We start from the raw sequence: 125,000 nt of genomic DNA, 5'->3' as shown, positions 1-125,000 counted from the left end.
CATGAAAAAAAATGTTATTTAAATAGGCGGAGGCTTGGCTGTGTGGTAAGAAGCCTGCTTCCCAACTACATGGTTCTGGGTTCAGTTCCACTGCATGGCACCTTGGGCAAGTGTCTTCTACTATAACCTCGAGCTGATCAAAATCTTGTGAGTGGATTGGTAGACGGGAAACTAGATGAAGTGTGTGTGTGTGTGTCTTTGTTTGTGTCTCTTCACCACCGCTTGACTATCGGTGTTGGTATGGGTCAATACATTCTACTAAAAATTCTTCAAGGTGGTGCCCCAGAATGGCCGCAGTCAAATAACTAAAACAAGTTAAAGATAAATGTTTAATCTTTTAATTTTTTCTGTTTTGAAATATTATTAATTTTCTAAAGTGGGTTGCAATTTTGGAATCGCTGCTTTGATGCACCCCAAATATGAATAAAATGCATGAGAAGACTAAGACCACTGTCCTATGTATAGATAAAATAATGAGTGTATTTTTAGATTGCTGTAACGCTGTAGATTAAATAGTCCGCAATTCAGTTAATACCGAAGTGCTATTTTATAAGGCAAATATAATAAATGTTAGTGTGAAAGCATAAATAGAATAAAAATAATTAAGTGGCGTTCCCAATCTTGAGAGATTACTATCAGTCTGCTTGTGTAGATTTTGAATGAATGAAGTTTATTCCGCTGTGGTTGATGACGTCAGCCAGCATGGACGTCGTTATTCTGTTATGAATCGTAACATTGATTAGAAGAAAATTAAGCAGTTATTTTTAAACCATCTATATTTATCGTAGCGTGCGTCTGCGGTTACGGCTTCTTCCTATAATGTTAACTACTTTTAGATATCAACAGTAAGTTCTTGCTCAACTGCAAAACCTCTCTGCCACTTTAATACCTTTTTCACTCTCTTTTCTTTTATTCTATGGTGTCACTTTTCCTCCATTTCTCCATCTATCTTTACTCTAAGAAATCGGGGTATGGTCGAATGATGATGTATTTATTAGTCATACATCTAAAATCCATACTTGCACTTCAATTTAACTATGGAGCAGTTGGGAACAGAGCGGAGCTTCTGTTATACCCAGCAGAGCAATTAAGGCAAGATAAGGAAAGCTGTGTCATCGAAGAATCACAAAATTCTTGTTTTACTTATCAGGTAATAGAGGATGCACGAACAAGCTAAATAAGAGTATGGATTAGAACAGCTTAGAACACAAAGAGTACATTAGTTATACGGTATCATAGAAACTTTCAACCAACACATCACCGTCTAATCTATTTGGTTTAGAAGACAGTAAGCACTGAGTTTAACGGACGATAAATTTCGTGCATATAAAACATAGATCGAGGTAAAATTGAGCGAGGTTGTTATTCAGTCGACGTAATATTGGATCAAAATTTTGGCACAACGCCAGCAATTTCGGTGGAGAGTGTAAGTCGATTACATCGACCCCAGTGCTCCACTGGTACTTATTTTATCACACTCCGAAAGGATGAAGGGCAAAGTCGACCTTGGCGGAATTTGAACTTAGAACGTAAAGACAGACGAAATGCCGGTATGCATTTTTGACCGGTATGCTAACGACTTTGTTAGCTTAGCTCTTTCTTCATTGGTTTCAAATTTTGGCACAAGGTCAGCAAGGTCGGAAGAGGGGTAAGTCGGTTACATCCACCCTGTATTCAACTGGTACTTATTTTATAGACCCTGAAAGGATGAAAGGCGAAGTCGACCTCGGCGGAATTTGAACTCAGAACGAGTGGATGAACGAAATGCACCTAAGCATTTGCCCAGTGTGCCAACGATCCTAGCAGCTCGCCACTTTATTCAGTCAGCAGAACATTAAGTGGTTAAGAGGCTCGGTTTGCAATCACAGGGTTTCGATTTCAGTTCCACACTGTGGAACCTTGGGTCCTTCTACTATTGCACCGGACCAACCAATATCTTATGAGTGAATTTGGTAGACGGAAACTATCTGGAAGCCCGTCGTATATGCACGCGCACCTGTGTGTGTGTGTGCGTGTCCCTCTTTGTGTTTGTATTTCCCTCTCCCCCTCCCCACTGCTTATTAACCGGTGCTTGTTTGTTTACGTTACCCTAACTTAACAGCTCAGAAAAAGAGATAACATGATTTAATGAATTTGAAGTCAAATCAAAACACACTTCTGAGACATGAACTTGCGCATGCGTGAAAATTAACTGGCCGACATGAATAAATTTATGAGAAGTTATAGTTGTTTTACTCCATGTTTTCCTTGCTTATAACAAAAGCTTTCTACAAACTATCACCAGTTTGTCTTGTTTAGGAAGACGTAGTACCACATTATCCATCTCGTCTTTAATTATAGGATGAGTTTGATTTGAAACGGATTTAGCTGCTATTTCTACAAGTCCACGTAGAGGTCTTCCCTCATTATCTCGTCTCATGAGAAGCTGATACTATCGTTAGTGACACGTAGAAGTATATATACTAGTATATATACTAGTAATAATACTAAAGCATCAACAGGAAAACTTTGATTTGCATCCAACTGGGTTCTCACTTTCATTATCACGTTATGTACTTGTTATATCTGCACCATTTCACTTTGTTTAAACACAGATATACTATACTTTTACAATTTATCACACCCTAAAGAGTGAGGTGGCGGGGGTGAGGTCATATCTGTGTAACCAAAAGACACCATTACTTTGCACTGTGTAAACCCGAAATCTGTCTTGGTATTGCTTTTATCGTTTGTCTAATTATATTTTATTTTTCGTATTAAACATGATAGTCTAAGTAATCTCAACGCTATGTTTATTTTTCGAAATCTTTAATGTAAAGTACGAATGTCTGTTGAAAATAAATTCAATGTAAATATTTATAAACTTACAAGTTCACCGACTGAAACGAATTGTACAAGAGCTACATTTCGTCTTCCATGTTATTTCAATACATAATCGCTAATGTGCTGACGAGTCATGATATGTTAGTACATATTGCTTACATACCTACATACATACAAACATACATAAATGTATGTATGTATGTATGTATGTGAAGGCGCATAGTGGAAGCGCAATGGCCCAGTGTATACAATATGTGAGGACGCATGGCCTAGTAGTGAGGGTGCTGCTCTCACGATCGCGAGATCGTGGTTTCAATTCCCAGACCGAGTGGTACATTGTATTCTTGAGCAAAACACTTCATTTCAGGTTGCTCAGCAATCACTTCGACACTTGACATGTGACACACCATGCTCTTGTTCAGGCGGTGCCGATTTGATGGAGAGAGTGAGTTAATGCACGGCACATACATTTGATCTCTATAAACAAATCATTTGTGGAGGTCGTTCAGCAATGGCTGAACACTCGTTCGTCGTTTTCGATGAGTCCATCGCTAAACAATGAATCCTTCTTTTCGATCAAGGAAGTCATAATTTGGAGAAGATCTGGTTGCTATTTTTAGCAAGTCGAACGACCGATGGTAATGGTTTTGGAAGTGATAACTACAGATTTTATCAGAAAATATTTTTATTGGCTAAACTGGCAACATGACCATCCCCAAATACAACAATATTTATCTGTATTTATCTGCATTCAGCTAGTTACATGAGTGTGTGTGTGCGCGCGTGTGTATGTGTGTGTGTATATATGTTTGTGTGCGGTGTGTGTGTGTGTGTGTGTGTGTGTGTGTGTGGGTGTGTGGGTGTGTATACGTCTACCTTATTTCTTTCTTTCGCTCTCTCGTTTCCTCTCTATTTCTATCAATAATAGGTTTAGCAGTAAATGCTTTTCAAGTTACCGTCACGCATACATAGACATACAGATATTCACACACACACCTTCTATAATACTGACCACGAAGACTGTAGGGGATAATAAAAATGCGACATTTTGGCGTCTTTTCGTAGTAAGGCATCATAACGGTGTACTAAATTAATTGTCCTATCTTCATAGTCCCTTGGAGACCCAAGAAATCAGTTTTACAGCCTTTCACCAATAAAAGTGTTCCTTTTGAAAATATGTAAAAGGAAATTAAAACGATTCATTTGTCTTCTGTGTTAAATTGATATAATTGGGTGACACTAGAGTTGAAAAAGTAGAATGCTCTGGTTAAAGTGTGTTTACGATCAGGTCTTGAACCACAGTTGGAAATGGTTCATTTCACTTTCATCGCTAAAGTTGTCTTTAAGAAATGGTTCCATTAGGCGCGAGTGTGGCTGTATGTATGTATGTATGTTTGTATGTATGCATGTGTGTGTGTGTATATATATATATATATATATATATATATATATATATATATATATATATATATATATATATATATGATTATATATGTAAGTGTATGTGTTTGTGTAGGACTATATACATTTATGTGTGTGCTTATACAATGCATGCACACGTACATATATACATTCATATTCACACGGACATGCGCACATATACACATACATACATACATACATACATACATACATACATACATACATACATACATACATACATACATAAGCTTTCTTAAATAGCGGGAGGAATGGGAATGAGTCAGTGAAAGAGAAGAGAGTGAAAAAGAAAGATTAAAACGGAGAAAAATGACAGAAAAAAGAAAAGAAATTGTGAAAGAAAGCTTGAAACAAATGTAGAGAGGAAAGCAGGTTGAGAATGGTAGAGGACATTGATTCAATTTTAATTTAACTAATTTATCATTCTTATTAATCTACTCCATCCTAAATATCAATGATTTATTCATTGTCGCAATGGCGACGAATAGGAGGGAGGCATTACAGGAACGAATTATAAAATGTTCGGTCTTTTTTCAATAGAGAATGGAAACCGAGTATAGACCAGAAAAAATAAAAATTAAAGGAAAAAAATAACCAGCATGGGAATCCGACAGATCCCAGGCCATCCTGTCGCTCTCTACAAATTGTACTCTCTGGTTTGCAGTTTCGTGTTCAGAGTGTGTCGATATCCTGGTTGTTAACATTGTAAGAATATCATTAGTGGGGCAGGTTGAAGAGATAGTAAATACTGCTCGAATATCAAAGGAGAAGTGGGTAGAGGAATATTGATTGGATGCTGCTGGAATATCGTTAGACAAGCGGGTAGAGGTGGGTATGGAATACTGCTGGAATATCGTTAGAGGAGCGGGTAGAAGGGCCATTGAATATTGCAGGGATAGCAATGAAGAAGCAAGTAGAGTAATATTGAATGGTGTCGTAATATCGTTAGCGAAGCGGGTAGAGGAGCAATGAATGCTGCTGAAGGTAGTGGTGGCATTTAATATGGTTGTGGTGTGATTAAAAGTGGAGGCGCAATGGCCCAGTGGTTAGGGCAGCGGACTCGCGGTCATAGGATCGCGGTTTCGATTCCCAGACCGGGCGTTGTGAGTGTTTATTGAGCGAAAACACCTAAAGCTCCACGAGGCTCCGGCAGGGGATGGTGGCGAACCCTGCTGTACTCTTCCACCACAACTTTCTCTCACTCTTACTTCCTGTTTCTGTTGTGCCTGTAATTCAAAGGGCCAGCCTTGTCACACTGCGTCACGCTGAATGTTCCCGAGAACTAGGTTAAGGGTACACGTGTCTGTGGAGTACTCAGCCACTTGCACGTTAATTTCACGAGCAGGCTGTTCTGTTGATCGGATCAACTGGAACCCTCAACGTCGTAAGCGACGGAGTGCCACAAGACAAGGTATGATTAAAGAATTGGTAAAGCAACGGACATTGTAGCATCAAGTTGAATCTCTCTGTTCTGAGTTCAAAACACTCAGAAATCCAGTTTGCCTTACATACTTCCGAGGCCGATAAGATAACCAACCAACCAACTGGTAACAGGTGTATGGTAAATAAATTTGCAAGCATCCTCTTACAGCTTCTCCTCTTGTTGGCCAATACCTGGTGGATGGTATTGTTAGGGACATCATAGAAGGTTCTTATATGTATATGAATATGTGTATGTATGTGTGTCCGTGTATGCTTGTGCGAATGCATATGGGTGCATGCGCTTATTTTTTACCGATGTATATCGATGAAAGACATAACATTGGCTTCAAATTTTTGATAGAAAGCGAGCAGGTTCGGGGGAGGGGCTAAGACAACTGGTACTTATTTTATTGAGCCTAAACGGAATGAAAGACAAAGTCAACCTCGGTGGAATTTGAACTCAGAACGTAAAGACGGACGAAATGCCGCTAAGCATTTTGCTCGGCGTGCTAGCGATTCTGCCAGCTCACTGCCTTTGTGAAGGACCCGATACTGGCAAGAAAACCGAAACCTCGACATTCTTTGAACGAAGTTTCTTGCGACATTTTTCTGAAATTACAGGCGATTCCTTTACCACACAAGTTGTCAGAAATGCAGTTGACCGAAGTCGGTAATGGCTGCGTGGGAAACAAGCCGGGGTGAAATTCCAGATCAGTGACGCTGTTTTAAGGAAGAGGGCCCGGTACAGTGGTTAGTGTGGGGTCGTAGGCGTTAGATGATGATGATGATGATGATGATGGTAGTGGTAGCGGTAAATTGTAAGAATGGCGATGTTTGTGGTGAGAAACACGATGACGAAGATGGAGGCTGGCGATTGTGTTCCCTACGGTGGTGGTGGTGGTGGTTGTGGCGGCGGCTGCGGTTGCAAGAATGGTGGTCTTGATGCAGGTAGGGATGGTATTGACAAGGATGGTAGTGGTTACCAGAATGATGGTCATGGAGGCGTGATGAGAAGGACGATGATGGTGGTGGCGGTGTTGGATAGGACAGTCGCGATGACAAGGATAATGGGTATGGTGGGGGGAACACAAGGATGTTTGTGATGACAGGGGTTGCTGTGATGGTGGCTGTAGTGCCAAAGATCGCAGTGTTGTTGTTATTGTTGCTGTTGTTGTTGGTAGCTAGGATGGTTTACGATGACAAAAAGGACAGCGAAGATGAGCGGAGTGGCAAAGGTGGGGACGGACGTGCTGGTCGTGATGGTGAGAGTGGTTGTGTGCGTGTGCGTGTGTGTAACAGCAGATAGTGGAGGTGATGATGATGATGGTGATGATGGCCCTGGTGGTCGTTGTTTGCCGTCATCGCAGTGGTGATGGTCGTGGCAGCAAGGCTGGTAATGATGGCAAAGCGCGGTATTTTTGTGTCAAAGACGGTGATGGTGACAAGGATGGTGACAAGTAGTAGTAGTAGTAGTAGTAATAGTAGTAGTGGTGGTGGTGGTGGTGGTGGTGGTGCAAAGAATGGAGAATGTCTGCAAATAATGGATAATGTTCTTAGCAAAGGATGTCATTCAATATTTTGATGCGTTTACTGGTATGAGAGAGGAAAAGGAAGATGATAAATATGTCTGTACATGTAAAAATGGTAGTGGTGATGATTGAGATGGTGGTAGAGGTGCTAGTGGTGGTGGTGGTGGTAATGGTGCTGGTGAGGGTAGTTTGCTCGTTCTGGTGATGCTACTGGCAGCAGCAGCAGCAGCGGCGGCGGTGGAGGCTGTGATGGTGGCGGTGGTGGTGTCGATGGTGGCGATGGTGGTGTTGATGGTAGCGGTGGTGGTAACGGTGCTGGTGGTGATAATGACGATGACGATGATGATGATGATGATGATAATGACGATCATCATCATGATCATAATGACGGTGGTGGTGGTGGTGGAGGTGGCGGCGGTGGTGGTGGTAGCAGTGGCGATGGCAGTGTTTGTGTTGGCGGCAGTGGTTCTGATGGTGATAGTGGTGGTGGTGATGATGCTGCTGCTGCTGCTGATGATGATGATGAGGAGGAGGATTGAGGACGATGATTATGAAGAGGACGGCGACGGTGATAGTGATATTTAGATATCGGTTCTGGTACGACAGATTTTTTCATCAAAGGCATTCCGGCCATAACCACTCCGTCTTCATGCAATAGCCATTGTCTAGGTGTGTTCTCGGGGAGTGTTGACTGCTGTCTCTAGCGTGTTAAGGACCTAAATCAAGGTCCCCCCCCCCGTTCACTTCACTTTCACATGAACGTCTGTGGTGCGATATTTGTAGGCGCGAGTATTTTGGGGTAGCAAAGACGTGATTGTGTTGGTGTTAGTGTAGGCGGTGCGTGTGTGATGCTAGGAGTGATATTGATGGGGAGTGTAGTGTTGGTCTTGGTGGTGGTAGTGGGCGGTTGTAGTAGGGGGTGTTGATAGGGATGATAGTGGCGTATGTGTATGTGTGTGTGTGTGTATACAGATACAACAGAAACAGGAAGTAAGAGTGAGAGAAAGTTGTGGTGAAAGAGTACAGCAGGGTTCGCCACCATCCCCTACCGGAGCCTCGTGGAACTTTAGGTGTTTTCGCTCAATAAACACACACAACGCCCGGTCTGAGAATCGAAACCGCGATCCTATGACCGAGAGTCCGCTGCCCTAACCACTGGGCCATTGCGCCTCCACACATACACATATGTATATACATATAAATGTATGTATGTATGTATGTAGATAGATAGATAGATAGATAGATAGATAGATAGATAGAGATGTACATACATACATGCACACACAGACTCACACTCACAAAGAAAGGTACTTACACACAAGTGTATATGAGTGTGTGTATAATATTTATATAAATGTGTTTAAGGTATCCAAATTTGTGAATCTGTCATCTGAAGTAAAAGAATTACATTTCAATGACGATTGGTTTGTATCATCTGGTAAAGATGTACGAAAAGAGAAGGAAAAGACTAAAGATGCCCAGCCAGCCACCCAACCAACCAACCAGGCAAGCAGGCAGGCAGGCAGGCAGGCAGGCAGCCAAACAAGAGAAATGTCGTATGTATGTCAACGTATATGTTTGTGTCAAATGCTGAAAATGTCCCTGTTGGAAAAAACATCCGTATATTTATCTTATGCTTAAGTAAATAAATAAGTTCACAACGGCAATATAGACAAAGCATGTCTGTTCTTATTTTCTCTGTGATGGACAATCTTTCCGCCGAGGAGATGTTATAAAAGATTCCATTCCAGTACTTTCTATAAATAATGGAGTCAAACTACGAATTTAGAGTTGTAGAAATAACGATCGGTTTTGTAAAAATAACAGCCAAATGTCTCTCAGATCATACTTTTCCGCCTTAAAAGATGCAATGGTCGCAATAAGAATGATTTTGCTCGTAGATCTATTTGACTTACACTGGAATTACAGATCAGCATCAATAAAATACAATAAATAGTTTTAAGCCAACGAAGGAGAAATGCACAGGGACCAACTATTTCTCAGTCTTTTTGACTTTATGGCCCACTATAGGTGAAATTAGAAATTACTTGGAGACAGCGCATGGGAAATTTAAAAGAAATGTTTAAAGTTAAGAATTTAAAAACGGAATTCGTTTAAGAAAATTGAAAATAACACATTTTTCTTGATACTCAAGCGTATAGTCTCAAGTTATATTTCAAAACTTGTATCAGCTCTCAGGTTAACGCTGGTACACGAACGCGTTGTTGTATTTGGTTTTAAAGCCTGACCATGCACTTTAAATTCAAACTCGTACAGAACCACATATTATTTAGCGTTACTTCCAAGTGAGTGTGTGTAAACAGTTGTATGTATTTCGACATCTATTTATATCTTTATATTATAATATCTTTATAAATTCTGTATCTTTATATCAGAATGTTCTATATCTTTATATGGTGGTGACTGTAGCGGTGACAATGATGATGTCGGTAGTGGTAGAAAATACTATTGGCGTAATGATGGTAATACTACTATTGGAATTAGAGGGCGCAGAGTTGACAGTTATGATAGTATATATTAGAAACAGAGGTAATAATAATACCGAGAGATAATATTTATCCTTACCTAAACGTGAATGTTCTACTAGAACAAATTTTACTGCAGTAGTTGCTATGAGAGAAACTCTCACATTGTCCTTTTGGTACAAAATACACTCTTGTTTATATAGCTAGCAGGCAGGCAAATCCCCGCTACATCTAGTGCTGAGACCACCAGATCGCGTGATTTCAACCTTGTTAGGTCTCGTCAATGATGGACACTCGACTGCTAGAAAGAGCTACGATTCATCTCCCCGCCAGTGATATATAGACTGACAGTGCCAGAACTTTTTTGGTTCTGCTTTCTTTCTTCTTTTCTTTCCGACTCTTTACGATCTAAAGTCCCGGGTAGGGTTGGTGTACCTGTCTGAATCTATCCGAAAAGATAGTGTTCAGTCGGAGGAAGGTATTGAAAAAAACACCTTCGTATTTCTCTCACGAAAATTCCGTGACAATCGCGTAGTGCTTGTCTTAGAAATCGCCAGATCTGATGGTGGAGAAATTATTGAAGAGATTTTGGGTGCTATTTATAGAAGGTCAAGTAATAAGATAAAAGACTCCCTTTATTCGTTAGTACTGTGGTGGTGATGGAAACGAAGAGGTGGAAGACGATAACGATTTTGACTGAAGAAGAAGAAGAAGAAGAAGAAGAAAATGATGGTGAAAGAAGTGATAACCCGAGGCGCCACTGCTTTGACAAGTTGCAATATATGTGCGTGTGTGCGCGCGGTAATGTCTGTATGTATGTATGTGTGTGCATTTATTATATATGTATATATATGTGTGTGTATCTATACATATATACGCATATATATACCCGTATACACATACACACTCTCTCACACACACACGTGTGTGTGTATCTTATATATATATATGCATGCATGCATACATACATACATACATTTACAACTAACTGTTTTATTAGTGAATGATGAAGAATACAGAGAATAAAAATGGAAGTTCAACCCTAAAACAAAAACAAAAAAACAGCAATAAAAAAAAATCAGATTTAAAAAATAAAAAAATGAAAACCACCAGCCGTCAACAATGAAATTATATTTGGGGCTTCAGCTGAACTGACCGGGGCTACACGACAACAACAACTACATGAACAAAAACTACAACAATAACAACGTTGTAAATGAAGTAGAAACAAAAATTGATTGAGCAGACGACAGGTTTTGGAGAGATTAAGTAGAGCAATTAACAATAAATTAATGTAGCAATGAGCGGATCAGATTACTTTGACGAGGAGAGTGGCGACTTTAGGGAAGTTTGGTATGACAGTTTGGTCAAGGCTGGTGGGAGAGAATGGTGAGAGAGAGAGAGAAATGGTCAGGATAATAAAATAAAACAAAAATAATGAAAAGAGGTAATGGGATATGTGAAGAATGTTTAAAGAAGGCCAGGGAAATCGGAAAGAATTGGGAAGAAGATAAATACAACATAGACAGAGAGATAGACTGACAATAGATAGAATAAATGTAGCGAGAGAGAGAGAGTGAGGTGGAAAGGGAGAGAGAGAGAGAGAAGATATGGCGTTGCTTAGACGCCGGTATGACTGTGTAGTGAAGAAGTTCGCTTCGTGACCAAGTGGTTTCGTGTTCAGTCCCACTAGGTTGCATCTTGGGCAAGTACCACTTCTGTTGCTAATACATCAGCCAGAACTTGCAGACGATGAGACACTCTTCTCCCTTGTAGCGTTACTGCTTCCTTGAAAGATTATCATAGATAATGGGTGATTTCTTTGCTACTTTCATTAAATATTTTGTACCAAATACTTTTAAAGCATTAAAAAAAATCTCAATGTTTTCTAAGAATTTTCTTCATTTCTTTTATCTTTTACTTGTTTCAGTCATCAGACTCCGGTTATGCTGGGGTACCGCCTTGAGCGATTTGTCTTGGTCGAATGGATCGACCTCGGTACTTATTTTTTTGTAAAGCCTGGTTCTTATTGTATCGGTCTCTTTTGCCGAACCGCTAGGTTATATAGAAGTAAACACAGCAACATTGGTTATCAAGCGGTGGTGGGGAACAAACACACACAAACACACACACTCATATATATATATATATATACGACGAGCTCCTTTCAGTTTCCGTGTACAAAATCTTCTCACTAGGCTTTGTGTCAGCCCGAGGTTTTAGTAGAAGACACTCGCTCAAGGTGCCATGCAGTAGGACTGAACCCGGAACCATATGATTGGGAAGCAAGATTCTTACTTCACAGCTACGCTTAGTATTTTATTTTTAGTATTTTGCAACTCTTATACCTGTTGTTAAATAGACAGTTTCTTTTTTTCTTTTCCAGAGCCATGTTTCCCAACCAAGATTTATATGGTCCTTGTGGGTCCATATAAGATTTTATTGAAATTTATGTAATTAATGTTTTATACTTCTACAATACACAAAATATTTTAATTTTTTTAAAACAATTCCTAATAATATTTAATCATAAAAATGTAATAATAATAATAATAATTAATTCGTTTTATTGGCCACAAGGGCTAATATCAATCAAAAACATGTAAGGACAAAGACAGGACGAAGGTTACAAAAGGTTTTGTCCGAAAAGTAGAAAAACGTTCGTGTAAACAGAGGAAAAAACGGAGAAAGAATTGCTAGGAGGGTCCACCAAGTAAAATAGGAATGAAAAGGGTCCATAAGTTTTTAAAAAATAGAATGGTTGAGAACCACCGGTGGAGAGCAATTTGCTGATTTGCCGAGGCTGCTTGTATTTTACAGTATTATTTTCAGCACATCCGATCCAGTTAAGAAGTCAAAATGGCATTTAGCAGTCAATAATGTACTGCTATCTATATGTTTTGGTGTCTCGATCAACTTTCAAGTCAAGTAATGCCTTTATGATACAAGATAACTGCTTCCTGCAACTTTTACTTCTTCGTATGTACAAGATCATTTTCTTAAATTTAAAGACTTAAGTTTCTGTGTAATTCGATCTACGTCGACATTATTCTTTCAGTATGTCATTGGAAACTGGCCTCTAGGAAGTTGTAGGAGTCTTCGAATAGCTTCTAAAACACTACGGAGCAATTCAATATCTATCATTGTATCTTTTAGTAGCAATATTTCAAATACCCACAACAAGATATATAAATAGCAAGCGGGTAACAAACATTTATTTTTGTTGCCAAACCTTTATGAATACCGTTCATATTTGCTACGTTATCAAAACATTTGCCAGCAAGTTTGTCAAGTTTCAATTACAGCTCTCAGGGTACACTTTTGACTAACTTGTAATGAATATTTCCTTCAGTAGAAAACGTTTGTATTAAATCCGATTACAGACTCCTTGATTATTCCTTCAGGGATGAAAATAAGGCATATTATGATTGACTTAATTCTGCTGAAGTCTGTTGACTCATCAATGGAATATAAGTTTCAAATTTTGGGGCAAAGCCAGTAATTTCGGGAGAGGGCCTAAGTAGATTACATCGACCTCAGTGTTTAACTGATACCTATTTTATCGATTCCGAAAGGATAAAAAGAAAGTAGATCCTGAAATGTATGGTAGAACAAGTAGAAAGATAAATTTTATTCAACGCATAGATACTGATCTATTCTTTGAATAATATTTATCTTTCTACTTGTTCTTTATATATATACATACATATATATATATATATATATATATATATATATATATATATATATATATATATATATATATATATATATATATATATATATATATATATATATGAGAATGTCTGTCTGTCTGTCTGTGTGAATCCCTAAAACTCGAGAACTACGCAACCAATTTCATTCAAATTTTACAGATGCCTTACTTAGGGTTCCAGTTGTGTTTTAGTCAAAAAAATTTTTAACTTCTTGCAGAGTTCGAGACCACGGCAACATAATATCTCCTCCACTATTTAAGTATTACGTGTCAAAAGTGAAACAAAAACACTCGTGTCAAATACTTTCACTTTAAAAATGAAACTATTCTACTAACTGAAACAATCACATTTCGATACTGTAATGACCGATACTTTCAGAGAGAGAGAGAGAAAGAGAGAGAGAGAGAATGAGAGAAAGAGAGAGACACAGAGAACGAGAGAGAGACAGAGAAAGAGAGAAAGAGAGAAAGAGAGAAAGAGAGAAAGAGAGAGAGAGAGAGATGTATATGTATACATATAGATGTATATGTACACGTTATTCCACTAACTGAAACAATCACATTTCGATACTGTAATGACAGAAACTTTCAGAGAGAGAGAAAGAGATGTATATGTATACATATACATGTATATGTACACGTATATGCATAGATATATATATAGATATAGGTCTATAAGCATACATGTATATGTATACATATGTGTAGATGTATATATATATATAGATGTACATGTAATATGTACACATATATACATATATATACATGCATACACATATCTATACATATATACACCCATCACACACAAACACACACATTAGTCATTTGTTTTCTTATCCAAAACTACGTCAAAAGTACTGAACGGATCTTTATGAAATTTGGAAATTATATTCTATGTATAACGGCCATAACTCCCATGAAAATTCATATATTTTTGATGTTGATGAAATTTTAACCCGAACATAACAGATGAGCATTATTTGTAATTCAACGGTACAACAGTGTAAGACTACCCTTTCAGATATACTTACATTATGATTTCTGCAATGTGGTGCATAAATTGTCAAGTAAATTAGACGCATCTTTGCCTCCACTGATTCACTTGCAAAGTGTTGAGTAAAATTATTTCGTTGCAGACCTCCTTTGGGTCTTTTTATTATCACTGCGACACACATAGTCCCCAGTTGGTAACATTGATTTCAAGGCCCTCCTAGATGAGAGACTGGCATTCCACTTAATGTCTATGTTCAATGCTGGCATGGATTGGAGAGTTATTAATGTAGAAATATGGTATCGTAGCTACTAACAGTTGAGGGTTGCGTAGTCTAGACGGCGTTTTTAGATTTCATTATTCTCTTTAACCCGGGCAAAGCCGGGTATTTCTGCTAGTATATATATAAGGATAATGAAAGGAATTCCTTCGATTGCAAAATGTAAATATATTGAGTGCTGACAGCTGGTTATTAATATTGACTTGGTTTAACACCATCAGAATGTGTGTGTGTGTGTGTGTGTGTGTGTGTGTGTGTGCGTGTGTGTGTGTGTCTGTGTGTGTCAATATGAACTTCTACGGCGATGAGCAATTGGTATTCAAAGAAGAACCTTTGTCGTGGGCGGCAAAGATTTCAACCCGTAGTTTAGTTTGGTGTCAGCACCGGAAAGAAGACTATCCCCTCCGGACTCAAAGTAGGGAAATAAAATAGAAATAACAAAGGAAATAATACGATGTCCATAGGGAGCCTCAAGAATTCAGTGCTTTCCTCTCTCTCCTAATTTAATATTTTCTCTCTAAGCGGAAATGCAACATCATCCTATAATGAAAAGCTGAGCTCAAATATGGAAGAAGAATTTAATGTTAATCCAAGAGAAGCTATCTCCCAAGATATTTAACTGATTGAAACATAAATTAAGCTGCAACAGTTCCAAGTAAACTGTTATAATTAATAATTGTTTTGTGTAGGTGGGGAGGTTGTTTTTGCGCTAAGCACATTTCAGAATTCCTTTGTCAGCGTACTGTTTGGGCGCAGGCAAAGATGGCATTTTCTGGTGCAGAAGCTCAAATCGTAGCGACACGGTTCCGGTTTCAATCCCACTGCCTTGTATCTTCTGCAAGCGTCTCCTATAATATATACATATACATACATGTATGTATGCACATAACTGTATATATATATACGTCTAGTTAGAATAGAGACAGCTGATGAAGGAATATTCCAAGTGGCTTTCCGTTTTCCTATGTGTTCGTTCCGTTGTCTGTAGTTCATTGTTCTAACCTCCTGTACCCCGATATGCATATATATACACATGTAGATGTAAGTATGTACATATATGTGTGTATACATGTATATATATTCTTTGTATTATTACATTATTGAACGCACACGTCCTTTTTTGCAAGTAAGTCTACTTTATTATTCTGACGTGACTCTATCTTTCTATCTATTTATCTATCTGTCTTCCTCTATCTTTCTATCTATCCCTCTGTCCTGGCCTCTACTTCACTGCTATACTCTTCTGTCCCTTCCTCCCTCCACCATCCTCTCTGCTCTCGTGTGACCTGTGGTCAGCTTTCTTTTCACTCCAGCCGCTGTGAAGGCAAGACGAACTACTAGCGTTCTACCTCAGATTCGCGTTTGGCCGTACGGCTTTTGAATGTTGTTTTCACTGTCCAATTTTTCCTGTCTTGGTTTGTGTTTGCCACCTTGGAATCCTCTGTGTAGTGGGTTGATCCACTACTCAGGAAGAGACTATTCTAGAGTACGTTCTGTCCTATCTTCGAAACGTCTAGTTAGAATAGAGACAGCTGATGAAGGAATATTCCAAGTGGCTTTCCGTTTTCCTATGTGTTCGTTCCGTTGTCTGTAGTTCATTGTTCTAACGTCCTGTACCCTGATATGCATATATATACACATGTAGATGTAAGTATGTACATATATGTGTATACATGTATATATATATATATATATATATATATATATATATATATATATATATATATATATATATATATATATATATATATATATATATAAGAGACAAGTTGTACGTACGCCGCTATATATATATATATATAAAAATAGCGGCGTACGTACAACTTGTCTCTTATAAAAAAGAGACAAGTTGTACGTACGCCGCTAGAATGGGACAAGAACGCAAAACATCAAAACAGGTGATACAAGAAAGGGACAAAACATCCAGATGGACGATACAAAGAAAACAAGGACAAGTCATTCGGAGTTTTCTTTCATCATTCGAGATCCAGATTATCTTTGCAATTTCGGCTGGTTATTCTCGGTATTGCTCCAATCTGGTCAGCCCCCAAGGAAAAACTAAGCTAAGAGCATTAGATTCCTTGGCAGAAAGCAGCGAACGGATACAAAAACAAGGACGGAAAAAACGAACAATGTTACACAAATATACAGTGGCCACAAAGTGAGTTTCCACACATTTACACAGTGGCCATAAAGTCGGGGTCCACACATATATACAGTGGTCAGAAATTCGGGGTTCACACATGTACACGGTGGCTATAAAGTCGGGGTCCAAACATCGGGTATAAAAAAGTTTATAATTATGTCCATCGTTTTCAACGGGAGATTATATTTAAACGCTTACCATTTCAAAGACATGACAAGAGTTGTTTTTCTTGTTTTGTAAGGGAGGTAATTTGAAAAGACGTCTTTTAAGAGATTTTTGTCTTGAAATATCTTAAATGTGTCTTAAATAAGGCAGGCATAATATATGGACCCTCAGGTATACAAGTGAAGTCGACTCCGATAGAAATTCATTTCGGAAAATAAAGTCTCACAAAATACAACTCACTCGTAAATCTTTCTTTAAACACACACACAGACAGATATGTATGTGTGAATATATCTATATAGGCATGTATGTATATATATGTATATCTATGTATCTGCATGTATGTGCGTGAAGGTATGTGTATGTTGTGCGTTCGTATGTATGCGTGTGTATCTGTGAGTATCTATATATGTATGTGTGTTTGGGTGAGGTTTAGGGTTAGGGCTATCGGGTTAGTTCTCTCTTTGTCGGATCTGATTACTTTAATAGAGGCTCAATTTGTTCGTCTTACAGCTGCTACTCATCATTCACCTTGTCGATTCTATCTCTGTACGTTACTCTTTTCTTTACTAATAAGTCTTGTCCCCCACGCGAAGTAGAAGACATTTTGTTATATTTCACGTCCCCCGGTAACAAATATTCAATCATGCCCCATTCCCTGCTACAATAGAAATGTAAGCAAGCAAGGCCACATGTAGTTCTTCTACTGTTAATCACAGGATATAGTGATTTCCTGTTACACATATTCATAAAGATATTACGTTTACATCATGAAAAGGACTAGTGGTTACATGATATTTGTTGCAGCATAAGGAGAATATATCTCCGATATCACCTGTTATTCATGTGCGGTTCAAATATATATTTTTTTTGGCCTCGTTTATGAGATTAAGAAGTAAAGAAATAATGGTTAAAGAAATACGAAGCAGAGAGCTGTGTCTACAATCTGTCAGTGCATTCGATACCGTAATGTTCGCGAATTCGAGAATCCTTCTTCCACTAGCTATTACAATTTTATTCGTTGATCATTTTTTTGCCTCTAACCTTTGCTTCGCTTTGTAGACGTCACTGCCCATCGCACTAGCTGGCAACATACCACTCCAAAACAAGTCTCACCCCAAAATGTCCGCCGCCCCGCCATCTACACACGTGAGAACCGTCTTCCCCATGCTACATCAGAAGAATGGACGGAGAACAAGAAACACATTATGAAAGAACAACAAAAACAAATTACAGTTCTGATGTAGCCACTATATTTCTTATACAAATCAATCTTTCGCTTTCCCTTCAGAGAAACCCCAATTGTTTAATGTCAGATGTAATTCAAGAACAAAAACACAAAGAAGCAATCATTTTGTTGATTCGTCATTTTAAAACTGTTACGATTTCAATTCTAACTTAATTTATTAATAAATAGAAACCGTTCAGAGATTATTTCAAATGTCAGCTTTCTTTTGGTGGGAATTTCATACTTTTGTACTGGAAAAAAGACTAAAGAAGTTATTAAGGAATGTGACACACAAAAACAAAACAAAAAAATCCCCAAAAACTTAGCATTTCTAATTTGACTGCAGCCCAGGCCCGCACAAGGCAGGTATATTTGTTCAGATTCAAGAAGACATTTTAGAAATTTTCATTCAATAATTGTGCAGGTTTACATAACCAACAATATTTCTTGGACAATTTACAGAGTAGTTAGAATACAAAGATCTTTTCTTTTTAAAGAAATTCTTGGATTTCAAACAAGAATCTTTACAAAGTCAGTAAAAATAAATTAGTCTAAACTTGAAGCCTAAAGTTCTGGGAATGTTAAGTCTCCTGTATATACATGTATGTGCATGCACATGCATGTGTGTGTGCACGCAAATATCTGACAAGGAATACTGCCAGAAATTTCTGATAGCATTTCAAAATGTATGTAGGTAAGTGTGTATTTGTGTGATGTTGTAGATAAGCATAATTTAATTTATTTCAGCCCACAATGCGAACAGCTAGTCATATTCCAATTTAGACAATCAAGAAATCTATTCAGTATCCAGTTTCAGTTGGCAGAAAGGCACTGAATCATGGGATTCTCAGAAGACTTCATCCATTCTTTTTTCAGCATGTGCTTCAATTGTGACAAACGCATGTTTGGATTTTCCTGCTTCAGAATAGGCAATCGTCTCTCTTCAAATTTGTTGTAAGCAGCTTTGACACGCTTTTCAGGATGTCTGTCAACATCTGGTTCCTTTACACTGAAAGAGAAAAAAATTTCAGTCATGGTGACAAAAATTTACTTTCCTACTTTTTGTTTTTATCATTTTTTTTTAAAGGACAAAACCAAAATGAAAACACTAAATATGAAAGAAAAATTTTTTTAAATGAATTAAAAGAACCATATGGTTCTGAGTGCAGTCCCACTGAGCAGCACCTCAGACAAGTGTCTTCTACTACAGTCCTTGTAGGTGGATTTAGTAGAGGGAGATTGAAAAAAAACCTGTTGTGCGTGTGTATATATGTGTGTGTGTATATATATATATATATATATATATATATATATATATATATATATATATATATACATACATACATACAGACAGACAGATCATATATTCACTCTAACATAGTTCGTGGAACAAACAAATGAATACAAGCTTTTGTTCATTATGAGAAGGCCTTCGATAACATTGGAACAAATGCAGTGTTGAAATCTCTGTAAATGCAAGCTGTTGAGGTGCAATACATTAAATTAAACTGCTCAGTGGTGAGGCTTCAGTCTTGGAAATCAGGAGTTTTGGGGAGTACGAAATCACTCATTAGTCACCATTACTCTCAGATATATTCTAGTTTGGGACGGTAGAACCTGTCAAGGTCCCCAGTAATGGGTCAAATAGCAGAAAGTGATTCTGTAGTTAAGGTATACAGGGCTTAGAGGAGTGCTAGTCCCTGAATGTGGTCGCACAGGCTCATCAATGTTGTCATGTGAACCAATTCCAATGCCTGAGACTTAAATAGGACCCTTGCATCTCAAGGGTAGGCAATATGAAACCATAATTGTGTCTTTCTCAATGACAATCACACATCTTCAGGTTCGTGATTGTCAAAAACTGTTGGCATGGCCTATCAAAGAGAAGCAAATATTAGCTGCCTTTGCTGAAGATACGACACTTACAAGGGACAGGATATAAGTTGATGGCCAGTTGCAGAAATGGAATCAAAATAACAGAGTATCATTACTAAATATGCATAGATTCTTTTATTCATTCAAATCAAAGTGCAGCCATGTTAGGACATCACTGTCAAGGCTTAGTTGATACAATGGCCCCAGTATTTATTTCATCGATCTCTATTTGTTGAACTGTTAAGTTACAGAACACAAAGGAGCAGGAAATTAAGATTTGATACCAGTCAATCAGACTGAATACTATAAGATTTACTTTCACAGATGACATGATATAAATAAGTACACAGAGAACCACTGTATTACAACTGATGACGATGATGATGGTGATGATGATGATGATAGTGGTTGTAGAAATAGTGCAATGACAATGTGATTTCAAGATTCAAATTTAAAATCTCTGAAATTTCAAATTATGATGAAAGTAAACAAAGTTTGCTTGAGAAGCGTTGAGATGTATTGAAAGATACAGATAAGGAAATAATTTATTCTCAAATGCAGAATAATGCTAAAAAGAATAGAATGAACAAGATAAAGTATCCATATTTTGCCTCATGGCTGGCCGCTGGCAAATTTTTCTGCAAAATATGGATAATTAATCTTGTTCATTCTATTCTGTTAGCGTTATTCTGCATTTGAGAATACGTTATTTCGTTACCTGTATCTTTAAAATCTCTTCTACATACCTGAGTAAAGACAGAGCTTCGTCAACAGTTCTAGCTTCTAAGCTATCGGTTACGGCTCTGTTTAAATTTTCTTCCAGGGGAGGAAGATCAAAATCAGGTGAAGTTTCTCTTTTCTTTGCTGTTTTCCAAAATAGAAAGAAAAACATGCATTAGTTTATATTTCATATTATAAGTAAGAAATAAGTGAGAAGGGATATAAGACAAAAGTAAAAGTTTCACATCAAAATACAGTGTATATTATATAAACATGAAGAACAATGTAATGCACATACTTTTGACTGGTACAGTATGGTTGTCAAAGTATGTTTCTGACAGGTGCAGTGTGGATGTCAATGTAATGTCTTTGACAGGTGCAGAGTGGATGTTAAGGTACGTTTTAGACAGGTGCACTGTAGATATTAAGGTATGTCATTGACAGATGTAGTGTGGGCATTTAAGTATGTTCTCCACAGCTATATTTAAGTATATTTTTGACAGGGGCAGTGCAGGCATTTAAATGTGTTTTGATAGGTGCAGCATGTGCATTTAAGTATGCTTTTGACAGCTGCATAGACTTCAAAGTGCATATTTCACAGGTTTAGTGTGGATGTCAAGATATGTCTTTAGTGTAGTGCCTCAGTTATAGGTGCAGTCTAGTAATCAACTGGGTTGCCCTTCCCTTTATAGCAAACCAATAATGAAGAAGAAACATGTGCAGTGTAACAAGCAAGGTATGATTTTGAAAAAGCGTAATGTGCAAATCAAGTACATTGTAAAGCTATTCAGAAAGAGAACATAAAAGAAATACTTACGAGTTGCTTGTGCAATCAAAGTACCCTCAATCTGAGCCCTGGTTATCTTGTTTGAAGTAACACTGGTTTTCCCCTTTAGACTATTCATTTCTTCATCATGTAACTGTTTCAGTTGTTGCTTACGTTCTAAGGTCTCAATACGCTTACGATCTCGGTCTTCCTGCAAACAGGGTGTTATATAAATGTAAATGTGTTTATGAAATATATTCACAAGGCTTTGGTCAACTTGGGGCTATAGAAGAAGACACTTGCCCAAAGTGCCTGCAGTGGGACAGAACCTGAAACCGCATGGTGGAGAAGCAAACTTCTTAACTACATATCCATGCTCGAGCCTCTGTGTTTCTTATTAATTATACAAAAACGGAATAATTTCCAACTGAAGAATTTGCTTGGCAGTTATAATAAATATGTGATGGATACAGGCATAGCTGTATGGATTCCTTCTCTACCATATGGTCTCAGATTCAGTCTCACTGCATGGCACAATAGGCAGGTGTCTTATATTATAGCCTAGAACCAGCAAAGCCTTGTGAGAAAGAGAAACAGCAAAACCCATTGAATATATGTTTATGTGTGTGCATGGAAAAGTGGTTGTTACATGACAATGACGACAATATGCTTAAGACTTACTTTTCTCTGTTGCTTCCGGGTTGAATTTTTATCATTGTCCTCCCAAAGCTTGTCTTCTGCTTCCTTATTTTTCCGTTGTATTTCTTCTTGGCGTTTAGCTTCTTTACGTACACGAGCTTGAACAGCCTTGCTGTTCTCTCCTTGAAATTTCTTTGGCATCCTGTAGGGTGTCAGCTTGTCAAACTGAATAGTAAAAACATATGAAAAAAATAATATGGAATGTTGCTACATATCCATTAAAATTTTCAAGTAATCAAAATTTATACCATATTTTCTGACACAGGAAGTTGAAATTTTCAGGCCAAAATTTACAACCAAAAAATGGTAGTGCGACGGAATCTTCTTAAGTTTATTGACATCAATCTATTTAGGTAACTTGTCGTTATCTGCTTTAACCTTAGACTTGACAACAAAATTCACTTTGGCACACAAAAGCCTATGGTCAGTCCCGCACTCTGCACCACTCGTACAACAGCAAAGTCCCTAGTATCTCATTTCCTGGTGAGGATGTAATCTATAAGATGCCATTTCTTAGAACCAGGGTGCATCCATGTCTTTTATACTTATTTTTTAGTCAAAACATTGCGTTCATGACACACAAATCCATCTCTATGCACATCTGTAACAGTAGTAACCCATTACTGTTGGAACTCCCAACCCCATGCTTTCGTAAGACACCCCAAGTCTCCCAGTCTGGACCAACACGAGCATTAAAATCACCCAAAATGACAACTTGGGGGATATTGCATATAATTTCTGTAAGTGACAGATAGAAGGCAAGTTTATCCTCCTCTGATGAATTCATAGTTGGAGCATATGCACTTATGAGTGTTGCATAGCAACCTTTTCTTAATGGAAGTCTTAAAGACATCATACCATTAGAATGGTAGTTCTTACAGACATCAAAGCATCATCGTAGTTCCTCAAGTTTTGAAACCAGAGTGGTTTTGATAGCAAATCCCACTCCTGATTCTCTCTTGTAGGTCTTCTCTCTAACAACGCTCCAAAATAAATGATACCCAGCAGATTTCTCTACGAAATTCCCCTTTCCATGAATTCCTGCTTCAGCTAACACTACAACATCCATATCATATCGCTGTAACTTTTTTGCAACAAGCACGAATCTTCTTTCTGGACACAATTTCAGTTTAAAATGCAATATATACAATACATACACACATATGTATATGCATATATATATATATAATACAAATAATAAATGAGTATGAACATATATACGTACATGTATGTACATACCTACATCTACCTGTATATATAGATGCATATCTGGGTACAGGACGTTGCAAACAAAACGTAGACAAAATGATAAACAGAGTATATATATATATATATATATATATATACTCTTTTACTTGTTTCAGTTGACGGAGGCCATGCTGGAGCACCGCCATTAGTCGAGCAAATCAACCCCAGGACTTATTCTTTGTAAGCCTAGTACTTATTCTATCGGTCTCTTTTGCCGAACCGCTAGTTTACGGGGACGTAAACACACCAGCATCGGTTGTCAAGCGATGTTGGAAGGACAAACACAGACACACAAACATATATATATACTTATATACGACGGGCTTCTTTCAGTTTCCGTCTACCAAATCCACTCACAAGGCTTTGGTCGGCCCGAGGCAATAGTAGAAGACACTTGCCCAAGGTGCCACGTAGTGAGACTGAACCCGGAACCATGTGGTTCGTAAGCAAGCTACTTACCACACAGCCACTCCTATATATATTACTGTTTCGTTATTGGTGGAATCAACAAAACTATCTAGTGAGAAATAAATATTTAATCCTTACAAGATTTAAATACGAGAGCAACAGTAGCTCGCATCAAAATCCTCTTTTCCTAAATGTTATTTATGTGTGTGTGTGTGTGTGTGTGTGTGTTTAAGCGCGCACACACACACACATGAATGACGCAACAAAAATGAGTAGAAACCATATAAGCTGTTCAAACAAAAGTAATTCATGAGACGAAATAGAGTACTGTGCAATTGCAGTATCAGATGAACTCCTTATATCAGCCTTTAACTAATTAATATCCGTGTATCACAGAAGACTAAAATTCCATCGTTTCGACACGACTCACTCGACCTATACAACTTTAACAAAATAAAACACGCGTTACATGCATTTTAAACCATAGTAAATGTGGCGGAAAAAATGTTGAAATCAATATTAAATGTTAACGAATATATATGTAGCGAAAAAATCATGATATTAATGGATTACTTAAATAAAATGTTGATTAGGATCGCAAGATACGACTTACTTGATAGCCATATTATTGCGACACCGACCTGCATCTTAGCTAACTGCAGCGGCAGACAGCAAGTCACTTTGAATTCCAGGACTTCAGACGAATAAAAAGGAGAGAGAGAAAAAAAATGGAATATAATGAATTTTTGTTGGCTCTTTATCAGTGCTTTCATGTATATATGTGTTAGGTATGTCTATTCGTGTGTGTGGGTGGTGTATGTATGTATATACATATAAATATATATACATATTTGTTTTGCAAGATTTTTGATGTGAAATCGTGTGTTGAAACAGATATTGTTGTATTTGGGAATGGTCATTTTGCCAGTTTAGCCAATAAAAACACACGCACTGTATATTTGGTGTTAATTTGCTTCAACTTTATATTACATTACATTACATTAATCATATTTCGGCCATATATATATATATATATATATGGGAGAATATACAAATAATAACAACAGACGAGGACAGGTGGTGTAAATAACAAAAGTATATATTAGTATGACGCTCGGGAATACGGAAAGTCTTTGACGTTTCGAGCTACGCTCTTCAACAGAAAGAATACGGAGACAAGGAGAAAAACACGGAGAAAAAAAATTGAATAGTGTTCAGTCAACGGTCAATATATATATATATATATATATATATATATATATATATATATATATATATATATATATATATATATATATATATAGGGTCATTTTTCACAGGAATTTTCAATGGCCGGATAATTGAAAGAGATGGTGGTGTGGGTTTCCACCCCAGCCTCCGAAACTCGGAGTTTTATCATGGCTACCGAATAAGTGTCACATATTTTTACAGATAAATTTCTCTATTTACATAATATCGAGGTCTCTTTCTTTCTTTTGTTATCCTATATATATATATATATATATATATATATATATATATAAGATTCAGTTGAATTAGGTACTTAAATTGTGGCACCCTGTTAGGTCTCAGTAACATGCATACTCGACAATATTAAGGGAATATCAGATTTAGTGCATAAGTGCCGGCCATATGATATTTATGAAGCGTATATAGATAAGAACCAGCTGAATGAAGAAATATTTTGCGCTTCCCCTGAATCTAAAATATATACTACTAGCAGAGACACCCGGCATCCCAGTAAGACGCCGGAGTACTGCAAGGAAGAGAAGGGACCCGCCGGCGTGAAAGTAGGGGAGGAAGTTTGGGTCAAGCCGCCGAAGGCACGCTGCACATCGCAATAGGACAGGGGAATGGTGACAGCGGTCAATTTCAGAAACAATGTATCCGTGGATGGAATGCCGCGTCACGTGCTGGACCTGCGCAGGATAGCCACTTCGTCGGATGAAGAGCGCGATGGAAACGAGGCACCTGGCTTGAGAAGATCTCGACGCGTAAGGCGCCCGCCCGGTTGGATGGCGGACTTCGAAGTGGAGTAGGGGCGGACGTGATCTTTAAGATCAGGGTGGCGTGTGGTATGACGTCAGCGACTGGGGAGCTGACCGGAACCGTGTTCAGACCGGAACCGTGTTCTGACCGGAACCGTGTTCTGACCGGAACGGCGAGCTGACCGGAAGAGAAAGAAGGGCAGAGGGAGCCTCAATCGGCATTTCGTGCCCCTTTTTTTTTTTTTTTTTCGAACGGGGTTGTTGTCAGGAGAGGACGTGCCAAGCAATCGTCTAGGTGTTGGGAGAAGTAGCTGCTATTTCTAGTGTTCTTCGGGTCGGGCGAGCCGCGAGGATCGGATACCGCAGGACAGACTCGTGCAAAGGAAGGAAAACCGAGGTAAGCCGATTACTTCTACTCGCACGCATACACCACAGTTGTGTCAGCTTCTTGCTGGTGTCACGTAACTAGTACCTGTGCCAGTGACACATAAAAAGTACCTTCCAACCACTGGGCCTCATGGAGGCAATAATAAACGACTGAAACCTGTTGTGCTTGAAAAAGAAGACCCATCAAGCTAAGTGAAACCGTTGTCATGGCAGATACTGGTGTCGTGCAAATGGCACCCATGCTGGTGGCACGTAAAAGCATCCATTACACTCTTGGAGTGGTTGGTATTAGGAAGGGCATCCAGCCATAGAAAACCACGCCAAATCAGTTTACTAGCCCTGCTCAAAGCATCCAACCCGTGCTATCATGAACAACACATATTAAATGATGATGATGATTTCAAAGGTATGATTGTTTATTTTTAGATTGACACTTGTAGGGTAGTTGCGAGAAGCTAAAGACATTTATATGAGTGTGTGCATACGCATGTATATGTATGTTGAGTTTGTTTTTGTATATGAATGCATTCGCAAATCGTAGTAAGAGCTTACATCTATAAAAATAATTTGCAAGTATTTTAATTGTAATCATTAATTTAATTAGGGATATTTACTTTTACTTATTTAATTGACCACGAGGCTGACTGATTTATAGATTGTTTAGCTAATTAGCTGTCTGATGGGCTAGTCAGCTCACTGATTAGGTGCACTGGATGGTAGACCAACAGTTTCCAATTTAGGCCACTTACCCTAGTTATTACCTCCCCTTAACCATAAATATTTCCCTAATTTTCCTACGGAATAAATTTTTCTCCTTGCTATTACTAATTTTACATTCCTATTTAAAAAACATTTCGACCATTTTCACCCCCAACCGTCTTATTTCCTAAATGTCTAAATAAGTTTCTTAATATTTACTTTTTTAATCTAGTATATACTGTTCTAAGCGTTTTCAGGCCCCTTATAACATATACCATTATCCCATTCATTTATCTATTTATCTTACCCCGTCTGACGGTCTCAATAGCTGGTCTTTTTGTTTTTAACTTTCAACTGACCAGTTATATCGAACCGTGGACCTTGGCCTATCTCACTTCAGACAACAGGTGGAAGGGCATAATCACCTACTAGTAAATAAAATATTACATTTAATCGATTAGCACTTTATTATGATAAATACTATTAATTAGTACTATGAACATAACTATTATCAATTATTCTGATTAATTTAAAACTTTATTGTATCTTTACCCCTTCTCCAAGTAAAACCTATAAGAATATCCCACTATTATTTTTTATTTAGCCATCCTATCCCCCCACACCACGTACAAAGGATTAATCTACCAAATACTATTTTAAGTTTAGTCATTTACTTAACGTCCCAAAGACATCCACAAGCAAAATGGTCTGATTACAACCATATTCAACTTTTCCTTTTTCTTCTCTAGGCTCTTCTCTTTTTTTATTTATTCTTCACTCTGATGAAGTTCCATGTTTCAGATCGGTTTTCGTTACCAAATATGATATTAGTCTTTCTCTTCGTTTTCTTTCCTCCAACCATGTTTGTTCCCCTTTGGTAGGCAACATTCTCTCCTCTCCAACATGGACTAGTTCTAATAGGGAGGTGGATGATACTATGTTACAGTGGAGAGTTCTGGGTTTGCCAGTTCCTGTTACAGTTGAGGACAAACAAAAGCAGAAGGTATGGAGCAATCTGCATTCAGGTGCTACTTTCAACTCTCTCCTTTATCAATCTCGTAAATTTTCAAGGTATCACCTACGTTCTGCTAGGGCAAAATTCTCGGGGAACTGGATTGATGCCTTGCCTGTGGCCAACATTGGAGGTCTACTCAATCTAGATGAGTTTCACCTCTCCATCACACTCAGAGTGGGAGCTGACATCTGTAGGGGTCTGAGATGTCGCTGTGGTAGACTCCTTGACTCCACAGGTCTTCAGAATCTGTCTTGCTACCTAAATGCTGGTTGTTTCACTCATCACACTGAGCTAAACTTAATCATTAAGCAGGCCCTGACTTGGATTAATACCCACTCAGTTCTGGAGCCAACAGGATTATCCAGAAGTGATGGGAAGAGAATAGATGGTCTTACCCTCTCTCCCTGGGTTAGTGGTAGGTGCCTCATCTGTGACACTACAGTCCGTGACTCTTTTGCTCCCTCCCACATCCTGGCGGAGCCAGTTGAGACACATGTCGTGCAAGAAGTCGTGGCTACGATGCTGCTGCCAGTCACTTAGTACAGGAGTTCTCGCAGGTTGTATTTGCTGCTAACCATAGTGAAGTAATTCACAAACAGTGTTGTGTTGGAACCTGTGCTAGTGCTGCTGGTTGCTGTGTACGTAGAGAGATAATGTTGATGTTAGGACGAATGCTGGCAACAGAGGTGGAGGTTGCTGAATACTGCTAGACGAAGTTGATGAGTCTCCATGTAGCTGCTGTTGTGTTGTCGCTGGAACTGGCTGTGTCCTGTATGGTCAGTGGCTAGACTTTAAAAGGTCTGGAACCGAAAGACATCAACTCGATGTGAAGCTAGAGTTTTATAGGGTGCGGTCAGCTCACCGGAGGTTTAGAAGAGACTGTCTCACGTGACCTTATTTGAAGGCTGTGATTGGTTGGGTTGCATCTTGGCGCACAATAGAGCAAGAGACAAATTGTGCCAATACCAACCAATCAGAGTAGTGGATACAACAGGGTCCAAAAGGGCGGCCGAAAGCTAGCTGTTATCTACTACGTCTGTATTTATGTATATATAACAGAGAGAGAGGAATTTCCCTCAAGTGTACACTACAAGTACGCAGCAGCTCAGAATATGTTTCCATCTTGCAAGCTTTTCAAGTATTGTCCCCAGATAAGGAAGATTTTCAAGGTATGTCAACTATTGGTGTATTATGGAAAGGATTTACATTCCATTGTCACCAAGATCAGACTTGTGAATGTCTTTGCAGGATGGGATTCCAGGATGCACTGAACATGTACACAGATGATTTGAGAATCCATTAAGTAATGTAACAGGGATAACTGAAATGTTGGTGCAATCTGACTAGATTCAGTAACTGTGTATGGCTTAGTTTTCTAAGTACCTGTAGTTTATGCTGAAATTCTGTGTTCTGAGCAGGTCAGTGAGATTCACAACAGGTTCATACATCACAGAATCACAGCCAAACAGAAATGGACAGTACATTTAAGAAGCCAAAACATCAATGAGGCCTGTTCTCCTGCACATGATCTCTGGCTTTTGCACACTTCACTGCGTCAGTATATTTACACACAAGTTTCACACTGTTAAAATTGGTTGCAGATTTTTGGCACAAGGCCAGCAAGCTCGGGGGAGGCATAAGTCAATTGCATTGACCCCAGTGTGCAACTGGTACTATTTCATCGACCTCAAAAAGAAGAAAGGCAAAGTCAACCTTGGCAGCATTTGAACTCAGAATGTAAAGATGATTAAAAAGTCACTAAGCATTTTGTCCAGCATGTTAACAATTCTGTTGGTTTGCCACCTTTAGCTATGTTAATATTAACAACTTCGGAATGTCATCTTCCACAACAATAAACAACGTTGAATCTACTTACATGTATGTTAATTATATTCCACTTTTATTCCAATTAAATTTATTCAATAATCTAATGTACAATCAACTGCAATGTTAAGTTAAAAATTAGAAGTAATTGCCTTAGAAAGTTTTGATCAATTAAAACAACAACAACAAAAAAATCATGAAATTCTCTTGAGAAAAAAAAAGGATTTGTTGTAGATAAACTTTAATCTTTCTTTTCTGGACGGCGGCAAACTGGATACGGAATAGATTTATGAATCAATACCATCTTTTTAACATCCAGTACTGCATAGGTATTTGATTCTTTAAAATGTAGCTTCAGATTTGTTTTTGAATTGAAGGACTTTTCAATGATTTTATTTTCTTCTTCAATTCCCTGAAAGTATAGAGAAGAAATATTAGAAAAATTAAATTCAAATTAGGACAAACGTAAATAAACAAGCGAAGCTTGCTTTTAGAAGCGTTGGGATATCTTTTTAGAAAGTTAAAGAAGTGATTTTTAATTCTCAGTCGCAGAATAATGCTAATAATATAGCCTGAACAGGATAAACTACCCCTATTTTGCAGAGAAAAGTGTAAGTGGCTAACTGTGGACAGCTAGCCACCTTTCTCTGCAAAATAGGGGTAGTTTATCCTGTTCAAGCTATATTATTAGCATTATTCTGCGATTAGAAAAATTCTTTTAAATTGCAATCCACTCCTTTATCTTCTGCAAACAAAATGAATATTGGTGCAGGAAGGTGGCAAGTTGGCAGAACTGTTAGCATGCTGGGCAAAATGCTTAGAGGCATTTCTTCTGACTTTGTTCTGAGTTCAAATTCCACTGAGGTAACTTTGCCTTTCATCCTTTCAGAGTTGATAAAATAAGTATCAGTTGAACACCGAGGTTGATGTAATTGACTTAACAACCACCTCCAAAATTGCTGGCCCAGTGCCAAAATTTGAAACCATTATCATTTGATTAAAACTCGCAGCTTATTTTGCTACGTATGATGGAAAGTGTCGGCTGCCCACAGCCAGCAGACTAAGGTGACACTTGTTTATTGATCATACTTCAAGAAGCCTGTTGAAATGGATAGTATTAGGAGGGTCATCCAACCAAAGAAGCCATGCCACAGCAGACACTGGAACAGGACACAACCCTTAGACCTGTTGGATCCTCTCAAACCAACGAACAGAAGCCAGCTTGGGAGATAGCTGCTGAATGATGATTAGGGAGCTGATCAATTACTATATTTGTTGACAACATAAACTAATTTCTTTCTAAGAAAGAAGAGTAGATGTTATAAGATTAAAAAGTGTGATAGTATATAGCACTGGATGCAGGGATCTGCAGTGACAAGGTGAGGACATATTGTATGTGATTTACTGGAAACACAACATTAACTTACAAGAAAGTAGACAAGTACCACATTAGCAGATGCATGAATGAAAAATGACAATGTTTACATAAACCAGTAAAACAAATTGATGATACCTGCCAAATGAAAAAATTGCCATAATTTAGAGGCTGTAAAGCAATTATGATTGAGGCAGGTAGGTCAATAATTTGGGGCAAAGTCTTGTAAGTCACAGGTGAAAACTTTTAGCTTCATGGATGACATGGTACAGATGCAAGGCACATACAAAGATGCAATGTTGCAGTTGCAGATGTTTCCAATAGAAATATGAATGTAAAACTGATGAAGAAATTAATAGTAAATAGAGGACATGCTGAATTTAACAAGAACACATTATGTGAACCATCAAGAAACAATTGTGGATCTGGTCAATACTTGTTTATAGAGAATAAACATTGATAAGAAAGAGGAATAGAGTGATATTACATTATAAAATTCTCTTATCCATTTACTAATTGCATTGTGGCTATACTTGAACATCACCTTCAATTAGTTACGTCGACATCAAGCTCATACCACCAGTACTTTCCACAAACAATCTGAAGTTAAAACATAAAGAAACTAAGAAATTCCACAATATATTAGATGCTATACTGATTCCTCTAACCTACCATAGTTCTGTTAAATATAAAAATATAATTTACCGATTTACTCATTTCAATCCAAGTTTCAGGCTTAGCTCTCCAGTACCAAACCCAATTTATGCTGCTTTGAGATGCTTGCTTTCTCTCTATCTTCAAGTGTTCACCATCAAGTTTGGAAGCCAACATTTTCTCAAAATTAATCTCAGATATATCACTACAAAAAGAAAAACAGAACACTATTTTAAACCGTAGCTGACACTATATAAAATATGTAGTAGTATGATTGACAAAATCAAATTCAAAATTTTAACAAATCTTATAAACCAGTCTCTGCCAAAATCACAATAAATTTATCAAAGCCTAACATCATAAACAGGCTCCTAAACTCAACAAACTCCATTCATCATCATCATCATCATCATCGTTTAACGTCCGCTTTCCATGCTAGCATGGGTTGGACGATTTGACTGAGGACTGGTGAAACCGGATGGCAACACCAGGCTCCAGTCTGATTTGGCAGAGTTTCTACAGCTGGATGCCCTTCCTAACGCCAACCACTCAGAGAGTGTAGTGGGTGCTTTTACGTGTCACCCGCACGAAAACGGCCACGCTCGAAATGGTGTCTTTTATGTGCCACCCGCACAAGCCAGTCCAGGGGCACTGGCAACGATCTCGCTCGAAAATCCTACAGGAGCCAGTCAGGCGGTACTGGCAACGGCCACGCTCAAAATGGTGCATCTCATGTGCCACCCGCACAAGAACCAGTCCAGGGGCACTGGCAACGATCTTACTTGGCTTGCCGGGTCTTCTCACGCACAGCCCATTTCCAAAGGTCTCGGTCCGTAGTCATCGCCTCGGTGAGGCCCAATGTACGAAGGTCTTGCCTCACCACCTCAGCCCAGGTCTTCCTGGGCCTACCTCTTCCACGGGTTCCCTCAACTGTTAGGGTGTGGCACTTTTTCACGCAGCTATCCTCCTCCATTCTCACCACATGTCCATACCAGCGCAATCGTCTCTCTTGCACGCCACAACTGATGCTTCTAATGTTCAGCTTTTCTCTCAAGATACTTACACTCTGACGGGTATTCACATTGACATTACACATCCAACGGAGCATACTGGCTTCATTCCTTGCGAGCTTACGTATGTCCTCAGCAGTTACAGCCCATGTTTCACTGCCATGTAGCATGGTTGTTCGTACGCATGCGTCATACAGTCTGCCTTTTACTCTGAGTGAGAGTCCCTTTGTCGCCAGCAGGGGTAAGAGCTCTCTAAACTTTGCCCAGGCTATTCTTATTCTAGCAGCTACACTTTCAGCGCACCCACCCCCACTACTAACTTGGTCGCCCAGATAGCGGAAGCTATCGACTACCTCTAGTTTTTCACCCTGGAATGAGATAGAAGTTGTTTCCTGTTTGTTTGCAGTCTTTATTGCACCTGAACATCTGCCACAAACAAAAACTAACTTGCTAGTTAACCTGCCTTTGATGTTGCTGCACCTCTTATGTGTCCATAGCTTGCACCGGGTACATCTTATAGAGTTACTACCTACTCCTTTTCTACATACTGAGCAGGGCCATCTACCTGAAGGGGTTTGTGTTTTATCTACCTTCCTACTTATTAGGATTTTGGTTTTAGCTAGGTTGACTCTAAGGCCCTTCAATTCTAGGCCTTGCTTCCACACCTGAAACTTCTCCTCTAGTTCTGATAGTGACTCCGCAATTAGGGCAAGGTCATCAGCATAGAGGAGCTCCCAGGGGCAACCTGTCTTGAACTCCTCTGTGATTGCCTGGAGGACTATGGTAAATAATAGGGGGCTGAGGACGGAACCTTGGTGGACCCCTACCTCTACCCGGAATTCATTGCTGTACTCATTTCCAACCCTCACCTTACTGGCCGCATCTCTGTACATGGCTCGCACAGCTCTCACTAGCCATTCTTCTATCCCAAGTTTCCTCATTGACCACCAGATAAGGGATCGGGGGACCCTGTCAAAGGCTTTCTCCATGTCAACGAAAGCCAGGTACAGAGGTTTATCCTTGGCTAGGTATTTCTCTTGCAACTGTCTCACTAGAAATAAGGCATCAGTAGTGCTTTTACCTGGCACGAACCCAAACTGCATCTCATCTAAATTGATTCGCTCCCTAATTAGTTGGGCTATGACCCTCTCTGTAACTTTCATAACCTGATCTTATGCAAAGAAATAATTAAAACAGCCAACAAGCTTCAATGGAACCCTGCTATTAATAGAATATATATTATTGATATCAATGTCATCATTTTAAGATCCATTTTTTCCCATGCTTGTATGGATCAGATGGAATTCATTGAGACAGATTTTCTATAGCTGAATGCTTTTCCTGTCACCAAACCTCACCTGTTTTCAAGGAAGATAATAATACGCTTATCTATTGAACAAAGAAACAACGCAGACATAGTTATGAGTCTCTTTTGTTTACAAAGGTAATATAACATGTCGGGGAAATATCAAGACGCACAGACATGCTTTTGTGGTTGACTGTAAGCACATGAGAATATTTGTATTTGAGAGTCAGGTTGTTGTTTTATTTGCAGACACAGAAACATAAAGACAAAGAAAAATCAAACATACGCACACATACTGGCTTCTCTAGTTTCTGTCTCTCCCTCTCTCTCTTTTACTTGTTTCAGTCATGCTATGAATTATGGTAAACTCATAGTGTCCCCCAATCCACTGTCTTCCTCCCAACATCTCTTTTTTTCTCTACTGCTCCGACCCCCACCACTCCCTTAGGCACCAGCGCCCACCTGGACCGTTTCAACGCCCAATGGGGAGCAGTAGCACCCACTTTGAGAACCTATACACTAGAATCAATAAAATAAAACACCAGCAAAAAATTGAGGTTCATGGTATCAACTAAAGCTTTCCCTCCAAACTTCAAGCCTTGTTCTACTACTACTACTACTACTATTACTACTACTACTACTACTACTAATAATAATAATAATAATAATAATGTGCCAAACTGTCAGAGTTGTTAGCACCCTGATAAAGTGTTTAGCAACATTTCCTCTGTCTTCACATTCTGAGTTCAAATTCTGCCAGGATCGACTTTGCCTTTCATTTTTTTTTTTGGGGGGGGGGGTTGATGAAGAAAGTACCAGTTGAGCACTGGGGTTGATGTTTTAGTAGAAAGTGGGTTATACATCTTTAGATTGTATACCTGACTTTCTACTATAAAATTAAAGAAATAGACGGAACGCTGAACTCCAGACTAAACAACTTAAACAACATTTATTTACTTGGTAAAACATACATATCTTTAGTTATACATCTTCAGAGGTGAGAATAATGAGCTGTCGAGTATAAGACCGAAAGATGTAGAGACAGCTTTTAAACACACGTCCATGCTCAATCGCTGGCCAGCGAGAAAGAGTATGAATTGAGCGGGAAACGCTTGCTTGTTTTATTCTACGCATGCACAGGCGTTACTACAATGTCATCAACTAGTCCCCAACCTGCAAATTTCAGGCCTTGTGCCTATAGTAGAAAAGATTATTATTACTATTGCTACTAGGCGCAGGAGTGGCTATGTGGTAAGTAGCTTGCTTACCAACCACATGGTTCCGGGTTCAGTCCCACTGCGTGGCACTTTGGGCAAGTGTCGGTGGACATTGGAATTAGACACTGAGGGAAAATGGCTGTAACTTTTTTATTTTTTAAGTTAGGCGATTTTCGTTTTCGATAATGTCTTCTATATGTCCCGGTCATGCGATTCCCCCACGGGGGGGCGATTTTCATTTTTGACATTGTGTTCTACATGTCCAGGTCGTACGAGTAGCCTTCTCGCAACTTAGATGTGAAAATGAAAGGCTTCAATTTATATTGAAACAGAAAAAGGATCACATGTGGAGTCCCCACCACGAAACTTGATATGCTAGAAATAACAGCTAAACGCGGACAATCCAAATCTTGCGAAATCGCAAAAAAAAATTTTAGGCGGAATCGCATGACAGGGACATATAGAAGACATTATCGAAAACGAAAATCGCCTAACTTAAAAAATAAAAAAGTTACAGCCATTTTCCCTCAGTGTCTAATTCCGATGTCCAGCCTTGGGCCGACCAAAGCCTTGTGAGTAGATTTGGTAGACGGAAACTGAAAGAAGCCCGTGAATATATATATATATATATATATATATATATATATATATATATATATATATATATATATATGTGTGTGTGTTTGTGTGTCTGTGTTTGTCCCCCCAACATCGCTTGACAACCGATGCTGGTGTGTTTACATGCCCGTAACTTAGCGGTTCGGCAAAAGAGACCGATAGAATAAGTACTAGGCTTACAAAGAATAAGTCCTTGGGTCGATTTGCTCGACTAAAGGCAGTGCTCCAGCATGACCGCAGTCAAATGACTGAAACAAGTAAAAGAAAGAGAGAGAAAGAGGTGTATATTATTATTATTGTTTTCCTTCTCAGCTTGTCTGGTTTTCTTCAATTAGCTAATTTCTGATTCTGTTGTATAGGATTAACTTTAAAGTGGTGAACTAGAAAAGAAAGTAAACGTATACAAACTTGTGTTGCTGAAACAAAGTAGCGGTCTTTAGGTTCGGGTCAGCGTATTGCTTTTCGATTTGTTCGTTGACCTGCTCAGGAAAGTTAAGCCATTGTTCTTCATAGTAGCACCACATATAAGGATGTCTAGAGTGAATAAACTTACAATTTTCACGTGAACATCCTCCCTTTAAGAAGTAACGACAAAATTCAGACGTTTCCTGTTTATGTTTGGGCTTTGATGGGACACAAGACGGGGCTTGTACTTCTTCAAATTTTAATTCGGTGACAGTTTTTATCAATTCGATTATTGATTCCTCGTCTAAATCTGTATCGAATCCAAATTTCTCCAAAACGGTCGTCACTTGGTTGTCAATATCGTGATTTCTATTACAATTTTTCCCTTGACATTTGGAATCTAAAAACTTTTTACAAATGTGAATGCAGTGACAGTTCACATCCTTTCGACATTTCTCATGACTGTTGTGATATATACATAAAAGAGGTGTGGTCTCCGATGTACGATTACAGCGCGTTTTTAATAAACCGCGCACTTCGTCAAGGCTTAAATTATTAAGTTCATGTTCTTTTAATATTTTCATGTTATGTTCGCTCTCAAAGTTGTGACCATATATACATTTCTTACCGTACGTGCAGGTATCACTTAATAGATAAAACTTACATAGGTGTAAGGACGTACAATTTTTATCGTGATTTACTGGGTGGCCACAAATTCGCAGAAAAGTTTTAGGGTAAATGGTACCGTCGTCTTGGTGGAAGCGTTCTGGATTATTAATTACCTTCCTGACGTATGATAAATTCAAATGCAGATCGTTGCTACTATGAGATAAGTTTTCAACAATAGAATATATATTGAGGCCGTTGGATCCTTCTCTACATAGAAATTTGAAAACAGGCAATGTAAAATCATGAGGTGCAGCCGCCATCTTCTCTTTAACGCAACTAAAACGAAAGTACTATTCAGCTATGGCGGAAATGAAGCGATAGGAAAAGAATGTCAGACAAAAATAACGCTGTTTTGACATAGGAAATAGGTTGCAATGAAAATGTCAATTTTGGTTAGAAAAGGAACACACACTCAAAAACATTTTTTCTTTCGAGAGTGGACAATACTTTCATATTTTAACACATAAAGCGCGACGGGTCACGATCGTGACACAGATAGATGAATTTAATTTATGGGCGTTTGTTGGGGTCTGATGTCACTCAAACGCTCTGATACCCACCAGAATGAAAGGTAATTTTTCAGATTAACACCCGCACGATCTTCCCTAGGGTGTTAGGGTTAGGGTTTTAGGGTCAGGGTTAGGGTTTTAAGGGTTACGGTTACGGTTACGTTAGGGACGGAATTCCCTAACCCAAACTCTAAAACCCTAACCGTAACCCTAACCATGACCCTAAAACCCTAGTGAAGATCGTGCAGTTGTTAATCTGAAAAATTACCGAATGCAAGTTGATCACATTGATCCTAATACGTGACTGGTACTTAATTTACTGATTCGAAAGGCTGAAAGGCAAAGTCAACCTCAGCAGAATTTGAAATAGTAACCATAATAATAATAATAATAATGATAATAATAATAAGAGTGGTTCTCATGGTTTCTGATCTTAACTGATTGGAAGTGTTATCATGTACATTGTTTTGTCTTGGTATAAAAGATGGGTTACAGTAAATATTCTGCTCAATACCACAGATTTGCATTTCAGTTTGACCTTAACCAGTTGAGCATGTCCCTTGGTGGCTGACGATATGTGCATCTCTGATCACGAGCAGAAGTAGTGGGGAAGCATCATAGCCATGTGTTGAGAGGAATGCTTTGGGGTTTGGATAATTCACCTTTGGAAACATGGGTATTTCGTTCAACATCCTTAACTCTGATTCAGGGACCTTTTGAGCGGGATGGGCTACTCGACCTGATATCCTATGTGTCAAATGAAAAAAATCATGTTTTGTCTATGTGTTTGGCAATTTTCAGAAAATTTTTTTTATTTCTTTAATTTCTTTTTATGTCTCTTTTTGAAATTTATCTACACACATATATAAACATGTTCATTATCATCATCATCATCGTTTAACGTCCACTTTCCATGCTAGCATGGGTTGGACGATTTGACTGAGGACTGGCAAACCAGATGTCTGCACAAGGCTCCAATCTGATCTGGCAGAGTTTCTACAGCTGGATGCCCATATATACATATTATATCAATTAACCCAAAGATTAGTTGATACAGCTGTGTGGTGTCAAGTGGTTGTGTGCATGTATATGTGTCTGTAAAACGTTCAAGAAACAAGGGAGAAAGGAACTCGTAATTCTCAGAAACTTACTTTCCCTTTTTTACAATATTGAAGTGTATAGTTCTTGTGTGTGGAAGGTACACAGGTACAATCAACACTATAAATATTCAAGAAACAGACCCCATCAAATGTCAGAGGGGAAAACCAGAAGTAGTTGATAGCTTCTGTTACCTAGGTGGCCAAGTCAGCTGCTAGAATAAGAACAGGTTGGGCAAAGTTCAGCGAGCCCCTACCTCTGATAGGCAGATTGTATGATGCCAGTGTGTGAACAGCCATGTTACATAGGCTGTGGTTGCTGAGTACATGTGTGGGCTTGAAAGAACTGAAGCTAGTATGCTTCGCAGGATGTGTAATGTCAATGTGCATGTATGACAGAGTGTAAGTGTCTTAAGAGAGAAGTTTGGCATAAGAGGCATCAGATGTGATTGCATTGGTACAGTCATGCGATGCGTATCAATGTGGACAGTTGTGGGAAGATGTGCTGATCTCTATCAGTGGAAGGAACCTGTGGAAGAGGGAGACACAAGAAGACATGGGATGAGGTGGTGAAGCATGATCTTCAAATGTTGCACTTCATGGAGGGAATGACTAGTGGCCAAGACTTTGGTGAGATACTGTGCTTGAGAAAACCTGTCAAGCCAATTAAAATCATAGCTGTGGTTGTTGTTGGTGTCACATAACTAACACCTGTGCTGGTGGCACGTAAAAAGCACCTTCTGCAGACTGGACCTCACGGAGGCAATGACAAATGATGTGCTTGGGAAGAAGATCTATCAAGGCAAGTGAAATTGTAGTCGTAGCAGATATTTTATATTTTAAAGGATAGAATATTACGATAGTTAACCGGCTTTGTGTTTCGCTAATCATGACATTGAAATTGGTGAAAACACTGCAATTCTGTATTTTCTTAAAATTTTTAGTCCATGATACTTCTATGATAGTTTATTTGTAAATGAATCAGCATGTATAAAAAAATCTAAGGGGAGGTAATTGGTGATTGTTATTATTTGAGACAGGGGAAATAACTACACTTTTTTTTAAGGGTACACCTTTTGGGGAGGGTAAATTTATATAAACTCAGGAGTTAAAGTAATGAGATAAAACATGTACAGTGGTGGTTATACATTCATGAATTAAAATCATCATCATCATCGTTTAACGTCAGCTTTCCATGCTAACATGGGTTGGACGATTTGACTGAGGACTGGTGAAACCGGATGGCAACACCAGGCTCCAATCTAATTTGGCAGAGTTTCTACAGCTGGATGCCCTTCCTAACGCCAACCACTCAGAGAGTGTAGTGGGTGCTTTTACGTGTCACCCGCACGAAGGCCAGTCAGTCGGTACTGGCAACGGCCACGCTAAAAAATGGTGTCTTTTATGTGCCACCCGCACAAGAGCCAGTCCAGGAGCACTGGCAACGATCTCGCTCTGGTTATATGTTCATAGTCAGGTGTGATTTGTATTTTTCAAGAAATATATTTTCTTTACACACTTGGTTATTTCACTGATGCTGGTGCAAAGTAAAAAGCATCCAGTATACTCTGTGAAATGGCTGCATTAGGAAAGGCATCCAGTTGTAGAAACCATGCCAAAGGAGGAAATAGAGTTTGGTACAGTCCTCTGGCTCGCCATATCTTGTTAAACCATCCAACCCACAACAGCATGGAAAACAGATGTTAAATAATGATGATGATGAGTGGTAATTGGTGTGAATGAGTCTTAAGATAGATTCGTAGATAGCAGAGAACAACAAACACTTGGTGTGTAACTTTAATTTAATCAATTCACTTGAAGACTGTGAAGCATATAAAAAATAAAAAAAACAATAAATACCATGAAGTATTAAAATATTAAACATTTATTTAAATTACATAATTAATATAGCATATGTTAATAACCCTTCCGGCCCCGGAACCGAGTTCGCATGTCTAGTAAAGATCTCTTGCACTCAAAAAAAGAATTCCTCAAAACATTACACTCATTAGGGATAGATGGATGATTTCCAAGGGCTACACATTCTCTGATTGTGTGGCCATCCTAAAGAAAAGAACAAGAAAAAATGGAATTAAAATAATGGTAATGAATATGAAAATAGCATTAATACATAGTTTGGAAACACATTTGGAAAAACATATATATATATATATATATATATATATATATATATATTTGGAGAGAAGATTTTTTCTCAAAGAATCAAGATTGAGAAAAGCACACAAAGACGAAGCAACTTGCTTGACACAATTCTAAGGCTGGGGGCTTTCCCTGTCTTCATACTCTTAATTGCTTTATCTATCAAGGTACAATCAATTCAGATAGCTGGTCCCTCTGTTGGGTCGACATCTGGCAGACCCTCTTTCTCCCATTCATTCTCTTCATTTAGAAACATTTCGTTCATATATACATACATATGGCAATGGCTGCATGTGTATGTGTGTGATGATGATGATGATACATGTTACACAGACAAAATACAAAAATCTTTTGATGCTAACTTGTTTCTGGTTCTGATATAAAATCTCCCATTGAAATTTACGTAAAAACTTTTTACATAGTTACATCTCTATCACAATATTAATAAAGATAAAAGATATTTGCCAAAATCCTTGCAGATGTTTGATTATATTCAAAATTCACTGAAACACAGTTCTTTTTTGTTTCCTAGAATTATGATTATGAAAGGATTAATCTTTGTAAGATTATAAGCTTCTATCCTACCTAGTGCATAGGAGAAGCAGAGCATGTAAGAGACTGTTAGTAAGAAAAAGTTGATTCATCTGTTAGCTGGTCAAAAGGAAATATTCAAAAATGAATGTGTTGTTCAATATCTTCAGAAACATTTCCTGTAAATTATCTGACAAAGAAATTAATGTTTCCCTTGTAAATCATAAGTCATTGAAGTATTTCTAGAGGGATGCAGCTGTTTTAGGTAACAAGAGCCAAATTAATATATTTTATATAGTAAAGAAACTGTGCAAATCACAAACATTCTTTTGTAATGGAAAAAATTACCACCTTTTTGTAACAATCACTTTCAGCTATACATTCTTGCAACTCTATACGCAAGCCAGAACATGCAGGTTTCCAGATACTAGAACTTTCTTCTTCAGCTTCATAATAGCGAGGCATAAGGACTGAAAGTAGAGATATAAGAAATATAAGAATTGGCAGTAGATATATATAAGTGCTGAAAGTATAGATATACAAACAGCAAGTGAGATATACAAACAGGAAGAAGATATATAAAGAAAAAAAAGTAAAGATATAAGGACTGGATTGTGTCTGAAAGGTTGGGATTAGAGAATGTTGAAAGTGCAGGAAAGTTTTACAATTGTTGCCTGGAAGAATTTGGGACTAAGACTATTAGTGATAAAAAGGGGGCAAAATAGTTAAGAGGGAGGTTGTTGATGAGGCAATACCTACTGGTGAACTTGAGGTCTGAGAAGTAAAAGGTTGAGAAAGAAATGAAGGGAGACCTTTTGGAGTTGTATGAGGATGAGAAGAAAATGTGCAGAGACATCAGGGTGATATATCTCTTCCAGAAGAGAAAACATCAAGGAAAATAGAGAAGCTACTTCTACAAAGATTCATACAAATTTGCAAAGAATATTTTTGATGAAATACCAAAATCATTGATAGTATCAAAGAGAAGTTGCTTACGCATCCAAAAAACGTATAGGTACAGGTGTGGCTGTGTGGTAAGAAGTTTTGCTTCCTAAATACACGGTTCCAAGTTGAGTCCCACCATGTGGCACTTTGGGCAAGTGTCTTCTACTATAGCCTCAGGCAGACTAAAGCCTTCTGATTAGATTTGGTAGATGAAAACTGGACGACGCCCGTTGTGTGTGCGTGCGTGTGTGTGTGTGTGTTTGTACCCCACTACCGATTGATAACCAGTATTTGTGTGTTTATGTCCTGTAACTTAGCAGTTAGGCAAAAGATACTAATAGAATAAGTATCAGGCTTAAAGGAAAAACAAATAAGTGCTGGAGTTGATTTGTTTAACTAAAATTCTTCAAGGCAGTGAATCAGCATGGCCACAGTCTAATGGTTGAAACAAGTAAAAAAAAAAAATATTCATAAGTGAAGAGAGCCACTACGGTACCAAATTGATAGAAGCACTATAATTATTAAATGTGTCTAAATTCCTACATATCTCTGTCACATCATCTGTCTATACAATTAAACATTAAAACCAAAACCTACGTTGCTATACTATAGTATATTAGTTCCGCGCATTGCCCTTAATTACATATAACAGCAAAGTCACCTTAAACAACAATAAAGTAGAAAATTTTGAAACTATTAAGATTTTAAAACAGTATTTTTAAATTAAAAAAAATAAATAAAACACATACTATTTACGTGAATTCACCGATCGTTTGTTGATTGTCGATTATTTCGTAATCGAAATACTCAATAAAGGTGTTTCTGCCTTGATTTCGTAAATAATGGTTGAGAAATGCAAGGGAGGTAAGAAGGTACTCTTGATCGAAATGACCGAAGGAAGAGAATACTCTTTTACTTGGTTCAGTCATTTGACTGTGGCCATGCTGGAGCACCACCATTCGTCGAGCAAATCGACCCCACGACTTATTCTTTGGAAGCCTAGTACTTATTCTATCGGTCTCTTTTGCCGAACCGCTAAGTTACGGAGACGTAAACGCACCACCATCGGTTGTCAAGCGATGTTCGGGGGACAAACACACACACACACACATATATATTCATATACATATATACGACGGGCTTCTTTCAGTTTCCGTCTACCAAATCCACTCACAAGGCTTTGGTCGGCTCGAGGCTATAGTAGAAGACACTGGCCCAAGGTGCCAGGCAGTAGGACTGAACCCGGAACCATGTGATTGGTCAGCAAGCTACTTTATTTCATAATAGTTAGCCACTGGGGCTGTACGCAGATTAGTAACTACGGGCTGGCCACAAACATTAATGAGCATGAATGACAACAAAATGATACAAGAGTGGGGAGAACGAACGACGCCCGCCGATCACAGCCTCTCAAAAACATTGTTCTTTTTTTCCTTTAAAACACACATTGAGGTTTTACTTTTCTTACATTAGAATCAATTTACAATAGAATCAATTTACAGTATTAAAATCAATTTACAATATTGCAACACAACTAATCCGCACTACCGCGGACCCCTTGCAAATACACTGCTCCTACCAGACTATTCCATTGTCAGGTCGGAGTTCACGGTGAGGCCGACAAAGTTCTCTTTGTCAAAATTACTCCTGGCTTTTGTCACGATATTTCTCGTCACGTTGAACTAGTCGCGATCTCCTCGCGCTCGCCATCCCGGCATCGTTGCTTTGGCACGTTCGGCGGCCGACAGCGCCGTTTTCGTCATCGCACACACGCTTCTCGTTGACCGCACTCGCGGTCCAAGAAACTGTCAATAGTCCCTCCCTCATGGTACAGGAGAACATATAACTCCTCTTCCTCTCAGGGAGGGACCTCATACTGCTCTGTCAGCGGCACAATTCCTGCTGACAAAGTCTCCCTCTCCGGTGGCACATTTCCCACTGGAGGTGCTTTGGGTTCGGTCAGCGTTACAATGGCTTCCGCCGCCCGTCTACTGTTCTTTTTTCCCCCTTTCCTTTTCTCAGCCATAAACAAATAGCCCATACGGATGTAAACTATGTTGTATGGAATTATATGAAATTTTCAAATATAGAGATAAGAACAATCTAACTAATAATAATTAGATCTTAGAGTTTCGTGTATTCATAAGATTACCCGTACCTTTAAATATGGGGTCATCCCATAAATAATGCTGTTTTTCATCATTCTTTCAAAATTAAGATTAACAAACTGCTTTTCTAATCTAAAATATGCTCTCCTTTCATATTCTACAATGCTTTTCCTCTATCTGATAGACTTGCAAGGCCTCTCTTCTAAAATTCACTTGTCCATGACGAAAAATAATCCACCAGTACTGTTCTAACCTCATCTACAGAATTCATATTTTTTCATCCAAATAATTTTGAAAACTGTGGAATAAATGATAATCAGATGGAGCAATGTTTGGCGAATATGTTGAGTGGAGCATCGTTTCCCATTCAAACTGCTCCAACCTTTGGAATGTCCTTGCTGTATGTGGCTGAGCATTATCCTGATGGAAGAATACCTTTTGTCTTGAAATCAAAGATGGTTGTTTTTCTTCTAGCACTGACTTAAGCCACTCTAGTTGCTCACAGTAGAACTTTGTTATCATTTGGTTTGGGTTTAAAAGTTCAAAGTGAACTAAACCTTTCACATCCCACCAACTAAAGGTTAGAAAGGACTGAGGGCAGTATGCTCCGCTGGATGTGTAATACAAGTGTATATGTTCAACAGACTGCCAGTGTTCTGAGAGAAAGTTAGGCATAAGAGGAATTGTTTGGTGTGTGCAAGAGAGAAGACAGTACTGGTTTGGTCATGTGATGCGGATGGATGATTACAGCCCCATAAAGAAGTGCCAATCTTTCCAAGTGGATGGAACACGTAGAAGAGGAAGATCAGGAAGACATGGATGAAGTATTGAAGAATGACCGCAGGACACTGCACCTTTCAGGTGAGATGACTAAGGAGTGAGATACCTGGTGCCTGGCCGTACTCAAGAAGACTCACACTCCACAGAAAAAGTGTTAAGATTGATCCTTCTGGTGGTGTAAAGCATTTGAGACAGTGTCACGTAAAAGCAACAATGCAATAAAAGCGCCTGTGCGGAGCCATATCTATTAGATATGCATTGACCTGGAACAGCTAACCTCTTAAGGACTGCAAAATAATTCAGCCTTGCTAACATTTGCTCAGGTGAGGCCCATTGTGAAATACTATCCCTACATCCAGGTGAACTCTGCTGCAACACTGACCCAGATCACTACATACATCCTAATCTGCAGCCAAAGAAAAAAAACAGCTACCTGATTGACTGACATGAAGTCAATTATCAACACACTTCAACATCTGGCCCACAGACATGCCTTTTCTACCACTACTACTGTGACCTCTGTTCTACCCAAAAATGTTCTCTCTAGTTTTCTCTCCTGCTCTTGTTTTCATTATGACTATCAACAGGCTGCTATTCAGAAAGAATATTATATTAATATCACCAGCCTTCGAACCTGTAACCAGACCCCTTTCCCCACCAAAAGGAATCGTCCTGTTGCACACAAACACTACTCATAACTAAAAATAAATTTAGGAAAACAAGTCAATTTAGGAAAACAGGCCTCAGTGTAAATCATTTGTCAACCTTTTTAAGAAGTGGGCTATATGAGACATAACTCATCATCAGGCAAGTGAAACTTCTAAAAAATAATCAAGGTAATTTTTTGTTACGCTAGCTATTCAGAAAGTCCTGTATATAAAGTTTGCTCACAACAGTTATTCAGTCTGTTAGCTATAGAAGCCAAGGCAAATCTTTTCTGTTTGGCTCACACTTTTCAATTTCTTTAATTTTGTTCCAAATGATTTCAAATTTGGTGTATGCTATTTATGGAAATGAAGTTCATTTTTGCCATAAATTAATAATTAAAAAGTTAAGAGCTTTTAAAGCTTGCAAATTTTAGGTAATCTTAGCCAATTGAAAGCCATGGACATATTGGTGCCTGTTTCCATAGTAAAAAAACCAAGGTATTGTCTGCTTCATATATTTTATTTTTCTTTGACAAACAGATATTTTCAGTTGCTGTCCTGTCACTATCTCATTTCCATAATTTTGAACTATATCTTTTCCTGGGCCTTTCAACCTAAAGAGCAGTAGGACCATAGCCAACTTTCACCTTTCAAATATGATAGAAAAATTGAAAACTGAGAACAGTAAACCATACCATTGAATTTATTGACTTGAAAGCTGGTACCCACATGCAACAAGTGGAAAGCACATGGTCCTCTGTAAAATGAGGGAATAAATGTCACTGAGGAACCTACCATATCAGTTGTATACTGGGGTCAATGTAATCAATGTACATCACCCTTGAAATTACTGGCCTTGTGCCAAAATTTGAATCCAATCTAAATTGCTTCTTTTCTTTTTCTCTTGTTTTTTCCTTCTTTTTACATTTTTAAATATTAATGTGTGAACGATAAACTATAAACCAAAGTATAGAATCATGTAATAATAATAATAATCTTTTTTATCATAAGTACAAGACTGTTGATTTGGGGAATGAGTGTGATGAGTTATATCAAGCCCAGTACTTAACTGGTACTTTTAATTTATCAATCTCAGTACTCAATGGGTACTTATTTTACCAACCCCAGATGAATGAAAGGTAGAGTTTAACTTTATTGGGATTTGAACACAATATAAGTCACTTAATCAAAACATTATTCTCTGTATTCGTTTGCATTCTTTTTATCTTCATTGACTTCATTTTAAATCTTTTGTTTCTCTTTCTCTTCTCCGCCTTGTTTTTCATTCCTTTCACCACTGCCTCTTATTACTTTTTTTTTTTATATTTCTTCAATTACTCTTTCTTTCTTTTGTCTAATTCACCATTTATACCTTATTCTTTTCAATTTTAACCACCCACCTTTATCACCTTATTTCTTTTAATTCCATTCATGTTACCCCTCACATCTCTTTTCTGTCATTCACTTTATTTCATCTACTGAACCCCACCAGCTACCTTAGTTAACCTTTTGCTTGTCTTGTATATCACATGTGATACACAAGGCATATTTTCTTGGTGTCCATGCAACATGTATAGTACTCGTTTCCAAATTTGTTTTTGAAATGAGTACAGAATATTTTGGGACTTGTGAAAGGAAAGTTTTATATTACTCAGAACATATGAAAAAAGGACTAACCAAAAGTATGGAAAGAAAAAACAATTGGCATTCCATCGGTTATGATGACAAAGGTTCTAGCTGATCCAATCAATGGAACAACTTAGTCATGAAATTAATGTGAAAGTGGCTGAGCGCTCCACAGGCACACATACCCTTAACATAATTCTCAGGGAGATTCAGCATGACACAAAATGTGACAAAGCTTGATCTTTGACTCACAGTTAGAACTCATTTTTGCCAGCTGAGTGGACTGGGCCAACATGAAATAAAGTGTCTTGCTCAAGCACACAGTGTACTGCCATGAATCAAAAATAAGCATAGATATTTAGAAAAAAATTATGAAAATGCTTTGGATAGACAAAAGGTTTAACACTTTAGCATTTAAACCGGCCATATCCAGCCAAAAGTATTCTGCCTGTTTTATGTTCAAACTGGCCAGATCTGGTCTCTCACACCAACCCTACAATATCGTTTTAAAAATTAACAGCTACCTCATCAAAATCTCATAGCTACAAGATAACACATGATTAGTTCAAAACAATGTGGATAAAAAAGCATTAATTTTGACAGAATAATGCGAACACTAAAGGTTTAATAATCAAGGCATTCTCCTATCTACATGTCGTCTTTTATCCATTCCTTTCCCTCCTTTGTTTTCCTTCCTTCATTTCTTTCTCCACCATCTTTATTATTTCTTTCTTTCTCATCTCCATGTTTCTTTCACCATTCTCACTCTACTACTTTCCTTCTTTTCGCCCCACTTCCATTACCTTATCTTTTTTTTTCTAGTTCCTTTCATCTACCATTATTTCATTGATTATCACTCCTCTCTCATATTTCATTCAATCTCATTCACCCCCCCCCCCTTGCATTATTTCTTTTATTCCTCCTGGTATTTCTTCAATTCCCATCACCTCTTCTAATCTCTTTCGATTCTTCTTCCATCCCACATTATTTCATTCATTCCTATCACCCTTTACTTCTTTCAATTTCATTCACTCTACCCCCTCCTCCACATTAATCCCTTCATTCCCATCATCCTTCTTTATCTCTTTCAATTCCATTCACCTCACTCTGGTATTAATTGTTTCATTCCTACCAATCTCCTTCATTTCTTTCAAGTTCATTAACTACCTCCCAACTCTGAATTATTTTTTAAAATTCCACTCATTCCATCTTCCATATTATTATTATTCTTATCCCTTATTTCAACTCCCTTCTCAATCGTTCTATATTTTCTTCATCGCCACCTCTAACACCTTCATCCATGTCACCTCCGACATCGCCTTCACCTGTACCTTCGACGTTTTCTTCATTCCTTTTTCCTTTCACATCTTATTTCCTTTTACCTCCACCTCCGACACTTCCATCTTACCTCCACTATCTCGTTATTACCTCTCACATCCAAATCCATCATCTCCTTATTACCTTTCCGTCTCTTCCCACCCCCGCCGCCGCCTCATAAAGCTCATGAATATTCATTATTCATATACGGCCACGTGACTGAGTCGTCTGCCTTCTTTCGGATTTCACAACAACAGACCAGAACATGGTTGACTGTCGTAAGTATGTCGCCGTTATATCTAGTAACATACTGTCAGTGTCTTTGAAGGATTTAAACCATATTGTTGACATTAATTTATCGCTATTAGCATTATCAAGTAGTATGTTGAGATAATTTCCCTCAACTTTCAGTGTTTGTGTGGTTTCTTCGTATCTTTATGGTCATGTTTATCTTGGCATAACAGCAATATATAATGTATACACGTGTGTATATATGTGTTTATACGTGAGTGTATATATGTGTTTATCCGTGAGTGTATGTAACTATATATATAGTTGTGTATATGTGTATGTATATATAAATACATGTATGTATCCATGTCTGTGTGTGTGTGTGTATATATATACATATATATATATACATATATATATAAATATATATGTATACATATATGCATATATATATATATATATATATATATATATACATATATATATATATATATATATATATACATATATATATATATATACATATATATATATATATACATATATATATATATATACATATATATATGTATATGTATATATATGTATATATATGTGTCTGTGTGTATATATGTATATATATATGTATATATATGTGTATATATATGTATATATATGTATATATATGTATATATATGTATATATATATATGTATATATATGTATATATATATATGTATATATATGTATATATATATATGTATATATATGTATATATATATATATGTATATATATATATGTATGTATATATATGTTAGGTGTGATGTATATATTCTTGGTTAATATTTACAACTTTTCTACTCTTGGCACAAGGCCCGAAACTTTTGGGGAGGGTGGGGCCGGTCGATTAGATTGACCCCAGTACGCCACTGGTACTTAATTTATCGACCCCGAAACGATGAAAAGTAAAGCCGACCTCGGCGAGTGTGTATACATATACATATATGTTTCATTAATCGTCCATTTTCTGTTACGGATATGTCATATGTCAGGGAAATTCTGTTACGGATATGTGATCCACTGCGCCATAAAGCAATATATATATATATATATGTGTGTGTGTGTGTGTGTATATATATTCGGTGTGTATATGTATGTACATACACATATGCGCAAACATATCCGATTGTCAATTGCCCAGTCTGACGTATTTGTGTTCATCTCATAAATACCTAAACTCCCACATTCAATAAGCTAGCTACATCATATATATTTATATATATATATACAGTACTGCTTATACATGAATTTCATACACACACACATTTGCATACACAATAAAGTTCGAGGTACGTTTGTAAACAATGTGGGGTACTTATTAAGTTTTCCCTCACTCACTTCTACCCTTGTTGTTACTGTTTGGGAAAATTTAAATGCCATATTAGGCAGACCTGTAATCATGTCGTGACCAACCTGTTTTTAATTTTAATTTTTTTCCCCAATATTACGTTCCTCTGCACAACATTATCGATTATGTGTGTGTGTGTGTGTTTTGAAAGATGGTAGGATGTGATAAGAGGGAAATTTGGCTGCAGTTTTTAGCACGCCAAACGTCTCTGTCGGGCTTTCATTCAACTGCGTCCTGGCTGTTTTATTTTTCTCGTCACATACCCGCCTACGAATCCATTCATAATTCGTGTGAGTGTGTGTGTGTGTGTGACTAAGGTTGTACGAATAAAGAAGAAAAATATACTAGAAATCGAGTAAAGTTGTTTGGCTCCCATCTAGAATAGACCCGTGATTTAAGGACATTCCATATGTGGCGGTGTGTAGATTATTACATTATCTAACGTATTCTATCCTTGTTATAAGACTATAGGATGTGATTTGAGGGAGATTTAGATGCTGCTTCTTGCGGGGTGATCTATCACGTACAGTCTCCTCTCTTCGTTGGTTCGTATCATGGTCGGCGTCGGGGAAAATTTAAATGAAAAAGGATTAAGAGTTGATAAAAATTCGACTTTGTAGAGGCAGGAAGAACGAGTTTTATCTTTGAATTCGGGCTTGAAGAAATAATGAAAAGTGTTTTTGGAAGTCAGTGTGAATGAATGAATTCCACCACTTCAATCATAGTTCCTCCTTACACGAATCATCAGAACCCTCGGTCGTATTATGTTGTTCCACTATATTGTATTCATATTTGTATTTACGAACGTGTGTGTGTGTATACGTACGTATGTGTGTTTGTACGTAAGATTGTTTGTACTTGAGTGTATATGTGTCTATACGTACGTATATGCGTGCTTATACGTACGTATGTGTGTCTATACGCACGTATATATGTGTGTCTATACGCACGTATATATGTGTGCATATACGCACGTATATGTGTTCATATACGCACATATGTGTGCATAAACGCACGTATACACACGATATACGCACATTTGTGTGTGTATATACGTACGTATGTGTCTGTAACTACGTATGTATCTATGCGTACGTATGTGTGAATATATAGGTTCATATGTGTGAATATGTACGTACATACGTATGTGTGAATATATAGGTACATATGTATGAATATGTAAGTACGTATGTGTGAATATATACGTATGTATGTGTGAATATATACGTATGTATGCGTGAATATATACGTACGTATGCGTTAAAATATACGTACGTTATGTATGAGTATATACGTACGTATGTGTGAGTATATACGTATGTGTGTGAGTATATACGTACGTATGTATGAATGTGTACGTACCTACGTATGTGTGAATATGTGTACGTATGTATATAAACGTATAGATGTGTTTGTGTGTCTACGTACGTATATGTGTGTATGTAAAAGTATATATATATATATGTGTGTATATGCGTACGTAACTGTATATACGTACATATGTGTGTATGTATGTACGCACATATGTTTATATACATACGTGTGTGTGCATATATATATATACGTCCGTCCGTATGTGTGTGTGTATACGTACGTACGTATGTGTATATGTACGTGTGTATATGTACGTATGTGAGTATACGTACGTGTGTGTATATACGTTCTGACGTGTGTGTATACGTACGTATGTGTGCGTGTGTATGTGTATGTACGTACGTATATGTGTGTGTACCTACGTACGTATATGTGTGTTTGTATCTACGTATGTACGTATGTGTGTGTCTTTGTATGTACGTACGTACGTGTGTGTGTGTATGTACGTAGTACGTTTATGTGTCTATATACGTACGTATATGTGTGTATATACGTACGTATATGTCTGTACATATACGTGTAGGTGTGTGTTTGTGTATACGTATGTGTGTGTGTGTATATATACGTACGTCTGTGTGTGTATAGGTATGTGTGTATGTGTCTACATATATGTGTATGTGTCTACATATATGTGTATGTATATATACGTACATGTGTCTCTACGTTTTTATGTGTGTGTGTACGTACGTACGTATGTATGTGTGTATATTTATATATTGCAGAACGACTAAATGAACATCTGAGACAATATGACGACAAAAAAACAGTCCTCAATACTCTACCAACAGTTGGTAATATTGATGTCACAGGCCTTCATGTCCCTTTTGCCAACTTCCTTGTATCGTAAGAACGGTCTTCCAACAGACCTAGTGCTCCTAGGAAGCTCTCCGTAGAATATGTCCTTCGGGATTCTGCCATCTTCCATACGACTAACATGTCCAAGCTATCTCATATGTCTTTGTGTGAGAATGCAAACATGCTTGGTATTCCTGCTTGCTTGAGACATCTTTGTTGGCGGACACGATTCTGCCATTTGATGCCAAGGATTTTTCGGAGGCAGTGCAGGTGAAAGATATTTAGGCAACTCTCTTGGCGTGTGTATGGCGTCCAGGTCTCACTGCCATACATTAGAGTGTTAAGTACACATGCCTGGTAAATCTTCATTTTTGTGGTCTTGGTCAGATTATTGTTGTCCCATGCCCGTTTGGAGAGCTGGGCCATCACAGCAGCTGCCTTGCCAATGCGTATATTGAGCTCGGCATCAAGGGATAGGTTGTAGGTCACTGTAGAGCCAAGATAGGTAAACTTCTCCACCTCCTGTAGTCTGTGGTCTCTAACATGTATGTTTGAGATCAAAAGAATTAAAGAGGCAAGAATATGATGCTTTTATCCACCAAGTAACAGTAGTCTTTAAACATATCACTAAGCCACTTCACAAAGTAAAAGTATGCTATGTTCTCTTGGTCTGTTTCTTGGTATAGCTAGTCAGTGTTGCAAACTTGAATTTTGTATTCTATAGGTGACTTTTATTGTCATAAAATATCTCAAATATCTGAAATATACATACAATATCATCATTCTGGTAAACATAACATTACTTTATTTGAATTTATGATTTCAAAACTTGAAAAGAAAATTTCTATGAAATTTTGTATTTATATTTTCTTCAAACAGATTTTTTTTTTGTTTTTAAATCAATAAAAATGTTTTGAAAATTTGCATGTTTTTTCCTGTTACTGTGAATAAGTAGATTCTTTATATTGCTTTCTGCTGTTTAATGTTGAATAAATAAATTTTAAAAAAACATCTAGATATTTAATATTGTTGTGTGATCTGGGCTACAAGATAGCCTAAAAGGAAACTGAATTTAATCTGATATATCACATTCAGCACTTTTAGGTATTTGTTTTTTTTTTTAGTATTTCAGTAATAGGAGATTTGAGTGGGGAAATTATTTTCAGGCTATGCTTAGGGCATTGGTGGTTTTAATCTGGCTGTCCCGTTTATACATGCATATATATATATATCTACCTACCCACCCAAGCAACCTCTCACCCACACATGCACACATTTGTTTTTTTCATATTCTCATGTACCTGTTCTCAGTGTGTGCGTATGAAGTAATTGACTGTCAGGTCAGTTTTGATTTAGCAGACCTCTAATCAAGTACATTATAGTTGTGACCATCCCATCCCGGAAACCATACTGGTTGGAGTTCAACAGATTGTCTTCGAGGAAGTGAGTTATTCATGGAGGGAGAGAAATCAAAGAAAAAAAAATCCCAAAACAACAAATATTAAACTGGTGAAGAAAGCAACATGGTTACTTTGTTTTTCTTGTTTGAAACAAATCATCTTTTGTATCGTTCTATAGTGTGTGTATGTTTGTATGCTTGTATGACCACCTCCTTATATAATTCAACTGTGTAAATGATTTACTTTTATAGGTATTGAATTAAAATTTGTTTAGCTGCCCAGCTGGAAGGACTCTTTTCACAGTCACTATGATCTCGGTTCTGCCACACACCTCCCTGCTGTTGGCTTTGTTACTGCTGGTCTGCACTTTCCTAGGTACTATTACTACTCATGTAGTCACAGAGAAAAATACTTGTTTAGATCCAGTGACAAGGAAGGTGAAAAACTTTGAGGATTTAGATCTAGAGAAAATAGCAATCACTATGCCTGGAGCCAGACCATCTAAGGTAAGTAGGATTTCTCAGTCTGTTCTCTTAATTTTCTTGATATTATCACTGTTTCTTATAACTGCCCAACCAGAAAGCCCTTGTCATAGTTAAATGGCTACTTTGGTCCGGTTAATGTTGTGTTGTGACTGTCGATGAATGGAGGCAGCTTTGCTGGTTTGGTCATTTGCAGTGAATGAGGACAGGGTGTGATGATGCTTATCCCCAAAACTACTGACTAGACATAATCAACTATGATCAGAATTGACAAGGAGACTTTTTATCAAATACATTCCATCTATGATCATCCAGCATTTTTTCTCTTTTTATTGCAGACAGTGTATCTAGAACAATATTATTCAATGTGTCCTTCCTTTTTGTTTTAAGTGATAGGGTGTAATTTGAAGATTTGGCTGCTATTTCTAGCTGGTCAAGGGACTACATAAGAACCTTTCCAGAGCTCTGTTATCGGACCCAGTCTTTTCATTATAGTTCCTGAGGTTATAATGTCAAAGTTTAGGATTGCCTGTGTTTTGGAATTATACTTTCAGAATTTTATTTTCTATTAATTTTACTGTTTTAGGAATTGTCAATGAATTTAATTTCCTTTAGATTTTTTTTTTTTTTTTGGTGGGGAAGCCACTAATGATATTTGCTCTTTTGTTTTAGGATGATGAATACTTATGCACCAGTAAAAAGCTGTCCAAGGAAACCAATTATATTGGTAAAATTATTTTATAATCCACTTTATGTATAGTTGGGATGAGTTTTCACAAAATAGGATTTTGCTTGTTGTTAGAGCAAATTTGCTTTTGTTTGGTGGCTGTGTGGTAAGTAGCATGTTTACGATCCACATGGTTCCGGGTTCAGCCCCACTGCATGGCACCTTGGGCAAGTGTCTTCTACTATAGCCTCGGGCCAAGTATCTTGAGAGAAAAGCTGAACATTAGAAGCATCAGTTGTGGTGTGCAAGAGAGACGATTGCGCTGGTATGGGCATGTGGTGAGAATGGATGAGGATAGCTGCGTGAAAAAGTGCCACACCCTAACAGTTGAGGGAACCCGTGGAAGAGGTAGGCCCAGGAAGACCTGGGCTGAGGTGGTGAGGCAAGACCTTCGTACATTGGGCCTCACCGAGGCGATGACTACTGACTGAGACCTTTGGAAATGTGCTGTGCGTGAGAAGACCCGGCAAGCCAAGTGAGATCGTTGCCAGTGCCCCTGGACTGGCTCTTGTGCGGGTGGCACATAAGATGCACCATTTTGAGCGTGGCTGTTGCCAGTACTGCCTGACTGGCCTTCGTAGGATTTTCGAGCGAGATCGTTGCCAGTGCCCCTGGACTGGCTCTTGTGTGGGTGGCACATAAAAGAGACCATTTCGAGCATGGCCGTTGCCAGTATCGCCTGACTGGCCTTCGTGCGGGTGACACGTAAAAGCACCCACTACACTCTCTGAGTGGTTGGCATTAGGAAGGGCATCCAGCTGTAGAAACTCTGCCAAATTTAGATTGGAGCCTGGTGTTGCCATCCGGTTTCACCAGTCCTCAGTCAAATCGTCCAACCCATGCTAGCATGGAAAGCGGACGTTAAACGATGATGATGATGATATATATATATATATATATATATATATATATATATATATATAGCAAACAAGATTTGTTGAATGTAATTAGAATAGTTGTGAAATTTACATAGTTTATATATTTTCACCCAATTTATATTTGATCTTATTTTCCATATTTCTTTCAGTTAAATTTGAATCACTATCAGATGCAGTCATTGCTCATCATATCATTTTATTTGGTTGCCAGGAGCCATTAACAGTTGGTGGTATTTGGTGAGTTGTTTTGTGTAAAGTTTTTGGGTCAAATTAAATCTAATGCCTTTTAGCCATGGCTATTGTGTTTTCTACAAAGGCTTGCTATCTTAAGAGTTAAGACTTGTTGCTACTGGTTTATGTTCAGTCAACTCTGCTTGAATAAAAGAACAAAAAAAGGTGTAGAGAATATTTCATTAAACAGATGGTCAAATTCATTCAATATCTGCTGACACTGTGAAGTCCTAAGATATTAGACTTTTGAATCTCCTTGAAAGATAGTAAGGAATTTGAAGAACAGTATTTGGTACCAGCGTAGGTGATGTCAGTTTTGGCATGGTTTATACAAGCTGGATGCCCTTCCAAATGTCAGCCACTTTACAGTGTCTACTGGATGCGTTTTATGTGGCACTGACATGGCAGGATCACCAAGTAACTTGCAAGACAAAAATCCTTTGACAGGGGAGGGAGGAATTGGAGGAGGTGATCTTGTGCCAGATGATGAAAGGTTAGAGTGTGACAGAGACACAAAAACAAATGTGCTGCTTTAGTAGAAATACCTGTTGTGTATATATTATCATCATTGTCATCATTTGACATCTGTTCTCCATGCTGGTATGGGCTGGACAGTTTGATAGGAGCTGGCAGGTATAAAGACTAAGCTCTGTCTGTTTTGGCATGGTTTTTATGGCTAAATGTCCTTCTTAACGACATTGAACTGATTTTATGCCTCCACTGCCAAGGTTTTGTCTCACATAAATCCTATCAGTGTTGCTGTTAATATGGTGGTCAGTACATTTCTGGTTTTGATGTCCTGGCTGCGTATCTCATCAAGTGTCCAGTCCAGTACCCCAAATGTTGGTACTAGCACTATTACTGCCAAACCATTGTGAGATAAAATCTTGTTAAATGCAGACAGCTCTGAGTTCCATATTTTTTGGAGTCTGCAGAAGTACTCTTTTGTTATTCTGGCTTTAGTCACTGCACCAATGTATGCAACATTCTCATCAGTCTATGTTTTTATGTATGTATTTATTTGTGTGTGTGTGTGTGTATACAGTGTATTCAGCCCTTTTGATACCAAACTGGCTGAAACCACCTCTGGCTCTGTAGTACAAATGTCTTATTTTCAAAAGTTCTGAATTAAAATCTTCCACCAAACCTTAGTCACAATTTATGTTCCTAACACTAGCTTAATGATAACTAAGTTATTTTACTAAATTCTTTGTTATATTTAAAATTAATTGAAAGATACACAGCATCTTGTAAGAAATATGATAACGAAAGAGTTAAACAACAACAGTTTTAAACAATACTGCATTTTTTTTTTCCTTTTAGGTCATGTGGGACTATATGTAAAAAAGATGTAGCTCAAATCCTTTTTGCATGGGCAAAGAATGCTGATCCAGCTAAGCTACCTTGTAGTAAGTATTAATTTCTATGCTTAATTGTTTATCTTACTAATCATCATCTATCGCTCAGCTCAGAAACTGCTTAAATTTTTACTAAGTGCCAGTTAATAAAAGTCTTAGGAAAAGATGATTTGAAATATGTATTTTCAGGATATGGAACATACTGAAATGCACCTAAAAGCTAACATTGCAGATGCAGAAATACATGTTATATCGCAAAGCAACAGAAAAGATAGGAGTCATGTGGCTTGGAATGTACCAGCATGAAGATCTCATGCACCAGATTCTTTTGTCACACCCAAACTCGGTGTGTGACGCACTAATTGTACATATAAGTTAACTCAATATAGTTATATGTACTACTTATTGCCCACCAGATGATCCAAATCACACCGGCCTATTCAAAGACTGCTTGTGGAGAAAAGAAGCCTTGACCAAACATGAACAGTTCGTCCGTGTACTTCTCATGAGAGACCCCAACCTGCCCCCAATGTAGGATGGCTCGAGGGCCTTTCCCTCTCAGGAATAATGCAATGTGGAAAAAGACATGTGGAATCCCTGCACAACTTCACCAATAAGTTAGACATAGAGCAAGTAATACTCCAACCAGCCAGGGCAAACAATATATTCAATCTCTACTTCACAAACAATTTGGATCTCATTCATACTGTGTACACTGATGCTAGTCTCTGATTGTTGCTCAGCTGCAACCCTTATCATGGCTTCTGGACAGGGCTGGCTTTTAGAGGTAGTGCACACTGCATTGGCATATTTAAGTTTTGGTGCAGGTGATGCGTGGCTTTTTCTTCCTTTGTCTTTTAGTCCTTTTAGAGGAAAGCTTTTGCTTTTGTTCTGCTTGTGGCATGGTTTTGGGTGTAAGAAGCAGCAGTTTAGAAAATTTCTGTCGGACATTATGAAAATGTTTCATTCGTGCATATGAACATTATTGTCCATCATTACATCGATTCTGTTATCACTAATAGTATCAAAACATGTCCAAAGTTGTCACTCTTACTTGCCAAGATTTGACTGAAATAATATTAATCATTGAGCTAATGTTGTCTTCTCAATAGACAGATATAGTGTGCAAATGTGGGTGTGTCTTCAGTGTAAGGCACTCTAGTAAGCTCACAAACTGCACGAGTTTAACCACAGCCCTGCCCTTTGGAGGTATGTTCATTGAGCTAATGGTGAGCAGTTTGAGTAATGATGTTACCCTGTATCGCTATAGAAACCAGACATAATGACAACAACCAGTTAGTACAGGATAACGGAATTATGCTGAACTATAGCATGGCAATATTCAAGCATTCCAGAGCAAGGCATCAATGTCTGGCAAACACTGATGGTTCTTAGGTCTCAATATGATAAGTATCAGTGTTGCACTCATGTTTGTGTTTTAGTGTGGGCTGCTGGTGCTGATCTGAGTTGCCTTGTAAAAGCTGTGTTTGAGTTGGTCATTGGTTGTCCTTGCTTAGCGGGTCTGATACCCACTGCTGTTATGTACAGTCTATCATAGCCAGTTCACTGTGAGATAACTGACAACTTTGCAACTAAGGAAAAACTCCCTTCTTGTTGTGTCCATCTCCTTTTGTACTGCTGACAACTGCTTTGTTGCATTCATCTGCAATTCTGCTGTAATCAACTTCTCAGCCACAAGGAAATATTACCTTGCTTAGAAAGATGATGGTTAGCGACAGGAAAGATATCCAGCCATAGAAAATCTGCCTCAACAAGTTCCTATAACTCATGTAAGCACGGAAAAGTGGATAATAAAGTGATGGTAGTGTATATGATAAGCTTCCTTCCAGTTTCCGTCTACCAAATATACTCATAAGTTCTGACTTGGGCTATAGTAGAAGATACTTGCCCAAGGTGCTGTGCTGTGGGACTGAACCTGAAACATCTAGTTGCAAATCAAACTCCTTAACCACACAGCAACACCATTGTTGTTAGATAAAGCATAGAGAACTTGTATTCGCCTAACAATCAGCAATTGTCAAGAATAACGAGAAACAATATCGTGTACCTATTTAATCCATGTGAAATGGTATAGTAAAGGATATTTTCCCTTTTCTAAAAATTCATATTAATTCAATCATATAGATACACGATTTTGATTTAATCATATGGATACACTATTTTAATTTCATTATATAAATACACCAATGCTTTAAATTAATTCTCAAATAAACTGGTCTGTTTCTGTTCTTCTTCTCTTTACAGATGTTGGTTTCCATATTGGTAAAGGATCAAACATTTCATCTTTGGTCATGCAAGTTCATTACAAAAACAAATTTTCAGGTGATGCAACTTTTCGGTTTCTTATTATGGGATCTGTTTCTGGCCCCATTATGTTTTGCTTTAATTACTTCCTGATAGAGCACAGAAAGTAAACACACAAGGTTAATGATTGATGCATGTATTTATGTTCACAATGTTTTTCATTTCATGTGGTAAAAGAGAACTGGTTTGATTTCAGTTCATAGCTGTACCTATTTCATGTCATTTCATATTGTTTTAGATTTTATTGTTTTATAGTTTTATGTTAATTAGTAACTGTGTGGAGGCGCAATGGCCCAGTGGTTAGGGCAGCGGACTCGCAGTCATAGGATCGCGGTTTCGAGTCCCAGACCGGGCGTTGTGAGTGTTTATTGAGCGAAAACACCTAAAGCTCCACGAGGCTCCGGCAGGGGATGGTAGTGAACCCTGCTGTACTCTTCCACCACAACTTTCTCTCACTCTTACTTCCTGTTTCTGTTGTACTTGTAATTCAAAGGGTCAGCCTCGTCACACTGTGTTACGCTGAATATCCCTGAGAACTACGTTAAGGGTACACGTGTCTGTGGAGTGCTCAGCCACTTGCACGTTAATTTCACGAGCAGGCTGTTCCGTCGATCGGATCAACTGGAACCCTCGACATCATAAGCGACGGAGTGCCAACAACAACAATTAGTAACTGTAGAATTACGTGAGATCATGAAATTTCTGTGCTCATGTTTGCTAGATTTTAGTGGAACAGCTTGCCATTTACTACAAAAGGTAGATAAATGACTCTCTTAGCTAACATTTTTGAAGTGTGTAATATGTCTATAGTTGATTATTGACTCCTGGAAATTATGGATTGCAATACTTCACTTTATTAATGTCTTTAATTTAGATGTGAATGCTACCTACCTAGCCTCACTTCTTATGTGCTATAAACCTGAAACTTAAATTTCAGAATTTATAAAAGGAATCGATCCCTTGGTGTTTGGTGAGAAAATTAGAGTGAAACCTGTTGAGTACCTTTGTCATTGATCTGCTTTCAATGCCAACATGTGACCATTTCATTTTATTCCATTAATATTCTTGAACATTATGCTAATTTTCTCACTGATATAAATAAGAAGACTCATGCCTACAAAATAAATCAATAGACAACATGCTACATATCAGAAATGCAGTGTATCGGCAGAATCATATGACCAGCAGACAAAAATGTCTGGAGATATATTTTAGCTATGGCCTTTTACAAAGAGAGAGGATCTGTATTTTCAATGAAAGAGAGATGAGAGTGTCTGACAGAGTAGATGGAAGAGGCTTTACATTGTTTTTGATGGAATAAAGATGGCATATGTCTGGAGACTGTTGAAAACTGATTCTTTGGATTTGCATATGACACATTTCTGTCTAACAACTGTCTGTTTCCTAATTACATTGATTTGACTACAACGAAACCTCGGGAAAACTAAGATTTTTTCTTTTTTTCAGACAAAATGTGAAAATGATATTCCAGATGTGAGATGTTCAATATTTGACTGTGGTATTTATTGATAAAATAAAAATGCTCTTTTTTAAAATTTTTGTTTACTTATTTTCTTATTTGTATATTACAGATGCACAGCCTGCAGATAATTCTGGATTATCTCTATATGTAACAAAGCATAAGTGAGTTTGAAATTCCTAAACATATTTCTCTATCTTACTTTCATTCTATAGGACAACTGTACCTAATGTGAAGTACTAACAACTAAGCAGTGAAGTGGCAATATGTCTTTTCTTTTGCCAGTAAACAAAAGTAAATCAACTAGATTGATGTGAGTTCTCTCCAAAACAGAATTTAATGTTTAAGACAGGATTTATCTTAATATGTTGGCTGAAAAAGAGAATGAAATGGCTATTTTAGGTTAGTGGATAGGAGGAATACTGGATGAGGTTAGCACAGTTGCTGTACATTTTGGATTGTAACAGAATTATCTTTGTGCAAAGCGACATTATTTGGCAGTATATATTTTGTGTACCTGGTAATTCATATTGCTTTCCTTTTCTTTACAACAAATAAACTGTTATGTATTTGGATCTTTATTCATTATTGCTTAAGAGGTGTGCCTTTTTTTCCCCTCCTAAACTCCTCACCATACTCAAACATATTTCTGAGGATTGCCTCACTAAAGAATATAAATTTGGTCCCTGACAAAGGCTTGACTACAGAACACTTTTCCGTCATTTCTTTTTATGGCTTAGTTAGAGGTGGAATTTTTACAACCCTTTTTCAGTGCTTTTATGACTGGTGGGGAGAAAGTTATCCACAGAGTGGTGATTGGGCCCAAATGCTTGATAACAAAGTGGATTTCACTAAAGGGACCAATGGGCCAAATGATAATATTAAACCAATTGACAGGTTATCACCGTTGTCTGTTTTCTTCAAATAGCGATCTTCAATCATCATTCTGTTGTCTGTATCTAGTTATTCAATCCATTTTTCCAGCCTAAGAAAAAAGAGGCTTGTTAACAGTTTATATAAAGAAACAATTAATTGTTCATGAACATAAAACTATTTTGATGTTTGTTGATAGTAAAGTGCAGGATATGTTCTAATTTATCATTAAATGAATATAGTAGTTGATAGCTTCACCTGATGTTTGACATTATACTGTACTTCAAACATAAACACATTTATAAGCTGACACTAGGAGTTCTTGGTAGCTGTAAGACTTTCAATTTGATACGAAGACTACTTAGTCACATGTCGTTTTAAGTAGAAAGTTTTACAGCTGCCTAATCTATACTATATATAAAACAGAGATGTGTGTGTAATCGCTTTTCACGTGAAATCGACTTCACCAAATGCTTCCATACTTGTGATGCATGAATAATTTGACCTCGGATAAATGTTAGGCTCTTCATTTGATTTTTTTAATTGAAAATAAATAATATTGCTTTATATTTAAGATTCACTTCTTTAAAAAGGTTCCTCAATGTCAACTTCTGGTATTGACGTAACAATGGCAAAAAGCTTCACTCTCTATTTTGTGTGTGAGTGTGTGTGTGTTCGTGTGTATGAGAGAGAGAGAGAGTAAATACTACATACACACCGCTCTCTCACTCTGTCTCACACACATACACACCCCTTGACTCACTCATACTCTGTCTGTTACAAACACACACATACATAAATGTATACAAACATATTTATAAAGACACACGTGTGTATGCGCGCGCGTGCGTGTTTGTAAGAGACAGAGTGTGAGTGAGTCAAGGGCTGTGTTGTCATATGCATACATCCAAAGATGTATGTATATTTATGCATGTACATATACATGACAATAAACCTCTCTCTCTCACTCACACTCTGTCTCTTGCAAACACACACATACATAAATGTATACAAACATATTTACAAAGACACACGTGTGTATGCGTGCGTGTGTGGGGGGTTCCACAATCGCCATTTATTTCAATTACTCTTGTGAGGATATTCACGTAAGTCATTTTTTTCATTTAATCCCCATTTTAATTTTCGTAAAAGTTTCCAAGTACCAATGAAGCTTTTTGGCACATCTTCAATTTTCCCCATTCATGAGAGGCGCCCAGCCATCATTCATCTGAGAGTCCATCTACAGAATGTCCTCAAATTTCTATACAGCATATTTTGCCTTTTTTTCTTCAAGTATATAAGCAACAATTTCATTCCCGAGCAACGCCGGGTGCCTCTGCTAGTTTAATATAAAGACTAGTTAATTACATGTCGTTTCTTTTTTCATATTTTCAGACAGAAGTATGCTGCAGGAATTTTTATTTTAGATTCTGAAAATGGTGTTGTTCCCAAATCTACTCCATGTAAGGTTAAATTATATATTACAGCATTGTTTATCACGTGTGAACAACGTTTCTACTCTAGATATTATTGAGATAGTTTCTTCCAGAACAAACATTTATATGTATTTTCTGTCTGGAATGTAGCAGGTTTTATGAAAGTGCATTTGAAATTTTCCTTCTTTATGAGAGTAATAAAAAAACAGCTGTTGTTTGTAGCTTCAAACCAGGTGTTGCCTAATCCGGCATATATATATACATACCTTTAAGATATTATTAGAAACAAGTATGCTATTCAAAAATCTAATGTTCAAACGTTTTGTATTTTAATTAGATCAGACAATTCTATTTTCTTGAGGATTTTTATTGTGATTAGTACCACATTTCTATTACTCTTATGACAAAGTTGAGGGATGGCAGAATTGGTGGAGTCTTGGATAAAATGCTTTGGCATATTTAATTATGGTTCTTTATGTTCACAGTTCAAATCTCATCAGAGTCCATCCTTTATAACTACATATCCTTGAAATCATTATTGCAATATTAAGGGCTGTGAGTAAGAACCAAGAGTACTTGCATTATTTGTTCATTTATGTTCTGAGTTCAAATACTGCTGGAATCACTTTTGTAGTCATCCTGCAAATTAAGTACCTGCCAAGTATTTAGGTTGATTTAACTGTTATTTCTAAATTAGTATAGCTGTATGTCTATATTTAAAAAAAAAACAAAAAAACCTGTGAAATATATAATTTAAAATGCATTAACTAAGTCTCTCTCAAGCCACGTCCTATTGTTTAAAAAAGAAGGAAGGTGCAGGTATGCATGGCTGTGTGTTAAGAAGATTACTTCCCAACCACATAGTTCTGGGTTCAGTCCCACTGCTTGGCACCTTGGGCATGTATCTCCAGCTATATCCCTTTACATTGAAGGTCAATATTATATCCTTCTTTCCAAATTTGTGACTTTGTGCCTATGTCAGATATCAATATTGTTATTTTAATATTTATTCAGTCAGTACCAATTAAGTGTTGAAAATCAGTTAATTATAATCATTGGATTAATCAACAATAGTTAGCGAACACAAATTTTAATTACTATACTTCAGTTATTCTATTAACTCAACTCATTTGTGCTTTACAGTAAGCAACATTGATGTTAGCTGCAAATTTCCAAGAAGAGTTATTTATCCATTTGCATTTCGGACCCATGCACACAATCTTGGCAAGTAGACATTTTACGGTCTTTTATTATTAAAACAAACAAAATAAAATAAAGACTTTGTAAAGGTTTTTATTCAGATATTTCAGTAAAAGAATAAATGTTTCGTAAATTCTTCAGTAATGTTTCTTCACACACACACACATGCACGTTCATTTATGTGTGTGTGTGCATATGTATTGATGAGGGTGACAAAATTGGTGCATCAAACAAATCTCTTGTAGTTTTGTCCATACAAATTATGTCCTTTATGGCACAGTTAACTTTGTGTTTTTAGTTTTTTTTTGTACCTGATACAATATTGGAGACAAAGCAACTGAAACCTTTTAAGACAGCTGTTCCAGTGTGGTTGCAGTTCATTGACTGAAACCAGTAAAAGTATATTAAATCAATAAGATTGATGTTTGTCTGTCCTTTTAACCTCTTGATATCAACCCATCTGAGACTGCCTTTAGTTTTATGTTACAATCTTCCCATTTTACAGTGGTCTAAGTTACAACCTTTCCTCAGAATTTCTATCTGATTTGTGTGCTAAGCATCAGCTTAGCCCTTTTGTTACTCTACTGAAATATCCTGCTTTTATTCCAATTAATTTTAGTAAAATAACTTTGTGATTATCAATGGAATCCAGGGGCAGTCTTGGGTAGGTTAATATCAAAAGTGTTAATAATGACAATTATTTTACTAAATTCGTCATTATTCTCTAAATCAATTAAAATGAAGGCAGCATATCTCATTAGAAATACCATAATGAAAGGGTTCGTAGTAAAATTGACATCTTTTTCACTGTTTCAGCAAGAGTGGTGAGTGCTTATAAGTTTAATGGAAGCTGGACATTGATCGGGAAAAGCAATCCCCATTGGCCTCAAGTGAGTTTAATTCTTCTTCTTCTCTTTTAACTCTTTCATTATTACTAAGGAAAAGTGTTTTTATAGAAACTTTAAAATAACTTCTGAATTCATGTTTATATTCGGTCTGCATGTGTTGGTAACGGGACAAAATACTTGCTGTCAATGCTGTAAAATGGTTCAAGATAGGAAAGCTAGTCGTTCATAAAATTAATTAATCTAGCTTATAATTACTTTTAGCAAATTCTTGAAATGAAACCATGTCTAGTAGGAGCTTCTACAAAGAATCCATTTTTTAATTATACATAAATTGGGTGTATAATATTGGTTATACATTGTTTGTTATAAGCCTCCTCTGAAATATAATTAGCAAGTTACTCTTTATAAGTCTTATTCATTGTCCAGTGTATTGTCTAATATGGTTTATGCATATATTATTTCTTGTAATTGGATGAAATTTTTTGTGTGAAAGAAGGAAAGTGTGTACATGTAAATGTTGCTTTTTATTGGTCTTATTCATTGTCTCTTGCTGAACCAGGTGCAATATTTGCTCATAGTAGGTTAACATGGCCTAAATGATTCACTACTTAGCAACCTAGTGCCAATATTTTTTTTATTTTAATACACTTTTATCTTGTTGCCAAGAGATAGATTATTTCAATGTAAACACAAGTACAATGTCTTGATTCTGTTTCAGTTAGCTAAAAACTGTCGTTTATTATTTTACAGGCCTTTTATCCCATTGAGAGAAGAATCAAAATTGAAAGAAACGACACTGTGGTAATTATAGTTCTCTGTTTGAAACAATGACACTTTTGTATTTGCCTTCGAGAACTTTTGTTTGATAAATTAAAGTAGGAACTAGTACAGAGAAAAGGAAATTACTTGTAACAATTTGAAACCCATCTAGATGAAAACAATTTAAAAGAGTTAAGTTTTCAGGGCTCCAAGCACTGCTCTTCATCTCTGACTATGACCTTTCCCAGGCCCTTTGAGAAGGAAAAAGGAAGAAGAAGCCATAAATAGGTTATCTTCAGACAGGAAACCTTCAAATACTTGCAACAGCATGAACTCTGATAAAAGGACCAGGTGGTGGTGTTCAAGTTGATAACTGATTAAGTCTACCACACAAGAACAACTAAAGCTAATCTAACAGGCATTTTGAACAGTTTCCATCTAATCTGATCTCACACACCAGGCTTGGGTTGACACATAACTATAAGTGAAAACACTTGCCTAAGGTGCTACATTTCTGGAATTGAACTTAGAACTGTGTAATTGCAAAGTAAACCTTGTAACGATGCTAGCACCCAAATTACTATTGGACTAAGTGGTTCTTTTACATTAGCATATTATTTGTTGTGTCTTATGAAAAATTAAATTAAGTAAAACAATTAATAGTGTCTCTTGTTTTGCTAGGTTGCACGCTGTACCTATAATTCAACAGGTCGAAATAGAGTCACAAAGATTGGGTATGTATTGCATTGAACTCATCATCATCATTATTATGTAACTGCTTTTCATCTTGCCTTGGGTAGGATAGGTTATCAAATTCTGACATGGTTTGTTTTCTATGGCTGTGTATCCTTAACAGCAATCACTTTACAAGGTGTACTGAGTGCATTTTGTTATGGCATACTTCACCATCTCTCTCTTCTGCTGTTTCCTAATATCTCTCTCTCTCTCTCCCTGGCTTACCATGTACCTCCTCTATAGCAAGACACCTATTTCTGCCTCCCTACTTTTCTATCACAATCTAACCTTTCATCACCTGATACTGGATCACCTCCTCCAATGCCCCTCCCTTATAGCAAGACGTTAAAATTTTTTTTAATGGATATATCTTTTAATTTATTAATTGATTAATATTAATAGCTAATTATTTACCCTAGGTATTCAGGCTCTGTCTTTCTTTATAAGCTTTTTTTGATTTAAGGTTTTCTTCAATTTTTATAATAATATAATTTTATTCCACACTTTGCATGCAACCGGTTATTGAAAAGACCATTAGTTGAAAGGACCAATGAAACAAAACCATTTACAAATGTGTATCTATCAAACTAGTTGTATATTTTGGCTTATAACCTTATTTTAGTTCCATTCTAAACAAAACTGTCCGACGAATGGGAATGTGAAACTCTAAGAATTCATTCAAAACTTATTAGTATATACAAAGGCACAGACATAACTGTGTAGTTAAGAAGACTGGTATTAGGTTCAGTCCCACTGCATGACCCCTATTATTGCGTTTTACTGAACAATGCCTTGACATGAGATATAGAATTTTTAGAGAGGAGAATAAGATTTGTCTGTTCATTATTTCCAAATAAAATGGCTCCAACCATATTGTTGGGTTTGCTTTCTAAGAACTTAATCATATGTAACTACTCTTTCTCCCCCTCTCTCTCTCTCTCTCTCTCACACACACACACACACATTCTCATATAATCAATTGTGTCCATTATCTGAAACCTTAATAATTAACTCCAATGTTTATTCCCATTGCAGACCAACTCATGATGATGAGATGTGCAACTTCTACATGATGTACTATTCTCACAGTGAAGACCATATACCAAGCTATATGGAATGCATTAATAATGATTTCTCAGATGTCACTAAAGACATTCCAGCTTCCTCTGTCAAGCAACTGCCTTATAATCCATATTTGGAACAGAAAGCAGTGCAGTCAAAGACCCACCCCAGTGAAAATGTTGTTCACCAGCAGTTAAATAAAAATTCTCAGATAACAAGAGGGAAAAGTGATTCTCAACAACTGTTCCAAGGTAGGCAATATAGCAATGAGAAAAATTATAATTATCCGGTTTTTCCTAAAAATTATAAGTTTTCACAGCAGAATTCTGATGAATATAAAAGAACCAATCAGTACAAACGTTTTAATCAACAGTTTGATTCTTATGATAACAAGGTACCGGGATATATTGGGGATCACAGGTTGGATATGCAGCACCAAAAACCAAAGAATCGCAATAGAAATAAAGCGTTCCAGATTCTCAATGAACAGTTATTATCTGATTCTCAGCGAAATCACATGAGTCAGAACTATATATGAGTCAGAATATGAGTCAGAACTATATATGAGTCAGAACTATATATGAGTCAGAACTATATATGAGTCAGAACTATATATGGCAGAATATGAATCCATTTGAAAGATTGCATTTTTTAAAGAAAGAAGATTCTCAGTTTGCTACCAGCACTTCATTAGCCACAGGCACAGCACCGCATCAAGCCACAGTGCTTCCAGCGACATCTGCTGGAGGCCAACTTAAGAAAACTGCAGCTCCAAATGCTGCCAAGGCATATTCAGTCAGTAAGCGATCACTTTTGTGTTCAAAGCTACTGTTATCCATGTTGTTGCTATGTCTGTTTGTTTCCAACCAAGATATTTTAATAATTAATTATGTTAGACTTAACTGGCTTCAAAAAATTCTTTGCTAAGATTAAAGATATAAATTTCTTTACTCTAAAGGATATATGTATGTAGTGTGCGTACACGTTTGTGTGTGTGTGTGTGTGTGTGTGTGTGCATGCGCATGGACACATATATATATATAGACATATAAATATGTGTGTGTATATTTATATGTGTGCATGTGTATCTACATAGGTATCGACGCAGGAAACAACCTGAGAATCTTGTCAGTGATAATTTCTTTTATATTTTCTTCATGCAGCTCGGATTAAATAGTACTTCTTGATTTGATAATAATTAATATGCAAATTCTGTAAATTTTTGTATTTTGCAAAGTAATTATTTGGAGAGAGTTTTAGTTTATTGAGTGGTTCGGGTAAGGTAGCTTACCAATTTGTAATCTGTCATTGCTTTGCTCCTTTTCAAAGCCACTTGATTTTAATTAGCTTGCTCCTTGCTATCCCCCACATCTGGTTGTAAATATTTCCAAGTAGAGGGGACAATTTACAAGTGTATACAGTAGGAATTCTTTACAGTTTGTGTTATGTTTCCCTCGGACTGACTCGCAGAGATAACATAACGAGTTATACAATTTAATTATTACATTTATTGTTCAATTACATACAAAGAACGCACTCACCCAATGTTCGTTATGAATAAACAAAAGTCATGTCCGCCATATATATATCAATGACATTTTACTACGACAGTCCCACAAGACAACAACAATGAAACAATGAACTCAGACGAACCACATGACACACGGAACGTCAGACGAATTACATATCTAACAGTCCATATAACACCTCCCCACTGAAATTGATGCTACACAAGAAGTATCAACAGCAAAGTCTCTCTTGGGTTTTACGGGTTCTCTTGGACCGTCTTGGGTTGTCTGGTCCATACTCTGGAACGGGTAACATGGTCTTGGGTCTGGTTTGTCTTTGTGTTAGTGGCACAGTTTCCGAGATCTCCATCGGGTGATCTGTTGCAAATTCAAATACAATGTTTTCTGCATCACCAGGTTCATTGTCTTCCTCAGTTGTGTACCGCGGTCGCAGCTGTTCCCAGTGTCGTCTCCACATCGGGCCATGAGGTATGACCTTCACGTTAAAGCAGCGAGTACCCAATGACTTCTTAATGATTGCTGGTACCCATCGGGGATCTTTGTCTCGGCGAGGTCCATAGTAGAGTGCATACACAGGATCTCCGGCCTTGTACTGCCTGGTAACTTTAGCGACATCACCCGAGCTTGGAGTCACCTGAGACTTATGTGCTTCCTTAGACTGTTTGCCTTGAGCAATGTGTGTTGGCGATGGCAGCAGAGAATCAATCCTTGTTCGTATCTGCCAGTTATTCAAAAGTTCACTTGGAGAGAATCCACAGGATGTTGGTGTTCTCCGGTACTGCATCAAGAATTCTTGAAGTGCTCGTGTTGGCGGAAGAGAAGACTTCCTCAGAGCTTGTTTGAAGGTCTGCACCAAACGTTCCGCTGCTCCGTTGGTAGCTGGGTGGTAAGGTGCACCTGTCAGGTGTGTGATCCCGCGTTCTTTGCACCAGCTCTGGAACTCCTCAGACGTAAAAGTTGGTGCGTTATCGGTGACCAGTGTGTGAGGAAATCCGAAGTGCACAAAGTCTTCCTCAAGCAGATTCAAAGTGGCTTTGGAGGACGTGGAGGAAGTGGGATGAATGCATGGGTACTTGGAATAAGCATCTGTGATCACCAGCCAATCTCTACCCATAAAATTTATTGCATGGTCCAGATGTAAGCGGCTCCACGGCTTTTCTGGTAACATCCATGGGTGAACTGGAGGCTTAGATGGCTGCCTTTGATGTTCGTTACATGAATCACATCGTCGACTGGCTATCTCTATAGCAGCATCGATACCAGGCCAATATACAGCAGTTCTTGCTAGCTGTTTCATGCGTTCCATGCCAAAGTGTCCGAGATGCAGAAGATTGAGGATCTTTGGCTGCAAGCTATGTGGAATCACAACTCTAGATCCATGTATAAGGCATCCATGACAGATACTAAGTGAGTTTGATAACTTACGGAACTTGTTGACTTCGTCATTGATCTCCATGTTCTTTGGTGGCCAGCCTTCACGGACGTAGCGCATCACTGTAGATATCACTGGATCTTTCCCTGACTCTTGACGGAGGACGTTAGCATCCACAGGTTGGACTTGAATACTAAGAGCTTTGATGGCACACACCATGTCTATGTCTTCACCATTTTCCTTTCTGTCAAAGTCGTTGTCATCACCGAATGGCAAGCGACTGAGGGCATCAGCATTGCCATGATCTGCTGATTTCCGATATTCAATGGTGTAGTCAAACTGGTTCAGCCACAGGGCCCATCGTGCTAGTCTGTTAGCAGCGAGAAGTGGCGTCCCTTTCCTCGGACTGAATAGTGATGTCAGTGGCTTGTGGTCAGTCACGAGTACGAATTTACGACCGTACAAATATTGGTAAAACTTCTGCAAGCCAAATATGATAGCTAGGGCTTCCTTTTGAATTTGACTGTAGTTACGCTGTGCAGAAGTGAGAGTCTTGGACATATTGGATATTGGGCGCTCGCTTCCATCAGGATAGCGGTGAAACAGGACTGCTCCAATACCAACGTTTGATGCGTCACAAGCCAGTCCCAAAGTTTTGTTTGGATCGAAGTGTATCAGAACTTGACTCGATGAAAGTACATTCTTCAAGTGATCAAAAGCTGACTGTTCCTCATCTCCCCACTTCCAAATAGTTGACTTTTTTGTAAGGCAATAGAGTGGCTCTGCTATACTGGCTTGGTTTGGGATAAACTTTCCATAAAACTGAACTGAACCTAGGAAAGATTTCAAGCTTGATTCGTTCGTTGGAGATGGCATCTTTAAGACTGCTTCGACTTTGGATCCCTTAGTGATCCCTTCAGCCGACAAAATGTGTCCAAGGTATTCTACACTGGGTAGTGCAAACTGGCACTTTTCACGGCGACATCTGAGTCCATTGTCGCTTAGACGTGTGAGCAGACACTTTAGGTTGTTTAAGTGACTGTTTGCATCTTTCCCACTGACGAGCATGTCATCCTGGAAGACGGCCACTCCAGGTAGATCATGGGTCAGGTTTTCCATGATCTCCTGAAAGTAACCAGGTGCTGACTTGATTCCGAAAGGGAGTCGTTGTTGCAGGAGTACTCCACGGTGAGTGCTGAGTGCGAGTCTGCGTTGACTTTCTGGAGCCAGTTTGATCTGATTATAGGCATCAGCAAGGTCTATCTTTGTATATCTGAATCCACCTCCGAGTTTCTGCATCAGTTCAGCAGGGAGTGGCATTGGATGACGGTGATCAGCAAGTTGGTCATTAATTCCCACAGAGTAGTCACCACAAATCCGTAGTTTGGGCTTCAGGTTGCTTGAAGCGTGTGCTTTACGAATCGGTACCACTGGCGTTCCGTATTCATTGAATTGAACAGGCTTCCAGATTCCCTTGGCGATGCCTTCTTCGTAACCTTTGGCCAGGTCATCACGAAGAGCAAATGGGACCGGACGTGCCTTGTGAAAGACTGGTGTTGCGTCCGATTTGAACTTCACTTCCAGTTCAAAGTTCTTGAGACATCCCAATTCTTGCTTGAAAAGATCTCGAAATTCATCACACATGTTGTTACAATCTTGCTGCAGGGAAACATAGGGCTCGCTTGAGGTCTTTGGATACATCCCTTCTGCACCTTCCCTCTTAGCTTGGCTGTCTATGCTTTTCAAACCTAGAGCAGTGTCTACGGAAATTCCCAGAGTCTGGATAGCATTCCGACCCAGCAAATTAAGATCAGAGATCTTGGTGACTATGTAAGGTATAAGATCCTGCTTACCAGTTGTTGGATCCTTGGTTTGGCCCATGAAAGTTCCTAGAACAGGCAGGTTGTGCTTGCTGGCAGATTCATAGCGATGCTTGACATCTTGCAGCTTTGGTCTTCCAAGTTGTTTCCAGACTGACAAGGAAACAAAATTGCCTGTAGTAGCAGTGTCCAATTCCATTGTGAACAGTCTGTTCTGGATTGTTACTGGCACAATTAAACTGTGAGTGTCTCGGGAAACTTCACCTAGGATCGCCTTGACTAGCTCAGCTTTTGTGATTCTTTTCACGGGAGTTTGTGAATGGCCATTGCGTTGCTGATGTTGTTTTTTCCTACACACCGCTTGCAAATGACCCTTTTTATCACAAAAATGACATTTGGTTTCCCTGAAAGGACAGTCTGTTGCTTTGTGGGCCTTTCCACATCGGTAGCATTTCTCCTGGTTTGTGGAATAAGACTGCTGATGTTTCTTTTGAGGACTCTTATTCCTGTTCTGCTGGACCTTGTACACCTGCTTGGTTTTGGAACCGTATACAGTTTCTTTTGCAACCTTTGCTGCGTCTTCAGTCTCAATGGCAACCTGGACAGCACGGGCAAAATCTAGTTCTGAGTCTTTTATCTTAAAAAGCGCCTTCAGAACCGCTTCATTGTTAACCGAACATATGAATCTCTGTCTCAGAGCTTCATCCTGTGGGTTGGTGATCGCTGGAAAATCACAGGTAGCTGCATCCTGGCGTATACGTGCTGCCAGCTCCTGGAGAGTTTCGCCTGGCTTCCGCTGCATATCACTCCAAAACTTGAAACGCTCTCTCACAATGAAAAGTTTAGGGTCGAACTGTTCCTTCATGAAGTCAACGATTTCGTCCATTATCAAGTTGTTGATATCTTTAGGCGGATTTTGTTGGGTAGCCAGATTAGCAAGTTGTTTGTAAACAGTAGCAGTCTGATTGGTCAGGAACACTTGTGCCATGCGTTTTTCAGGTACAGCATTAGCAGCCACAAACGTACGGAATCTTGACCAGTAATCAGGCCATAGTTCTGTCGCTGAATCAAATGCAGTAAATGGTGGAATCGACACTGTTGTTGAAGCAGCTGAAAAATAGCCACTAGAATCGCCTTCAACTTGTCGAGCACCAAACAGTTTTAACAGAGCGTCCATATCTCTCTGATGTTGTTGCATTTGCTTGTCCATTTGTTCCCTAAACAATTTAATAAGTTCTACTGTCTGTTTTTCAGCCATTGTTATTACGATGAATAATTTTACGGTAAAGTAAGCATGTATCCTATCGGTCCTATCGGTCCTATCGGCGACGCCAATAAACTCTGTTATGTTTCCCTCGGACTGACTCGCAGAGATAACATAACGAGTTATACAATTTAATTATTACATTTATTGTTCAATTACATACAAAGAACGCACTCACCCAATGTTCGTTATGAATAAACAAAAGTCATGTCCGCCATATATATATCAATGACATTTTACTACGACAGTCCCACAAGACAACAACAATGAAACAATGAACTCAGACGAACCACATGACACACGGAACGTCAGACGAATTACATATCTAACAGTCCATATAACAGTTTGTTTGCTTGCAGTGCTGGGCTCACATTCTCCCAAAGAAATTAGTGTATCAGATACCAAGAATCAGTTCCTGTCCTGTGGTTGGTTCCTCTTGGAGTGAGGGGAACATTCAATTAACCATTCTATTTGAAGAACCTTTTACTTTACACTCACAACAGTAGCTGTGACTCTTTTCTTCTTTAGAACATATATCTTCATTTCTACATTTTAAGTGGAGAAAAACCGTTGATGAAGGATACGGTTACTATCATGTCACCTATAGAAGATATATTTGGTTAAACTATGCAAAAAATAGTAAACCTTTTAGAAACACAAAAATGATTCAAAACATTCTTTAAAACCAAAACATAAAATTATAAACGAATTAACAATTTATAAGTGGTAAAGTAATTGTTCAACAAATGATCAACACATGGTTCCAGCTCCAGGGTCTGTTGCTCGCTTCCCTCTCTCAAATTGGGTATTATAATGTCTAATCTCATAAAATACAAAATATCAGTTGTTTATTCTGACTTCCATGTAAAATACAGGCATTGCATGTTCAAATGTTTACTCTTTCATTAATTGCTGCAGTGAAATTTTATGACAATAACATATTTCAGGTTGTATCCTACATTCGATGTAGTTTTGGTAAAGAAACAAAAAGCAATTTCATCTTTTTAATAAAAAAAAATCTCCTACACTTCTCTCCCGCTTCTATTATTTATGTCTGTTTTGTATAATTATCATTTTGTTGTATGTATAGTGTGCATTTAAGTCTTGTCTTTCTGTGCATGCTTTTCTTTTTTACTACCCATGAAGAATATGAAAAATACTAGGAATTAAATTTTTCTAGCTGAAAGACAAAAATATTTAGCCACCCCTGGATGTTGTATGTGGCAGTGTGGTGGCCAAAATAGAGTGCCGGCTTAAATATCATGGATATTTAGTTTTTATCTCCCTATTAAAGTCATGTTTGAGCTTCCTTTGCCAGTCATTCCTCCAGTGTGTACTGGTGTTCATTTGCAATCTTATATCAAAATAAAAGTCAGTAGTGCAGATGTAAATGTATCCTCCCCAAACCACAATTTATATTCTTAGATAATCACCATATTTTATGCTTCAAATTTCTGTTGTAAATTATTGGATGTATCATTTTTTCATCACTCACAATTGCATAAACAGATTTAATAACTGATCTCATAAAGTATTGACTAAAAGTGCTGTGATCTGAGATTGAACCTGTAATCATGAAGTTGTAAAGTAAACTTCTTAATAACTGAACCTTATCTGCACCCATGTGTGCATGTGTATATGTCTGTAAATGAAGTGTTTTTTATTGTTTTCATGCTGCCTTATTAAATTAATGAGTCAATTTTTTTTCTACACCTAATATGGTTATTCTGCATTAGTTGTGTATCTGTATTTTACTCCTTTATCCTCTTCATATATGCATTTTTGTGGTTGCTGTCTTGATAGAAATGTGAGTATTTGTAATGCATGATTCTCTCAGAGAATTAGACTTAATACACTGTTCTATGTTATTTGGTTCTTGTAGATATGACTTATGTACCTGATTGGCCAGCTAAGAATGGATTAACCCTTGGCCATGTCAGTGGTGTTAGTGTAGGACCTGATGGCAGTGTACATGTTTTTCATCGAGGACCTCAAATCTGGAATACAAGGTGAGATTTTTTATTATTATTTGTTTTCCCCTTTTGTGCTTAAATCCTGATAATTAACATTTTAGGAATCAGATCACTCTGTCAAATGTAATGCATATTTATTTACCCACATTTTCCTGCAGTCATTGATTTGTAGATGTTCAGGGTGGATTCCAGTCTGGGGAAGAAGTTTGTTCTAGTTATGGGAACTTCTCTTTCCCAGATAAATTCTTCATCATCATCTTACAACACCTGTTTTCCATACTGGCATGGGTTGGATGGGTTGAAAGGATCCAGTGAGTCACAGGGCTGTATCATTGTCATAAACCACCTCAAAGAAGGTTTTTATTCAAATTTTAATCCTGCTCACCATGTAATCCGTTAATCACGGCTGTCCAACAATTAAGATACGTTGTTTTATATAAAGTATCTATCAACGTCATTCAACACTATGCTGCATTTTCGTACTCACTACAAAATAAGATATTTATATTTTTTATCTATTATTTACTACTGTAGAAAGGAATTAACATTAGGATATTATAATTCATAACAATCATGTTCCATGTCGGCTTTGGCATGGTTTCTACGGCTGGATGCACTTCTTAATGCCAACCACTTTACAGTGTATACTGGGTGCTATTTTCATGCAAAAGCTTTAACTAAGTGTTGGGTAGTATTTGAAAGTGTTTTTATGCTGGGGTAAGAAGAAGTGTCTTGAAGTAGAGAAAAGATATATGGTTGCTCTGCATTTATATAAGGGTGAGAAGTATCTGGGGATAACTAATTTTTAAAACATATTTTTTTATCATTACCCCACATCTCCCCAAAAAAGAGCTAAACTGAATTTTAATTAAACTTAAATGTTCCTTGCTTATTTTCCTTTTATCAAATTTCTGTTTCATGTTAAGTATCATTTTTGTTTTTCTATTTCTTTATTTTTGTGTTATATATTTCCATTCCAGATCCTTCAATAAAAGTAACATTTTCCAGGATCAAAACAAACCAATTTTAGTTCCAACAATTGTAGTCTTCAGCAAAGAAGGAAAATTACTAAACCAATGGGGTAATAATACGTAAGTTATAATTTTCAGTATATTATTTTTGTTGCCTTCAACAAATAAAACTAAGCAAAATGATTTAATTAATCAGTAGTATTAATGAGCTCCATTCGCTATTACATCTAGTAGATGTGTAAATAGCCATTACATCCAGTACTTGTATAAATAGTTTTTACATCCTATTCTGTTATAAATGACCACATTTAGTCATCTAGCTAATGCTTTTCCTTATTACTGAGAGTGTAAATTTAAATTACCAAAAATTCCCTAGCTTACTCTATCCACTCTGTTATAGTCCCTATATCTATCCAATAGCTCTTATCACTAATAATCAAATTTAGCAAAATTCATACAGAGCCTTACACAGCTAGGTTTCAAAATAAGCTTTCTGTCTCTCTTATCTTTCACCCAGCTCATTCTGTTCCGATGAATAATAATTGGAGTAAGCTCTATTTACAGAAATACTTCTCTTGCAGGTTTTTTATGCCCCATGGAATAACAGTTGATAAAAATGGTTCTGTTTGGTTGACCGATGTTGCTTTACATCAGGTAAATATTAAGCTCATTCATCATCATCATCATCATCAGTATCATCATTTAATGTCCATTGTTCATGCTGGTATACCTTAAATAACAATACTTTGTGTTACTATTTTTGCAGTTTTGCTTAAATGCAGAAACCCTTTCTAGTTTAGTTTTAATTTTCAAAGGAACTTTTTTTTCACTTTGAGGTTTTCCGTTTCTCTGCTGGAGTGAGAAAACTTGACTTAGAATTAGGAGAACGCTTCCGTCCTGGTAATGATAAACAGCATTTCTGTCAACCCTCAAGTGTTGCTGTTATGTCTGATGGTCAGTTCTTTGTAGCAGATGGGTAAGTTTTTCTCTGTATCATTTGTCTTCACGTATTTGTCTTCTGAAATATCAGATACAGTTGTGAACAATAGCCTTTACTGAATGCATTGTTCTGAGAGAGGAATTGACTTTTCATCTTTCTTGGTGGGGAGGAAGAAAAATAAACCTCTGACACAAACATCCATAGCCACTCAGGAAATGAGTGATCTTGTAATTGAGAGAATATCTTGAAGATGCTTCTGTAAATGTGGGGAAATGACAATGACACAGTATCAAAACCTTAATTTTACAAAACACTTATATACACTATGGAATTTGTTAGCATTAAACAAGCTACTATATTATTTGTCAGTTATACAGCATAGTTGTTGGTCTTTTGACTGGTAGCTTAGTATTATAAAAAATGTGGTCATATTTGATTCTCTGTCATTGTCTACAGAGCCTGTTCATTTGATTTTACTCTTGGATTTCATGCTTATTCAGAGACGGTGGGAGGAGACTACTCTTGAACATCTAGTGCAAATCCTTTCCTAGAATATCTGGTATACAGACTTCATTTGCTGCACCATAAGGCATATAGTTTTTTTGTGCAGGGGTTCCTTGAGACATGTATTTTATTTTAAGGGTTATGCAAGAGTAAAAAGGCTGAAAAACACTGAGCTAATGGCAAATGATAATAACTTGCAGGTTTACAGAGAGAGCATGGTCACTTGATCAGTTAGAAATAGCAGCCAAATTTCCTTCAAATCACCTACATTTAAGACAACCTGCTGTCTTTAGTTTGGGCAGGATGGTAAATATAAACAATTGTGAGATTTAGGGCATTTTCTTGAGATTTGACTGCACTGGGAAGATCTAATATGTATGATTTACAGATGGAGAATGTTGAAGTCAAGCAAAAATGAAGCTTATGAGAAGAAATATAACATGAATCATGATGATAATGATGAAGATAGATGTAAAGTAAAAATAAAGAAGATAATAAAGAGTACATAAAGTGAAGAAGATCAATCGGGATAAAGAAAAGATGACAATTAAAAACAAAATATCAAAAATACTTTTTTTTTTTCATTATATAGTGATAGGAAGAAGGGTGGAAGTATCTTCTAAACTGGCCAGAATTCTTGGAAAGAATAAACTCTGCTAAAGGCACCTTAGAGTTTGATACTCATTATAGAATTATGGTGAAGCATATTTCCTAATTAGTGAAGTTGTTTGTCATAGTTACCAACCGCGGGGCTCTTGATCATGAGGTTATGGGTTCAATTGCCAGTCCCGGAAGTGTATTGTCTCTAGGCATGGCATTTCACTTCACATTGCTCGACTTCGTTTGGCTGGTAAAAATTTGTATTAAAGACAAACAGAAGACCTAGTTATCCTATCTTTTACCCTATCCCCACCTCTATTAAAATTTTTCATCACAATCACTATGTGAAAAGATTAATTTTTCTGTTAACTGTAAATCCTATTAAAATCATTTTTCTGTTTTTACAGATATTGCAATTCAAGAATAATGAAATTCTCAAAAGAAGGTATGTTCCTTGATGAGTGGGGCCACAGTGATTCAACTCTACAATGTGAGTATTAAATATCATGTCCAGCCCCTGTTTACAAATGACTGCTGTAATTTGTCTTGAAATTCAACTCCTTTTATGCCTACTTTTCTTAACTGCAATTATTTCTGAGTTTGAGCAAATTTGTATCATAGAAATGGAAAACTTAAGAGAGGTATGAGTGTATCAATAGATAATGTGGCTACAGCGAGAGGGATCATCATCATTTAACATCTGTTGTCCATGTTGGCATGGGTTGGACAGTTTGACCAGGGCTTGTAAGGTGAGGGGCTGCACAGACTCCAGTTGGATTTGGCATGGTTTTCTACAGCTGGATGTCCTTGCTTCCTAACACCAACCACTCCAAGAGTGTAATGAGTGCTTTTACGTGCCAGTTGTGCGACACCAGTATCTGCCACAACTCCAATTTCACTTGGCTTGATGGGTCTTCTACTCAAGCACAGCATATTGCTGAGAGTCTCAGTCATTTGTCATTGCCTCTGTGAGGCCCAACACTTCTTCCCCTAGCAGAAAGTCAGGGTATCATCTATGATCTGGCAATAATGGGGAGACTGTACTTTGCTGATGAGGCATACCAAATCTGAAACATGTCCAGGGTTGTCAATATACTGCTGAAAATCAGACTTTCTCTTGGCTCAATGTTATCTATTTTAATTTACATTCTAGAGTTGTCTCCTCTGTATTTCATGATCAGTGTTATACATTAAGATAATGCTGTGAGATTTCAATTAAGTGAAATTTGGTTCACAACATTAAGTATATCAGTGTACAATTTACTTTTCTGCTTTCTGTTTATAGTATATGAAATAGGTCACTATTAGAGAGTATGATTTGCTTTTATGGAATAGAAATAGCATATCTTTTCATCTGAATATTGTTTATATTTGTTCAGCTGATGGATTCCCTGCACCATTTGTATTCTTCATTGTACATTCTGTTACTGTTGCTGAAGATAAAGGATTGGTTTGTGCTAGTGACAGAGGAAATGGACGTATACAATGCTTTGATTTAACTGGAAAATTTAATAAGCAAATTCATCTGAAAGAATTTGGCTATGTAATATATTCCGTCGACTATTGCTATCAGCACGGTAGGAAAAATTTTCTTTTTACCTTTTATACAAAACTCACAACATAAAAGAGGACATAGAATTTACTTAATTGAAGCTTGTTTTTGTAATAAAGGAAGTTAGCTGATGTTCAGTTTTAATTTTGCTTAACTGTTTTGTGAATATTTCTATTGAGACACAGTTTAATCTGGGTGTTTTAATTAATTTTGTAAATAATATATAAAGAATTTTGATGGATTTCTTAAAATAATTAAATTTTTCTTATGAAATTGGTGTTTGAAATTTAATTTCATCAAAAGTTCTTGCATAAAATTATGATAGGAAGTTTTAATTTAAATGTGAACACTTTTAAAAAGTGTGAAGCAATTTCAGGCAGGCAAGTGTCAAAATAATTAACATTGCAATATTAAAATGACTTAAAGGAAAGACAAGAGTATTCCGGTGAATATTATATATTTCTATGTGCTACTTCATGGTTCTGAGTTCAAATCTATCAGAAGTCAACATTTTATTTATCTTATCTTTTTTACCTGTTTCAGTTCTTAAACTGCAGCCATGCTGAGACACTGCTTTGACAGATTTTACTTAAACAGATTGACCCCACTATTCTTTTTTGTTCTTAAAGACTGATACTTATTCTATTGGTCATTTTTGCTGAACTGCTAAGTTATGAAGACCTAAACACACCAACACTGGTTGTCAAGTGGTGATGGGGATCAAACACTCCCACTCACACACACAATTTCTCTGCAAATTCGCAGACTTCCCATCCACACACACACATGAAAGCACTCTCCCTTTATGCTAGTTGATTGTCATTTCATACATCAATTTTATTTGACATTACTCCTCCCTCACAAGTTGCTAGACTGTTGTAGTTGCATAATATAATTTCACAGTTTTCTTTCTCCGAGTCAGGTTGTCAGATAAAAGTGTCACCATTTCTGGCAACAGGAGGTGGGATATGGACTCAGAAAGCACAGAGCTGCAATAAATATTATCACCTGATCTTCAAAGAACTTCACTAATCTACCAGTCTGATACTTTGTTATCAATACTGAAAGGATAAAATGCATATATGTCACAGATTCCTGCTAATTTTAGCACAAGGTCAGCAATTTTGAGGAGAGGTGACAAATCAATTACATGACCTCCAGTACTTGGCAGGTACTTTATTTTGTTGATGCCAAAAAGTTAAACGGCAAAGTTGACCTTGGCGAGATTTGAACTCAGAATGTAGAGTTGGAACAAATGCCACGAAGCATTTTGTCCAACACTTGTCGGATATAATTTAGATAATTATCTTTTTACATTACTAAGGGTGTAATATTAATTAATTAGAAATGTCTTGGTTAACTATATTTTGGTAATGCTCACTTTACTATAATAGTATACAGTGTAGGATGTATTTATAACTACTTAGTTTTTCAATAAAACTTTCAAAGTCCTTTTAAACTGTTTAGATATGTTATGATTTGTATCTTATTTGTGAGATTATATTTATTTCAGGTGGAATTTTATTCGCTGTGAATGGTCCACAAAACCACACTAAGAGACCTTGCAAAGTGTTTGCTATCGACATAAAAACAGGCATATTGCTATCCTCATGGAACTGTCCAAAGGTTTGTATTGGTTTTGATAATGTTAGTTAAAAAGAATCTCTCCTTCTTGTTTTCTCTACCCCACCCCCACCTGTGCCATCATGATTATCATCATCATCATCAGTAACACTATCAGTCATCACCTCCATCACCATTCATTCATTTGTTTCATGTTTGTTTTCCATACTAGTAATGGTTAGACAGGAGAAATAGTTGAGGAAGGATTTTTTTATAGCAGGTTGTTCATTTTGTCACCAAACCTTACTTGTTTTTCAAGCAAAGCAATTGTTTCCAGAGGAATTTGAAAGCAAGTAGATAATTTGTTGGCTGGAAATGTCAACAAGCACCACTAGTCACGGCACAGTTACAAATGGTGAAGTCACTGTGTGCATCACATGTGATAGACTTGTTCAAAGTACTGTGGAATTGAACCCAAAGCTATCTGGTTGACAAGTAAACTCAACTCATTTCTACCTCATTATTATCAGTATCAATCTTATCATTAGTGCCATTATCTACATCATTATTATCATCATCCTCATCTTTATCACCACCACCATCATTATCAACATTGAGTTATGGTTTCTGACAGATCTGACTAATGCATGCTTGCATGAGAAAATAGAATTTAAACACAGCTGAGAGAGGTGATGATGACAACAATTATTACTGTTGCAGCTACTGATGATGAATGGATGCTTGTGTGCACACTGGACTGTATGCAACTGTTTTGCACATGAAGCCCTTACAAGTATGGCATATCAGGTCTCCAATGACAATCATGAGTCTCTGGAACTGTCGTGCATGCTGTGATAAAGCTCTAAAATTTCTCTACTCAAACTGAAAAGATACCTACACCAGCAGAACAAGCAATAATGTAGCATTTCTTTAATTAGAGACAGTTAATTAGTTTGGTTCACATAAATGACAATGAGATCAAAATGTTTTTTATGTTTCATTTATCCTCTTGTTATTTGCAGGGTCTAGGCTTTCCTCACGATATCAGTGTTGATAATAAGAACCATGCAGTGTATGTTGGCGACTTATTGGCTAAAACAGTCTGGAAGCTACAGATGACAACTCCCAATATTTCTGGTATGAACATCATCATTATTGTTTAATGTCTGCTTTCCATGCTGGCATGGGTTGGATGGGTTGACTGAGGACTGGAGAGCCAGGAGGCTGCATCAGGCTCCAGTCTGATCTGGCATTTCTATTTCTTAATTTTTATTTCTTAATTTTTATTTCCAAAAGTGTTCTGTATGGAAATATAGTTGGGTCAGTCAAAGGTTCAAATGAAGCCAAAGGACTGAAACAAAGAGCAAAAGCTAAGATTGCAGTAAAACAGTGGAACACTTGTATGTAAGTGAAAACAAAATGAAAAATTGTCCACGATAAAAAGTAAACGTTGTTCAATAATAGATGTTCCATGGTTGAGACTACACATCGATTTCAATGGTCCTTTAAATGGTTCTTACTTCTTAGTGGTAGTTGATAGTTTCTCAAAACGGCCATAAATTCTTTACATGAATTGTTTGCAAGATTTGGCATCTCAGACAAGATAGTGTCTGACAATGGAATGCAATTTGCATCTGTGAAACTTAAAAAATTTTGTGAAACGTTTGTGGTAAAACATATAACTACAGCGCCATACCATCACAGATCTGATGGACAGCCAGAACACTTTGTCAATGCCTTCAAAAGAGCCCTTAGAAAATTGAATAAGGAAGTTATGGATGAGGTAGATGTACAACAATTTCTAAGAGTGTACCATGTGACACCAAATCCAAATACACCAGCAGGTAGCTCACCAGTGGAGTTGATGTTTGCAAGGAAAGTAAAATCAGTCTTTGATAAATTGCTGCCTGGCAAGAAAATAAAAAATGTCAGAGAAGACATAACAAGATTCTTTAAAACCGATGGAAAGGTGTACACAAGAATGGAAAGAAGAGTTGGGACGATGGCATAATTACCAAATGTATAGATAAAATGATGTATTGGTTAAAAAGTAGAAAAGGCATACAAAAGAGAGACCGACTAAAAAAAGAGATTCATGGAAAGTGAACTAAAGAAGTTGGAGGAATTGTTGGAATGGTTGTACAATATGTTCCAAGTACCAATGCCACTACAGGTGATTGAACCCAGGCATAAAAGGGAGAGGAAAATAAAACGTACAGAGTTCCTGAAAATAGATGCCAAGTGCAAAAATATTAAATTGTACGAAAAATTCTCACAAAAGGGAGATGAGGTGAATAAAAAAAAAATTGTTGCTAAATAAAATGACATTTCCTAAGAAAAACTTAAAAGGGGAGATGTTATAGGGAATTAGTAATAATGGTAAACTCCCTCCCACATGACAAATGGAATAACTTAGTCACTATAAGTAAAGTGACATACATGAAGTATCCAAGTACAAAGTAGACTGTTGGCGATTAATGTGTTTCCAGTATTATGATGCGAGTACAATTCGTGAAGCTGAACCAATATTTACATGTGAGAGACATTAGCAGTACCCCAGTACGTGGAGAACTTTGAGACAAAAATTATGCAATAGAATTGATTAAGAACCCTTTCTTCAATTATGTTCCAAATATCACATTAATATATTGATAAATAAAAAAGCTACAGGTGTTTAATGAGACTAGTCTAAATTCATGATTATTTTAGAATTTAATTGAAACTCATGAGGGGTGTATTTTGGCCAGAAATATAGTAACGAAAGGGTTAAAGGATTATAACACTTACCTTCTGTGTCTGGTTGGAACAAATCAATAAATTTATGTTTGTATTTTGTGTATATGCTATGCATATACATGCATGGATAAACGTTTCTATAAATGTTTATTTTATTTTTGAAATATTTATTTGTAGGATATTTGTCTAAAAAGAATGAAATCCCTCAGCCTATGGTGACCGAAAATGTTCCACTGCTTGACAATGGGCTGGAAAGTACCTCTGATTCAAATTTCAAGGCTTCAGTCATTGTCGGTAGCCTCTTGGTCGCCCCTATGTTTTTCATAGTACTCATAACTGTTTTCGTGCGTTACTATCATGCAGGTGAGGCTTTACACTTTTGTTAGACTCTCATGAAATTATTTCTTCTATAAAGAATAATCTTGTTTTTGTTTTGTCCCACATCAATCCCTGCTAGAGCAGACCTATGATCAAAAGCATCCAAACCGGTTGCTATTTCTTGCAGGTCAAGTAACCATCTAAAGACTCGTATTTCATGTCTATGAAATGGTTCGTTTCTAAACTAGTCTATTATTCTACTCCATTAATTAATCATTTCTGTATATTTACTTTGCTGTTTGTTTACTACTCACTAAGCAAGTTACAATAGGATTTTATTGTCTAAGAAAATCAGGAAAAAGTACAAGCACATTTTCAGTTGTCTCCTACATTTGGCACTGACTAATATTTTTACTCCACACATTCTAATTTTTTTCTAGTTTGAATATTTAATGCTCTGTACATTAAATATGTAAAAGGTTGATAGTTGCAATTGAGACTTTAGCCTCTCTCTATCACCTTTCAACAAAATTATATATTAAGGAAACAGTGGAACAATTAACAACACAATAAAAATAAGTTTAATTTTTGGTGATGCTTGGTTTTACAAACCCTGTGTTATTCAGCCTGGCAGCCACTGGTTAACTTGTAATCGGCTTTGGAAGGTTAAAGGCTTCGTTGAGGCATCTCAGAGGAGCAAGTTGCTGTCACATCGAAGGCATTGTGCTAAAGAGGGTTAGAAAACAAAAGAAGTGCTTTAAGTAGTGGTTTTACTACGCATGCGCACTCGAGGGGCTTCTGGGCAGGCAAGTCCCTTGCGCATGCGTAGATTGTACTTCCTTAACGGCAGCCATAATTTCGCGCTACTACAAATATATTAGCTGTGCATTCAGAGTTCCAATCATATCTCCTCTCGTTGGAAGCTTTAAAAAAACTTTCCAAATGCTGATTCTTCTGACTGGAGTTGTGATTAATGGATAGTATTAGTAATGGGAAAAAAAAAATCTTAATCATACCACAGTTAGGCCAAACTTACTGTGTCCTCTTCACTGAGAATCTGGCTGGGCTGACAGTTAATACTGATTGACCACATGCTACAAGGTCATGGCAGATGAGGAGGTGTCTGAGGGAGATGGGGACTGGCTGGGACTCTGCTGGATGGGTCACCCAGGAGGACCTGGGAATAGACTGACAGACAGTGAACGTAGTAACACACTGCAAAGGCATGTGCCCTCATACCTGACCTGATTTGAACCAGTTTCCTTGGTTTGATCAGATCTGCTGCCGTTACCATTGTATATAAAGGATACGTACTATCTCTTCGTTTAGGTGCAACTGTTTGGCTGTGTGGTTAAGAAGAAGTTCACTGTGTAACTATATGATTCTGGTTTCAATTCCATTGCTCAACACTTTGAGCAAGTGCCTCTTACTATAGCTTTGGGTTATGTTTCATGAGTGGAATTTGATCAATGACAACTGTGTGATGCACATCAGCAGAATATGTAAATCAGTACTTTCAAGCAAAAATACGATTTGTTTTGTCCTACTTGCACAGTCACTTCATTGTCAATCTCTGCTTTGTATATATATATATATTGTGAATTAGTGATTGGTCCTTTGAAAACCTATAACCAACCATTCTATTGTCTATAAAAAGCAATGTAAAATAAATAATATATACGTAGTGGGGGGTGGGGTGATTTTTCCAGCTGTAAGATTGCAATATTTGTAATATCCATTCTGTAACACTCAAAAGCCATGGGTGTTTCTTTAACCCTGGCCTGATTGTGTTATGCTTATCTGAGATATAAATTACTGGTCAATGACAATGTTTCTTTTTTTCTCTTTTGTTTATACTTTGTAGGCAAGTTAAAATGTTGCGACTACAGGAGAAGCATGGCTGGTCATCAACACAGGTCATTTTTTGGTAACCTTCTGATTGACCGACACAAAGGCTTCAACCCTTTAAATACTGAGGACAGTGATCATGAGATAGACCCATTGAATAATTCAGATGACGAAGATGACTACAGAATTACAAGGAAGACTTGATTGACACTATGGACATTAAGCAAATATTTAAAAAAGAAAAAAATCAATAAAAATATATGTACTGTGAACTTTGGACATTTGAAAAACATATTTTTAAAAGTCGAGCAAATTTTACTATTTATTCTCATTCCACTTTAAAGAATCATTATTATTAGTATCAACATTTATTATTATTATTATTATTATTATTATTATTATCGGAGTCAATAAAATAAGTCCCAGTTGAACACTGGGACCCATGTAATCAACTCATCCCTCCCCCCAAAAGTGCTGCCCTTATGGCAAAATTTGAAACTATTATTATTATTCAGCCAAAGACAGGGATCAATATAATTGACTGCTCCATTCCCTCAAACATGTAACCTTGTGTCCATGTAAGAAATTACTACTACTACTACTACTACTACTGTGTGCCATAATGTAACAAATAAGTTCTTGACAAATCTAGTTTTGATTCCAACTTGGAGCCATTTTACTAACCTAATAGTATCCTTTGATAAATACATGAAATTCCCAAATCCCTGTTTCCTCTTCCTCTGTAAATCTATGTCATCAGAGCTATGTAAGAAACGATCATTGTTGTTATTGATTTTCTGGTTCTTTATGCTCTAAGTTCAAATCCCACCAAGGTCATCTTTGTTTCTTTCTCCTCAGCTTGATAAAATAATAAATACCACTCAAGTACTGGGGCTGGTTAATTAACTACATTTTCTGACCCCTAATTACGGGCTATGTGCCTGTGTTCTGCTTCTTATTTTTTTAGTTCATATCCTACCAAGATCATTTTTATTTTTTAACCTTCTGGGAATCAATAAAATAAAGTACCAGTCATGTACTGAGGCTCATATAATTGAGTTTAGAAACCAATATTATCATTATTGATAAGGTGGTGAGCTGGCAGAATTGTTAGCGTGCTGGGCAGGATTTAGTGTGTCTTCGCGTTCAGAGTTCAGTTCCACTGTGGTTGACTTGGCCTTTCAGGGTGAGTACCAGTTAAACACTGGGTCAATGAAATCAGCCCCCTTCCCTGAACTTGCTGGCCTTGTGCCAAAGTGTGAAAGTAATATTATTGTTATTGTTATTGATAGAGCTGTGCATCAGTAATATTGGTGGAGCCAATTCTGCCAATGAGACAAATTGAAGAGTCAATTTGTGGCCTTGTTCCTGTATTAGAAATCATAATGCCTGTGGATTGGTAGAATCATTAAAGTATTGGAGAGCTTTGTTCTGAGTTCAAATTGTGACCTGGCCCCCATTACACTTCATCCTCCTGGGGTTGGTAAAATAAAATATTAGTTAAGAATTTGGTTTGGTTTAATTTGACTAACTTCTCCCATCCAAATTGTAACCTTGTACTTAAGTTAATTATTAGTATTATTATTAATATCATCATCATTATTATTAAGGCTGTGAGCTGGCAGAATTGACTTTCATCCTTTCAGGGTTGATAAAACAAATACTATTTGAACACTGGAGTCAATGTAATCCCCTCCTCCTGAAATTGCTGGCTTGTGCCAAAATTTGTTTCTATTATTATTGATAGGGCTGTGCATTGGCAATATTGGTAGAGCCAGTTCTATCAGGAGAGACAAAACATCCATTTAGTCATGGCTCTGTTCTGATTTTGAATACTTACTGCCAGAGTTAACTTCACCTTCCAGGCATAATAACAAAAAAAGAAAATGACCAATCAGGAACTTGAGTCAGTCTCAATCAGTATACCATTCCCACAGAATTGAAGCCCTATGCCCATTATAGACATTATTACCATTGCTGTGATTATTTAGATATAACTTAGGAAAGGCATCCAGCTGTAGAAACTCTGCCAGATCAGATTGATGCCTGGTGCAGCCTCCTGGCTCGCCAGCCCTCAGTCAAACTGTCCAACCCATGCCAGCATGGAAAGCGGACGTTAAACGATGATGATGATGAAGTCTTAATTTATATATCAAACTGCAATATATATATATATATATATATATGTGTGTGTGTATATATATGTTATTTTTTTAAATATCTTTAAATTCAATATTTTCCATTAACATTTTAAATAGTGTGAAAATTCCAATATGTAAAAACATTAAAAAAAATTATGAGCCAAATATAATCTCATGTACCTAAAGAACTTTACCTAACAATATTCATATGGGTAACATAGATATTTTATGCATACAAATCCTCATAAAAACAAATTATGATTTTATTGACCATTAATCTATTCTTGTGTAGTTTTGCTTGAACTTTTATTATCACAATGCCTTGATCAATAACATTTCCAGTTGTCTTTGAGTACCATCTTCTGTTAGAAATTGGCAGAATATTCCAGAAGAATAAAAGAGGAAACTAGAGAAAATCTGGAGCAAAAGAAACAAATATACTAAAGCTGACTCTACTAACGTTTAACAAGAAATTGTCACCTGAAGACTACTGGAGTGTTAACTCATTGATATGTAGTGTTGAGAGAAAAAATACATATTTAACAATAAAAGATTAGGGCAGTGCTATTTTATAATAGCTTTGCCTTAAATAATTCAACATATCCCAAATATATCTGAAGTCTCAAATTCTTAATTTGGAATACAATTAAAATGCTATGTTTTTGTATTTTGTTTTTTTTTGGGGGGGGGGGGGCAAATAAACATATGCACTACGTATTTTGTTCTTCGCTCATTTATTACTGTTCTTATTTTATTATTTTAACTTCTGTCCACTGTTTAGAAATCTTTTATCACACATCTGTGACCTCTCCAGTGACACATTTTGCTTTCGTGTGTGTTCCTGCTCCACGTACTCCATTCATGGACATATAATAAAATAAGAACAGTAATAAACGAGCAAAGAAAGACTATAGAGGCACAGGAGTGGTAAGTAGCTTGCTTACCGACCACATAGCTCCGGGTTCAGTCCCACTGCATGGCACCGTGGGCAAGTGCCTTCTACTATAGCCTCAGGCTGACCAAAGTCTTGTGAGTGGATTTGGTAGATGGAAACTGAAAGAAGCCCATTGTATATATATGTGTGTGTTTGTCCCCCCACCATCGCTTGACAACTGATGTTGGTGTGTTTACATCCCCATAACATAGCGGTTTGACAAAAGAACTGATAGAATAAGTACTAGGCTTACAAAGAATAAGTCCTGGGGTCGAATGGTTCATCTAAAGGCGGTGCTCCAGCATGGATGCAGTCAAATGACAAACAAACAAAGAAAAGAAGAAAAAAAAAGTGCACGTGTTTATTTGGCAAAAAAATTAAAAAATACAACAATGTTTCAGCACACAATTTCACATTCAGGAATCTTGCAAAACAAATTAATAAAAATAAAATGCTATATATATGTGTATATCTGTATATATATATATATATATATATGTGTGTGTGTGTGTATCTGTATATATATATATATATGTGTGTGTGTGTGTGTATATCTGTATATATATATATGTGTGTGTGTGTATATCTGTATATATATATATGTATATCTGTGTATATATATATATCTAGTGTCCCTTTTGTTTTGTTTTTCTGTAATGGGTAGAATTTGAAATCAGAATGCATAAATCTGGAGTGGGTACCAGAGGTGTTGCCTGTTATACTAACATTTCCACCAGTTCATCACTGTAGACCGGTAACTTTTTTCTTTTTAAAATCAACCCTGAAAGGACAAAAGGTAAAGTTAGCCTCAGCAGGATTTGAACTCAGAATGTATAGGATCAGAACAAATGCCATAAGGTATTCTGTCTGACACCTAAACAATTCTGTCAGTTTATTGCATTTCTGTTCGGTTGCTGACCTCAAACTATTATTAAAATGCAAATCTATGTCTGCTGTTGGAGATTACAGCTTTCAGTGTTCTCATGCGAAACACAATGCCATCCAGGAAGAGAGAATTAGGTTGCAGATGTCTCGAGTAGAATTTCTGCAATTGCTGAAGGTAATGAATATATTGATTGTCCAACAATGAACAGATAGATATAACAAAGAAAATTCATGAAGTGAGAGGACAGGCCAACTTAGATCAACAAATTGCTTTTATGAAAGGATTCAATAGTAATAACCTATTAAGAAAAGTTATGAATAAAATTCCATCATGTTATATATATATATATATATATATGTTGTTGGCACTCCGTCGCTTACGACGTCGAGGGTTCCAGTTGATCCGATCAACGGAACAGCCTGCTCATGAGATTAACGTGCAAATAGCTGAGCACTCCACAGACACGTGTACCCTTAACGCAGTTCTTGGGGATATTCAGCATGACACAGTGTGACAAGGCTGACCCTTTGAATTACAGGCACAACAGAAAGAGGAAGTAAGAGTGAGAGAAAGAGTACAGCAGGGTTCGCCACCATCCCCTGCCATAGCCTCGTGGAGATTTTTCTCCCCCTTTTTCTCTAATCATGTGAAAGCATTACTAACGGGGGGGGGGCTAAGTAACGGAATGACAAGCAGAATTATTATATGATACTGTGGATTGGGGCCTGAGTCACACTGTATTAACATGTGTGCCTCAAAGTTTGTATATGGTTTGTATATTCATCGTTTCTGTACACCAAATAAGCTATTAGCTTTTTGTTCAATTCCAACCACTCACACTTTACTCGACATGCTAGGAATAGCAGCCAGATTCCCCACTACCTCCCCATGCGTGCATACAAACTACACTCTTCTGACTTTTTTCTTTAAAAAAGAACATATTGGAAAATGTAGTCCGAGATATACTATTGCCATGTCTGGAATGCCCTTGATTGAAAGTTTGCTTGACCAGGCTATCCTGTGTCAAACCACTACCACCACCTCCACCAGCATCGCCGTCTCAAAACCAACCACCCAAACATCTAACTAACCAACACATTATTTTTCAACTAATTTCTTCTCTATGGCCTCCATCTTTCATCTGTGTTTCATGTCTATATGCCATTATCACACAATATCGTAATTATCAAGCATGTTTCATACTGTTTGATGTTACAACACATGCACAGAGGAACCGAGAGACTCTTTGTTATCAACAGGAACCTTTTGCATGGCTGCCCGGTCTACTGAAAATAGCAACCAAATATCCATTAGTATCTTCCGTCTTAATGCAAGAATCCCATAAAAATATGGGATGGTCATGGTTGAATTCCTTTAAATCCAGGGTCAGCATTGATCTAAGAATGGCAGTCTTTCAGCACTATAGCCTCCTTTCTCTCATGAAAAAGCAATGCATTGGCAACAAGTCACAACATACACTAGCAGCCCCTAGATTCATGCGGCCCACAGGCAACTGTCCAGTGAGCCCATGACTTAAGATGACACTGGATCTAGGGAGTTAAAGAACAACAATAGTTTATCATTTAAATGTATATGAGCATATCTAGATATGCAACTATATGCATGAGAAGACATACAAATCTTCACATATACAAACAAAAACATCTTGTTGTTGATGTCGAAATTCCAATGAAGGCACCTTGAATCTACGTTAGAAACTGAGTCTTTCTTTATTAGCAAGAAATCTTGAAATAAGACTGAAAAATGACAGACAGACTCAAATGGGAGGTGCTGCCCCATCCTCCATACATAGCACTGTTAGATCTTCATCTCTTTCGACTGCTTTCAAACTCTTTGTGCGGTGTAACGTTCAATAATGACGTGGAATTGAGGGCTTTTGCGTCAAGACTGGGAGATTTTTATTGCCAAGGCATCGAAAAACTTATTGAACAATGGGAGGAAGTCGTAAACAGCAACTGAGAGTGTATTATTGATTAATTTGTTGTAGTATTTTTGTTGAAAATAAATTTGAAAAGAAAAAAAAACACTCATGAATTATTCCTCAACCCAATTTATATAACAAGCAAAGTAGCCAGTTAGAAAATCTCATATATATATATATATATATATATATATATATATATATATATATATGTGTGTGTGTGTGTGTGTGTGTGTGTGTGTGTATGTGTGTGTATATACGTGTGTATTTGTATAGATATACAGGGCATCCAGCTGTAGAAACTCTGCCAAATCAGACTGGAGCCTGGTGTTGCCATCCGGTTTCACCAGTCCTCAGTCAAATCGTCCAACCCATGCTAGCATGGAAAGCGGACGTTAAACGATGATGATGATGATGTGTGTGTGTGTGTGAGAGAGAGAGAGAGAGAGAGACAGACAGACAGACAGGTAGACAGAGTCAGACAGACAGACAGACAGACAGAGACAAAGACAGAAACAAACAGACTGACAGAGAGTAAATTATTTGTTGAGAAATAGTCCAACCATTCTATTTGTTTAATGTATTGCTCGTCTGAAATCTGTCTCATTTGTACGTCCTCTCTGAATTAGACACCCAGCACAGCCCACGTGACATAAACACACCATAAAGGAAAACAAAAAACATGAGAAACCTTAACTGTGCTGACTGAAACGTTTTCTAATCAATAGAATGGATAATTTCAAATTGATCAACAAAACAATGATATTTTCTTCAAGAAATGAATATTAAACTCGGTCTCATTATGTTGTGTTGACGCCATTTTTTTTTATTTTATATTTTTTAATAAATATAAAATAGAGAAAAAAAACAATTTTCTAGTGTTTGGAGGAACAAAAGAAAAATGAAAATTCTACATAAAGATAATGTTCAGATGGCAATAAATAAATTAGATTGTATTTTATTGAAAAGACGGCACATTGATGGAAGCTGTTACAGCATCAGACAAAATGCCTTGTGGTATTTGATCTGGCTCTTTATGTTCTGAGTTTAAATCTGTCCAAAGGTTAATTTTGTATTTCATGCAGGACCTTCTTAACACTTTTTTGGGACAAGGAATGTTAAGTACATTAGGGTCCCTACATAAACAATCACAACATACATAAATTAGCCAAGGGCTCCTTGGACTTGTGAGTCACTCAGAAAACTTCTGTGTTTAACCATGCTTAAGATTGCACTGCTTTCATCCTCCAGTGTTGATAAAGTGAAATGCAAATCAAATACTAGGTCGAAACAAACTCTTAACCTCTTTTCATCAGCTTTCTAGCCCTGTACCTATATAAGGTGCAATATTAATAAACTCTGATAAGAAAACCATTTGGCTCTAGAAATATAGAGCATTCTAGAAATATAGAGTATTAGTCGATTACACCAACTTCAGTACTTGATAGATGCATTATTCTATTCACCCTGGCAAAGCTGACTTCAACGAGATTTGAACTCAGAATGTAAAAAACCGGAACAAATGCCAACAACATTACACTTCTGTCAGCTCACCACCTTCATTTAGGCATTTAAGATAATTAGCGAAAGTGTAGTGCATGCTTCCAAGTCATTTCAATCCTTATGGCCATTATATTTTTTTGATTTTAGTCTTTACAAGTTTGCACCATCCCTCCAGTTTTAAATCATTTGATTTGGTTCTTATCGACTGAATATCTGGAGCATTTCCTTTCCTTCGCAATTTTCCCTGTTGATTGCCTCATTTTACTTGGATATTTCTTCTGTTATTTTGCTTTTCTTTTTGTTCACAATGAAATGTTACACGTTTGTTCGTGTAACAAGTCATAAAAATATAAATAGATATTGCCAGATCTAATTGGTTAGAAGTAACAAGAAATACCACTTCTTATTGATTTGACATGAAGTAATATATAAAAAATACTATATTTTTTGTGGACGAATTTGAGAGCAAGTGTCAGCACTGCACTTGATCAGAATACCTCGTTTATTATTGCGTTGCTACAATAGTACAATCAGGAAGCAGATTTCTTTCTTAGGTACAAAACTTTACTTTTGTAAGTGAAAAGAATAAGATGACACGGTGACAATATTTTTCTGAAAGATATTACTGCCTGAAAAGTGATATGGGATTAATTAGAAATTTAAGCCGAGAATGAAGTTTTTAAAAGTTTTCTACAAGTTGAGAATAATATTGACATTATAAACACTAATTTAAGAGGAAAAAAGAAAACAATACTACTGACATGTCTTAAACCTGTCATCTATGAAAGTATGGCAAGGAAAATACCTTCAGAGGTATTCTCTGCAGTTAATATGCAGTTTACAGCCGAAAAAAAATTCTAAGTAAATTGTCCTAGGGATGTAGTTAACACAGACAAATTCACATTTGGAACTTGAGAAAAGTCATGCATATTTTTACTGTTCCATTTACAGATTGCACTTGTAATGTACGAATCAGTCAGTCGATTTCTCTTTCTGAAAATCCCAGTTTATCCAGATTATCCTTTAAGCATTCACTAACAAATGTATGTATGCATGAATGAATGAATGTATGGATTAATTAATTAATTAATTAATTCTAACAGGCCAAGTAATCGTGTAGAGCAGTCATGGGAAAACTGCGGTCCACGGGACTTTCTGAATGGCCTAATGAAAAAATACCTTGAATTATTTTAGTAGTGTGGCCTGCCTGATGATGATCCATATTTCATGCAGACCGCTCCCCATAATATTAATTTTTTGTTATAACCACCAAATTAACAATGATAAAATTATTTTACTAAACTCTTCATTATTTGCAAAATTAATAGAAGCAAAGATGGCATATTTTTACAGAGATAGGCATATTTACACGGGTTCTGCTCTTCGATTTTGCTCCTCATAACTTTCAGAAACAGATATTTCTTAATGAAATTAGTAACTTTTAGAGGGTGTAGATTATATCGGGATTTAATGTGGAAAAAAAATTGGTGAGCGAGTGCACATACACGTTGACACACATCACACATATATAACTACAAAATCAAACTTGAAATCTTATAAAAATTATGCAATATATGTCAGCATGTATGGTATAGACAGCCACAGTTATTTTGTTGTTGTTGTTGTACATTAAATTCCGATATAATCGTAATGTACATCAGCTGAAAGGTATATGTAGAAAACTTCATTAAAAAATACGCAATTTTCTGAAAGTTATGAGGAAACAAAATCGACTCGTGTGAATTATCCGAAATTCCTCTCCCGTTCAGAAAAATTGTTTTACAGCAGATTCCGATACAATCTGAATCTATTCCGTCTGGAAGGTATTTGTAGAAAATTTCATTTAAAAGTTCCAGTTTTTTTGAAAGTTATGAGGAGACGTAACTTTCGGTGGGGGGGGGGATTTGTATAAGTGCATGCTATAAGATATAGTAACAAGCAACTTATCAAGCTTAACTACACTACAATAGTGATAGTACATTCAGTAGATTGGGAATCTAATAAATAAATAGAAATGGCTGAGCACGTCCAGGGTGTATTTAATCACAGGTGTGCTTAATGGGGAGAGGGCATGGCCCAGGGTTAAACAATTACAACCAACTGGATTAAGAAGAGCCGTAACCAGTGAGAGAGCTTCAAAGTGGTCATTCGACCCTCTAGAAATAGCAGCCAAATCTCCTCTAAATACACCTAACCGTCTTAGAAAGAGAGGACACATTCTATGAGGTAGACCTAGATACACAATATACAACACCAGGGTGAAAAAAAAACAACAGCCCCAAAACGGGTGATGGCCGTTTTGGAACAGCTTTGACTACGATCAGGTCTGGTGTGAAGTTAACCAGCAGAAGCAATAACAACGACAACAACAAGCGTACAGAAACGGACGACACAGTGGAGGTGTTGTATGTCCCAACTGCAAACATTGCGCGCGCATACACATACACACACGCGCGCGCATACACAAACGCATCTCAATTAACCACCGCGTGTAGGGTGGGTGTAGAGTACAGTCTAAATGTATATGAAGGAATGGCTAATCTCGATTAATAAATAAACATGTAGGCTGCATTTAGTGGATCGGCTGACAACTTTCAGATCACAGGTGTGGTAGTTTACAATATTGGCTAATCGATCTCTCGATACACATCAGCAGGAAAAATAGAAAGATATGAAAGGGTTAGCGATATACATAAAAGTAGTTTTAACCGCGGAAATGGTTTGTTACGAGTTTACGTTAAACCCAAATTCAATGAAAATAATAAAAAATAAAAAAGCAGAGATTCCGCAATCACTTCGTCACCAAAACAATACAAAATCAATATAAAAACAAAGAAAGACACGAAACGTAAGGGAGGTAACTCTTATTGGACTGTTTGTAAGCATTGACAATCTGGAATAATGATGTGCAGGGCGAAAACGCCGCGTTGGGTTTCACCACTTTGGTGCATAACGGTCTGTGGGAGCCAAACTTGATTGTGAATATATACTTTCCCATTAAAGTGGGCAAGATTCTGACTATATCTTCAACTATCCGTGCATTAATGAATATATAAAGTTATATTCTTATATCTTTATATAGCTGTAGAATATATATTGTTAACTGTGGTTATTTTCTTACCATTCCAATCGATATTTGATCACCTGTTGCCAAGCAATTACAGCAATATAACCCTAGGAAAAAAAGTACAAAAAAGTAAAAAACATAAAAGAAAGAAAAGAAAAAGAAAGACAAGCGAAAGAAAGAAAAGCGAAAGAGAAACACGAAATATTTGGAAAGTAGTACTGGAGTCAGTAGTAGTTGTAATAGTAAATACAGTAGTAGTAATAGTAAATACAGTAGTAGTAATAGTAAATACAGTAGTAGTAATAGTAGTAGTAGTAGAAGTAGTAGTAGTAGTAGCAGCAGCAGCAGCAGTAATAGGTGCCGTCATACTATTGTTTATTTGTTCCATCAACTTCAAAGATAGGAAATATTTGTTATAAAGAACCCGAACCAATGGCAGCAAAAACGGATTATTGGGTGGCCGAAAGTATAAAGGATGTTCCATTTGTAGATCGATACGAAATGGGAGATGAACTTGGAAGGTAACGTAGAAATTATTTCGGACGTTTTATTTAAGTTGTAATAATTTTAAAAACACACACACAAATCTTTTCACTGAAATAAACTGATTATTATTTCTTGATTTTCTAAAACATTAATGATTTTCTGGCGGGATTTAATTTCTTTTTTTCTAAAAAAGACAAAGTAGGAATAAATCTTTTTCTTTTTTTAGTTTTACATTTTTTTTTAAAGCAACGAATTAAACTTGGATTGACTAAAGAATATATATTGAACTAAATGTGATCATAAAGAGAAGACAGCTGACACAACAACAACAACAACTATAATTCTTTGTAATTTTTGGCTCAAGGCCAGCAAATTTGAGAGAAGGAGGCCAGTCGATTAAATCGACCCCAGTGTTCAGCTGGTACTTAATTTTATCGGCCCCGAAAAGATGAAGGGTACAAATGCAACAAGATACCAATCCCTTCTACAAATGTTTAAAACAATAACAGTAATAAGCAAACATTCAGGGGACTGGGTTCATGAAACCGTTTTGGATTCTCATTTGGAACCATTTCCCTCTGTGGCCCTTGTTATTATAGTTGCAAGTGGCCCATACCTCGCAGATTCCTGTTTCCTCTTTCAAATCCCAGATTTTATAAGGGAGTATTTTTTGAATAGCTTTCACTATCTCATGGGGAACGAAAAAGGCACAGAAGCGGGTGTTCTCTCTCTCTCTCTATCTCTCTCTCTCTCTCTCTCTCTCTCTCTGTATTCTTGAGTTTGTTACATCAGGAATTACGATCTGAGAGATTTCTTTTTCCCCCACAAAATTCCAAATTCCTTTTTACATTGTTGCGCCAATCCCCCCCCACCACCACCACCACATTCTGTGCCATTTCTCTTCTCTATAAGGTAATAATAGCTATTCCAAAACTCGATTTGGGACTTCTGTTTCTCACAGGTTGAGACACTACGGCTGGTTTTTTGAAAAGCTATCCCCTCCTCGTGGGAGAATGAAAAGGACTTAGAATTTGGGGGAGGGAGCAAAATTGGAAAACAAAAATCAAAATTTTTGAAAAACAAATATTTCTGAATCATAATTCCCGTTGTATGAAAGTTTAAAATGTTGGAAAGAGAAGGGGAAAATACATAGGAGTCGTACCTTTTTCTTTCTATAACCTTATTACAGCTTTTCCAAAATTCTGCCTTTAAACAATTTTTTTATTGGAATGGAATAAATAATTGTTTCTAATTTAGGCAAAAGGTCAGCAACTTTGAGAGGAGGGGCAACTCGATTAGATCTAACCCAGTATTTGACTGGTACTTTATTTTATCAACCCTGAAATGGAAAGTTAACTTGGACAGGATTTGAACTTTGAACGTAAAAAACGATATTTATCTGATCTTCTAATTTCTTCTTAACGTGTAAATGAATCTTTAAATTTGTAAATGGTTCCACGGTGCTTGCTTCAATACTGCTAATAATATGAATAAACAATATATTACAGTGTCTATCTCACACAATACCGTTTGTTTCTCTTAGTGGTTTCTGTAAATAAACTTTTTCATAACAGCGTTTTTAAATATATTTTGAACCATAAAAGAAGCATTGTTCAATTGTTTGTATATAAATTCTAAGATGTATATGAGAGGGTGGAAAACGGAGAAACCACCACCGACACAGTTTACATTATCTTCAACAGTACCTCTTGTTTCTGAAACCAAAACCCACAGAGTTGATAAGATAACATAATCGATTGTATTTTAGCTTTGTTAAGTAAAAAGACATATTTATGTCAAAAGGAGAAATCAATATTATGTACCCGTTACCATCTCGAACATCAACATGAACATTCAGAACAATAATAACCACAAAAGGAACGTACAAACACGTATGTTGTTATGTGAAAGCGAATATCTGCATTTTTCGTTTCGTAACTCTTTGGTAACGTACGATCGCAAGAGGCAGATGTAGTGAAACCACCTCTCTCACGGTTATTTGTTTTACAAATGCGAGCATAGCAGGGAACAACTCTTTCCCGCCTTGCTGTTGTCCATCACCTGACTGACTTTTATTTTCGCGGCATTTGTCTCCAGTCCGTTCGCCCCAGGACGCAAACCGACCAACCGTAGCCACTAATAAGGTCACGTGAGAGAGTATTTTTCTGATGCTCTCTGGAGCCTATCTGTATCTATAAATAGCCTAAATTATCCGCGCCAGTTTGTCGCGGCTCAGATCCTCACAGATCTGGTCGTTGACCACACGCGTAACACAGCACCAACCAACCAGCCAGTTCCAGCGACGAAATCACCAGCATCGTTCAACTACGTACTACCAGCATCGTCGCCAGCGTCAACACGACTCTACGTACACAAGCTACCAAACAGCAACCGCAGCTTCTCTTCTCAACCCTGTTTGTGTGATTTGCTCACCACGAAATTAACAGCCAGAACTCAACCTGCGAAGAACATCTGTATCAAGAATCCGGCCCGGCATCGAAGCCTCAACATCACGACAAGTGACTTAGCTCTGCCTTAACCTTAACCTCTTATATACAGACAATCTAACTACTGTGTACCTTAACAGAACTGGTATCTTATTATCCTGTGTTACAGACTCTTTCTATGCTTTGTATCTCTTGCATTCACATACATATAGTTGTATACACACTCTTTTGTTTACATGACGGCCTGTCTTATATTGTGTTTTATTATGTCGCATTCGCTCACACACAGACATACAGTTTAATGCTACAATAAATCTTACTGTTATTCATCTTTATCGGTTGAGTCATCTTATATCATTACCTTACTGGCATTTCTTAGTTCTCTATATTATAGTATCGTAACATATATCGTTATATTTTGTGTCGACCGTGTGACGCGTTAAAAAGGAGCCTGTTTTCCATTCGTCACCATTTCTCCTTTGGTTCGCACGGTCGTTCTTACAGAGAGGATATGTCCATGCCCGTGCAAAGCCTGTTAAGAGACACAGGCTGGATGTGAAATATGGGCCTCATTTCAGCTTATAACAGGCCCAGCACAAGGCCCTCTAAGGAGCATTATAAGCCCCCGGACAAATCAATGTATTGGGCTTTATAGTATTTATTTATTGACAGCAAGCCACAATAGAATTGGGTAACTAGCCAGTGTGCTTTATGCTTTAAGACAGCACTGTTAAGTCATACGTTTCAAAGAAGCCACGATCTATGCGTGGATTACGGGAATATACACGTTAACGATGTAATTACAATTAACAGAATAAAAGAACTAAAACGATTTATTGCAAAAAAAAAAAAGAAAGATAATTCTTTACCAAAGAGTCTTCCCCTGTGCTTCTAACTATGCCAGCTAGTCCACTTGACCGCATCCATCTCTAGTCGGGGTGGTGTGTATCTTGGAATTGTAGTTGGACAGGATATGTATGGAATGATAATAATCAGCAGGAGATAGTATATGAGGTACTCTTTGTTGGCAATGAACCTCGGAGGTTGTTGATTTTGTTATTGTTACCTTTAGTGTAGGGCTTATATCCTATACCATCAGTGGATTATTGTACGGATGCCTCGCGGGGCCCGATCCTAATCTATGAATGCTGTAGCTAACTGTCAATAAATACTATAGGAGCCAAATGCATTGATTTGCCCTGGAGCCTATAATGCTCCTCAGAGAGCCCTGAGCTGGGCTTGTTACAAGTTGAAATGAGGCCCATATTTCATACCTAGCCTGTCTATTACAGGCTTTACACGGGCCTGGACATACCCTCACATTCCTGCGACAGTATGTTGTCAAAGACTTACGAAAAGAAAAGTTATAAGTTATTATCTATGGAGTTGAAGAATAAGACTAAGGAAAAGTGCATTTATCAGGTACAAAATCAAGGTTCAAAGTTGTAGTTGTCTATGAATATTTAATCTTTGCTATGATTATAGCTTTTATAGTCTAACCAAATGCAGCAAAGTATTAAATCCCGTCTGCTTTGGTCCTGAATATCAAGTCCCATCAGTGTCGACAGTGTTCGTTACTCTTCTGGAGTAATTAAAATAATACCAGTAATACGTTTGGGTAAGGCGGAAAGCTGGTAGAATCGTTACCACGCCGAGGCAAATGCTTAGCGGCATTTCGAGCATTTTTACGTTCTGAATTAAAATTCCGCCGAGGCCGATTTTGCCTTTCATCCTTTCGGAGTCGATAAGATAAGTATCAATTAAGCACTGGAGTCGATGTAATCGACTTATCCTCTCCTCTGAAATTGCTGGCCTTGTGGCAAAATTTGATGCGTTTGGATCAAATCCATTCAATGTACTCTTCTCAGTGTATGTGACTTTGAGCCGTGTGAAAAAAAAGAAAAACGGAACAATATATTCTTGCTGACTATGTTAAACTCTCTCTTTCACTCGTTTCAGTCCTTGGACTGCGGCCATCCTGGGGCAGCGTCTTGGAGTGTTTAGTCGAACAAACTGATCCCAGTACTTATCTTTTTTTAAATCTGCTATTTATTCTGTCGTTGTCTTTGCCGAATCTCTAAGTTACGAGGACGTAAACAAACCAGCATCGATTTCCAAACGGTATTGTGAACACACACACATACACATACGACGGGCTTCTTTCAGTTTCCGTCTACCAAATTCACTCACAAGGCTTTGGTCAGCCTGAAGCTACAGCAGAAGACACTTGCTCAAGGTGCTACGCGGTGGGACTGAACCTTGAACCATGTGGTTGGGAAACAAGCTTTTTACCACTCGACTACGCTGACGGCTTTATTTAATATATTCTATATTCACGGACTCCCCACATAGTGATTGATATCAATAAGAACTCCATATAGTGTGTTTGACATCAGTTAGGCCTTCAAATAGTCTCTGGGGTATGAATGTGATATCTGTTTGATATGAAAATAAACGACAGTTCTCACTCGCAAGCGACTCTGACTTGGTAACAACATGTACCATGGCTCCACTTATTATTTTAGGTGACCGTATAGTCACGAGCAAGCATAGGTACCTTCTTCATGTGTCTATGTTTGCTATATCTGATTCAATGATGACCCCAAATATTTCAATATATTTTCATATTCATTTTTCACTCCTTAATCTTAATTGAATAACGTTGTTGTTGTTGTTGTTAAGTGATTATTACTTAATTCTTTAATTACAGAGGTGCCAGTGCTATTGTATATTCCTGTCGGAATAAAAAAGATAACACCCAGTGGGCAGTGAAAAAGATAACCAAAAGGGTAAGTTTAATGTTAGCTGTAATCATGTCTGCATTTGCTATATGTATGTGTGTGTGTGTGCATATAGAGACAGGCACCGCTAATCGAAAAGTTAACTTCGTTAATCGTTAATCCGTTAACCAAAAAGTAACTTCGTTAATCGTTAATTCTTTGAAAATGTAACGGAAGTTCACGTGAATCCGTTAACGTTAATTTTTTATTGAAAAAAAAGGCATAAAACACATCTAAAACACTCACACATCTATTGATATTTTTCAATATTTTTCTCCTCGTGAACAAATTTTATGGAATGATGATGTCAAAGTAACACACGTGTAATCCCAACCGAGCGAAGCCGCGTTATGTGTAACAAAAAAAAAAACACCTAAAAACATCTTTAGGGTTCATAGTCTTTTCTCCTCTAGGCACAAGGCCCGAAATTTTGGGGAGGGGGCCAGTCGATTAGATCGACCCAAGTACGCAACTGGTACTTAATTTATCGACCCCAAAAGGATGAAAGGCAGAGTCGACCTCGGCGGAATTTGAACTCAGAACGTAAATACAGATGAAATACCGTTAAGCATTTCGCCCGGCGTGCTAACCACTCTGCCAGCTTGCTGCCTTAGTGTTCATATTAAATGCTTATTTGTTCACGTTATTCTGAATCATTCAGGTTCAAGAGGGATGACTACAATATTTGCTTCTAACTTTGTAAATTTTTACATACAGATTTGAAATTTTGTCAGTGGGTGCTTTATATACCACTGCTTTATAGTTATGTAATGTTATTCTTACTCTTACTTGTTTCAGTCATTTGACTGCGGCCATGCTGGAGCACCGCCTTTAGTCGAGCAAATCGACTCCGGGACTTATTCTTTGTAAGCCTAGTACTTATTCTATCGGTCTATTTTGCCGAACCGCTAAGTTACGGGGACGTAAACACACCAGCATCGGTTGTCAAGTGATGTTGGGGAACAAACACATACATACGACGGGCTTCTTTCAGTTTCTGTCTACCAGATCCACTCACAAGGCTTTGGTCGGCCAGAGGCTATAGTAGAAGACACTTGCCCAAGGTGCCACGCAGTGGAACTGAACTCGGAACCATGTGGTTGGTAAGCAAGCTACTTACTACACAGCTACTCCTACGCTTGATCTTGCTGAGTAAATTTGACTTTTATCGGCAGGTAAACTTAATTAACAGGTTTAAAAGCAATAACATTATGGATAAACACTAAAATTGAAATTCTTAATGCATCTAAATTCTAAATGTCATTGCGTCCTTGCATAAAGATATGGAGACATCTGTTCCCTCAAATGGCAGTTAATCTCAGCCTTTTGATATTAAAAATAGTATAAAACAAGGCTGTGTTTTGGCACCAGTATTATTTGCACAATTTTTGTAGTAATGCTGGAGTGTATCTTCTCTGATGTAGAAAAGGGTGTGTTTCTTGAAGACAGGAGAACGGGTGGCATCTTCAATCAACAACGTTTCAAAGTAAGGACTAAAGTTGCATCTCAAACTATGTTTGTAGATGAGTGCGCCCTAGTTGCTTATATACTCGAGAACATCCAGTACATCATTAACAGATTTTCAGCGGTAGCCTGATCTTTTGGCTTAACTATTAGCATCAAAAACTGTTGTATCAACCACACCCTGGTAATAATCTAGAAATCTTGCCCAGCGTATTTGTAGAAAACAAAGCTTTGGAAACAGTTGATGCTTTCACATATTTGATTTTAAACTCGATAGGGAGGGTCAAACTCGTATTGGAAAGGCCAGTACAGCTCCGAGAATCTTTTTGATCGACTTTGGTAATGCCCATAATGTCTCAGTTCAAACAAAAATAGAATTCAGTTGTCCTAGAACCCTTATCGTAAGCACATTAGTCAACAGAACAGCTTTCATATGAGATGTCTTAGGCAAATATGCGAAGTTAAATGGTATGATGGAATTAAAGATAGCACTATCCTAGAAATGTGTAGAATACCTTGTATAGCGGTTTTCTTGATCAAGTCTCAGATGCGGTGGTGTGGACACATCCTCCTCATGAATAATGATCGAATACTAAAACGAATCTTTTTATGATCAGCTTGTAAATTCTCGGCGCAATGTAGGCCGGCCGCTTCTACGGTATAAGGACGAATTCAAAGATAATTTGAAACGTTTGAATATTACTAAAAGAAACTTTGAGAATTTTGCGAGAAACTGTGCAGATTGGCGGAAAGAGTACTTTTTCCAGCTTCAAAATTTTGAAACTCAAAGGAAATCAAGGTCGGTTATGGGAAAATCGGAAAATAAACTAACAGAACAAGTCTTCCTGCAAACCACCAATGTCCACGTTGTGATTTCTCAGCCAGATCACGTGCTGGTTTAATAAAATCATACTCGTGTCCATATTGCTTTTTGTGGCCTGACGACTGACATGAAGAATCACCCAGTGAAGTGAAAGAATTGTAAACTTGGGTAAATTGTTCTAATAGTAGTGTGAGTGTAGTGGAGGCGCAATGGCCCAGTGGTTAGGGCAGCGGATTCGCGGTTTCGATTCCCAAACCGGGCGTTGTGAGTGTTTATTGAGCGAAAACACCTAAAGTTCCACGAGGCTCCGGCAGGAGGTGGTGACGAACCCTGCTGTACTCTTTCACCACAACTTTCTCTCACTCTTTCTTCCTGTTTCTGTTGTACCCGTATTTCAAAGGATCAGCCTTGTCACGCTGAATATCTCCGAGAACTACGTTAAGGGTACACGTGTCTGTGGAGTGCTCAGCCACTTGCACGTTAATTTCACGAGCAGGCTGTTCCGTTGATCGGATCAACTGGAACCCTCGACGTCGTAACCGACGGAGTGCCAACCACCAGTGTGAGTGTGTTGTTGATTGTCCATTTTTGTGTCAGTGTTGTTTCCCGGTAGAACAATACTGGTTTTTCTGTTTCTGTCTCTGCTGTTTTTGTGATTTTTGATGGAATATTTTTTTCTTCCTGGTTCGTTTTCTCGCTGAACACTAATATGTCGTCTTCGACCGAAGAGGCCGTCATATGTCTGTGTGTGCGCGCGTGCGCGCATGTCACTTAAGTAGACAACTTCGTTGACGTTTTCTTTTACAAACAAAACACAAGATGTTAGTAAAAAATAAATGAAAATGCAATTATTGGCGTGTATACTAAGTATAACGTATACATAATGTTAAATTATACACACCGTATTATACACGCCATAAATCACTAAATATCACACACACACACACACACACACATATATATATATATATATATATATATATATATACACATATATAGATATATACACACATATAAATATATATATATATATATATATGTATGCGCGCGCGCGCACACACGTTCTTTAGCTTTTATACCTGTTTCAGCCGGAGGCTGAAGCTATGCTAGAGCACCAACTTTCAGTGTGTTTGGATTTCTTTGGTGAAGTAGCGAGATGGACAGAGCTACTCTTTTTTTTTGTGCCTTCTTTTAACAATTTGGGGGAGTTTACCAAGGGAACTTTGGAAAAGTATCTGCAGTAGTTTTGCGAGAGTTTTCTTGCATGTATTTAGAAGAACAGGTGGAAATCCATCTGGGCCTGTTGCTAAGTTCATCTCATCGATGGCCGATATTACATCTTCGTCTTTTAAGTCGATGTAATTGATAGCTGTGTCTTTCCCATGTGGATCAACACAATAACTCATCAGGGTTACTTATTTCCATGTTTTACATGGAGAGGTAAGGACACTTTGGAATTGTTTATTTAGCACTTCACTTATCCTCCTGGGGCCTGCTGTCAGTAAGCCGTCTTCTTCAATCATCTAGTGCACGGAGGCAGACTCTTTCTAGTAGAAGGATCCATTTTTATATTTTCCATCGCCCTGGTTTCTCTTTCTATCCCTTCTTTTCATGGGAAGGTTTGAGTTTATTTTCGATCTCTAAAAGTGCCTCATTGAGTAGGAATTTCTCGCTATCACTAAGTTGTTGACTTAAGATTTTGGGCATCATTATTCCCCAGTTCATAAAGACTATAGGAAAGTTGGTTATACATCATTAGATGTATACCTGACTTTCCTATATAATATTAAGAATATAACGGAACGCTGAACTCCAGACTATCAACTTAAACAACATTTATTCAGGTGGTAAATATATACATCTTTAGCTCTTGTTTGTTGTTACTCCTTCTGTGTGTGTGAGCATTGTTGTTGGGATGTTTGGTATGTAGATGTAAGCGAGCTGTCGAGCGTAAGTCCGAAAGATGGTGAGAGACAGCTAAACACGTCCATGCTCAATCGCTGGCCAGCAAGAAAGAGACTGTCTCCAGAGTTGGAATGTTGGAGACACTGCTTGACACGTCCATGCTCATGGCCGGCCGACCGAGAAAGAGATAGAATAGAAGCGGGAACGCTTGGTTGTTTAATTCCACGCATGCGCACGGCGTTACTACAAGACTTTCCTGTCTCGGAGAATGATTATTTTGTAAGTTGTCGCTCTCTTCTCTGGAACAAATTTAATGCAAATGGATCGCATTATTGACATGAATTCTTTAAGTTTCATATCAATATCTTTCATAAAGAGACTTTTAAGCCAATTCTGCTGGAATATCTGTTTTTCAATTGACTTCCTGTCAGCCTTGTAGAAGTTCAGACTGGAAACGGTTTGGATGCCATCTGTGTGGGATACATTATTGATTAATTTTGGACCTTACATTGTCAGTTCTATCATGTTGTAGTCGGAGAAGATTGTCGGTGATATCTTCACATTGTGGATAAGTTCCACATTGTTGCTAAAACTACAGCATTTTGTGCCTGTTGTTATTTCAGTCATTTTGTGACAGACTGCTATCACGTAGATGCACAGCTTCCAATTCCTGTTTTCTGATTTGAACCACTGTAACACTTTCCAAAATTTTTCTGGGAATAAATGAATCTTAAATTAAAATTCAGCGTGAAAATTACATCAATTCACCAAAATTTGAAAATATTCACTTAATTTTAAAATTTCCAAATCTGTGACAGCAACCGAAAAGATCCAGAATGAATTCCATCAAAAAACAAAACCTGACAACGTTTTCAGAATTCAATACACACAATCACTTCAATCACCAATATAAAAAATAAACATATTCTACAAAACAACAACAAAAAATACAACCCCCAAATACACATTAGGAATATCCAATCTAATTACAACCAGAGACAACCCCAAACACAATACATCAGCATCGCACATGGAAATAAACTTTGCATCAACCAACTAAACAAGAAGACAATAAGTTCATAGAGACGTAAATAACTAAACCATATAAAAATAATCAAATATTGGTATCCAGCACAAACCACATTTCGTGGCTGTTATTTTGCTGATTAAAAAAATGCCAGAAAGGCTAAGTTCATTAGCTGATTAGGCTTATCGTCGCTTTGTATATAATGCGTTATTTGGTCATTCTGGTGCACAGGGAATAAAGCAATTATGGAAGTTTATTAGTGATCATATTTAGATAGCTTGACATTAGCCACCATGCTCAATTACATTTCATAATCATTCTCAAAAAAGTTATCTACGTTGGTCAAAAGTTAATGTAACTTTATTCAGTTAACAACGGAAAAACAAAAACACCAAGTTTCAGGTAATGCAATTGTCTTTATTGATAAGATTTACTTAGTAATTATTGATAAGATTTAATTAAGAATTTAAGGGCCGTTTGGATCATGATTCTTAATTTTGAGAGAAGCCAACACTCGAGACTCAAAAGAAGTCTTAATACGCCTTGCAAAAATTTTCTCGGGGCCCTGACACAAGCACGATAACTGTGTAAGTCGAACTCTGTATTTCAACACACAATATGTCGAGATTTTACTATTTGTGGTGCTGCATCATCGATTATGGTGATTCCAGTTCTTGAGTGTTATTTTATTTTATCGAACAGTGAAAGATGAAAAACAAAAATTCACCTTGATGGGATCTGAATTCAGAATGCAAAGGGGGCGGGTAACTAAATACCATGAGATCTTTCATTCAACGCTGTAATGATTCAACCAAGCAACTGCCGTTTTAATGATGGCTTCAAATTTGGGGGCAGGGGTAATCGATTACAGTACTCAATTGTTACTATATATTATCTACCTCAAAGAGATGAATGGCAAAGCTGACCTCGGTGGAATCTGAACACAGAACGTAAAAAGGGACAAAATGCCATTAAGCATTTTGCCTGGTAAACTAATGACTCTGTCAGCTTGCCACCTTTTAATAATCATTTCTATTATAGGCACAAAACCTGAAATTTTGTGGGAGGGAGTTAGTTGATTACATCGACCCCAGTACTCAACTGGTACTTATTTCATCGTTCCTGAAAGGATGAAATGCAAAGTCGACCTCAGTGGAATTCGAACTCAGATCATAAAGATGGATGAAACGCCGCTAAGCATTTTGTTTATATCTCCATAACTTAGCAGTTCAGCAAAAAGGTAACCGATAGAATAATTACCAAGCTAAAAATAGTAATAAGTACTGGATCGAGTTGTTCGACTAAGACCCTTCAAGGCAGTGCTGTATCATGGTCACAGCCCAATAACTGAAAAATAAATGATAACAAGTGTTACCAATGGTGGCAAACAGGTGAGATTGGCGGGAATATTTTTATATCAAAGATATGATATGATAAGAGGATGGGCCATCGTGTTGAGGCTTCTCTACACGATAACTGTCACGATATCAATCAGAGATACTTATTTTATTGTTAATGCCAGAAAAAAAAAACAAAAACTCTCACAACACTACCGAAATATATGTTGTTAACAAATGTAAAACGTGACCAAACCTATCTAGATACATTCAAGTAGCTAATTCTGTCTGTCTGCATGTTACACTGATTCCTCTTGTCTTTTGTCATAGAAACAGTGATTTTGACCAGGCAATGCACCAATATATTTTTGTATAAGATTAAACCGACCCCTTAACCCAGTATTTGGCAAGCACATATTTTGAAGTCAGAAAAATTTAAACTCGGAAACCAAGAGGAACATGATTAACGTACTTGTTGCTCCAAAAACATCGACAACGACCACAACGTTAATATTTCTAATTTAGGCACGCGATCAAGTTTTGAAAAGAAGGGCTTAATAACAATAATAATTATAATAATAATGATGATGATAATAATAATAATAACGATAATTTGGCATTTAACAAGGTGTTGAGTTCTGCAGATATTCATGCATGACATTCACCAAATCTTTTGATCCAGTAGCCTTGAACTTCATCTGGTCCTGGGGTCTTCCAGCTGCCCATTTTTTTTTTTTTTTTTTTTTTTTTTTGCTGATTTCCTTCACTTTTCTAACTGAAATGACTAGTTCTGGCTGTTTTTGGACAGGCTACTGCTTCAGTTCTTGCAACCATTCAGCATCCTTCTTGTGCTCCTTGTCTTTGCTCCAGACGTCACTCCAAAACCTTTGACTTACAATGTTATCTGGTGTCACCTTTTCATCTGTACATTCTCCATTTATTTCTTTGTAGAATCTCTTCTGATCTACTCTGAATAACCTATTCTGCTGGCGTCCCTTCATTCTTTGGTCGTATCTTACCATCTTTGCAACGAGGCACTGTTTCACTTCCTCCATTACAACTTTCAGGCCCTTTCTTTCAATATCACACTTCCTGTTCAGTCAACCACTTGTTATTCTTCAGAGATCCCCATGTCGTCAGCCAATAAGAGACACGCTCAACTGATTAAGGTTAAACAACTGACAAAGAAATCTGAGGTATTGAGCAGAATATTTGCTGTAGCCCACCTTTTATACCAAGACAAAACAATATATATGATCACACTTCCAATCAGTTAAGATGAGAAGCCATGAGTGCCATTGTCTGGTACTGCATCAGGGCTATTATTATTATTTTTATAATTATAATTATTATTATTGCTTTTCTTTAACGATGTATTCATTAATCCTTTTGAATCAATAAGGATGACTTAGCGGGGTGCGATTTCATTTGGCTATACCTCCAGGAAAACGCAAAAATTAGTGTTTATGATTCAGTAATTGGCAGAAAAGTCATTGTTTTCAGCTATGAACACAAAACCACGTGACCATCTGATTTTTATCTTTTCCCAAGATGCAGTTCACAGAGATCGTTCTCGCTGAAGCGTATTTGCAGGGTCAAGAGGGTTAACCAATTCAGTGATAACCTATGTAAACAAATATATTTTTTCACTTGTAGCCTCACAGTCGAGTGGTCACTGTTGAAATCAAAGTGTTATTAGGACTCAGTCATCCAAATGTCGTAAGTACTGCATTTTTTGTTTGTTTGTTGTTATTTTTTGTTTGCTTTTTTTTTATTATCCTCTGTGTGTGTAAGCAAAAGCAAGATATTGTAATCACTCGTCTTTGTTTGTTTGACTATACATCTTTATCTATATATGTACATCTAATTCGAATCATAGGTATTTCAGTTCATTAAAGAAATTATAACAGAAAAGTCTAACTCTTCCATTGCATGTAACACGGGCAACGCCGGGTATCTCTGCTAGTATTTATTATATGTAAGTATGTATATATATATATTTATGCCTGTATATATGTGAGATAATAGGTTCACTTTAATACTTTCAGTATTAAAGTGAAAATATCTGACATTAGAATAGAGAGATGTTATTGTTTCACTTTTGACACGTAATACTGCAATAGTGGATGAGATGTAATACTGCACTGGACTCGCACTAGGCATGAAGCTAAAAAACATTTTGGCCTAAAACACTACATGGACCCTAAGTAAGGCATGTGTAAAATTTGAATGAAATTGGTTGCGTAGTTCTCAAGTTTTTGGGATTCACACAGACAGACAGACACACATTCTCATCTTTATATATATAGATGAATGATGACAATACATCCTAGCAAAAAATTGTCAGCTGAGCACGACTCGGTGTTTGATTAAAAGAAATGTCTACAAGTAATCCAACAGCAATGGGGAAGGTGTCAGGACGTACTTTACGCTAATTGATGAAACAGAAAATAATTACATGGTAACGAATTAATTGTTTATTATTAGATATTCGCGTTTCTTTGCTCATACAATCAATATATATTACATAAATTAGAAAAATGGACAAAACAGAGAACACAATTGAAAACGAATTACAAAACAATAAACATTAAAAAAACAATACGCCACCTTAGGTTGAAAATTTTGGGGCGCTGGGAAACCCCTCTAATGACTATTGAGATATGGCAGCAAGCTTGCCGCGGGTATGTTCTCTAAATGTTATATACTTCAATACGAAACCTCATGGAAACGAAGCAACTGAGAACATACCAAAAGCCATAACATATTGAAACAGTTCAGATGATTTATAACTTATTTCTAATCCTAAACCAGCGGAATTATCTAAAAATTGCATCTCCTCTTCCTCCAATAAATTTTTTTTCACAACTTCCGATATAAATGAAATCTACACCATCTGAAAGGTACATGTAGAAAATTACATTAAAATATCTCCGTTTTTCTGATTGTTGTTGATTTTGTTCAATTACCTTTTCAAAACTTTACCATTTTCAAGTGTTAGTGAATTCCTGGGTGGTGACAGCTGTTGAAATAATGGCTCACTAGCAGTTATAAACTGGCATTAACATCGAGCTTCGCTTTATATGGAAGCCATTTTTTTTTTGTTTTTGTGACAATTCAATATTACAATTAATTTGAATTGAAACATTTCTAATCAAAAAATTATTCATTCAGTGAATCACTTGAAATTTTCGTAATTTAAACGTGTAGGTCTGTATCAAAATATTAAAAATCTAATTAGGTTAATTAAATTTAAACCTTAGCGAGAATGTTTCTGTGAAAAGTAATTAGTATTCACATAATCAACAGTGTAAACATGTCTACAGATATAGAGTATCTCCACTTACTTTTAGTGAGTTTTCTCGGAGACTTCTTGGCTTCGTACTTGTTGCTATGACGGCTGAGCTTTGTTTTCTTTTCCTCCTCCTTCTCTTCCTAAACCCAAACTCCCTCCCTACATGTTTCACTTTGAGAGCGTATCACTTCCACTGAATGTGAAACAAATTAACAATCACCAGATGTCCAAATTAGTTAGAATTCTCTCTATCTTAACGCAACAGGCTTTTCTCTCTGAACAAATTGGGGAGGGGAAGAGCTCCCATTGCGTATGATGACTATGGAGTGCTTCAGTACACGGGCTTCACTTTTGAAGAGGACCTCTATATACCTGAACTGCCTTGTCTTGCTCATGTTATTCATCGCATATTTCTTTCAAAACTCATTTCAACTCAGTGTGTGTCGCTGGTTCTAGGCATTAGGGTTTAGTTGATCCACAGCGATACACAACCGTCTTCCGTGCAGTTACTTGGCTGAGATGGTTATCTGTGCCGGTCATCTTCACAAGCTGTTTCGTGTCTGTCAGGCAATCTTCGTTGTTGTTACATGTAAAACATGGGATCTTTCTGATTTGGCGGACACCATTTGTTTTCTAACGAAACACCTTCAAACTTGGGACACTGGTAGAATGTGTCATATAAAACATCTTTTTCTCTTAGCCTTGTTAAGAAAAGTTTGTATATTCGAAGTTTATTTCATGTAAAAAGTTGTCGTATTTCGGTAATTTCAACCAGTCACTGACGTCTATTGAGGTGAAAACAATTACTGCTGTGGTTTGTCAACAACACGTTCTGGCGGTGTAATGGGATCTTTTCCCTTGAATAAAATTACTGCCGTTGTTTGTCAACAACAACTATCGGCGGTATAGTTATTTATGACATCGTTCATGCGTTTGTACTGGTTTTAGCTTTAGGGTTAGGGTTATGGGTGTTTTTGCCAAAAACGCAGAACATAAAGATGGATGAAATGCCACTAAGAATCAATAATAATAGTTATAAGGATAAATTTTCATCAGGCATTGAAACTAAGTCTTAAAGCCTGGTTGATCCTGAATTTTTTATAACTCCTTAACACTACAACCCTCTGGCATTTCCTCTCTGTTCATATTTATTTATGTATTTCTTCATTATCCTTCCTTTAAATATTAACTTCCAAATGATCAAGTTGAGCTTTCATTAAACCAGTCTCAGTGCTTTATGTAAGAGGAAGACTAATAAAAATTTTGGACACCAACTGCTCCTATTTTGATTAATTTATAGAAAATGAAACGAACAACACTAGAATGCATAATTCTCTGTATCAGAATATTATAACTAATATGCCTTTAAAAAAAAAAACTGTGTTGTAAGGTTTTAGTTACCTTCATTTGAAAAAACTTTATCTTATATTCTGAGAAAACTATTGTATTTGCTATAGGTTCGAATGAAAGAAGTATTTGAGACTACAACTAGTTTGCATTTGGTTCTTGAATATGCTATTGGTGGTGAGCTTTTCGACAGGTAAGATTATTTAAAATTGATATTTGATATTTTAGTGCAAAGTGATAGATATATAGTGAGCAATACATGCCTAGTTTAAGCTCCATCAGTGAGTATGCTAACCTTAACAATGAATTCATAATTGTTTGAAACTATTATGAATATATATACTTTGTTGGTTTCGGGGAATCATTAAAAGGGTCATTTAATATCTTTCCTCTCATTTATCTCACTTTAGTGCAGGGTCTGTATTCACACATACTGGTTTCAAATTCTGGCACAAAACCAGCAATTTGGGGAGAAGGGATAAGTTGATTATATTGACCCCAGTTCTCAACTGGTACTGAGTTTATCAACCCTGAAAGGATGAAAGACAAAGTCATCTTCAATGAAATTTGAAGCCATGACTACAAAAGCTAGAAATGTTGCATGGCATCTTGCTCAACTGGGCTGCAGGAAGAATGTATCAATCTATGAGAATGACATGATCACCATGTTGTTGGGTACCACATTGAAGGGATATGAGGTGAAACAGGAATATGAATTAATTGGAACATCTTGGTGCACTTGCAATTCATCGTTTGGAGAGGCAAGTCCATATTAGCTGGAACTGTGTGTTGTTGGACTGAGAGTTCTATTAAGATCATTCATATATGCTCATTCCACATTCCAGCGGCACTGGCAACGATCTCGCTTGAATGTCTTTTCACATGCCAGGAAGGCGACACTGGTAACGATCACACTCAAATGGTGCTATTTACGTGCCATGAACCTCGATATATGACTGGTACTTATTTCGTTGACTTCTAATGGATGAAAAGTAAAGTTGACTTTCACAGGATTTGAACTCAGAACATAACTATATACAGTACTATGCTGTCTTCCTCTTAAATACTAAACTACTTATCTCTTTAATGTTCACTTACAGAATTGTTGAAAGAGGTTCCTACTCAGAAAAAGATGCTGCAAATGTGTTTCGACAAATACTCACAGGCATTGAGGTAGGGCCATACTTTATGTACTCCTGTTTTCTTCTTCTTCTTGCTGTTATAAATGTTTTTATTTCTGTTTTGGAACAGTGGATCTCACAGCAAATGATAAAGCTATAAATAACAGCTTGCAAATATTGAGTGAGAAAACCTTTGGATAGAAAAAGTTGAAGGCTGTTTGTGGGGCATGAACCCACATCTTCAGTAAATATGTCAGGCGTTCTACCATTGGGCCAAAGCAATCCTTCAGAGAGTACGTGAAATAATTCCTTTTTGGAATGGTAGATCTCAAAGCAGATAAGACTAAATAACAATGCATGAATATTCAGTTAAAGGGGTTTTTAACCCAATATTTGCATGCTATTATTTATGGCATTCTGGTTCAAGATCCACCATTTCAAAAAGAAATTGTTTCATGTTCTCTCAAAGTTTATAAATTTTTATGGTGCTCTTAATTCTATTTCAACCTATAAATTTATAGATCTTCATCTCATTGCTTCATTATGTGAAATATTTCAACTATACCCTTTATTTTGTTCATAAGTTAAGGTTGCTTAAAGCATGACACTTGATTTTGTTACATTATTCTTTTATGTTATAATTCCTCTGGTTCTTTGAGAAAGCTAAATATTTACCATATTTTGTCTCTTTGTGGTTCCAGTATCTCCACCAAAACAGTATCATTCACAGAGACTTAAAGGTTTGTGTCTATGAATTTCCTTGATTTATTTCTTTGGTTTTTCTACCTACATGGATTGGATAAGACTTTTATTATTTATATATATACACTAGCTGGTGTACCCGGTAATTCCCGGGGGGTAAAGATGTTCTTTTGAAACGCCTTATTACTCTGATATAAGAAAGCAATTTCGCTATAACTGCCACAAAAGGTATTTTTCATCACAAAAAAGCACAAAAAACTGTCATCTGGGGGAGTGAGAGATTGTCAGAGGTTGGTGAGAGGCAAAGACATTATTCTGCTTAGCAAAGGCATCTGGGAAATGTATAACTGGTGTCATTCACAGAAAAACTATTGTTTTACCGTGAGAAAAGTGCTATTGTTTTACCGTAAGAAAAGTGTTAAGTGAAATTTGGCAATCAAGGATCAAATCCATGCTATGCCTGCATGAAGCCACTACAAATATGATGTGGAATAAAAAATTTATCTAATGTCATAGAAAAAGTGTAACTGTAAAAGTGCAGAATTATCGGAGTAGCGGGCATTCAAAAAAGTATGTATGTATAGAAATGTATGAATGAAGTCTTTAATGTTTAAGATTCAAATTAAGGAAGTGCAATAATAATGTTTAGCAGTTCAAAACTGTGAGTAGTGAAATGCAGAATTAGGTCAACTGATCAGGAGAATCAAATACTGATCTCTTCGCTAAAATCTGCAGGCGGTATGGGTTATTTCCCTTGTTTACTTAAATAAAATATTAGTAATATGTAGTAGATAGAAGGATCCATTAGAAGGGCCCTATTATCGATTTTTTTTCAACAATCTAAGTATGTCACAAGGTTTCCAGACATGAGTTCTACTCCTGTGTCAAGTTTCATCAAAATCAAAAAAAAAATGTACAAGGAGTTAGCTAACAATACCACAAACAAACACACACCGATTTTCCACATATGTAATAGATATGTATATATATTTTCTTTTTTCGGTGGGGTTGTTACTGATTTATTATTTCTAAGTTGTAGTCTTCCTCATCATCATCATCGTATAAAAATTATACTCATCATTGTTACATTATTATTATCATTAACTAGCTCTTCCCTACAGAGTTTCAGACCATGTGCCTATAGGAGAAATATTTTTTGTCACCATTATCCTCACAATTTACACCATCATCATCATCATCATCATCATCACAACCATCAGCATTATATCTTATATTGCAGGACATTGTCTTTATATTGTGGAATGTCTCAATGGGACACATCTTTGTCCCTTTAGCATTCATACCAGCCCAAATATTTAATGTTCAAACTGACCAGGTCTCACACTTACCCTACAAAAATAAATGAACATATCATTGAAATATTGAAGGTATGTGATAACATGATTAATTCAAATGATAAATATGCATTACATTTGACAGACTAATCCAAATGCTAAAGAGTTGTATTGTAGTTGTAATGTTCTTATCAGTCCGAATATGCTTGAGGCATGATCAAACTGGAGAACAAGCTATTCACTACATTTTGTCATGGAAAATATATCCCGTTTATAGACAAATGGTGTGTATACACCTAGATCAACTTACAGCACTACTTACTCAGACTGTGAGATGCTAGCATTTCAGAGTAGTTATCTCCTCTTCAATCACAGACACCAGACAGGCAGCACTATGGGCTGAGTGGAGAGATTGACTCTATAATGCTTTTCCAGTCACCATACAGTGACTGGTAGCTCTATACAGTGGCTCACCATAAGTAAATTGCAGAGGAGGAACGCTAAGCAGTGATAAGTAAATTTGCAATGTTATTATCAGTCCAAATATGTTTGAGGCATTTTGGAACTGATCTAGGTATATAGATCAGTTCAACAATCAGCGGATCTAGATGTATACACACCATTTATCAACCAACGAGATATATTTTTCCTGACAAAATGCAGTGATTAGCTTGTTCTCCAGTTTGAAGAGTAAAATGGCAGAGCAGATGATGTATTGGACTACCAATTTGTAAGTTCATATCCATTAGCAGACATTTTGCCCTATTTCACTTCATTTTGTTTATGTGTGTGTGTGTGTGTGTGTGTGTGTGTGTGTGTGTGTGTGTGTGTGTGTGTGTGTATAGATAGATAGATAGATAAAAGAAGTTTAGCCACAGAAAAGCATGACCTAAGACTCTTTTCACTGCATCTGAAGTTGTTAGGAGGATGGTAGGAATGGTATCCTTAGAGCATAAGCTTGGCTTGAATCATTGCAACAGAGAATAGTCTAGGAAAGGCACTCAAAGACCACATGGTAGTGCAATGCCAGGTAACGGACTAAATTAACCACACAGCACCTAGAATGGCATTACCAATGGTCTTCTATCCACTTCCTGTCTACCATATTTCACTTGGAGCTTGATACAGTCTCCTGGCTTGCACCAATCTTCAGTCAAACCATCCAACCCATGCCAGCATGGAAATTGAAGGTTAAGCAATGATGATGAGGAGGATGAGAAGATGGTAGAAAACACTCTCTTGTTCAACTATTTTTTGAAATTTTTTTTTTTTGTATTTTTGTAAATAAAAATAAAATGAAAACAATGAAATGTGTGCAATGGATTTGAACTCACAACCAGTGACTTGGTAGTCTTGTACAACATCCACAGTGTGGGATCAGACTAGAAATTATGTGTTGTGAAAAAAATGGGCATAAAACAATGACAACAACGATGATAATGACTATGACAATGGTGCCATGGAAACAACATCTGGATTTCAAAGTTATGGAAAGTCTTCTCTATTTTCAGCCTGAAAACTTACTTTACTGCACAAAAGATGAAGATTCTGTCCTTAAAATTGGTAAGTTGTCTTACTGCTGCATTTGTTAATCTGTTAGCATTCAAACAAGCCACATCTGGCCCAAATATTTCTATTTCATGTTCAAACTGGCTAAATCCAGTCTCTCACACCTACCCTACAATGTCATTCTAAAAAAACTTAACAAATACATCATCGAAATCTCATCATTAATTGCAAAACAATGTGAATAAATAAGCATTACATTTGACAGTGGAGTCTAGATGCTAAAGAGTTAAAATTCCAACTATTTCAAAACATGTTGCTTGTTCAGATGTGTTGTTCAGACAAAAAAATCCTGTTTAGACTTCTTTGAACATTCGGATTAGGTTCCTTCGCTTCTACTGCTGAAAAATAAATAACTTGGTCAGGTTTGTAAGAAAATGAGTGCAAGTTAACTCGATCACTCCATTACAAAAATATATCGAAGCAAATTTATTTATTATTGTATTTTCCATTTTCAGCTGATTTTGGTTTATCAAAGATCATGACGACTAGCACTTTGAGTATGTCAATGTGTGGTACACCCAGCTACTGTGGTTTGTAAATAGTTTTGTAATTCTTAAGAATTGTCATTGTCAGCCTTGTCATCAGCATTGTCACTGTCATCATCATAACCGTCATCACCATTATTCTTAACCCACACATGAAACAGAGCAACAATTACTTACATGTATAATTAAAATACAGACTGGTCGGCATTGACTACTCCATCCTTGAATGCAGTTTGAGGATGATGCCCAGCAGGTCTGCTTTGGAGGCTTCAAGGTCTTTTATCCTGGGTGATATATATATATGTGTGTGTGTGTGTGTGTAAACAACACCAACAGAGCATCACTCAAGACATCCTTCCTGATAATGTGTCTGGGGGCACAACATTCAAAATAACAAAAAAAAAAAGTAAAATTGTAAAAAAAATTAAGTATTTTGTTTTCATATATATTTTCATTTTAAGTTCTTTTAATTAATCTCAAATGCCCACTTTGTGAAATATTCTTCTAAAAACAACTATTTTTTTCCATTTCAAGGAAAAATATTAAAACAATACTAAGCTTGTTTTTGTAATATTTCTTAGCTCCTGAAGTCCTCCAAGGTTCCATGTACAGTTTTCCTGCAGACATATGGAGTGCTGGTGTTATCTTGTTTATTTTGTGAGTATAACAACATTCATAGTTTGCTTCTCTTTTTCTTTTGTTTTATTTTTGATTGTCAGAGGGGGAACTGATGAGGGTAAGTTACTCTCAGCCAGACACATGGATCAAATGCTTGCAACAAACTGGATTATGCTAAAGACATATAAGGATCAGGTACTGGAGCTAAACAGGCTGACAAATGAAGTGTGTCATCTAAGGGGTCTCTACTAAAGGACCAGGTAATGATGTTAAACATGTTCATAGAGTCTAAAAGCTAATGGAACTTTGCTAAAAACATGAAAGGACCATGCGCAGGGCTAAACAAGCTAACAAATGAGGTTTAATATTCAAGCGTTTCTGTAAAAGGTATCTAAGTCAAAGTGATGGTAATAAGCAAGTTAACAAACCAAGTCTAATATTTAAGGGTTTCTGTAAAAGGTAGCCCAGGACCAGATGGTGGTGTTAAGTAGGTGACAAATTAAATCATACATTATTTTGTAGCTTTGAGACTTTGATGATGTGATTGATTATTTTAAAAATGACATTGTAGGGTAGGTGTAAGAGGCCAGATCTGCCACTTTGAACATGAAACAGGTAAGAATACTTGGGCCAGATATGGCCAGTTTAAACACTAAAGGATTAAAATAAAATCCTTGAACAAACATTTATATATCAGTATATAAAGTTACAGATATTTCATTAAAACTTTGTCCAAAGTCTTGATTATAGTGACAATTAACTGAAACAATCATCAGGCAGGTTGCTTATTAAAAATATATTTCTATAAATATATAGGTTCTCAGACATTTCACTACCTAAGTCCTCTTTTACTGCTTTTCAAATTTTGTTTTCTATCCACATGAAAAAATGCAGAGATGATGAATGTAGGGAAAATAATTTGCTTTTGAAAGTTTAATTTTTCTGAAAGAAATACTGAATGGCTCTTCCCCCACCCTGGCCACCTATCAGCTCCCCGCTTTCAGGTGAAATGCATATCTTTTGTATGAAAAACATAGGAATGTGAGTAAATTGAGAAAAGAAATAAGTAGTGGGGTAATCAAATGTCATCTCAGACATGCTAGAAACAACATTTTCTAATAACAACATGACTAATCATTTTTACTGTGGGTAACAAACCTTACTAAAGTTTCTTTTCACTTTAATAACCCTGATTTTCTGACAGATGTTTGCATCTCTTTTTGTTGCAGACTCGTTGGTTATGAGCCATTTTTTGCATCAAATGATCACAAAATATACAAGAGAATCATTCGAATTGACTGGAAATTTGAATCTCCCTGGTGGGATGATATTAGTAGCAACAGTAAAGTAAGTTTTTTGTGCGTGTACATATCATCATTGTTGTTTAACATCCATTTTCCATGCTGGCATGGGTTGGACGGTTTGACCAGAGCTGGCAAGCGAGAGATCTGCACCAGGTTCCAGCCTGATTTGGTTTCTACAGCTGGTTGACCTTCCTAACACCGACCACCTTACAGTGTGTGCTGGGTGCTTTTAACATGGCACTGGCACAACCACTTGAACAAGGTGCCTCCAGCACAAGTGCTTTTTATGTGGCACTGGCACAGGACTCTTTCAGGCATCCAGCCATAAAAACCATGCCACAACAGACATTAAATGAAGAAGAAGAAGAAGAAGAAGAAGAAGAAGAAGAAGAAGAAGAAGAAGAAGAAGAAGAAGAAGAAGAAGAAGAAGAAGAAGAAGAAGAAGAAGAAGAAGAAGAAGAAGAAGAAGAAGAAGAAGAAGAAGAAGAAGAAGAAGAAGAAGAAGAAGAAGAAGAAGAAGAAGAAGAAGAAGAAGAAGAAGAAGAAGAAGAAGAAGAAGAAGAAGAAGAAGAAGAAGAAGAAGAAGAAGAAGAAGAAGAAGAAGAAGAAGAAGAAGAAGAAGAAGAAGAAGAAGTGGTGGAGGAGGAAGTCTACCAAAAAAATAGAATTGGCATTTTCTGCAGGTCATGTTACCTCAAAAAACTTGACATACAATCATCTCAGCAGAAAATAATTCCAAAGATGACATTCCTCAACAAAAGGTAGATTAGAATATAAAACTGCTTTCTGCAATTAAGAGTGATGAAATTTTGAGTGGATATTTCTGATTTCCACAATAAAACAGTTTTTAAAAAAAATTGTCAACTGAATCAGATGCAATGCCTTGATTATTTCTTTTAAATGTTGAAATCTTTTATTTTTTTTAATCTTTTGTCTTTTTCTGTTTTTTATAGGATTTGATTTCTAAAATATTGATCCGTGATGCTAACAAGCGTCCTAACCCAACAGAAGCCTTGCAGCATCCCTGGGTAACAGGAGAAGCAGCCAAGGATGAGAACATGGTGAAAACTAAGCAAAGATTGATATCTTTTAATGGACGAAGAAAGTTAAAGGTAAATTCTCTCTTTATAGCAATTCTTCCATTTCTTCCATTTTGGAATCTTGAATGATTCATTTAAATGGATTGATTCAAATATCAATCTGGGTTTTGTCTGTGGGTTACCCAATTATATAGTCTACATAGAAGAAACATCACTGTTACTTCCTGTGTTGCTCAGTCCCAGGATAAGGACTGCTGATAGAGCAGACTTAGGATGAAAGCCATTCCAGAAGTGATCCTCTTTTCTTTTTCTCAGGCATAGTGCACCCAGAACCATTTTATTCAGTGCCCTTCTTTTCTTCAACAGTAGGTTATGATTTGAGGGGAAAATTTGGCTATTATTTCTATCAAGTCAAATGATCACAAAGAGGTTCTATCATGAAATTATAAATTACTGTTTCACAGCGAGCATCAACCCAAATGTCACGAAGTATGTAGTTATTGTAAATCAATTCAAAAGAAGGCATTTATTCCAACTTTGTTCTGCTTACCGATTAATCCGTTAATCATGGCTGTCCAACAATTAAGACGTGTTGTTTTATATTAGGGAAAGACAGCATCCATCTATCAATGTCGTTTGACACTTCACCATATTTTCATTCTACTTGGCTTTCCTCAGTCATATGCACTCGGCCCCCAGAGTGATAACGAAGATGCGCTCCAGCCAGCAATATATTGTAAATGAAGCAACCATCGGTCACTGATTTGCAACAAGCAAAATAGCTAGTTGTAAAATCTCAAGAAGAGATCAGGGTAGTAACTATACTAACAAGTAAAGTCAGATGTGATAGTGCCCATGTTGATGGTCATGCCAGACGTTTCGGCTGCCTGGATAAATCTCCTGAGGTTATCATCATGTTCATGTCGATCTTTGCCAGCCATGATGATGTCATCTAGATAGGCAAAGGTTTTTTGAAGATTGTTTCTTTTTATGAATTCATCCATGACACACTGGAAAATTGCAGCAACGTTGGTACAACCAAAGGGGAGCCATTTAAACTCATACAGTCTCCCTACCTGCATCAAATGCTGTCAGCTTATAATCTTTGGGTAGGAGTTCCACCTGATGATATGCAGCTGTCATACCTATGTTGCTGAAAATCTTGTTTGCTGCTATTTCATTTAGAAGATCATCGATTTGAGGCACTAGGATAGGCATCCAGTTGTGTGTACATATTTATTGCGTTCAAGTAGTTGGTCAGTCTGTTCTTCCTTCCATCACATGTCATGAAGCATTGAGCTCACAAGGGACTACAGCTTTCCTGAATAATATCCTCTGAAAGTAACCTATTTCATACTTAATAAACTCTGCGCCTCTCGGACAGCTAATTAAAGTTGTAATTGGTTTGAGCTTAGCGGTCTCAATGCCTGAACGTAGTTTGTACATGGTGCATTTGAGGCTTGACATGTACATGCAGAACGACACAGGCTTGCACGTGCTCTTAAAGTCAATTGTAACTGCTGAGTGTTAACTGAAGATATCGATTCCGATGATGACTGGAACTACATTGTGGTCAGCCACAAGGAAATTAGCATTATATGCATTATTTCCCAGTTGTAGTTTGCTACTGAATTTGCCTTTAATTTCCAGTGCTGCGTTGTTGGCCAAGTTAACTTTTCTGGACAGATATGATCGTATTGTAATCCCCAGGCTGCAAGAAGATCCGCTTCTATAAATGTTAGAGCAAATCCAGCTTTTGCTAGCAAGATTTGCTCTAACATTCAAACCTTGCTGGAATTGGTTATACCAACACTCTGCATCTCTTGACATTCATCACTGCTTGTTCAGAATGTATGACTTAGTGTTTTCAGTTGGGAGGAGACGTGGCTTGACTGGGAAAGATAGCTTTGTAGATCATGCCTTGATATTTGGCATACTGTCTGCATGCCCTAGGAATGGGGCTAACTTGGGGCTGTACAACAACACAAACAATAACTACTGGTTACAGTCTAGACCATTCTTCCTCCATTTCATATTCATGCCACATGACTCCTAACGTACATTCAGCACATTCTGTAAGGCC

The 125,000-nt window shown here is 37.1% G+C and overlaps 5 protein-coding genes across 17 annotated transcripts in view; 2 read left to right on the top strand and 3 right to left on the bottom strand.

Moving 5' to 3' along the window:
* Positions 1-18,227: 18,227 nt before the first annotated feature.
* Positions 18,228-24,690, bottom strand: LOC106870436 (coiled-coil domain-containing protein 124). Of its 2 annotated transcripts, none has more exons than XM_014916515.3 (5): positions 24,555-24,690; positions 22,268-22,450; positions 21,638-21,797; positions 20,847-20,964; positions 18,228-19,234 (listed from the first exon to the last, which is right to left on the bottom strand). In XM_014916515.3, exons 2-5 carry the CDS (start codon positions 22,424-22,426, stop codon positions 19,039-19,041), a joined length of 633 nt encoding a protein of 210 aa, XP_014772001.1. In that variant the 5' UTR covers positions 22,427-22,450; positions 24,555-24,690; the 3' UTR covers positions 18,228-19,038. The 2 variants fall into 2 exon arrangements, with proteins under 2 accessions (XP_014772001.1, XP_052828033.1); XM_052972073.2 differs by having other exon boundaries at positions 24,515-24,579.
* Positions 24,691-25,880: 1,190 nt separating this feature from the next.
* Positions 25,881-89,433, top strand: LOC106870427 (peptidyl-glycine alpha-amidating monooxygenase B). Of its 8 annotated transcripts, none has more exons than XM_052972071.2 (23): positions 25,881-26,326; positions 54,267-54,521; positions 55,170-55,224; positions 56,252-56,339; positions 57,657-57,742; positions 59,957-60,034; positions 61,609-61,660; positions 63,765-63,832; positions 64,949-65,029; positions 65,822-65,895; positions 66,604-66,654; positions 67,294-67,346; positions 68,383-68,660; positions 76,277-76,403; positions 77,348-77,458; positions 77,920-77,992; positions 78,175-78,314; positions 79,790-79,872; positions 80,762-80,959; positions 82,448-82,560; positions 83,520-83,634; positions 85,411-85,596; positions 87,416-87,671. In XM_052972071.2, the coding sequence occupies exons 2-23, from the start codon at positions 54,324-54,326 to the stop codon at positions 87,601-87,603; spliced, it is 2,496 nt and encodes an 831-aa protein (XP_052828031.1). In that variant the 5' UTR covers positions 25,881-26,326; positions 54,267-54,323; the 3' UTR covers positions 87,604-87,671. The 8 variants fall into 8 exon arrangements, with proteins under 8 accessions (XP_052828031.1, XP_089216827.1, XP_089216824.1 ...); XM_089360701.1 differs by lacking the exon at positions 25,881-26,326 and adding an exon at positions 45,513-46,074; XM_089360698.1 differs by lacking the exon at positions 25,881-26,326 and adding an exon at positions 45,964-46,383.
* On the bottom strand, positions 29,908-37,933 carry LOC106870428 (protein mono-ADP-ribosyltransferase PARP12). The gene is made up of 3 exons (XM_014916496.3): positions 36,443-37,933; positions 31,935-32,088; positions 29,908-30,266 (listed from the first exon to the last, which is right to left on the bottom strand). The coding sequence occupies exons 1-3, from the start codon at positions 37,366-37,368 to the stop codon at positions 30,096-30,098; spliced, it is 1,251 nt and encodes a 416-aa protein (XP_014771982.2). The 5' UTR covers positions 37,369-37,933; the 3' UTR covers positions 29,908-30,095.
* Positions 40,579-44,069, bottom strand: LOC106870429 (cytochrome c oxidase assembly factor 5). 5 transcript variants are annotated; one of them, XM_089360704.1, is made up of 3 exons: positions 43,930-44,069; positions 41,757-41,875; positions 40,579-40,778 (listed from the first exon to the last, which is right to left on the bottom strand). In XM_089360704.1, exons 2-3 carry the CDS (start codon positions 41,868-41,870, stop codon positions 40,632-40,634), a joined length of 261 nt encoding a protein of 86 aa, XP_089216830.1. In that variant the 5' UTR covers positions 41,871-41,875; positions 43,930-44,069; the 3' UTR covers positions 40,579-40,631. The 5 variants fall into 5 exon arrangements, with proteins under 5 accessions (XP_089216830.1, XP_089216831.1, XP_014771984.1 ...); XM_089360705.1 differs by having other exon boundaries at positions 43,870-44,009; XM_014916498.3 differs by lacking the exon at positions 43,930-44,069 and adding an exon at positions 43,100-43,238.
* Positions 89,434-97,679: 8,246 nt separating the features above from the next.
* The window catches only part of LOC106870421 (calcium/calmodulin-dependent protein kinase type IV), a 29,807-nt gene continuing 2,486 nt past the window's right edge, over positions 97,680-125,000 (top strand). The window contains exons 1-11 of the mRNA XM_089360721.1: positions 97,680-98,393; positions 103,516-103,594; positions 111,798-111,860; positions 114,894-114,976; positions 115,884-115,956; positions 116,606-116,644; positions 119,413-119,464; positions 119,926-120,000; positions 120,537-120,612; positions 121,803-121,920; positions 122,831-122,989. Of these exons, the coding sequence (XP_089216847.1) occupies positions 98,305-98,393; positions 103,516-103,594; positions 111,798-111,860; positions 114,894-114,976; positions 115,884-115,956; positions 116,606-116,644; positions 119,413-119,464; positions 119,926-120,000; positions 120,537-120,612; positions 121,803-121,920; positions 122,831-122,989 (906 nt within the window). The 5' untranslated portion in view covers positions 97,680-98,304. The remainder of the gene's footprint in view (positions 98,394-103,515; positions 103,595-111,797; positions 111,861-114,893; positions 114,977-115,883; positions 115,957-116,605; positions 116,645-119,412; positions 119,465-119,925; positions 120,001-120,536; positions 120,613-121,802; positions 121,921-122,830; positions 122,990-125,000) is intronic.

Source organism: Octopus bimaculoides, chromosome 12 (assembly GCF_046866305.1).
Source record: "Octopus bimaculoides isolate indiv1 chromosome 12, ASM4686630v1, whole genome shotgun sequence".
NCBI classification, from domain to species: domain Eukaryota; kingdom Metazoa; phylum Mollusca; class Cephalopoda; order Octopoda; family Octopodidae; genus Octopus; species Octopus bimaculoides.
Note: the sequence above shows the minus strand (reverse complement) of the source record. Positions and strands in the feature narration are given on the sequence as shown.

Bases quoted from the DNA above. Each gene is read 5' to 3' on its own strand.
- LOC106870436 (XM_014916515.3), bottom strand. From the start codon at position 22,426: ATGCCAAAGAAATTTCAAGGAGAGAACAGCAAGGCTGTTCAAGCTCGT. The intron at 21,798-22,267 runs GTAAGTCTTAAG...CCCTGTTTGCAG, and splicing joins CCCGGAAGCAACAGAGAAAA to GAAGACCGAGATCGTAAGCG. The intron at 20,965-21,637 runs GTAAGTATTTCT...TTTGGAAAACAG, and splicing joins TTTGATTGCACAAGCAACTC to CAAAGAAAAGAGAAACTTCA.
- LOC106870428 (XM_014916496.3), bottom strand. From the start codon at position 37,368: ATGGCGGCTGCACCTCATGATTTTACATTGCCTGTTTTCAAATTTCTA. The intron at 32,089-36,442 runs GTTTGTATACGT...TTCTTTTTGTAG, and splicing joins ACTTTGTTTCAGCAACACAA to TGATATATCTGAGATTAATT. The intron at 30,267-31,934 runs GTAAATTATATT...CTATACTTTCAG, and splicing joins GGATTGAAATGAGTAAATCG to GGAATTGAAGAAGAAAATAA.
- LOC106870429 (XM_014916497.3), bottom strand. The intron at 40,779-41,756 runs GTGGTAATTTTT...TCTTTTCTTTAG, and splicing joins AAAGTGATTGTTACAAAAAG to GATGGCCACACAATCAGAGA.
- LOC106870427 (XM_014916495.3), top strand. From the start codon at position 54,324: ATGATCTCGGTTCTGCCACACACCTCCCTGCTGTTGGCTTTGTTACTG. The intron at 61,661-63,764 runs GTGAGTTTGAAA...TCATATTTTCAG, and splicing joins CTATATGTAACAAAGCATAA to ACAGAAGTATGCTGCAGGAA. The intron at 79,873-80,761 runs GTGAGTATTAAA...ATATTTGTTCAG, and splicing joins CAGTGATTCAACTCTACAAT to CTGATGGATTCCCTGCACCA.